The sequence below is a fragment of the Diceros bicornis genome, chromosome 8 (genome assembly GCF_020826845.1).
Source record: "Diceros bicornis minor isolate mBicDic1 chromosome 8, mDicBic1.mat.cur, whole genome shotgun sequence".
NCBI lineage: Eukaryota > Metazoa > Chordata > Mammalia > Perissodactyla > Rhinocerotidae > Diceros > Diceros bicornis.
This window is the reverse complement of record NC_080747.1, coordinates 73,124,754-73,268,932: the sequence shown is the minus strand read 5'-3', so window position 1 is coordinate 73,268,932 and position 144,179 is coordinate 73,124,754. Positions and strand designations below refer to the sequence as shown.

Below are 144,179 nucleotides of genomic sequence, written 5' to 3'. Positions count from 1 at the left end.
TTTCTGTTGGTTATAAGCTACCCAGTCTGTGGTATACTGTTACAGCAGCCCAAACGGACTAAGACATCTTCCAGGGCCTGTTAAAATGTCCCATCTTTCATAAGCCTTTCCTAATTTCCCCATGCCCCACCCCCTTCTCTAAATCTCTAAAAAGTGGTTGCATTTTGCTCTGCATCACTTGGTGCTCCAGTTACCTATCAATGCATAGCAAACTACTCCCACACTCAGTGGCTTACAACAACAGTAGATTTGTGTTTGTCATGGTTCTCTGGGTTGACTAGGCAGTTCCTTGGCTGGTCTCACCTGGGCTTGCTCATATGGAGCATCAGCTTACGTGTCAGCTGGGCAGGAGGATCCAAGATGACCTCACCTACATGTCTGATAGGTGGCAGTGGTGTTGGTTAGGCCACCTCCATTTTCTTCCATGGGCCTGTCATGCTCCAGCTGGCTAGACCAACTTCCTTCTGTGGCAGTCTCAGGGCAGAGTTCCAAGTGTGTCACTGTGGAAGCTGCACTGCCTCTTGAGGTGTAGACTCCAAAACTCAACATAATATCACTTCCACCAAATTCTATTGGTCAAAATAAATCACAGGGCCAGCCCAGACTCAAGGGTCAGGGAAATGACTCCATCTCTTGGCAGGACAAGCAGTAAAGTCACATTGCAGAGAAGAATGGGAGGGGAAGAAGAGAAACGTTATGGTCATCTTTGAAAACAATACACAACGCTGGGGATATAATGACACACTCTCTTTTATTGCTCTCCAATTACATGTTTTAATCTAATTGGTTCCCAAATTATGATATAAGTTCCTTGAAATAAAAATTCAAAATACATAGTTTTCTTGAAATTTCTTAAATGCTTAATATAGACCTGGGTACATATTATGTTTTCTATTAATATTTATAAAATTAATTACATAGCACTTTACTAGACTCTGTTCTAAGCATGTAAAGTCATTTAATTCTAAGTATATTAAGTAATTAATTCTCACAATGGCTGTAGAAGATAGGTCTATTTTTAGCCCGACTTTGCAAAGAAGGAAACTGAAGCAAGGTGTGGTTAAGCGCCTTTCTCAGTGTCCACAGTTACCAAGTGGTAAGGCTAGTAGTCAGACTCAGGCATTCTGGTTCCAGATTCATGCTGTTAACCAATATGCTTTATTTGTATTGATACTATGATGATACAAATTATCATCCTTATTTTATATTTGTACAAATATATTTCACTCAAAACTACCTAGAAAATTACTTCAGTATCATTGGTATAATGAATAGACAAAAAAGTCAAATGATATATTTTGAGACAAAATGGGTTTCTATCTAAAATACTAAGCTACTTTTGAAGAAAACATAGACAAATCTAATAATCACTGAAATTATACCCGAAGTTAAGCCTCTCTTTTCTTTCTCTCATCCTGGCCCTCTAAAATTTCTCATAATGATGTGAACACCTGGCCTTTTTCGGTGTATTTACAAGCAAACTTCCAGTTAGTCATATCCTTTATGAACAATATCCCATCTGAGCTTTGGTAATATCCTCCCACTGTTCACATTAGCAGGAGATTACCACATGTCACAAGAGAGACCATACCTATGTGGGTCAGTGAACATGCCACCATTTCATCTCCTTCTTAACCTGCTTGCCCTTAGTCACAAGCTGGATTCAGGATGAGAGGCTGGAGTAGATGTGGTCCATCCATCCTTGCTTCTGGGGAAAAAACCCAAAGTGCATGTATTTATAGTAGGACAAGTTTTAACACATTCATATACTAGGTATGTTGTGTATTAACAACTTGAGATGGCAGAGACATGATGCTATGGATGCCAGAATTTGAGTTAACCCAGAAAATGTAACATTTCTGAATCTTCTTCCTTCTTTTGTGGGTACTCAACATGACACGTTCTCCTCAAGAAACAAAAACAGTCTTGAGATGCTAGATAGTTTTCTAACAGACATCCTATTTTTTTTCTGTTGTTTCCAGATAAATGTGAAGTCCCTGGGGCAGTTTCCCTTATGATTTCCCACCTATAAGCAAAGGAATACGTAGTAATAAAATTTCAGTAATTTAAGACATTTGATGCATGACACAGGTACTGAGAATCTAGACATGATCTATTTGATGGTACTTTAAACCATGGAATCATCAAGCTGACAAGATCTCTTGACAAAATTAACAGCAGGAATTGGAAGGACCCTTTAGAATTTGTGGTAAAAGATGGGTAAATGTCTTTCTCCCCAAGTCAGGCACAGACGAGAATGTTGTCTAACTCTCTTGGCACGGTCTAGGTGATGTTCTTAATAAAATCAAAGAGTATTCTCACAAAATAGTTGTTATGGGTTGAATTCTGTCCCCTAAAAAGATGTTGAAATACTAACCTATACCTGTGAATGTGATCTTATTTGCAGATGATCAAGTTAAGATGAGGTCATTAGGATGGACCCTAATCCGATAAGACTGTGTCCTTATAAAAAGGGGAAATTTACTCCCAAAGACAGACACACAGAGAGAGAAGATGATATGAAGACACAGGGAGAAGACGGCTGTCTACAAGCCAAGGAACACCAAAGAGCGCCAACAAACCCCTAGAAGCTAGGAGAGAGGAATAGAGTAGATTCTCTCTCACAGCCCTCAGAAGGAACCAACTCTACTGATACCTTGGTTTCAGATTTCTATCTTCCAGAACTATGAGACAATAAATTCACAGTGTTTAAGCCACCCAGTTTGTGGTAACTTATTACAGCAGCTCCAGGAAACCAATACAATAGTCTTCATACATTCTTTGTTACTTCAGGCCCTAACTGGCTATAGCTACTGGAGGATAAATTCTGATATCAGCAACAAGGTGCAGATTATTAAGAAAACAAAGAAACTATTTACCGCAGGTATAAACATGATTTTCTTTTTTTTTTTTAATATTTTATTTATTTTATTTTTTCCCCCCAAAGCCCCAGTGGATAGTTGTATGTCGTAGCTGCACATCGTTCCAGTTGCTGTATGTGGGACTCGGCCTCAGGATGAACGGAGAAGTGGTGCCTCGATGCGCACCCGGGATCCGAACCCCGGCCACCAGCATCGCAGCGCACGCACTTAACCACCAAGTCACAGGGCCGGCCCAAACATGATTTTCTTAACCTTATATTCATGCATGTCATGGCTCTACTCCATGTTTTCAGGAAGGAGAACAATTTTCCATGGTAATCGTTTAACAAGATAACATAACTTTATCTAATATGTGTTCTATACCCCACACTCATTTAAGAAATATGTAAAAGGTGAAATAAAATTCTACTTATAAAGAGTTTATTTTAGGCAAGACACTGGGGGTAGGCAAGACACTGACCAAATTAAAAATCAACAAAAGGCAATGTCTAATGCATTTCTAAATTAAACAGTGTAAGAGTACTATAAATTTCAACATTAATATAAAAATCTCCTACGAAAACTATCTTTTTAAGTTATGTATTTAATATGTGTAAGCATAATATAAAATACTCCAAAAGACAAATAAACTATTAAAATCAACTTTATTTTAAAGGTTTTACTCAACCTTTCTACTCTTAACTACCAGCATTTTGATTGCAACTGTGATTTGGTGTCCATATAGTCTAAACATCTACATACGATATTACCTAGAGAGGTATAACACCTAGAAAGGTGTTCCTGACTCTGGACTTAACCCAGCTAATAAAAAGAGTTAACTGAAAACAACTAAAACTGTAATGTGGAATGTGAATTATATGTAGTTTTCTTCTTTCCAGTTGCTTTATTATGTTACATATTATTATATACTGTATTAATTATTATATCATATATATTAACCCACAAATAATATATTTTCTATATGTTCCTTAAAGGCAGAGGGTGTGTTTTTTTCCCACCTAGGGTCTAGAGCTTTCAAAAATATTTGTTGAATAAGCAAACAAAAGAATAGATGGGCTTCTAATAATAATTCCTCACCAAGGAACATATTTACTCTTTTAGCCACTTGTTCTGATGTAACATATTTTTTCTTCTTGTGTTGATTAATTTCTATTGATCCTCTGCTGTGTAGCCCACACTGCTCTTGTCTCACACCATTCAGTGCTGGGCTATTGATTCCCTGCATCAGGACCCTTATAACGATGTGCAGAAAATTCTAAGTCTTTGCTGATGTGCTTGTTCAAAGTTCACTTTAAGAACAGAACTATTATCAATTACACTGTTAGGGAGGCTCTGTTACTCTCCAGTATGTCCTAAGACAAAGTTTGTTTGCTTGTTTGTTTGTTTTTTCATAACTGCAAGTCAATACCCATCAAAGGATCAAGAAATTAACCCAATGAGTTGGGACCAGTCATTTTGGAAAGAAAGGGGAGTGGGGGTAAAAAAAAAAAAAGAAAGAAAGAAAAGAGAGAAGAGGAGGGGAGAGGAGAAGAGAGGAAAAAAGTGCACCTACAGTGTGGGTAAATATTGCATTATAAAAGTTGTATTTTTACTCAGAACCATAGCCAAAAAAATGTTTTGAAAGCCACTGTCTACTACTACTCTCCATCAATAACCTATAGCCATGAGGTGACTTCCTTGATATTTGCCTGACCCCACAACTTTGGCTTCTTTGAGTTTATTGAGCTTGTGCCCAGCTCTCCCTGAATTCTACTTGCTTTGCAGCAATGGCACTTACATTCGTATCTTTTTGGCAAGAATGACTTCCAGAATATGACCACTTTGAGAATGATCTGAGTTGCACAGGACACTCTAGATGAGTGACGCTAGCCCTGGACAGGTGACAGAGTAAATATATTGTATTAAACTCTCCCCTGCCCTTGAGCACAAGCCTAGCCAGCATCCGCTTGCTGTCAATTAGGCTCGGGAGACTGAGCACTGGCAACGTCCTATGAACTGAGAAGTCCCTACTGACCAGATGATAAATTCAGCATTAAGTGCCCGAACTCTACAAATTAAGTTTTATTAAATTTAGGATGTCCCTGCTACAACTAAACAAAGGTTCTCTTGGGCTCCCAATAGGAAAAAGGTCCCAAGTCATTTGGATGTGACCAGCTTATGTACTGAGATGCCCTAAAGATGTAACTCTAAGGTCACCAATGGGGAGCCCAGGACTGTAGCCCAGTAATTACTGAGATGGAAAGGACTTTGCCTCACAAAGAGAGTGTGTGATTCTGAAGAAGACCAAGACACCTATTTCTGTTTGATAGTTAGGTGGGAGGGGATGCCTCGATCCTGGCCTGGGAGACAATCCTCCCCAGTAACCTAGCTCTGTGAAACAATGTTGCTCCTTAAATGAAAATGAGAATAATACTCTCAACCTCCTTTTACTGACAAAAAGCTTTTATTGAATGAAGCAAAGGGATTCAAATAAAAGATCAATGTGACTTCTCTGCGTGGTGAAACAGAGTCTGAGCATTCCTCTAGCTCCATGTCTATTCAGAATTCTCTGTTCCCATTGCTATCCACTCCATTCACCAATCCAGAATAAACGTTCAGAGCACCTATGTGTGCACAGCGCTAGAGGCTCTCTATCGGTCCTCAAGGGTCTTACTCTCTAGTATGGCATAGAGATATTAAATAAGTAAAGCACAAAAATATATATATACATAATTACAAATAAATACTAAGAAAAGAGAGGGAAATCTTGTTGCTATGGCAAACAATAACAGGGGGTGGGGTTTACTGTGAATTAAGTCATGACGGATTATATCTAAGCTGAGACCTGAAGGAGAAGAAGCCATCTATACGAAGGTGGAGGGGGAGCCTTCTAGTCATTAAGGGAGAGGAGGTGCCTCCAGGCTAGGAAGAGCTTGGCTAAAGGAAGTGAAGGAGACACTGCACGAATGGCTGGGACAGAGAGGGCAGCAAGGAGGGTGGGAGGAGAGGGAGTTGGAGGGCTAGGTAGGAAGTGGTAATACAGGGCCTTACTGGCTCTGGTAAGAAAATAGGATTTTATTCTAAATGCATTGGGAAGCCATTAAAGAGCTTTTAGCAGAAGAAACTGATTAGACCGAAATTTTTAAAAGACCACTCTCAATGTGGTGTGGTGAAAGGGTTGAAGAGGGGACAAATGGCCGAGAAGGACCACAGGGAGACCAAGTGGGGGCTGTTTCAGTATCCAGATGAGAGATGATGACTGGGACTGAGGCTGGGGTGGAGGAAACGGGCAGACGACTGAAAGTGGATTGGACATTGCGAGGGATTATATTGAGAAAAACAAGAAGATGAAAGGATCAAGAATGACTCCGAAGATTCTGATTTCAATATCTTGGTAGATGATTGTTGGTGTTTAATAAGATAGGAAAGCCTGGGGGAATCACAGGCTTTGGGGAGAAAATCAAGAGTCTGGTTTGGGACAGGCTAACTTGAGATGCCTGAGCAACTTCAGACAGACTTGAAAAGGAGGCTGTTGGAGAGCAGGAGGAGGAGAAACTCTGAAAGGACCTCCGCTGTGATTATGCTGAGGTCTCTGCTTCCCCATCTAACTGCCTAGAGCCCCAGCTGCCCCCAAATGTGGAGATGTGGTCAACAAAAGGAAATTCCATATTTTATTTAATCAAATTACATACCCTCTGTTGCATTTGACTTGGCAACTCCCAGGTGAACTGCTGCCAAGTCAAATTTTTATCCAGATAATGAGCTGTATCTATTGCTACCACATCTGCTTCCTGCTTTGTTGTAAGCAGAAAAGTTACCACAAGATAAAACAATAGACAGTAAACAATATCAAGAATGGGAAGCAGCTGGTGTTGGTTGCACCAATAGTGAGAAAAACTCTGAGAAGTGAAAACTATATTAAAAACAAAAAAAGTCAGAGAGGACTAAGATGTAAGGCGAGGGTGCACCTCCGCGTTTTGGAGGGGTATCGGTCAGTCGGCATTAGGAAGCAAGCAGGAGTTCCGAGGCTGTGTGATGGCCGAGAGGTCAAGGCAATCAAGAAGGGTGCCGCCTGGTGGGCTTCAGAACTCCCCAGGGAACAAGATCCCCTGCCTTATGTTACTGTCTGGGGACATCCGCCCACAGCGCAAAGCATCTCTTTTTCAAGGAGGCAATAAAGCAATGGACAACTGATCCAAAAGGAGACCACTTGCTGGTTTCTAGCTAGCATTTGACTTATAGTTGAGTAGAAAGATTCACTGTGTTCTCCCTAACTCTTGTCATGACCCTATATTTGCCATCTCCATTTTACACATAAATAAATTGAGGCTCAGAGAGGTTGAGAAATGTGTCCAAGGTTATACATCTAGTGAATAGCAGAGGTAGAATTTAATCCAGGTTGATCTGATTTTCACACCACAATGTTACTAATGAAAAGGTGTCTCAAATAAAGGAACTGAGCAGAAAATTGAAGAATAAGTAGGTCATTAATCAATGAATTTCCTGTGGTTTCTCATTTTGGTATCCACTTATACAACTTTGTTTGAATGTTAATAATTGCTACCTTCCATTCACTTAAAATATACCTCAAGTATTATTAAAAATATCACAAAGACCAAAATACATGAAAAAAATTCTGTCCAACACACAAAATACAAAGATCGAGAGAATACACAAATAGAAAATGTACTTTATTATTTTTTCGAGTTAGATTGTCCCTATACTAACATCTGTTGCCAATCTTCCTCTTCTTTTTTTTTCCCCAAAGCCCCAGTACATAATTGTGTATCATAGTTGTAGAGCTGTAGCTCTTCTATGTGAGATGCTGCCTCAGCATGGCTTGATGAGCGGTGAGTAGGTCTGCACCCAGGATCTGAACTGGCGAACCCCAGGCTGCTGAAGCAGAGCGTGCAAACTTAACTGCTACGCCACCGGGCTGGCCTCGAAAATGTACTTTAAACTATGTGATAGCATGCTTCTTTTACATCTACATTGAAGAATAAAATGTATATACACTGCTTATTTTTTAGGACTGTAGGAAATTTAACACCTCTTTCCCAATAAATAAAGATTTCACAAAGATGGAAGCAAAGAAATTTCAAGATGATACCCCTTTATATCAAGAAGGAAGTTTATATGTCAGTCCAACTGGTCCATTTGCCATCTTCTGAACTCATAATATACTCTGATGCCTGTGCGTTTGCTCAAGTTATTTTTTCTGCCTCTAATGCCCACGGTCTCCTTTTACTTTATAACTCCGTGTACCTAAGTCCCACCCATTTGCAATGACTGCTCAAATGTGACTTCTCCCCTGACACTTTTACTAATAACAGAAATAAAAGAACATTGCTATTATCTTTTCTACCTTTCCATAACACCTCGTATTATATTTGTCTTGACTGTCCTCTCTAATTTGAAAGCCACTTGAGAGCAGAAGCTGTATTTTATGCATCTTTGTGTCTCTCCCATTTCCCCCAAATGCTAGGCATGCTTCACCACAGAAGGAATTCAAAGAGTTCAGCATATGAAATCATCTCATAAGAGCTTGGAACATTCTAAAAACTAGAATGGAGAGCAGGATTTTTCCAGGAATACTCTCGGATTCTCATTGGAACTAATGTCATTGCTCTCCTGCAGAAGTAAGACAGCCTTGAGGCTCCTAAATTATCCCGACATAAGTTTAACTTGCTCTATCAGTCTTTCCTAGATATATAAATTTTTGATCAAGGCTCCATTGAGGACTCAGAGAATCCCTTAGGTTTATGGAAGGATCTATGCAAAGATAACCAGAATGCAGAAGGCATTCAGTTTCCACTATTCATCCTCTGAACTATTCCCCTTCCCCTGCTATTCCTATTTCATTTTAAAGAAAAGATAAAAGCAAAATAAATTGACATATTATTCATTGAAATAAAGATATAAAACAGTAAAAATAACAGCTATAGCAACAACCACTCCAACTTGATAAACAAAATCACCACTAAGAATCTGACAAAATCCATTATGTGAACTAGAAATCAATAAATAAAAGAAACAACATCCTTAGTGGCAAATGAGATTTAATTCAGGATTTGCTCATAAAAGAGGGTGTTGGGGAAGATCCTTGAAGGCTAACATCCTTGGCCAGAAAGAAACCAGGATCAGAGTCCTGAGCCCAGAGACATGCAAATCCAATGGTAAGAGCACTCCCAGAATTGGTGAGCGCCCGGACTTCATGACGTGGCTGGTGAAGAGGAGAACTAAGTGGAGATAGCAATGGGAGGAAGCCCAGGCATTCGGGATAACAGAACCATGAACGCGCATTGAGCACTTAGTACGTACCAGGCGCTGGGCTAAGGGCTTTATTTGCATAATTTCATTTAATTCTCACGACAACTTCACAAGGTATGTCTTATTTTTATTCCTCTTTTGTAATTAAGGAGAATGTGGTTTAGAGAAGTTATGCGGCTCTCACAAGGTCATCTAGCAAGTGGTGGCACCAGAACTCACCCAGCAACAGGTTCGGTCCACAAGAGAGCTGGCCTGCAGTTAAAATTGTTGTGTCCAATCAGGATCAATTACGGTGGCAAATATCTAAGTGAGTTTCTCGGCAGGAAGAGCACTCACACTGCAACAGGGTGAGGATGATATCAGAGTCTCAGGGGGTCAGTCTGGTACAGAATCCAGTTTCCTGGGAGTGCAGGCACTAAATGGGTTTCTAAAGAGCAAGTCATGCAGCCCAAGGTTCCTAGGTAGGTTCACTTTCTAGCTAGGAATTGAAGGGTGGAGCAGAAGTTTTTGTGGCCGATGCCTCATCCCTTTGGCCCACCTACAATTTTAGCTGTAGCTGAGAGGATCAGTCCCCATGCCTGCTGCCAGCATCCCACCTCAGGTGCCCACCATGTCTCTCTACTTTGCTGCCTCGGGGCTTTTCCTGAAGCCAGAGGAGCGCACCCAGCCTGCTTAGGGCAGCCGGGGAGTGCAGAGAGTTAATATCCCCGGGGACAGTCCTCAATCAGTTGGGATGAGGCTGCCCCGGCCGCCCACGGAGAGTAGCTGCAATCCTGAGGCTAATTCTCAAGGTTCCTCAGAGGGCTCCAAAGAGCTTGAGCCCAGGCGCTCACAGCAGTAACCAGCTCATTGACGCATCCGTAATGGTGGTGCTTTCTACCCTGTCTCACTCTCCTTGTCCCTCACTCCCGCCTCCTGGGATGGCTTCTGGTAAAGTAGCTGCACAAAAGCTCTTAACAGAAGATCGAGCGCCAACCAGGAAACCAAGAGAGAAAATATGCCTTGAGCTCTGGGCAAATATGACAGATGATGGGGGAAAAGTCACAGCACGGTAAGTGCCGCAATTTGGGTTCCAACCCACCACCGTCTCTCACTTGAGCTACAGCAGTAGCCACCTAATTCGGCTCCCTGTTTTTATTTTTTCCCACCTGACAACTTGTCCTCCTCACAGAAGCCTAGTGACCCTTTAAAATGTAATAGAAACTTATCATCGCCTCAAAATCCTCCAGCGCCTTCCAATCACATGTGGAATAAAATCCCCAGTCTTAACCAAGACCTAGAGGCTTGGATGATCTGGCTCTCAGATGCTTCCGAGTTCTTCTTCTGCTACTGTTGTCAAATTTCACAACCTGGGAGAGATTTTCCACACTGTCCTTTCCAAATTAGCAGTTCTTCCACCCCCATCACATCCATCCCTCTCTATATTCATACTCTACATAGCATTGATCACTTCCTGATGTTATATTATATACAGACAATTCCTGCTACTCGCGGCAGCTATGCTCTATAAAGTCACTGTGAGTGCTGAATTAGCGAACACTGAACCATTGCTCCTAAGGGAAATTCAGGGTTAGATCCCTGCGAGCCTCTGGACACATTTTCACCACCTGATCAATATATAACCTTGATTTATGTGTGTTTCTGTTTAAAGACCCCTTATTTAATATGTATTGTTGATTCATTAACATTGAACTCATAGCAAACAGCAGTATAACTCATGCCTGAACAAAGCTCAACTAATACACATATTTTCTCCATAAGGCACATCATAGCTTTCCTGAGCTTAAGAAGACTAGACAATACTTCAGCACCACCACCCTTGGAGGCCAATGGAAACAGCAAAATCACTCAATAAATCATAGAAAGTAAAAAATGTGACACTAAATAGACCATGAAAAGGACACTAGTTTAGAGTATGAGAAAAGAAACAAGAAAGCATCGTCTTAGACTGCAGCTGGGAACATGCACATTGGGTGACTCAAATTTTTTGCCACTCTGCACATATCTGTGAATGGCTGCAAAAGTGCCACAAGTAATGATTTTGGGGGTTACAAATATATTTTAGCAAGTAGGCAAATTTACAAATATAGAACCACAAACAATGAGGATGGACTGTATTTATTCGTTCATGTTGTGTTATTTGTCTTCTTATCTTGATATCTAAGCTCTATAATAGAGGATACTTTTTCTGGTTGGTTTTCTTTCACTTTTTCATGAGCATTGAGACCAGCTCTGTCCACTAGAAACATAATTTGAGCCACAAATGTAAGCTACACATTAAAAAAAAAGGTAAAAGTAATTTGCATATTGTATTAATTTATCATAATATATCCAAAATATTATTTCAATGTCTAATCAACATAAAAATATTAACATGATATTTTATGTTCTTTTGTCTATATATTTGCTCCAAATCTTTGAAATCCAGCATCTATTTTATACTTACAGCACACTTCAATTTGGACTAGCCACATTTCAAGTGCTCAATATGGTCAGTGGCAACCATGTTAGGCAGCTCCGGTCCAGAATGACGACTGGTACATAAGTCCCCAGTACATATTGTTGAGTGAATTCATTTATTCATTGCTTTCTATATCCCAGACACTGTACCAAGAAGGTTACATCCTTTAGATCACTTAATTCACCCCACCCCCCTTTGGTTAGTTATTGTTAGCCTCTTTTCACAATTCAGTAACTGAGATGCACTAACTTCCCTGTGATCACAAAGAATTTCAAAATAAGGACTCGGGTATCCGACCATCTCACCAAATCTCTTGTCTCCAAATAGATCTTCATTAAAAGATACTAATGCAGTTTTCCTTAAAATATCCATTAAGATATTAGTCAAAAGATGGCTGACTATGGGAGAAACCACATGGTTTTGAAAGCATTTCAGGTCTGGCTAAATATAGTGTGCATGCTTTACCTTTTTAAGAATCAAATAATGTTAATTAATATAGTTATTATATGCCTGAGTAATTAAGCACACTGTCACCCGAGAGCCTGTCTATCAGCAGTCCTTGCAACTTGCCAGAGGCTCCTTGGGAAGGCTGGTAGCACCGCCGGCTGGGCTTTGGAGCATAAAGCGTCAGGCATCTTGCTCTTATGACTCACAATCTGAGAGGCTTGGCACTACTGCTGGGAGCAACATCGAAAAAGACATTGTTATCCTTCAAAACCACTTGGCTCCCCTGGTTTTCCTACTGTGTAGAAGGATTTTTGCTATTTTCTCTTATCTGTGAAGCAAACATTACTGCATTGTTACACAAAGTTATGCAGTAAAAAATACTGCATGACATCTATTGAATGGCAATGTAATAATCAATTCATAATATTTACCTTCATAGGATTCCAAAAAGGACTTAGGATAGCTTAATCAATTAATAAGAACAACCGATGACTGATTAACACAAACAATTTATTTTTTCTGCTCAAATTCTGCTGACATGAAAATCTGCAAGATTAATCAGAGTAATTTGTTAGAGAGCAAAAAATGGAGACAAGAGAAAGTTAATCAGTCAGAGCAGTTGTAGAAAAATAAAGCTCATTTCGATTCTGTAAAAATTGAAGAGCCCTCAGTATCAGAGTAAAAATGTCAAATCATGTTTTCAGTATTCGGGAAGCCAGACTCTGATTACAGCCAACATTGCACCATCATATCCCCTCAGCTTGCAGTGTGTTACCCACACACTCACACAGAAAGCAATCTGGACACGCCAGTCCATGGAGAGGGCACCAGAAGCCAGGCATTTGCCACGTGGGCCACTGCAGACCTATAAGTGTGCTCCCTACGTCATATTTTCCCACAGTGATAGAGCTTTTAAATAGAAAAATAGTCAGCACTGTTTTTCTAATCACTTATTGTCTCTGGGCCTTTTTTGTCCTTTAACTAGTCTCTGAATGTGGAATTCCCAAGAAATAAACCATCCACGTGCAACATATATCATCACAGCATAGCTAGAACTGAAGCACCTATTTCCATTAGGGTTTAAACTATCTAACATGGTGAGAGGAATTGCCCCCATCTTCTCCAAAAGAGTCATAATGTTTGAGGGAAATTCGTAAGAAACAAATGACTGGAGTTGCTTCTGTCTCGACACAAACGTGAGAAGCCTGCATTGCGAGGTGGCCGTGCTGAGAAAAAATTAATCCAGTATTGATTGCATCTTGATTCTGTTGGTTTCGAAAAGTCCTCAGTGTCAACTAAAATATCCCATGGAAGTTGCTTTAAAAATTCAAATTTGTATAGGGGAGCAAAATAGATGCTATAATGTGACCTGTGGTCCAACTGCCAATTTTAACCAGGAGACAGAAAGTAGAACCAGGAGACAAAGACTAGATAGTGAAGATGGAAAGGAAGGACAGGCTGGCATGGCCTCAGGCTACATGGAGGCCTAGAAAGAGAATGAAAATAATCAGCCCTGAGAGGATTAGCTCTTAAATCTGCAGCAGCTTTGGCTTCAGAATGACTAGTTAAATTGGCTACTCGACAGAATGCCCAATCTGTATTCCCTAATATGAAATGACGTTGGTTATATTCTTCACTTGGTAATATGTGTTCTGATATTCCTCACCTCATAAGACCTTCTATAATATCTTCCCTAAGTCCCCTCTGTCAAATATTATGGTCACTGTGATGGTTATTTTTATGTGTCAAACTGACTGGACAAAGGAATGCCCAGAGAGCTGGTAGAACATTATTTCTGGGAGTATTTGTGAGGGTGCCACTGGAGGATAACAGCATTTGAATCTGTAGATTGAGTGAAGATTGCCCTCACCAATGCAGCTGGGCATCATCCAACCCCTTGAGGGACCGAATAGAACAAAAAGATGGAAGAAGGGCAAATTTGCTTTCTCTACTTGAGCCAGGACATCCATCGTCCCTTGCCTTTGGACATCCATGCTCCTGATTCTCCAACTTCCGGTCTCAGACCAGGACTTACATCACCAAACCCCCAATTCTCAGGCCTTCGAACTTGGACTGAATCACACCACCAGCTTTCCCAGTTCTCCAGCTTGCAGACAGCAGATTGTGGGACTCTTAGCTTCCGTAACCATGTGAGCCAATTCTTATGATAAATCTCCTCTTACATCTATCTTTATATACGTATCCTATTGGCTCTGCTTTTCTGGAGAACCCTGACTAATACAGTCATCATGCACATAGTTGAGATTAGAGAAGCTGTGCTGTCAATATAAAATATAGTTTCTTCACAGAAAGACTTCCATTCATTTATTCACTCACTTGCTCCTTTACTGAACACACATTCTCTGAAATGCCTTCTATGTGCCAGGCACTATTCTAGGGTCAGGCATACAGTAATTTATTGATCTAACAAAGGTCTTGACATCCTAGAACTTTATTTCTAGTTGGGGAACATAGATATTAAATAAGACAACATGTAAATAATATAGTTTCAAACAATAAAAAAATAGGTAAAGAGTTGGAGCCAGATGGTGAAGGCTTGGGTGCAGCCCAGACTGGCTAACATTATTTGGCATTCTCTAGAAGCCTTGAGGTCTCCAAGCTTGCTGTAGCAGGGATTAGGTCTCATCTGATCTAACCAGTACATGAATACCCTGAAAGTCTCTGCCAAGCCTAAGAAAATGCTGACACAAAGTAACAGTAAGATGCAGAACACAAATGATTTATGACAGCATTGTCAAGGAGGGGGAAGGCATGGTGAGGGACTAGAGAGTGACTGTGGTGGCTGTATTCTAAGTAGGGTGGTCAAAGAAGTCTTCTGAAATATCAGTACTTGAGCAGAAGCCTCACGGTGCAAAACTCTGGAGGAAGAATGTCATGAGCAGAGGGAAGAATCTGAGACCAGATAAAGTTTCAGGCATTCAAGTAACTGTAAGAAAGTCAGTGTTTTTAGAATATGGTGAGCAAGGGCAATCAGCCATAGAAGATGAGGTCAGAAGGTTGACAGAAGCAGATCACTTAGGATCTTGTAGATCACAGTAAGAAGTTTGGGGGTTATTTTAAATGCAGTGGAAGGCTATTGGAGGGCATTAAACTGGGAGTAAGTTGGTGTGATTCGAAATTATTAAATTCTTCAGAGAAGACAGCACAAAAGGAGGACATAATCAACAATCAGTTCTCTGTTTCAGGTTGACACAGGCCCTGGAAGGAGAGGAAATGAAAACAGAGAGCAGGCAGGTTGTACAAAAACAACAGTACAAAGGATTCAAGGATTATTTGAAACAGGTGACCCAGGTCAAGTGAAAGGACAGTATTATGGGACAGATATGCTTACGCAAAAATGTATAGTGTTCAGGGAAGACAACAGGCTATCAACATCTTATAGAGCCTGCTGAGTCTTGTCAAACCTACTGCCCACGACTCACTCCTCCTGCTTTATGTGGGAAGAAATCGCACCTCCAGAAGATGCTAGAATAGCATCTTCAATAACTATGATACACTTGGAGTCAGAAACTAAGATGTTTAAATGAAAAGTATTGATTTTCTTTTACCCTCTGCAGTAGCCATGATGGTATTTCCTTGGATCATCCTTCAAGAGAGCCTGCTGCAAATGCCTCTCCTGCTGCCGTGCTTTCAGGGTCCACTGCAGACCACCCTCTCTCCAGGCAACTGCCAGCCAATGACATGCACAGTGGGGGCACTGGGGCTTGGCAGTTTCTACCCAATGTGGGAGTCCTCTAATGAGCAATCTCTGTTGGGCTGGCCAAAACGTGCTCAGACCAGCACCTCAGTCCCAACCTCTTTCTACCCAATCCTTCTCCCCACTCTCTCCTTTCACAGGATTCAGACCTGGATTGCCATCTGAAGCAGTTACTTCTGCTCCCTCTCCTCTTTACCTTTCATGGGCATTACCTCCAATAAATCTCTTGTATTCCTAACTCCATCTTGTCATCTGCTTATCAAAGGACCTGAACTGACCCTGAAACTGACAAGCTTCTACTAAAAGTTGGAAATGGAAAAAAGAGAAAAACACGCTTCCCATGAGCAGAAATATGGTCTCATGCTGAAGAACCCACATGCCCTGAATTCAGCACCATTATTTTGTTCTCTTTCACAACTGCCCACACTAGTAGAACAGAGGCATAAAACCAAATGTACTATGAGATACAGGAGTTCTTAGGAAACATGTTTGATGCTCCAGAGGGCTCTGAGAAGACAGGGCCTCTTACGGAAAGAAGAAGGAATCCATAGAGAGAGAAAGGCTTAACAGGAACACAATGGTGAAATAGGAACTGAGTAAAATGAGAAAATAACACATAAATGCCCAAATACAACAGTAAATTTAAAATCTGCACTGGTGGCAGTCAGAAAACAGAATGTGAAATGTGGATAACTGAATAAATGATGCTAAGACCAACTTAATAGAGAAAATGAAATGATTAAGAGAAAAAAATAGAGAGATAGACAGCCAACCTACAAATCCTGGGTGTCACTGAAGAACAAATATGAACAAATGGAAATGCAACAATAATAAATAGAGGAAAATTTTGCTAAACTGAACAAAAGCATGAGAAGGTACAATGAAAAGTTTCATTGTGTTTCATGAAAAAGTAACCAAAAATACATATATTATGGCAATTGTAATTGTAAGGATAAAGAAAAAAGTTAAGGATCATCCAACCAAGGGGATAAAATATGTCTACCTACAAAGGCACAAAAGTCAGGCTGTCTTCAGCCTACTTGTTTGTAACATTGAATATGATGAGGAAATTCCCACACTTGTCTTTGTTATTGCACATTGTCTTTCTTAGTCGCTTTCCTCAGTCGATAGCTTGCTGGTCATATTCAAGTGAGTGTAATCTACCTGCTCAGACCACTAATTCCCATGCTTCTTCGGGTTCTTACTATAACTCCTGCACTAGAAGACCACTCAGCCTCCCCAGGCCATCCCATGACCCTCCAGCCCCTGAGCAGCCCTGTTCCCACCAAAGGTCACTGTCAGTCTACTGACATCTTCTGTCACCCAAAACATACCAGAATCAAAACATCAACAGGAAAATAGTCTCCTATTTCCTATACAAGAAAAAAGAAGACTAAAATATTTAGTAAACCCCCATACTTAAAAGAATGACCAAACAAAGTAATAACTCAAAAAAAAAAACACATGTAGTAGCTAATTGTCATATAAAATATAATCACTCTGACTAGTAATTAAATAAACTTACATCAAGTGGGAAATGTGTTCTTTCTGTTATTTTGAATGATGAAAAGGAATATGCTATGTTTTCTCAAAACTTCTCTTGGAAGTGAATTTTGTGGCAAAATTTTTTGAATTAATTTGGTTTCATTCATCAACAGTATTTTACTTAATAATTCTACTTCTAGCAATCGCATCTAGTGAAATATATGCCAATATACAGGCATAAAGATGTTTATTATTTAAGTTATTTGTCATAGTAAAAAAATAGAAGCAATGTCAACATCCAAAATAAGGAACACTTTAAGTAAATGATCATCCACAATTACAATGGTAATGTGCAGCCTTTAAAATAATATTCATGAGAAATTTAAATAATAAGGAAATGCTTTAATATTATATTCTGATGTTCAGAGAGACAGCAGACATAAAGCTACCTAGCTACCTATATATACGTAGGTATGTGTGTTTGTATATGCGTATATATGTGCATTTTATCGGTGATCATCCATCTTAACTATAGAAAAAATACACCAGAGTGTTATCTGGTGTAGGAACACAATAGATGGCTTGTTTCCAAATTTCTATGATTTTCTGTACTTTCAAATTATTTTAATAGAAGAATGTGCTCATTCCATAATCAAAAATTTTATGTTTCCACTTATTTATTTCCTAAGGTTCTTGGATACTTCTAAAAGGATAATACTGAGAAAGTATTATCTAAACTAAAGGTTGCAGACTGGTTGCCTGTGGGTTAGATTTGGACTACAGATCTGTTTTTGTTTCCACAGTATATTTTTGTAAATTGATTTGTTGCCAGTGTAGGGGAGGAGGAACTATTCCTCTACCCTCTGTGTCCTTCTGGCTAGTCTAAGTATTAAGTCGACAAGACAGAACAACAGGAGAAAATCAAAGTTTAATACCACATATAGATAGGAGAAACCCAGGAAAACTGAGTAACTCACCAAAACGGCCAAAGCCACCACCTTCAATATCATCTTCAGCTAAAGACAAAGGAGGATGTTGTGGGTAGTGGTTTTGGAATTCAAAGGGGAAGAAGGCAATTCACATGGAGATGGAAACGCAAATGTTTGATAAACAAATGTTTGCTGGGCCGTCTATAGATAATGAGACCCAAGAGAGAACTTTGATAAAAATGAGCCTTGCTAGGTGCCTTCCTGTCTACTACACCTAGAGTTATCTATGATGATAGCTCCTTCCTGGGACAGGGCTTCTATCTTAAATTCTTTTAGGCAGTGAGTGGAGGTCAAAGTTTCTGAGTCCTTTGTTCTTAAAAATAATCAAGCCAAAGAGACACAGGCAAATTCTGCTCCCTCACCCCAGCATTGAAATGTAGGGAAATTTCATATAAAAACCCATACATCTGGCTTGCTAGAAAGGTCAGAAGATCTCATAGTGCTGGACCCAACTTCCCAGGGGGCAGCAATGGCTGGAGCTAAGCAGCAGCTGGCCCTTTTAGGTGGGGCGTGAGCTTTCCTCACCCAGCCTGCTTCTCCCACTCACATTACTTGCCCTGATCTCCGTGAGCATTTGACTTTGCCAGAAATACTTTGGCAATGTAAAGATTTATTAATACCACAGTACTGTCCATAGTGAATGCCACCTCCTGGTCCGAGACCACTGAGCTCAGCGGCTCGGCAGCTTGGAGTGATACACATTAATGCCAGCAGAGCTTTGCGGTGGAACAGGTGCACTCTCCTCACCTCAAGACTTCCAAGCTGCTCTGCCGTCTGTCTCTCCTCTCCAGGATCAGTGTTCGTTACACATCAACAACATAGCTGGTTCCAATCCATGCCTACGTCACTACCATCATGGCTGGATTCTGTCGCTCTTGCCTTCTTCTATCTCTTCAATGTTCTCCATTTTCTATCTCTTAAGCTTCCAATTCCTTCTGAAATGGTTTGTGATTTTTATGTAAATAAACTTTTATATATTTATATTTTTTATATTTATATATATTTATATTTTTATGTAAATAGGATTTTATAGATTTCTCCAGCCCATTAAAGCAGTTTTTCCTTCATACTAGATGGTCCAATTACACTTTATTTATTCATTCATTCAACAAATAGTTAGCAACGTTATAGGGTTAGGAAACAGCAGTGAACAGACAGAGAAGCCCCTCCTGCCCCCACCTCTGGTGCAGTAATATTTAAGTGAGAGAAAGACAGACAACTAAGAGGAGAACCAATAAGGTCATTTCAGAGAGTAGTACATGCTATAAAAACAAAATAAAACGATGTGATATGATAACTAAAGGACTATTTTATATTAACTGGATAAGGAAGGTCTCTCTGAGACAGTGACCTTTGAGCTGAATGACAAGAGGCAGTAAGTCAGAAGAACTGGGAGGAGGGGATTGCAGGAGGAGAGAAGAGCCATTAGGAAGGCAATAAAGTGGGAAGACGCCTGGCAAGGAAGAGTAGCAGAAAGACGAGGCAGGCAAGACCAGTTCAGCTCCAGAAAGTGCAGCCTTGCAGGCTCTGCCCTTAGAAAATCTAAGAATTTAGATTTTCTTCCCAACGCAGTAGGAAGCTGCTGAAGAATTTGGAGGCCATTTATGAAGGCCATTTAGGAGGCTGTTGTGATAGTTCCAGTGGGCGATGACGGTTGTTTGGGTCAGGGTAGCAGTAATGGGATTCATAACACTATTTTTAGATTTCTATCAACTATAGTCATTTTTCCCTGGGTCCTCTGATGCTGTTTATTTGAGATTTATAGAGTTTTTTTCCTAGCTATATAGACACGAGTGTATAATTAGTCTAGAAGTCAGAAAGTTATGGAAGACCGGGTTTTGAGTAGTTCATGTTTCTCTGTACTTGAGGGAATAAATTACTGCATTTTCTTGACTCTAATATGTCATTTATGGAAGATACACCGTGATTTTATGCACTACTGAGAAAAAAATGTTCTCAAATGATGACACAAAGTTTTCCTATCATAGAGATATTTTGTTTCACACTTATTGAAAGGGTCCTTTCAGCATTATTTAAACATAAATTTTTTTTAAGAGTTGTTTTACTTTTCTGCATATGCAATAAATTTTCATCGTAAAGCTAAAGCATATTGTATTCTTTTTGAATTTTAAACAGCAAATAAAGTCAACATGTATTGCACATAACTCAACTGAAGTGACCATGACAATATGTAAAGCTTTTTACACATTCTTGTGTTTAAAGGCAATAACAACCTTGTCCTAACTGCCCCCTGGCCAACAACAGTTGGAAGACACTATCATTTGTAAGACATGCCCTGATTTTAGAGATGCTAAAATGTAACTAAAATGTGCATCTTGTAAGTGATGATGTAAAATAGTAATAGGAAAATTTCCTAGTAAGCAAAATTATAAACAGAGCTAGAGTTGAGCCTCTTGATTTATTGCTGCTCTATTCTGTAGTTTATCTTTCCAATAATCAGAAAACTTGAGTCCACCACAAATTTCACACACACACACACACACACACACAGACTTATACATATGCCCGTGCACACATATATTCATATCATAACTTAAAGGGTTCTAAAAATGTGAAGATAGATTGAAAAATCAATTTTTCTTCTTCCTCACTTAGTTCAATATCCAGTTGAGCCCCTAACTCCACATTTCACTCCGCCATTTCTCTTCGCATGTATCTATTTTAAAGCTGTTCAGGCTCATCAGCTAAGTTCCCCACGCTGTTACCAACTTTAGCAGGGAGGACAGATGGCCCCAAGGCAGAGTCTTGATGTTTCCCGTCTTTCAGATCACTCTCAAATCTTCTTCCTTAGGGAGAGAGAAGAATATGTTCTTGGTGTTACAGGTATAACAAAGTATCTTAACCGGGCCAGAACTGGCATCAGTCTCCCCAGATCTCTACTTACTTCTCTTGGAAAACAAGCCTCCTTAATTGCTAAAGATCTCAAAATTTGCATGGGATTCAGGAGACCTGTGCAATAAAAATGCAACCCTCTCCACTATTAGAGAACAGACATAGAACAGTGTGTCTACCCTATGATCTCAGGGAGAAAGTAAGCAGTGCAGGAGAAACACAGGAGTTACTAAAAGAGAAATCACCAAAAGTACAATGAAATTTTAACATTGTAGGATGGAAAGCAAAGAGGAAAAGATGATTTTGGGTGCTCATAAGGCTGACTTTCATCATTCCCTACCTGGGGTAGTTTGCTCTCTGGGAAACAAAGAATTATAGTTAAAAAAATATTAAAGAAATAATTTTATCACTAGTGGCCCAAGCAAGGCTACAGTTTGTTCATTTGTCTGTTTATTTTGAGGGGGCTTCCTCTGAAAGAGCTAGACATTATAAGGGGAAAGTTCTCCCTGCTTGTGAAAGAGAAGTTGGCTAAATAAGGAGACCCATAAGTGGCCAGCAAGAAGCTCTACAAGGGCAGCCTCAGTGCACCTGGGAACACTGGTGTGTTCTGTGGGTTGAATTGTGTCTCCTCAAAAGATACGTTCAAGTCCTAACCCTCCACATCTATAATTGTGACCTTATTTGGAAATAGTCTTTGAAGATGTAACCAAGTTGAGATCATACTGGATTAAGGTGGGCCCTAATCCAATGACTGATGTCCTTTTAAGAAGAGGACAGTTTGGACACAGACACTGGGAGAACACCACGTGACTACAGAGGCAGAGACAAGAGTGATGCATCTAAGTGTGATGCATAAGTTGAGGAAGGCCAAGGATTGCTGGCATCCAACAGAAGCTGGGAGTCAAGGATAGATTTTCCCCTAGAATATTGGGAGAGAACATGGCCTGCTGACACCTTGATCTTGAACTTCTAGCTTCCAGAATGGAGAAACAATACATTTCTTTTGTTTTAAAGCCTTCCAAGTTCATGGTAATTTGTTACGGCAACCCTAGGCAATTAACAGAATATAAAGAAAGCTCATTGCTCCAAGATGGGAAGCCCAGCTGGAGCTTGGGTGGCACAGACAGGGCGCACATTGCAGAAGATCGCCTGAGCAAGGCAGCAGCCCTTCCAGTATGGTCCAGAGGAGTGGGGCAGCCAAGGTGGACAGCCGCCTAGATGGGGAAAACTGTAACAAACATGCAACAGTGGAGTTGCAAAGCAACAGTGGGCAGCTTTAAATGCACAGTTAATGACTTGTTACTTCTCACTTCCCCAAAGAGGACTTTGTGGACCACCTAATTTAATTTACATTCTTCCCTTTACCACATTACTATCCATTTTAGCACCTGATGTCTTACTTAGCGAGTCCAAAATTGTAACACTTTTTTTCTCTCTCTTCTTCTAGACTATAAATTCCATAAGGACAAATGTCAATTCTGTCTTATCCATTATTGATCTCCAACATATAGGAAAATGTCTGAAAATAAGTATGTGCTCAAAAGGTTTATTTTCTTGAATGAACTAATAAACCAATGAAGACGTCCATCCTCTTGGGAAGATCTAAAAGACACACATGAAACGGTAGCACTTTCATCCTCTGTCTTGGCAGGTGGAGTCCTATTAGTTCACAATATAATGGAGCCTGGAGGATATTGGCTAATTCTGCTCAAGTCCAGACTGTTCTGACCATTCCTGGAGTCCGAGTGAATCTGAACCAGACTTTCAGAAGGACGTGTAGATCATGGTTAGCAGTAGGTGCTAAGACAGAATGATGCCATGGGATGCCACAAAGAAAAAAATCTTTCGAGAAATAATACATTTGGGACTATCATAATTATCTTCAAATGTTTGAAGGCCATTAATGTAAGGATACAGTTGTTTTGTTCTGGTTTGGTTTGTTGCTGTTTTTTTTCCTGTTCCCTCAGGGTGCAAAACATGTATCAATGAGTAGAATTTATAAGGAAGCTGAATTTGGAAGAATCTTTAAGCAGCTAAATGTAGTTAGTGAACTGTGTGTACCACTAGAGGTATTTCAGTTGAAGGTAAATAATCTCTTGTCAAGGGTAAAATGGAAAAGATTCAAGTACCCAATGAAAGTGAGATGGAGATTGGATTAAATAGTTTCAGAAGTCCCTTCCAATCTTATGAACGTGTGCTTCTGTGAAACTGGAAATATAGATCAAGTCTCTAAGTATACTTGGGTTATTTTATTAAAAGTACTAATGGAACCCCAGGTGGTGTTGTGTTTTGTTTTTTTAACTTTTATCACATTTGTTTTCAAACATTAGAGTTTAGTGTCAGTCCATACCATTATTTTAGTACTTTTCTACTCCTACACTTATAAAAATTTGATTATTTGCCTCTAGTAATATAATTTTAATGGAGTTCTTTCGTGCTGTGCAGTTTTATTGCCAAACATGTTATGAGGTACTTACAAAGCACAGAATACTTCAGGTTTATTTTAGAGAGGACACATTGAGGTCAGGAAGTAATCCATTTAGTAAACGAAACTACACTGTAGTTTAATGACTTTCAAACATGGCTTAGCAAGCATTAAGTGGGGCTGGGATTAGAATCTCTGTCTGCAGATCTGCTATACAGCACAAGGATTCTTTGCTTGGAGAGGAGGGAGTTGGGTTTACCCACTTGCCAATTTCAAGGACTCACCAAAATGATAAAGTCATAGGAAAGAGTAGCTAGAAATTTTAATTTAACCATTTTGAGAGAGCACATCTGGAGGATCCTGAAAGTAAACCTGTCACTTAGCAAAAAAATAAAATCAAGATGTTCTGAGAAAAGATGAAACTTCATCTAACACAAACCAGAATAACAGAATAAAAATGATGAATGTCTTAATTATCTTAAAATGGAGAAAATAGTGCCTTGTAGGAATATAATAGATTTAGGATACATTCCTAGTCAACATGCACGTTTTATTACTTGGATGAAGTGCAGCTTATATAACCACACATTGCTTGCTAGAGAGAAAATTACAGAAATAGGTGTAATGTTACTTGGAAATTCTGACATATAAGACTGGCTGTAAACACAAATCATCGTTGGGCTTTCTCTACATGTTTCAATTCCCATTTAATTGGGAAGGGCCTCAAATCCTGTTCACCAAGATGTGCTTGCAATGGAACATATAAATAATTGTGTGGTGCACCAAGGTGCACAGTGCCTTATTGATGAGGAAGGGGAAATAGATTGGTTGGCAAAGGAAGGTGATCAAAATAAAATGTGTAAAAAGCAATCTACAAAGTTTACACTTATCAAAAATGCTGATTCATGAATCATACCCTGGAGATCTTTTCACTTCAAACAAAAGTCTCCCCAAGGGGCCAGCCCCGTGGTCTAGTGGTTAAGTTCAGCGCACTCCACTTCGGCGGCCTGGGTTTGGTTCCCAGGTGTGGACATACACCACTCATCTGCGGCCATGCTGTAGTGGCGACCCACATACAAAACAGAGGAAGATTGACACAGATGTTAGCTCGGGGCAAATCTTCCTCAGGAAAAAAAAATGTCCCCCTAGTTATTTACTGATTCTGATTTTTTTAAGTGCTGTCAGTAGACAATCATATCACTAATAGAGACACACCCTCAATGCTGCTTTTTAGCAGCCACCATGAGACAGTTGTGATGTCACTCCTACCCACGTCAGCTAAGCCACAGCATCCATTATCTGATTAGGACATTTCAAACAAAATTAAACCTTAGTAATTCAGTCAAAATGATTTATCACATAGAAACCATGCTGAACATAAGTGAAGTCCTCTCGTTTCCCAACAGCAGTGCGGGCTGCCAGCACCTACTACAGCTTTCTAGTAACAACAATGGGAAGGTCCATGTCACTGGGACTCAAAAGGTTATTTTGTTGTCGTCATTTCCTCAGTGAGTTCCTTAGCTACTTATGGTTCTCATAGGGCCACACGGTAAATCTTAGGGGTTGAAACGGTAACTGATAAGACTACTGAGTCATATTTGTGTTTATTTCAAAAGCAATTATAATGATTTAGACTTAGGAAGAAAAAGTAATAAAGGGATACTTTCCCAGCTCTCCGTCCCTCACAACCATAAATTTTAATTGCTCATTATTTTGATTCAGAATGCAATGAAAGAACCTACATATTTTCTCAAAGCTCAGTGTACATATCAAAATCTAAAATAACATGTTAAAATATGCTCTGAGGCAGATCTTTGTTCTAAACACACAATTCAATAATGCAATTAGGTCAAGTTAATTAGCTAACCACCAGCTCAGAAGCAAGACCTTTAGTTGTCAATAATAGAGATTCTTCTTATGTGAATACTAAGCTATTAGATCTGTTTAAATTTTTGTTTGGATTCAAAATGATCAAAAAAAAAAAAACCTTCCCCTTTGCTTAAGCCATTTATACTTGATGTAACAGAGAAATATGTATTTAAAAATATGATTCATTCATTCAGAGAACATTATTGAGCAATGTTATTTCTCAGAAATTATTCTATTTACAGTATTAAGGATGAAAATATGAACACCCTGGAGATACTCACAAGTCTAAATACAAGAGAAATGAGAAATTCTAGAATAGAGACATGTATGTTGTCCTATAGGAGCACAAAACTATAAATGAAATAGAAGAGAAAGTGTTGAACATAGGCTAATAACGGAACTGATCACCCCCAAGTCTTCATTTGGAGCCTTATACTTGAGGTGCCACTATGGACATCTTAGTTCAGGAAATCTCAGTGTTTATTAGTGTCTTAGTCCCCTTGGGCTTCCATAACAAAATATATAGATTGAATGGCTTAAACAACAGAAACTTATTTCTCACAGTTCTGGAGGCTGGGAAGCCCAAGATCAAGGCTGGCAAGATTGGGTTTCGTTCTGAGGCCTCTTCTCTTGGCTTGCAGGCAGCTGCTTTCTTGCTGCATCCTCACATAATGAAGAAAGGAAGTTCTGGTGTCTTTTCTTCTTATAAAGACACTAATACCATTATGAGACCTCCATACTCATGACCTTATCTAAACCTAATTACCTTCCAAAGACTCCACCTCCTAATACCATCACATTGGGGATTAGGGCTTCATCACGTGAATTTGGGTGGGACACAAACATTCAGTCCACAGCAACTGGTGTAACAGGGGCGTTAGAAGTTAAAAAGAAGATAGAAAAAATATTGCATCAAAATTAAAAAGCTGAAAATATTTTCTCAGCTTAGTTTGGGGAATAGAGAGATGATATCTGGAGAATTTCGGGCAAAAAAAATAGCACTATATAAGTGAATTTAAAACAGTAAGTGGAAATTTTGGGAACATTTACCTAGATACTTCAGAGGAATAAATCTAATTTTGAGTAAAAGTGGTTTTAATCATTCAACAGTAAAAATACTTATTGTTCTAAGTCCTGTGGAAGATACAGTCAAATATATGACATGTTTTTTCAGTGTAGAGAACTTATCATCTCATTTGCTTCTAATCATAGTGCACAACACGATATAAATGATGTAGCACTCATTTCTAAATTGTTGACTCAACACTTATGGCTCAAGATGTCTGACTTTATCTTTCTTCAAAAAATCACATTGAAATGACATAAAAACAAACCCTCAGCAAAGCTGTCAAGCTAGGAAATGTGTCATGAGCACACCAGAACAGAAAGGCACTCCTGATGAGGATGAACTGATGCAAAAATCCAGCAGAGCTGAATCATGAAGTAATAGTAAATTCAAAGGCAATGGGGCCTAAAAAAAGTGAGCTATGGTTCTCTTTGTTGGCTATACCTGTCCCCTGCTTCCAGAAGCTGACTCTGAGCAACTGCCCTCCACAAGTAGAGCCCTTTAGAAATGGGAGCCTGAGGACAGAGAAGGACAGTGCTCCAGGCGACCTAACGCAGCCATAAATGACATAAAGACCCTGCACACAGAAGATGTGTGACCAGCAGTCCCTGAAAGAAAGCTTGCTTGGCCCTGTTTTTGCTACATGCACACATACACATGCACACACACATGCACGCACACAAGGAGTGAGATCTCTTGTTGTCTGAATCCATATTCACTGCCAAGACAACATAAACTGTCATTTGAACACTGAAATATTCTCCTGCTCCCAACAGCAATCTACAATATCAAATGAAGATATAAGAGACAACGAATATTCAGCAACCATTTGAGCAAAATCAACAACATGAAGGAAAGCTAATAAAATCTATAAACAAAAGAACTAATGCCCTAAGCAACCAAGGAGCATTTGAAAATAAGCACAACTAGTAACTTCTGAAAGATTCAAAAGGATAACTCATCCATTAAGAGTGAGGCTGCTAAGAGAAAGAAATTACTAAAACAATCAATAAGTGGGACGAATAAAAGATGAAACGCAGCTGAAAAATCAATCCTAGATTTTGCCTCAGAATGCCATGCAAATAAGTAAAGAAATAAAAGCTGGGGGCCGGCCCAGTGGCGCAAGCGGTTAAGTGCGCACGCTCCGCTGCGGCGGCCCGGGGTTCGCTGGTTCGGATCCCGGGCGCGCACCGACGCACTGCTTGGTAAGCCATGCTGTGGCGGCGTCCCATATAAAGTGGAGGAAGATAGGCACCGATGTTAGCCCAGGGCCGTCTTCCTCAGCGAAAAAAGAGGAGGATTGGCGGATGTTAGCTCAGGGCTGATCTCCTCACAAAAAAAAAAATAAAAAATAAAAAATAAAAAAAAAATAAAAGCTGAATGATCAGAAGCGTGAGCGAAGAGTTAGGAGACGAGGCATGGAGTATAGATCTATGAATTCCAACATCTATCGACCAAGTGCTTGTTTGTGGAAGCACAGAGAGAGAAGAGAAGAAGAAGAAAAAAAAAATACACTAAAATGCTCTATTCTTTAAAAAATACTCTAGTTTATAGTCTGAATAACTCCAATAACTCTGGTCAATGAATTAAGTCAAGTTGATCCCAAAATTTATATAGAAATTAAAGAACGAAGAAAAACAGACAATTTGTAAGATGAACAAAAAAGGAGGGCTTGCCTTTTTGGATAGCAAGACATAATAAACCAGAGTAATTAAGACAGTGTGGTCTAGGACAGGGAAAGACAAATAGTGCTACGGAACCTAGTGGAGAGCCCAGAAACAGAGTGATGCCTTTAGGAAAGCTTGGTGCGTGCTTGAAGCGGAAACAATCAGGAAGGTACGACCACTCCATAAATGGCACTGGGACTATGGATTAGCCATGTGGGAATAGGATCCCATCTCCTTCCTTACAAAGATAAAAATCATTCCCATGTGGATTAAAGAGTTACGTGAGAAAAGCAAAACTTTAAACTTGTAAAACTAAATTTGAAAAATATTCTGTTAATAAGGACATAAAATGTGGAATGTCCATACACTCATGGCTTGAGTGGAATTGTCTCCACCACTTTGGACAGCAATCTGGCCATATCTATTTAACGTCTATTAATAACAATTTAAGTTGAAAGTGTGCATATCCTAAGACTCAGCAATTTCATGTCTAGATGTTTATCTTAGAAAAACTACTCATATTCTCAAGAAGACATTACACGGTGATTTAAATAGCAAAAAGTAGAAAATAAAAATAAATAAAATAAAATGAAATTTGAAAACTTAAACATCAATCAATATGAGAATAAGTGGTGGTATGTTCACAAATTGTGGTATAATCAATGAAATACTATATAGTAAGTACAAAAACAAACCAGAGCGACTTGTATCAACATAAATAAATCCCAAAAAGCAAGCTGCAAAATTGTATATCTAGTATAATACTGCCTGCCTAAAGTAAAACAGACACAAAACAACATCATATTTACCTGTGTGTGTGTGTGTGTGTGTATTCAACATGTTGAAAATCGCATGTGAATGACGCCCGCCGCTTCATGGTAGTGGTAGAAGTGAGGGAAGTCAGGTGTTAGGATCAGGGTGGGGTACACAGAATGTTTCAACTGTGTCTGCAATTTTGTTTTCATATGTGTAGAAATTATAGCAAAATGTTAAGATTTTATAAAACTGGTGTATAATTACCCGATTGTTTTTTATTTTTCTCCATATTTTTTTGTATGTTTAAAATGTTTCGTAATAGTCAAATATTTTACAATTAATTCAATAAATATTAAGCATATTTTAAAAACAAAGAGTGAATAAATGAATCAGTAAAACTTGTAATTAAGTCTAAATAAGGGTTAATGGAAGATATTATAAAATTACCAATAATTTGAAGAGTTTGAAGCCCTTTCACAATGTCACACAGCTAATAACTGGCAGAGCCAATTAAACTGAGCCTTTCTCTTAGCACCTCACTCCTTTGCCTAAAATACTAGAATAAAATATAGGAGGTAATTTAGAATATTGGGTTGAGTAGGCCTTCTTAAATAAGTGATAATACCCAAAAGTCATAAAGGCCAACAGTGCCACAAACACACATAAAAAAAAATAAGCACTGGGAGAAAATATTTGCAATGGATATCTTTTAAAAAGGATTAATATTCAGGACATAAAGAGCTTCAGTTCTGAACGACAAAGATGATGTGATAAAAAAGCAAAGCATATGAAGAGGCAATTCATGAAAAAAACCACAAAGGGCCAAAAGATATGTGAAGAAATACTCTAAGCTAAAACAATGTTAGATGAAGAGTTTACAAACTGCTCATCACGCGTGCTGCCGGCCAGAGCGTGGGGAAGCACTCTGCCATTGTTGCAACTCCAACACGGGTTGGTAATTTGGCAGATCTTTCAAAACTAAAACTGCATGTATCATGTGTAGTTCAGGAACAGCTTTCTCACATAAATGCAAAGCTATATATACATTATTGTTTGAATTAAATAAAAATTGGAAGTAGCCAAAATACCCATCAGTAGGGAAATGGCGAGACAGAGTATCCACACTGTGTAATATAGTGTAAATACATTATATATATATGAAATTATATGTAAAAACTATATATTATATATAAAGATAATGAGCTATGTCTAAGTGTACTGAAATGGAAAAGTCATCAAGAAAAAAGCAAGTAAAGTGAAAAAAGCACATCAAAGAAGAATTAAGTTAGACTAAGTCTATTAACTTCGAAAAAAATTTAATTATATTATATATGTAATAAAATTATATAATATAATTATGACATAATGACATATATTTATTTTGCAATATATTACACACACACGTGTATATCCATAAAAGTTCTCTAGGGAAACATACCAACTATCGCCACAAGAGATGCCCTGATTGAGAGGGGTGAAAGGGCAAATAGTAAAAAGAACTTGAACATTTTACTCTATGTGCTTCTATTTTTTATAATGTGAATGTATGACTTTGCATTACATTGTAATTAAAAATTATGAAATGTGCAAAATATAAATTTCATGATTTAATGATTATTTGTAATAAACAAATGCATGTTGTTATGGACTGAACAGTGTCCCTCAAAATTTGTATTTTGAAGTCCCAACCCTCAGTACCTCAGAATATAACTGTATTTGGAGATAAAGTCCTTAAAAAGTTGCTTAAGTTAAAAAGAGACCGTTAAGGTGGGGCCCTAATCCAATATGACTGGTGTCCTTATAAGAAGAGGAAGGGCCGGCCTCGTGGCTGAGCGGTTAAGTGCGCCTGCTCCTATACCGGTGGCCTGGGTTCGGATCCTGGGCGCGCACCGACACACCGCTTCTCCGGCCGTGCTGAGGCCGCATCCCACATACAGCAACTAGAAGGGTGTACAACTATGACATGCAACTATCTACTGGGGCTTTGGGGAAAAAAAGAAAAAAAGGAGGAGGATTGGCAATAGATGCTAGCTCAGAGCCAGTCTTCCTCAGCAAAAAGAGGAAGATTAACATGGATGTTAGCTCAGGGCTGATCTTCCTCACAAAAAAAAAGAGAAGAGGAAGAGACAACAGGGGTGTGCATGCTCATAGGAAAGACCATATGAGGTCACAGCAAGAAGCAGCCATCTACAAACCAAGGAGAGAGAAAGATTTCTTCTTAGAAGAAATCAACCCTGCCAACGCTTTGATCTTGGACTTCTAGCCACCAGAACTGTGAGAACTTTAATTTCTGTTGTTAAACCACTCGGTCTGTGGTAGTATTTTGTTATGGCAGCCCCAGCAAACTAATATACAAGCTTAGGATTTCATCTGGCTTTGCCTGTGCAGACATGAGCTTAGCAGAAGATTAGTGGGAGAATTTTAATGAAGCCTTGAGCTTTAGTTTGGTTTGACCCTGTAACCTATTTCAGAGTTCACTTTTTACTTTCTTTTCTTAGATATAATTATCTGGGCAAATAAATACCTTTGAAGGCTACATTGATCTCTAAACATTATTAAACATTAGCAATATACCATTTAAGTGCGTTATATAAATTGTCTCATTTATTCCTCACAATAACCTCTTGTAATAGATGCAAATGTTATCTTCATTTTATAGACAAAAACACTAAGCTTAGAGAGATTAGGTGAGGTTGGGATTCAAACCCAGGCAGTCCGTCTATAGGACTTGCTTTTGTAGATACTGCCCTCTGTGGCTCCCAGACTCCAAATCACGTCTCTTTCTTTTCATCAATTCTGCATTGTGTCTGCTGCCTTTGGAGCAGTGGGATACATTCAAGATGAAATCAGTGTTTTATCAAATCACTTAAACTCTCAAGTTTAATAGACTCTAACAAAATTCAGAATGAACTGGCCATGCACGATATTACTAATTTACTCACTGTACCAGTAATAATTATTCCTTTGAAAAGACTACATGTTATTGAGTTAAGACACCCTGTCAATTGTTATTTTGGTATTCTTTTCTTTTATTGACTACTCCAGCAGCCATACTTCACTCAAAGTGACAGTAAGTACTACCTTACTTGTCTCTTTTGTCACAGAGCATCAATATTGATCCTTTTCCTAGCTCAACACTCTTAACGTGATTGAATACTTACTGCTAGTCTTGACTGAAAGTATGATAAACAGTGATAAGATATCAAATTCTAGAAAGTCACAAATTTTGGAAAGACAAAAAAATTCATTAGATGTAAAAGGTATTATTTTGAGAGTTTTTTCTTTCCCTCCACTGAACTGTGACCTGAGCATCAGTGTCCTCTCTCTTCCACTGTTACTCTCTTCCACTTTAATTGAGGAAAGAAGAGGTTTGTCTAGCATTTATCCCTGAACCATTTTCTACCAGCTAGTTGCTCATCTATATCACATGATCTGGTCACCTCTTTAGCTCTGAGGCCACAGATCATTTGCTGATGGGCCTACCTTGAATCTTGGGCTATAATAGGATCTTCTGCCTGGACATCAGTGGAGAGGTAAATATGAGATGTACCTCATTTTTAGTTACTGATGCATCCCTTTATTCTCCACATCACCAGCAAAATTTGATGGTGTATCAGAGTTTATTGAAGGATTAAGATTAAGGATTAAGATACGTTGAATTTGAATATAAAGGAAAAAATTTGTAACTGTACATGTGAATTGATTTTTTTAGAAGTCCAAAAAATAGGCATCAAAAATACAACCATTTTTACATTTTTTCTATTTTACAACTTTTTACATTTAGTCTTTAGATTTCTTAGTCTTACTCCCCTATCCTCAGATTCATACTATTAGAAAGAATGTCAGACCCCAAGCAAGTCTCCAAACCATTGTGAGGAAACTCACTCCCTATCCAAGATTGGTTGTCCCCTAAAATGTGCCCCTGTCATCAGATGGTTCATGGAGAATAGATATTCCTCAACAGCACATTTTCCAGCGCTGTGATTATTTGGCCCAGACTAGCCTCTAGGGTAGGCAGAGGCGGTTCTATACAGTCCAGAGAGCTTTGGTGCTCTCTAACGTAAAGCGAGGAATCAAGGTTTGTCCTGGTCTTCTAGGAGCATAGGTTTAATCAGGCATATACATTTCAGCTCTTCCAAAGATAAGCATTCATTCTTTTTTTTTTTTTTTTTTTTGTGAGGAAGATCAGCCCTGAGCTAACATCCATGCTGATCCTCCTCTTTTTGCTGAGGAGGACCGGCTCTGAGCTAACATCTATTGCCAATCCTCCTCCTTTTTTTTTTCCCCAAAGCCCTAGTAGATAGTTGTATGTCATAGTTGCACATCCTTCTAGTTGCTGTATGTGGGACGCGGCCTCAGCATGGCCGGAGAAGCGGTGAGTCGGTGCGCGCCTGGGGTTCCGAAGCCAGGCTGCCAGTAGCAGAGCGCGCACCCTTAACCGCTAAGCCAAGGGGCGGGCCCAAGCATTCATTCTTATAGAGAGTAGAATCTAGAGCCACACATAGGAAGAAAAGCAGTTTCCTAAATGTAATATGATCTGCACAGGCCACACACACAATAGAAGTCAGGCTTTATACTATTCAAAACAATAATGTCAGTCTTGTCCCCACCCCCTTCTCAGCTTTTGGGTTGTTTATAAAAAGAGCACAATTGCAGAGGCACCAGCCATTGGTGTCTAGAACAAGGAGTGTCGACATTTCCCACTTTCGCTACCTTAGGCCTGTTCACATGTGCATGCTGCTCTCTGGAACAGAATGAAGACTGAATATTCATGTGTCTCCTGAGAACACCCAGGATGCAAGGATGGTGGTCCTTTCTTCTACACAGAGAAATAAAGATGGCTTTATCGTATCTTTCTGGTGTATAAAAGACATGTGCTTTGGTTTGTTTTAAATGACTGGTTCTATCTGTCCTTAAATATATAGATAAAATTCTTCAATGAATTTTTAATCTTGAATGAGCTCAAGTGTTTTTACTAATTCCTAAGATTTACAAATAATATAGTATTAAGATAAATTTTCAAAGCATCATTTTATATACACAGATACCTCTCTATGGAATGCAAGTTAAATTATGGGTTTTGTTTAAGTAATTTTTTTCCTTAAATTAATGTTGAGCAGATTGATACTGTCAAAAAAAAATAGAATAATGACCTAGTAACTGAATGGTATCTCTTTCTAGAAAAAGAGATGTTTGTAGTTTCCTAATTGAATAATCTCTATCATCCACTCTTTCCTCTGAATTCATCTACTTTCTTAGCTTTATTATTATACAGATAATTTCCTACTGGAAATGGAATTGACATATATTCAATTTATAATGTATGATAATTTTTGAGATGATTAGATATGTGTGTTTCAGAACAACTTATTTGCATATTTAAGAAGAGTTGAGGTTTCTAAGCATATCACTATTATTTTAAAAATAAAGAGGAAGATAATTCGGGATGAAGGACAAGGTTTCCACAACTCGAAGTTTCCCTGGGTTGAACCAAATGGCCTAGTGAGTAGATAGGAATATGAGTGAGCTCCACAAGGGCGGGAATCTTTCTAATGCTTACTCATGTATTCCAAGGGCCTAGGATAGGCCTGAGTTAGTTAACAAGCAATAAATACTTGTTGGATAATTTAATTAATTAAAGGTCAATATTTTTACTTTATATGTAGAGAACGAAGCTGAAATGATTTGCCATTTAGCTTCTATACTAACGATTAAGGTCCCATTTGCAGAAGAATTATAAATTATATTATCTCAGTCTTTGTCCTTCCTCTGCCCACATACACAATTAGGGACAGGTATCACAGTGCTGGGGGTAGTTCCGTGGGTAGAAAAAAGAGCAAAATAAAATCAGAAGAATTGGGGGCATTGTGGATTTGAAGGGTTGATTTAGGGGTTTTAAAATCCCTTATGTCTTGCACTTTTGATGTTTTTAATTCAACATTCGCTAAATAATTATTAAAAACTCACTGTGTGTCAAGCACAATTTCAGGCACTGAAAATATAACAATGATTAACACAGATGAAGTTTCTTCTTCCATTCAGTTAGGATGGAGGGGAAGGAGACAGATACGTAAAAACGAAGAACAATAGAAGATTGGTTAAATGATTGGCTGATTTCAGATGGTGATAAATGCCAGCGGGTAAGCTTTAAATGGAATAAGCTGATGTGCTAGAGAGAGACAGATGGGGAGCACGTGCATATTAGACAGGGAAGTCAGGGAGAGCTTCTTGAGGAGGTAGAGCAGGAGCTGAGAACTGAATGATGAGATGGAGTCAGGAGTGAGGAGATATGGGAAATGTTTTCCACGCAGAGAGTGGGTAACCTCAGAGGCTCCCAGAGAGAAATAATCTTGGCAGGTTCAAGGATCAGATCTTAAGCCAGCAGGACCAGAGGACAGCAAGCCGGGAGGGATGAAGCAGTAGGGGACGAGATCACAAAGAAGGGCATGCAGCCATGAAAACATTGTATTCCCAGTGCATCAGGAAGCCACTGAACATTTTCAAGCAGGAAAGTCGTACAGTCTAACATTTTTAAGAAAATCATATTAGCTGTTTTGTTTTGTTTTGTTTTTCCTGTGGATGCTGTATCTTTTGCCTAGAAAATATCTTGAGCTCTAGAAACGTAAAAGAGATGAGGCCAAGGCCCAGGAGAAAAGAGCTGAGAGAGGACACTTAGGAGAATCCCTTCCTAGTTCAGAATTCTTAAGGATCACCAAGAGGGCTTGTTTAAAATACAGGTTCCCAGAACCTACTCCTGGGAGGTACTGATTCAGTGGATCTTGAGTAGAACAAGGAGTTTGCATTTTAACAATTATCCCTGGTGATTCAGATATAAGTGGCCTTGAGATCACTTTGATTCGGTAATCATCTTGAGTTAAAAAGAAAAGAGTTAAGAGTTTTTCAGGTTGACCAACCCAGTGCACCATTAGAAGAACATAGCAGGAATTTGGTGAAAGTTGTCTATCCAGAGAACAATTGGACTCTTGACTAGGATTGGATCTCTGATGGAAGTTTTCAGACATTCCTTTAGAAGAAACAGAGACAGAGAGACAGAGTGTATAAACATAAAGGACGTATGCTCCATAGGAATTGGGTTCAGCCTGGCCTGACGCTTTAAGCAGGGCATCACATTAAAGCAACACATTTATTCAATGACTCAGTTTCCTAACCTGCCCCATCCCTTCCATACGTCAGACCTTGGCCTCATTCTGTTCGCAATTATGGTTACAGTCATCATTGCTCACCAAGCTCTTGCTTTTCCTCTTTGAAGCACTCTGCAAGTCTCATTTCTCATGGTTACAGGTCTTTGATTCTGACTTTTGCATCTCTCTTTCAGCAACACACACAAAAAGCTACTATGGATAATGAGCATCCGGACTCTCCTCAGTTCTCCCCTCTCAGGCAAAACTCAAGCTGACTGTTCTGATCTTTTTATAATTGAGGGGAGATCGAAAAAAAGCCATTTTGCACATGCAATCATGGATCACTTTCCTTAAAACTGTACCCAATTCATTCTGTATCTGTGGTGGCAGAAATTCAAATCTGGCTTACTGCCCCCAAGAAAATAGAGAGGGCTGAGCATGGTGTTCACGGCAGAATTCCACATACTTTCATGAGATGTGCTCTAAAAGAATGCTGCCTTGAGCATATGGCTTCCAGAGGGGTTGGCAAGTTTCCTGTGTGACAACAGATTTGGATCCCACAGGCAGACAGCCAGGCCAAACTGTGGTATATTGTCCATACCTGTAGGACAGGCTGGGCAACTGTATATCTTAATAGCCAGTCAAGTCAATGGTCCCCGCTGCCCATCACCAAATTTAAAATGGAACCAATGTAAACAGAAAATCTGTTGCCTATGGCCAAGAAAGCTTGGGCCTGAGAAATGTGGTGGGATGGGGCCCAGAGAAGCTACGGTCCCCACTTGTATCTACTGGAGGCCTGGACATATGCCAGGAGCCATCCCAGCCTGCCTGGACAGAAGGAACTGTCCTCGCCCACGGCTTCCCTCCTTCACCCTTGAACTTGATTCCTTCATCAGAGAAAGGGAGCTAGAATGCTCAGCACTGACGATCTGGAATTCCTATACTTGAGGAATAAATTCAGGCTACTGATTCAACGGTAGTCCCAAGACAGATTCTTAGATCCATTTCTTCACATACTTTCCAACCTGGATGTTTCATTCTCTAGGTATAAATACAATAGTTTCCTTTTTGTTCACAGGCCATCCAAGCTCTTTGTCCAAGAGGACAAAGGAGAAATGGGATGGAGCTAGGTTAGCCATACTGTTAAAATGATTTAAATTATTATTATTATTACAATAGTCACATGTTTTTACTAGGAATTTTAACAGAATTATCTGCATATTTACTTCGGTGTCACCATCTGAAAGTTGGTTTCTTTTTTAAAAAACAAGTGTCTCAGGCTCTTGCAGCATTTTATTGACCAAAATTGCAGAAATTCTGGCCCGCACCACCTGCAGGCAGGCCAGAGGGCGGCCCACCTGTAAGAGTGTTCTACACAAAGCTTCACACAGAAAAGGCGCTCAAATAAATAGTCATTGAATACACTTGAAAGAAGAGATTTTTCTCTATAATTTTGAGGAAAGAGAAACATTTTTCCTTCCAAATAGGTATTTTGTGGTAATATCCGAAATGTACTATTTGAAATATCCATTATCTCAGCCTCTTCTACCTTCACCATTACTAGGACCTCACATCTTAACTGGTTGTACCGATTCCAATTTCTCCCCTCCTATCCTTCCTCCAGGCTGCCAAGGATGTTATTTCTAAAATGTAAATTTAATCATATAATTATCCTGCTTAAAATAGTTTCATCCTCATCAGGAATAAAATCCAAATTTCTTTGTCTATGCACAGGTTCTTGGGGATCCTTCACTCACACTTTTTACCAGCCACACCAAACTACTGGCATTTTCAAGTTCAATGTCTCTTACCCTTGCATATGCTATTTATTCTACCCGGAGTACGTCCTCTCTTGTGCCCGGACAACATCTACTCTTCCTTCAAGGCTGCTCAAGCATCAGGTCTCCCCAGAAGCTGACTATGAATTTGTTCACCCAGCAAAATTTAATTACTGAGAGCACAGCCCTTGGCTCACTCTTCTGATGTCCTACTCTGTGCACAGGAGTTAGGAAGCCAGCTGGGAAGCCAAATCGCCTGCACTGAAATTCCTAGTTACCGCTCACTACGTAAGCTGTGTGACACCCGGCAAGTCACCTCACTGCTCCGTGTCCCAGTTTCCTCACTTAGAAAATAAAGATAATACAATTCCTACTGCAGAAGATACTTGAGAAAGTTAATTGAGCTAATACATGTAAAGTGTCTGATACCTAATATGTTCAATAAATGATGGCTGTTATTATTACTAAGTAAACTTTATATTGAGGCATAACGTACATAAAGTATACAATTCATAAATGTACAGCTCGATGAATTTCTCATAGTGAAACACACCTGCATATCCACCCAGATCAAAAATAAGAAACAGAACTTCACCAGTGCTCTAAAAACCTCTCAGTGGCCCCTCCCAGTCATTACCCATCCCCTCAAGGTAACCACAATTCTGACTTCTCTCAGCATAGGTTGGTTTTGCTTAATTTTAACTCTATACAAATAGTATGATACGATATGTAATTTTGTGTCTGGCTTCATTTACTCAACATTGTGCTTGTGTGATCCACCCATCTTGATATATACCATGTAGGAATAATTTGTTCATTTTCATTACTGTAGAGCAAACTATAATATTGCTATCTGAATAGACCCCCAATTTAATTATTCATTCTACTGTGGGTTTTTTGTGGTAAAAAATAAATAAACAAAAAATAACAAGAGATCTACCACCTTAACAAATTTTTAAGTATACAGTACATTATTGTTAACTATAAGCAACAATTTTATATAGCAGATCTCTAGAACTTTTTCATCTTGCATAACTGAAATTTTATACACTTTGAACAGCAACTCCCCACTTCCCCCAAACCCCAGTCCCTGGCAACCACCATTTACTTTCTGTTTCTATGAGTTTGACTACTTTAGATACCTCATATAAATGGAATCATGCACTATTTGTCCTTCCAGGACTAACTGATTTCTTTTAGAATAATTTCCTTAAGTTTCAGCCATGTTGTCGCATATGAAAAGATTTCTTTCTTTTTTAAGGATGAATAATATTCCATTATGTGTATATACCACATTTTTTAAATCCATTCATTGATGGACATTTAGGTTGCTTCCACGTCTTAGCTATTGTGAATAATGCTGCAATAAACACTGGAGTGCAAATATCTCTTTGAGATTCTGATTTCAATTCTTTTGGACAAATATCCAGAAGTGGGATTACTGGATCATATGGTATTTCTATTTTTTGAGGAACCTCCATACTGTTTTCCGTAGTGGCTGCACAATTTTACATTCTCGCCAACAGTGCACAAGTGTTCCAATTTCTCCACATCCTCACCAACACTTATAATTTTTTGTCTGTTTGGTTTTGATAACAGCCACTCTAACAGGGATGAGGTGCCATCTTACTGTGGGTTTTTTTGTTGTTTTTTTTTTTAATTTTTCTCCCAAAGCCCCAGTAGATAGTTGTATGTCATAGCTGCACATCCTTCTAGTTGCTATATGTGGGACGCGGCCTCAGCATGCCCGGAGAAGCGGGTGCGTCGGTGCGGGGCCGGGATACGAACCCCGGCCGCCAGTAGCGGAGCGCGCGCACTTAACCGCTAAGCCACGGGGCTGGCCCCTTATTGTGGTTTTGATTTGCATTTCCTGATGGTTAGTGATATTGGGCACCTTTTCATGTAACTGTTGGCCACCCATATGTCTTCTGTGGAAAAATGTCTACTTGGGTCCTTAGGCCATTTTTTAATTGGGTTATTTGTTTTTTGCTATTGAGTTGTAGGAGTTCCTTATGTCTTATGGATATTAACTCCTTATCATCAGATACATGGTTTACAACTATTTTCTCTCATTCAGTAGGTTGCCTTTTCATTTTGTTGATTGCTTCCTTTGCTATGCAGAGCTTTTTAGTTTGATGTAGTCCCACTTGTCTATTTTTTGCTTGTGCTTTTGTTGCTTGTGCTTTTGCAGTCATATCCAAGAAATCATCTCCAAGACCAATGTCTTGAAGCTTTTCTCCTATGTTTTCTTCTGGTATTTTTGTAGTTTCAGGTCTTGCATCTAAGTCTTTAATCCATTTTGAGTTGATTTTTGTGTATGATATAAGATAGAGGTCCGATTTCCTTCTTTTGCATGTGGATATCCAGTTTTTCCAGCACCATTTGTTGATGAGATTCTCCTTTCCCCATGGTGTATTCTTTATTCTAATGTCGATGGACAATTGATTCATTTCTAGTTGTTGTTTTCGTTTTTGTTCTGTTATTGTTGTCGTTGTTGTATTTGGCTGTTATAAAGAGTGCTTCTATTAACATTCTTGTGCAAGTCTTTTGATAAACATGTACACATTTCTCTTGTCTAGGAGTAGAATTGCAGGGTGTTTGGGTGTTGTATGATCAGCTTTAGTAATTGCTGGGTTTCTAAACTGGCAGTACCATATCCTCATCAACACTTGGTATTGTCAGTTTTTCTGTTTAACTTCAGTTTTCTTGTATGGGTTTCCCACAGTTATTTTGATTTGCTTTTCCATGATGACTAATAGGGTTGATCAGCTTTGCAAATGTGTTTTGGTCATCTGGATATCTTCTTTGGTGAAGTGCCTATTCAACTGTTTTACCCATTTCTGATGATGTTTTCTGGAGCATTTTTATTATTGTTGTACAAGTAGTCTGCAGACAGTTCTTTGCCAGATTTATGTATTACAAATATTTTCTCTTACTCTGTGGTTTGCTCCCTTACTGGCATCTTTTAGTCAACAAAAGTTCTTAATTTTAATGAAGTCCAATTTATCAATCTTTTTCTTTATGGTTAATGCTTTTTATGTCTGGTTTATGAATTTTTTTCTTACCCAAAGCAATGAAGATGTTTTCCTATGCTATTTTCTAAAAGTTACTATTTTAATTTTGCATTTAAATCTACAATCCATCTGGAATTGATTCTTCAGTATGGTGTGAGATGGTCAATTAACACAGCACCATTTTTGTATTAAAAAATCCTTCTCCCTATTGTACTTCTATCATTATCATATTATGGACACTATCATTGTCATTATCATCATCACTGCCATCATCACCATGTGTTTATAAACCTGACTTCTCCACTAAACCCTGAGCATCTTTGAACAAGACTATGTTTTGTTCACCATTTTCCCTCTCTACCTAACACAGCTGCCAATTAAGAGTTTATGATCAATAAATGTTTGTTTAATAATTATGTCATGTCAAGCTATAATGTGGGTAGCGATATTGCAAGAAAGCACATGATTATTTTCAGAATTCAGGCATTCTGTCTTAGTAGATTGTACGTAAACATATTAACAGAATGTGGAAGGCAATGAATCACTATTGCAGGTCTGCAGAGAACAAGAGACCTGCCAAAAGACTGGCGGCAGCCTGATGTGGTTTTGTTTTTTCTCTACATTCAGGTGAGTTTGATGTGGATTCTCAGAAATACTATCAAGTGGATTCTAAGAATATTAAAAAAATGGAGTAAAGAATTCTAGGAGTCAACATCAGTTAACTGAGAACGAGTCACGACAGACTAAATTTAATTGCTCTTTTGTAGCATCTTTAGCTTGGTACAGTAGGAAAATGTAGTTTATGTATTTTCGAAATGCATTTGGTAAGCCCTCTCATGATACCCCAGTGAATAAGAGCTGTGACTCTTAGTAAGTTTCTTTGAGGACAGAAGCCATGACCTTTTAACTATGTTCTATGCCTGGCACCTAATACACTGTAATAAATCATTGGTAATGAACAATTTATAATAGAGTTAGGACAGTTCTTGCACAGCAGTGTCTCTGCTGAGCACGAACTTGTACTCAGGCTCTGGCTGTTTGATGACCTGGTAGTCTAGTCTATTTACGTGATTTGATGAAGCACAGGGCTTTTGTTTGGGGCTGAAATAGAATGAAGAAGTTTGAAAGCCTGAAAAGAAAAAGGAGGGGAACAGGACTGGGTAAAACAGGGATAGCGTGGATCTATCTCTCCCCGCTTGACATACTAGATTTCAGTCGTGATGATGAGACGGATGAAGGACAGAAGGTTTAGGAGATGTGTTCATAAAGGACACTCGAGGCTATAGGCACAAACATTACTGCTCTGGGTCCAGGTGAATATTTCTCCCCAGCTTTACCATGGGCCACTGAGGGGTTGGGCAGGCAGCCCATGGGCTCAGAGGAACCACCCTGGGACATTCTCTCAGAGAACACTGGCAGCAGAGGTCATAGTGGTGTGACTCATAAAGAAGAACATGAGCTAACTTGTTCCTGGATACAAGTGACACACCCTGACATCCCAGAAATAACTAGGAGTGACTTTGACAGGGGACTGAAGAAGTCCTTCAGTAGCAAAGATAGAGGCTAAGTGACTATAATTTGGAAATTAATGTTAATGTGACTTACTTTAACAGGTTGGTGAGATCTGGGGGAATTCTAGAACAAGTAAGTATTAAATGACCATGTATAACACGCAATTTATTGAAATTCTAATCAATCCCAAAATCTTTGTATACAATATTTTATTTAAACTTGTTTATAATCCAACTAAGTTTCATTAGCAGTAAATTTAGTTCTTCTTGTTTGTCTATTTTTCCAGATAAATCTTGGAAACATTTGTAAAGTTGTTGATTTTTAATTCCATTTGAATTTTAATTAGAATTCTTTTTGCGTATATATTTGTTTGAAAAAAATACCATTGTGATATTCAGTCTTCTCATAATTAGGGCAAGGCGTGTGTTTCCAAATATTCCAAAAACATATTGTCTGTTTATAAAAAAAATGAATTTACTTCATATACTCCCTGCAGTTTTTGATAAGGTTATTCTAACTTATTTTGTGTATTTTGCTAATACTGTGAATGACCTCTCTTTTCATATATTTTCTTTCATATATTATTCATATATTTTCATATATTTTCTAAATGAGAATTACTGGAATGACACAGTTATTGTTAAATGTTTTTCATCTATGCCATTTTACTGAACTTTTTTTATTATAACACTTTTTTAGTTTAATCACATACATTTTCTAGGGATATCTTCACATCTACAAATAATAATGTTGTCTTCACTTTTCCAAAATGTACATATAGCTTATTTCTATTTCCATCTTATTACATTAACCAGAACTTACAAAACATTAAATTATAATGTGATTGTGAGCAGAATTATCTATTTTTAAGCCTTTCCATGTGTGACAAAACGGAAATAGTTTAAACACTTCCTAACTCATGTATAATTAAATTGAAAACCAGAAGAGAAATAATCGTAAGAGAAGGGTGGAAGGTGGGAGGGAGACAAGCGTGTTCACGAATCCACATATGGGAAACTGAGAAGGAAGATACACAGGAAAAAAGCTGAGGTCTGATGATGTTAGTACGAATGAGTACACCAGACCCTTCCCTGAAACCAGATCTGGAGAGAGAAGTAAAGGATGAATGAGAATGTTAGAGACAGTGTTGTGAGTCGGATATAGAGGCAAGGTGGCAGGTGCTGAGATAGGAGAGAGTGGATCATATAAAACAAATTTTCTCTTCCTCGTGATTTCACTTGGGAGCAAGCTTGAAAACACATATGACATATTGTACGGTGCTAATTTTTGCTGTTAGCCAGAATAATGAGTTCACATATTTGATCTCTGTATTCCTATTTTGAAGAGCAAAATTTCATTGTCACCATCTTAGGCATGATCAGTTTAATTCATTATGGGAATAGGAGGCACAGTTTTTCTGAGGCATTTGTGATAAGAATTAAGATGAGGCTTAGAGTCAAAGCCACAAATAATTGAGAAAGACAGAATGAGGTTTTTCCACAAGGACAGCTTGGATTTTTTAAATAGAATCAATGTATTGGCAGAATTTACTGGAAGAGGAGAGTTAATTAGAATTGACTACACACTCACACTGAGATATACTTTCATAATAGATGTCGAACTTGCAGATAGAACTTGTACCCTAGATTTTTTGATTAAGTTAAGGTTATTCTTCTGACAGAGGGAAGGCTCTAAAGATTCAGGTAGATGCTCCCCACAATTGACAGGCCTTTGGCTAACGATAAAAACCTCTTATTTACAGAAAAAATGCTCTTTTCCAGTTAGCTGCTTTTCTCTCAGAGAATTAAATTTTAGGGAGCAGGAGGTGGGGTATTAAGAGCAATGAGTAGAGGGGCCGGCCCTGTGGCGTAGCGGTTAAGCGCATGCACTCTGCTGCTGGTGGCCCGGGCTCAGATCCCGGGAGCGCACCGATGCGCTGCTTGTCAGGCAATGCTGTGGCGGCATCCCACATAAAGTAGAGGAAGATGGGCACAGATGTTAGCCCAGGGCTGGTCTTCCTCAGCAAAAAAAGAGGAGGATTGGCATGGATGTTAGCTCAGGGCTGATCTTCCTCACAAAAAAAAAAAAAACAGCAATGAGTAGAAAGAGCGTGTCTTTTGGAGTTAATATGTCAGCTTGAATCATGGCATACCCCTTATTACACTTAATAGTTTGGGCAAGAAATGTGAAACTCTGCAAACCTCAGGTTACTCCTCAGTAAAAAGGAAATAAAACTATCCACATGACAGGAGAGTGTAAAGATTAAGAAATGTATATAAATTTCATGACCTGATACCTGGCAACCTTAAAGGAAACTAAAAGTGTTGGTTCTCCTTTATTGTTATTTATATAGCATTTTGAAATATGCTATTACTTTAATTTCTGTACTTTTTTATCTTTGCTCATGACCTTCTTACTAGCCAGACGTGTCCATCGCTTCAGAGAAGTTTAGTCTCTTCATAGCTGGGATGCAAGAATAAACAAAAATATATGCTCGTTTCTGGAGTTCAAAATAGGCACTTGAAATCCCTCTCTGAGAAAATAGTCCTGAAATCCAGGCTTTTGATTGTAACTTCTGGGCCTTTGTGATAAAAATCATGTTCTAAATCCCAAAAGCTTCTCTTTAAATATCAAGGAACCAGGCTTGGAGGTCAGAGCATAGTCTTTTTACTATCAGCCACAGAGGAGAAAAGATGCCAGATATGGCAGAGGTACATACACCACAGCGAGGAGATTGAAACAGCCCAAACATATGTACTTTGTATTCCAAGTACTTTCGATAACTTTAACTCACTCATCCTCATAACAACCTTTGGTATAGATAAGAAAACTGATGTTAAGAGAGGTTAAGTAACTTGTCCAAGTTTACACAGTTTGTAAGCCATGGCTCTGGTATTTGATCCTATGTGAACTGGCTCCAGTCTGCTCTTAGCTATTGCCCCATGGTGCTGTAAAACCTGGTCCTGGGCTTGGGAGGAGGTGGTTGGAGAGTGGCAGGAACAATCTGAAATCCAAACACTTGGAGGGGATGGGGAAAAAATCTCCAGTCATGTCTACAAATTCCACAGCAGAGGAGGATGTATAAAGATGGCCTCACAGAGGGTCCCCACTCCCCACCCCCACCTCTGTCACACTCATGCCAACACTGGAGCAGTAGACATACTGTCATGGAGTGTTTGTTCAGAAGCAGGACTTGCAGTGGCATGCCCTCTGCTTCCCACGTCCTATACGACCCTGCATGCCAGAGGGGCACCCTGAATGTCACTGGGGCATCAGGTGCTCCTGGAATTCAGAAATGGGGGAAAGTGTGCTGAAATAAGCATGCTCAGGGAACCCTGGTCTGGAAGACAGCTGGGGTCGGGACGAGGAGAAGCAGAGTTTCTGCCTCGGGGCTGGAATCCAGGCCCCCATCACTTCAGCACACAATGTTCACAGCTCAAGGGGCATAAGGAGAGCCAGATCAGGTTCACAGGGCCTGAAGATTTTAGGATCTGGGGAGCCCTCTGAGAAAAAAGAATACAACATGATAAATACAATGCTAAAAATGAAAGTGAATACTTCTTTAAGTTGAGAAAAGAAAACAACAAATGTATAAAAGCTAACAAATACAAATAACATTAAATCTAGATAATAACAGTTTTGTAAATTAATTATTTGTTTATGCCTCAATAAGACATTTTTCCTACATTTTTGGCTGCATACTCTTTAATCACCTCCTCATATGGTAACTATTTTGTGATATATTCTATAGAGAGAATAAAAAGGTAGATAATTCAGGTTTTCCTCAAGGATAGTTGATTGACATTTATTTTTTTATAAATAAGCTGATAGTTGGAAAGTATGAATCACGTGGCCTCACACACAGATGTACCTGCTATTTGTGCCTGTGCCCTACAAACACCAGGAATTCTACATTCTATTTTGCATAATTTCCATCAGAAAAGAATATATATATAACATTTATAATTGTATATGCTGCATTATTGAGTGTATTACTGACCCCAAAAATCTCTATGTCAAGTTGTCAATGAGAACTAAATCTTCTGCTTATAATTTTACCCCTCTGGTGACTAGAAGAAACTTCCATAGGCTTTTTACAAGATTCTTCTCCTCCACTGCCCACATACTTCCGGTGCCAGGCATTGTAGGCACTGTGTCCTGATACCACCCCAGCCTGCCCACTTTTGAGTTGGTGCAGCAGGTGACAGGAATATTTCTAGAAGCATTTCTACCCAAGGTTGACTAGCATGTAATTTAACTGTTCACGGAAGTGACTGTAAACCACACAAATATATCACACTAAATACAAACTGAATCTATTCACATGTCAACTCCCCCTTAGCCAGATGTCCAAAGTTCCTACAGCCACTCCAAAGCCACTTTACTAGAGGGAAAGTTCTGATGGAGTGGAAATCAAGTGGCAAGCAACAGTGATCTTAATCAATTGCTGTTAAGATATTCTACTTCTGTAAATGTTATAAAATCTATGACCTTGTGAACCCATTACTGCAGCCCCTTCCAAAGAGTCAGAAGAAGCCCTGAGAATGAGAAGCCCTGACGTTTAAGCTTCATTAACTGCACAGCAAATTCAACTCTGGATGTGAGACGCCTCAGGGAAGAGCAAGGAGAACAGGACAACAGAACAAGGACCAGCAGCCTTTCCCAGGGATCGAGAGCTCATGCTGGGGGCAGGGAAGGGAGCAGAAATACCGACCTACCCTGGAAAAGAAGAAGATTTAAACTGAAAGGGACTAAGAAAACTTGAATGGGCAACTTAAAGTTCTTACCCATTCCTGACCAGAATCGGGGGGCTCATGAAAAAATTGAGTTCAGTTACAGAAAATAAAATTACATTTCTGCATTTCTAAGCAGTGACTTTAAATATAAACCTCACTACATCTGAAAAGAAAATGGCTGAAACAGAGAAAAGCCAAGGAATTTAACCCTCTGTTGTAAAAGGACCAAGTTAATATGAAATGCTAAAAAAGGAACAGATAACAGCTTGGACAGCTTTAAATAACTTTCTGTGGTAACCTCTAAATCCCCAAGATTCTGGATGATTTTGACAGGCATGCACCCAGAACAGGTTTCTCTTGTCTTGGTTTGAGTGTGACACTGACTGGCGATTGTGCAGGTTTGGAACCACCACCTGGTGATGGGCAGGGACGCTTACCCCTATTTTTACCCTTTTCTCACCAGAAAGAGTGATGGACACAGCTGGAACAAACTCCTCCATCAAAAGATAACGTAAAGGAATAAATTCGATTGGTCCCTGTTATAGGCTGAATTGTACCCTCCCCAAATTTACATGTAGATGTCCTAACCACCAGTACCTTACAACATGGCAGTGTTTGGAGACACGGCCTTTAAAGAGGTAATTCAGTTAAAAATGAAGGCATTTAGGTGGGCTCTAATCCAATATGACCAGTGTCCTTATGAAAAGAAGATGTTAGGACACAGACAACTTAGACAGAGGGAAGACCATGTGAGCACACAGTGAGAGGGCAGCTGTCTAGGAGACAAGAAGAGAGGGCTTAGAAGAAATTAACCCTGCCAACACATTGATCTTGGACTTCCAGCCTCCAGAACTGCGAGAAAATAAATTTCTCTTGTTTAAGCTACCCAGTCTCTGGTTACTTTGTTATGGCAGCCCTGGCAAACTGGGATCTGGGCAAAATGGAAGATGCCCATAAATGACCATGGTATTCATGAAAGTTTTTTTAAATAGTTTCACACTTATGTCTACCATTTCTACAAATTTTTATCCCATATCTATCAATCCCCTCTGGGCACTGATGAGCCATTTTTTAAGTGGAAATGTCCTAAAAACCAATGTTGCAATAGGACCTATTCACCTGCTGTTGGGCATCTTAAGCACACACCGTGGATTCTGGGAACTAATGACAATTTCTATGTAAAAATTCTTCTTTCTCTGATTTTTCTTGCTTTCTCTGGCAATTTAATATTTTTACCTTTGCTACTTCACTGAGCCTATATTTGAGATGGGGCTTTCTCTTACTACTTCTGTAAATAACACATGTGTGTGTGCGTGCACACACATACATGTGTGTTTGTTTGTTATATAAAATATCAACACTTCATTTTAGTGCCAAAAAGAATTGTCAGAATTTGAAGATGGGCACATGTCTTATATATCAAACAATGGGAAAAAGCTAACTCGTTTTCTGTATTTTGAAAGCTTTTGTGTAACAAGAAGTCTCCTTTTCTAGTAGAGACTTGTCATTTAGACACAGTCAGTAGGACAGTGGTTCACCGTTGAGGTGTCTACATGTGCCACACAACGATGAAGATTCTCATTGGAAAAGACCCAGAAGGCCGTGATATGCAAGGCCCTGCTGTGTTTCTCTTGCATGAGCTTCTCCTGCTCCACAAAGCAGTGTGTGGTAGGCTGAGGAATGGCCTCCCAAGAAGTCCACATCCCAGCCTCTGGAATATGTTACATAAAATGGTAAAAGAGACTTTGCAGGTGTGATTAACTTAAGGCTCTCGAGATGGGGAGATGGTCCTGGATTACCAGGTGGTATGATATGATCACAAGGGTCCTCATAAGTGAAAGAGGGAGGCAGGAGACTCTGAGTAGGGGCAGATGTGACCGTGAAAGCAGAGGTCAGAGACAGGTAGAAAGAGAGATTTAAAAATGCTACTGCTGGCTTCGAAGATGGAGGCAGGGGCCACAAGTCAAAGAACACAGCTGGAAAAGGCAAAGAAACGGATTTTTCCCTAGAGCCTCCAGGAGGAACACAGCCCTGCTGACCCATTTTAGATCCTGACCTCCTGAACTGTAAAATAATAAATTTGTTTTTTTAAGCCACTAAATTTGTGGCGATTTATTACATCAGTAATAGGAAACGAATACTCAGTGCATATACTGCAGGACCTCGTTGCAAGCCCAAGCCCTTTCCTGGTCCTGAAAATTTCATAAGAAGACCCCCAGTTCCACTCACTGCTAGAACATGCATTAAATTATGCCATCAGTCTGACCCAATAAACAGCTCTCTGGGGAGAAACATGGCAACTTCGTAGCCCTTGAAACCACAGCACTTTCTGTCCACTCCTTCTTCCCCAATCTATGTGGACCTATTCTGAACACTGGGCTCCTATCTGGACCCCCATTGGTCCTATCTTGACCAAGGCCCCAGGCTTTTGGAGCCATGGCTACCCTAACTTGTGTGCACCCAGCCACAGGCGCACGGGGAAGGAGGGCCCCACACAGACACAGAGCAGGGTCTTAACAAAGCAGAACGGAGAAGCTAAACCCCTTTAGGGAAGAATCAACATCCTAAACCACAAGGCTGAGAGCAACTTCTTAAGGTCTAATCTAGTAAAAGGACATAAACAATAGCTGACATTTCTTTAAGTGCTCAATTTGTGCCTGGAACTCTACATGCATTATTTTATTTAATCCTCACAGCAATGCCTACGAGGGGGTATTCTATTACCCTCATTTTACAAATGAGGGAACTGAGGAGGATTATTCTGGAACATACTTACTTTGCCTAACATTGTACAGTTGGGACTTGAGCCCAGGCAATCTAACTAGGAACATGTGCAGAGACTTCTAGCAGCAATACAGTGAGGTCTTGGGCAGATGTGTTTCAAGGCTATGCAACTAATACAGTCAGCAGTTACCTCCTAGGGGAAGGGAGCCTTAGGAGGCTAAGTGGGAAGGGGATGAGAGTATTAGGGCTGCAGCTAATGGGGGTGGAGTCCAGGACAGGTCTCCAGTCTTAGAGAAGCAAGAACAAAGGCAGAAGAGGAGCAGGAAGGCCAGCCACAATAGGACCTGGAGCCAAGTGAAGCTGCAGCCCTATGCTCACCTGGGAACCCAGGGAAACTAAGTTCCTCCCACTCACATGGGACATGGTAGTGGGAGCAGGGAACTTTCAGACTTCACTGACACAGAAGAAGGAAGGTCCCACTATATTTTCAGTGCTGGTCTTCATTGATTTGGGGTACAAGCGGGGCTGAACTTTTTGGTACTTGCCCCTTTCTGCTGGCTGCAGGAAAGGGCTAGAGTAGGACTAGATGGATAATGAGGCATGTAGCACAGTGGTGATGAGGGCTGGCAATGGAGCCCCTGCCTGGGCTCAACTCCTACCCTGCTGCTGACTGGCTGGAGACCTTGAGCAAGTTGCTTCATCTCTCTGGCCTCAGTTTCCCGAGTGAAAAATAGGGATAATAATAGAACCCGCCTGACAAAGCATTGGAAGGATTAAATGAGAAAATACGTGTAAAATGTTTACAACTGTGTATAATGCATAATAAGCTTACACTAAATATTAGCTGTTATTATCACCTGCCCCTCGGAACGTTCCTTCTTCCCCGTCCACCCCTCATTTACATGTGGAATTCCCCTTACCAACAACCTCCTCCTCCCGGGTGTGGCATGCAGGCTCAGGCTCCTTCTCTCACCCTCTACCCCATCGGGGTCTGGCTCAGCTAGCCAGGCCCAGTTTCCATCTTTCCAAACACCTGTGTTCACCACCCGCTGGCCGCTCACACATCTTACTTAGGCAGCATGCTCCTCCAGGCTCCTCATTAACAAGGCTGGCCCTGCACAACAGAACTGACTTGACGTCTCAGATTTGGGGATCTTGAGCAGAGGATTTGATTGTCAAAGTGCAAACTCTCGATTGCTTCACATTTCAGGACTATGCCGTGTGCTAGGACCTCCCAACAAGCCTTACAGAACACTGGATTTATCTGTCGCTTTAGGAATCCTTAGGAGGAGGAGGGTTGTTAATGTGCAGGAGAATTTCCTCTGTCCTTCAGCCTTTTTAAAAAAGAATTCTGAACAACAATACAAATTATCTCAAGTGCACTCGCTAAGATGATTCTCTGACATAAAATCCTTGCACTCTGCCCCGTAACACTAGAAAAAGAAAACCTCTCGGACAGCTTAGATGCTCATGAAAATCCTCTCCCAGAAAACACACATTCACACATTTGCTTGAAATTTTGCACAGAATCTCAGAAGGTTCACAGAACTCCTGAAACTGGCCATGGACCCCAAGTTAATTCCTAATTGTCTGTTAAAAGGCATTTTCCATTTTATTGCCATTCTCTAATTTTTCCTTCATTTTTCTTCCACCCCAGTTCACTTATACTTACCCCCCAATTTTATTAACAACCAAACTACATACAAACATGTACATAATCGTTTCTGCGTCTTGATTTCTAAACAAGTATCGATCCAAGAAATTCTTAGTGAGCAGCTAAATTTAGGCTCAGCACAAGGTTACTGGCAGATGAAACAATGAATAAGACACATTCCCTGACATTAAGGAGCTTACAGACAATCCTATTTATCAGTAGGAGATAGCCCTCTGTAAGAAGAAGGGGTTGAGAAGAGAGATATATAGGTTCAGAATCATATCCATCTTACTAATAAAATGAAACTCGATTTAGTGGAGAGCAGCAGTGAATGAATATCTTGGAAAGGTGCAAATTTCATCCTGGCAACATTGCTAGTCTGACCTCATTTTGCCTTTGGTTTATGTTAAATTAAAATTAATTTCAACCAGCATTGATATATTTAAAACTATTGGGGATTTCCTCAGAGCTAAATCAATAAAAAGGCCCAATGGCCTCAGAACAAATTGATCAAAGTTTCATTTCAAGTCTGACATTTAAAGCAGAGCCTTACAAGTAGCTTACTTGCCCTCAAGAAAAACTTAGATGTAGAAGTGCTATAACTTAAACTGTTTTTCCAACAGTGAGAAAGGTTGAGATTTATTAAAATAACAATGATGATAATGATAACGATATCTGCGTTTCACTGAACATCAACTATGCGGTGAGTTCTTCACATGCATTCTCTAGTCCCTGCAACAACTCTGAAAGGTAAAGACTATTTACTTTACATATGAGACATGTGAGATTAAGTAATTTGCTTAAAATCACACAGATAATACATGGAAGAGTGCACATAAACTTGCAATATTTACATGCAAGTCATTTTGCTTTATTCACATGAATATTTTGTAATGTGCATTATATAAAGACCACCTATTTCTGTTTTCTCTCACTCCTGCAACTTATATTTCTATCTTTAGATGTTAAATCCCTACATAGTATTTCCTCAAAATTCTGAGAAACAATGGTAGACATCTGTTGTTTCTGCCTGCCCAGCATTCACCCCCTCTGGAGTAACAGAACCTCTAGCCAGTCTCAGTCCATGTGATTAAGGTGGGCCTGACCCCATCTCCTGGCTCCAGAGCTGAGCATGTGAGTCATGCCTAGCCAGTCTAAGTACTACGTTACCCTGGCTACAGAGGAACTAGTTCCAAGATGGTCATATGACCAAGCATGAAAAATGAGAATTCTCCTCAAACTTATGTTAGAACTCTTGAGAAAGAAAATCTTTCTCTCCACTGGAGTTGCTAGAATGATAGAGCAAAAGTTTGGAGACAAAGAAACAACCTGCCTGAATTTGTAATTAGTGCAGTGGATTGGAGTGCCACATGATGAAGAAAGGCAAATTTCTGGATCTAGCTGTGCCTGAAGCCATCTGGACTTCTCCATTTAATTCTCTGATGGATATCTTTTTTTTCCTTATCTCAGTTCCTTAATTCAATCAAAAGACTTCTCATACAGAGCACAATCTCAGTCTGTAACTTTCTATTAGATGCTACTTATGTTTTTGGAAACACTAAGACAACAAGAATCACTGAGCAGATCCTGTGGTAGGCAGAATAATGACCCTCCCGCCAAAGATGTGAATGTCCTCATCCCCAGAACCTGAGAATATGTTATCTTACATGGAAAAAGATCTTTGTAGATGTGATTAAGGACAAGGACTTCAAGGTTGGATGGCCCAATCTAATCATGTAAGTCCTTAAAGGCAGAAGAGGGAGGCAGAAAGAGGTCAAGAAACGAGAAGGAAGAAGAATGAGGAAAGATTCTAATCATGAGAGGGACTCCACTTGCCATTATCAGCTTGGAAAATGGAAGAAGCGGGCCATGAGCCAAAGAATGTCGTGTCCTCTGGAAGCTAGGAACGGCCCTCAGCAGGCAGCAAGAAAATGAGAACCTCAGTCCTATAGCCACAAGGAACTGAGTTCTGCCAACAACCTGAATAAGCAGGAAATGTATTCTCCCCTACAGCCTCCAAAAGGGAACCTAGCCTGCTGGCACCTTGATTTTAATCTGATGAGACCCACACCAGACCTCTGACCTACAGACTGTAAGGTAATAAATCTGTGTTTTTTAAAGCCACTATGTTTGTGTTAATTTGTTACAGCAGCAATAGAAAACGAATATGGATTCTGATCACTAATATTTGCCTCAGAGAGTCTGGGGGATCAGACTATAATGCAAAATTTCTATGAACAGGATTCCTTGGGGTTTGGGGGAGGAAACTTTGGGCCTAAACTGCAGGTTGAGTATGTTAGCACACCCACACAAAGAAGGAGGAGGGAGGAAAGGCCTCAGAAATTTAACATAAGAGAAGGCAGAGATCAGATCTTAGGCTGATGGAGCCCGTGTGCCTCATTCTGTGTCGCTGAGCCATCACTGAGGAGAAATATCTTTGCTGTGCTACCCTTGGGCTTAGTCAATCGTGTTCACAATTCCTAATACAGTATTAGTAAGGAACAAGCAGAAGGTTGAGCCTTGGAGGCCTAGAAAGATTAGCCAGGGATGGAGAAACCTCTCTCCATCATTGTTACTACCAGTGGCAGAGGTTTTGACAGCAAGGGAAAGTAGTGATAGGAGGAGAGAGTATCTAATGAGAATAGAGGCAGCAGCAACACTTGCAGGCCTGGCATGATCTAGGATTCGGCAGCAGCAGCGTGGTAGCAGCCACTGAGAAAGAAAGTGAAGTCCCCAGAACCCTCGAACGGAGAGAGGAAAGAATGGGGAGTGGGTATGAGAATTCTGGGGTGGGGGTGGAGCAATCAAGGAAATACTATTGCAATCATGATACAAACCCCCAGTGCCCCCAAGGTCCCCTACTTTGGCAACGTAAGGGTTACCAGGCACACTAGTTTATATTTACGAAACCTTCTCAGTATATTCTAAATGAACTCATGCCCATTTTTTCAAAACTGTTGCTGCCTTCAGGATGATGCCTTGGAGGCCCTCTCAAGGTCTCTCATTCAAGGCTCATGAGTCTATTAATCACCATTTCATACAGCAATGGCAGGACACCAAGGTTGCAGACTTACTACTCACTTGTGTTGATTTGACACAATGAAGAGAGGGCCTAGGTACTTCTGGCAGGCTGGTCCTTCCACTTCTGGGTTTACCTGGTTTCAGATGTCTTTGGAAGATAATTAATCAGGGAGTTATTTAGCCATAAATCTCTGAAGATAGTTCTCGAGAGAAAGAAATGAAGCTTAAAAGCAGAAATATTAAGAAATATTCTTCATTCAGGGAAAGTAGCATTTATTACTAAAGTATCCAAGCGAGCTTTCTCTCTTAAGTAAATCACTATTATATTTTTTTTCTTTTTTGTAATGTGCTAGGATTATACTCTTAAAACGAAAGGTTATGTCATATGAAAGACTGTCCTATATTTGAAAAATCCGAGGAATATTTGAATTATTCATTTAACTTTTTAAAAATACCAGAACCCAATTTAAAGACATTTCTAGCTATTTGGACTTTGAAGTAACGCAGATCGAGAAAAAAAAATAGAGAAATTAACAATAGTAGCAACAACAAGAATTGATTAGGGTCTATCCTTTCTGTGTGCTGAGGAATCATAAGAAATAAATACCATATTTTTAAAAATCATAGCCTAGAAGTTTTATCCATGTATTCTTTTACTTGTTTATTCCTACAGTGCTACAATGGCTCAACTGAGCTGTTCCCAGATAATCTATAAAACAGGGGCTGGCGGCATCTCGATACACACAGCTTGGAAAAAGAATTCTAGTTCATGTTTCTTGTAGTAGTCTGAGCTTGGGAAATTTTAAAGAAGACAACTGGAAAGAGTTTTTTCTGTAATGCTATATTTAGTTTTATTTATTTATCTTCCTTGCTGCTTAATTGAAATGCGAACATGAAATAATCTGATTTCTGGTTTACCAACCTACGTCTACCAAACAGAAAACAATGGCATGTCCTTTCTAACCTCTGTGACCCTCTGAGCTGGGAAGGGCAGTTAACTGCACTCAGATAAATGACCCAATGGTAAAGAGCAATGCACTGCCTTTCTTTGATCATTAAGATTAATTGTTCTTTGTAATTTGCAGAAATAGCAATTTGTCAGGTTAATAATATACAGTAACACAATGTGGGTTTTTCTGCGCTTTGTTTTTCTTAACAAATAAGGGCAAGAGTTTAAAGAAATATTAAGCAAGTGTTGCTCATTAAACTCACACTCTCAAACAAAATAACAATTTTGTGGATAAGTTCTGTTTTTCTACGAATTGTTTTGTTTCCTGGGTTTATAAGTCCTTCTATATACCAGGAGACTGGATTTTAAAAATATTTTTAGGAAGTGTGTTTTTCTCCTTACTAGTCAGTCATTCTCTCTACTTGCCAAAAGTAAAAATAAAAACCTAACACAGAACAAAAAAAACAGGAATTTAGATTCCATGAAGTCCTCTCATTTCAGCTTTGCTTGAGTAATGGTGGACAAAGCGTCTAAGATAAGTCAGAGAATTTAAGAGGTGGGAGGATCCTTGACATTATCTGCTGCGTGCTCTGTCCCCTCACAGCCTTGCTCTCTGGACAGGGAGAATGGCTGGTTTGCTCTTCACTGAACCCTATTACAGAAGAGGAAGTTGAAGCTTATAGAGTGGTGACCATTATCACTCCACTAAGAGAGTAGGGCTCCTAACTTCCTGTCCAATTTTCATTTCCTGCATTCAGGGTCTCTGGAGGATGTGAAGAGTCAGAACAATAATCCAAATAATGATGTTGATATGATGTTATGGCTAGAAGGCATGTAGTCATCTCGTCCAACTCACATATTTTCTAGATGAAAAATATGAGATGCAGATAGATTTGTATTTGTCTGAGCTCATATGCGTTGCCAGAGAAAAAGCAGAACCCAATGGAGTTGCTCTCCCCACCACCACCATCAGAAGTCACCGTGCTCTCTGTACTGGGACCTGGAAAAGTGAGGCCAACTCCTGGGACCTCACTGGCTCTTTCATCTATTTGTTTCTCATAGATGAGTCTTGTGTATGTGACTTTCTCCAAACAGAGTGAGTTAAACTATTTCAAAAGCCCCAATAATGAAGATCCTCAAGACATTCCTAAATTCCTTAGGTTGATGATGCCATACAAGAGGACTTTGAAAGGAAACACATTAACCTGCCTCTCACTTTTCCCTTCTTGTTATATGTCAAGGACAGAGCCATCTTCTGTCCTAACTTGGGTTGAACATTATAATTACATTCCAGATGCTCCAATAAAAAAATAGAGATTATCAGGTGCCATTGGAGCATAGCTCCAATATGTCACTTTTTAGCCAAAAGAGAAAACAGGTCCTAGAGGAGGAGCAGTGCTTAATGGGTCAAGAGAAGGAGACTGTTGCTTTTAGTTGTACTTTTTACTTAACCTATTGCAATGGACTGAATGTTTATTTCCCCTCAAAATTCATATGCTGAAATCCTAACTCCCAAGGTAGTGGTATTAAGAGATGGTGCCTTTGGGGGGTAATTGGGGCATGAGGGTGCATCCCTCACAAATGGGATTAGTGCCCTTATACAAGGGACCCCAGAGAGCTCTCCTGTCCTCTTTCTACCATGTGAAGATACAGCAAGAAGATGGCCATCTATGAGCCAGGAAGTGGGCCTTCACCAGACATCGAATCTGCAGGTACCTTGATCTTGGACTTCCCAACCTTCAGAACTGTGAGAAATAAATGTTTCTTGATTAAGCCACCTCGAATTTGGTGTTTTTGTTATAGCAGTTCAAACTGACTAAGATACCTGTAGTCTACATTTTCAATAGGAAGAATAGTGAAATCCACATTACTAGACTCTTAGACTTGGCAGGGCATTTGGGGACTTTGGTGAGAAAAGCATTGAGTAGATTTAGTGGGGATGTCTTTCTAATTGAGTGCTGAAGACAAATCTTGTCACAACCAAGCCCTTTAGACCCCCTCTCACACTTACTTGATACTCCAGGATAAATATAATTTGACCCAATGCCTCTGAAAACTTTAACTCTTTCTAAATTCATTTACAAGCCCTGCTCTCTCTGAAGTAAAAAATAATAACAAAAACTGCCATTAAATGAGTTCCCTTATGTGGAACTTACATGTTAGGTACTGTGCTATGCGCTTTAAATACATTATGCCTACATTCATGACAAACATACAAGATAGATCTTATGATGCTCCCTTTACAGATGATGAGTCTGAGAAGCCCAGAATTTGCCCAACAGTTAAGTTAACAGGTAAATTAAGGACAGAGATTACTTCCACTTGCATCTCAACTGGTTCAGGTGTTCTTACAGCTTCCTCTTCTCTAACCCTATTCTGGTTTATAATCCCCATCCTCTAGCTGTATTAGATCTAAATTGAAGGTTTGGAAATGATGCCCAACCTCAGCGAGACTGCCCCTACTCTGGCAATGGAGATGGCTTGCTTGCTTTCCATGGTTAGGGTCTCAATAATGGAGAAGAATTGGAGAAGGCCAAAATTGTTTTTAGTTGTGCTTTTTGTTTTACCTATAGTCTACATTTTCAATAGGAAGAACAGTGCAATCCACATTATAAGACTCCCAAACACGGCAGGGCATTTGGGGACCCTGGTGAGATAAGCATTTGAGTGGGTTTAAGAAGATATTTGAGCAAAGGAAAATTTGGAGATTGAAGCTTGACACTTCTTAATCAGAATAATATTCAAATCCAAAAAGTGGAGCAAAAATAAGTACTAACTATGGGATAGAGTGGGAGAAGGAAACAATAAGATTAAAAAGGTTTTAGAAATACTAAGTAAGATAGAAAGAATGTAGGAGGTGATGAGGGTGATAGTGTGGTTGGCAGCGGTGGAGTTTTGGCATAATTTTAAGTGTATACCTAATAAGATTTAAACATAAGCTGTCAGAGGAGTCGTTTCTAGGTTAGAACAAGGTATGTACAGAGACTCGAAGGATCGGAGATTTATTACTATCTCTGAACTTCTTGCAAAATATTACATAATTATGTTGACTCCTCCAATAATAAAAATTGGCCTACCCTTCACATTAACATAAGTGAAACCTTGTCCAGGATTATTCAACAATCTTGTAACATTGAGGTATTGCCCAAGAACACTTAGGCTTTATGTTTTTAGTGAGATTAATGATTAAGTTGGTTTATATATTGAATTTGTACAAAAATAGAATTTCCAAATCCAGTATCTTTCTCCTATTCTAGTGATGCTTTTGACTCTCATCTTTACCCTAGTAGGAGTGGCATATTTATGCTCAAAGACAATAATGGACTATAAGGGACTACAGGTAAAGAGTCCATTCATTGTAACCCATAACTAAAAAATGAATTATCTCTGTTTCCTAGGACTCAGCTATGAAGCAAAATATAAAAGAGGAAGTCTTGTTACTATTCACCCTAACCTTTACAGGCCTCATTACTATTGTAATTATATTGGCAATAGCTGCCATGCAAATTGCCATTTGCTATAGAGTGATAGGTAGGTGATTGATAGATGAATAGATAGGCAGGCAAAGATATGCATATGTCTCTGTTTGTGTGATGTGTGTATACTTTATTTTTTTGATCAAATTTTGGTTAATTGAAATATTTCTAGATTTGAGAATTTTTAAATACCCATTACCAGGCTCATACATGACTACTTGTGGTCTTTGGGATTTTTGGTATTAAAACATCTTGAAATTACAAAATTAACCTGTGTTGACACAGAGAAAAAATACAAAAAAAGAGAAGAAAATGAATACCCTTACTGCCCCCCCACCCCCTCACTCTCACCCCCCCCACATTCCTACAGACCATTCCTACCCTAAGGTAACCTTCATTGTGCTTTCATTTCTTTGTGTGGTGGTCAGCTCAGGTTTAGGGCGAGTCCATTTATCTCAAGGCACCTGATAGTTTCTAATGCTATTTTGTAGCCATTGGGTGACAGAAACATGTGTCACATGTGCCAAGCCTTTAAGTGTATGCATAAAGTTCTGAAATTAAGATCAAAGAGGTGTCTTTACACTTCTGGCAGCCCTATGAAATCTTATATTTCTCTATCATCAGGTCAGTAGAATCCCTAAGGAAACAGGTCCATCAATTTTAAGTCTTCCTCCAACGACAACATAGAGATGAGGAGACTAACCCTTCCTGAGGCTTGAATCTGGGGAGGGCCCTGAAAGAGAAGTGTTTTAAAACATTTGATCTCATCTACCGTAACCTCTGCGGTTATTCAACCAGTCCAGAATAAGACATGTCTTTCTTACCATTGCTAAGTAAGGTTGTTCTGTACTTGTTTTTATATTACCCGTTTATATATTTTTCAGATAAAAGATGAAACATAGATTACCACTCCATGCTACATAGATTTTCCTTTTCTTATTATTATTGATTATTTTGTTGCTAAACAATACACTCTAAAATCATTAAAAGTGCTATAAAAATCAGCAAGTATTTCGTTCTTATTCCTTCCCATAATTTTCTGTGTTTTCCACAATGCTTTTATAGTGGGCTATATATATATATATATATATATATATATATATATATATATATATATATATATATAGTGGGCTTTTTGCCCACTATAAAGACTCCCCTTTAATGAACCCTGAAGCTTCTGCTTGTGCAGAAGCTGCAGTAAGACACAGGTAAATACCTTCTAAAGAACTTCGTGCTCTACATGAAATACCTACAAGAAAGCCTAGAGATGATCACAAACAGTAAGATATTTGGTCATATATTTGGAGAAAAACACACTTCACACAAGCAACAGTTACTGAGTTCAGTTGAGGAGGCAAAATAAATATGATGCAATTCCTGCCCTTCAGAGCTCACATTTATTATTCTTGACATATGAAGAGTTCAACAACAAGGTAGCACTTGGTATAAGCGGAGATTAAAGATAAGTTGGGGAAGAATTAGTGAGAAGAGTCCGTATTTAAGAAAGCAATGTGAATAGAAATCTTGTCCATCCCAGGAGAAAACTATCCAGGGCACCATCACATAAGCCAGCAGTTGGCAAACATTTTCTGTAAAGGGCAAGAGCAAATATTTTAGGCTTTGCAGTCCGTACAGTCTCTGTCACAAGTACTCTTCTCTGCTGTGTGCCAATTAAATGTCATTTACAAAAACAGGTGGCAGCCGGATTTGGCCCGAGGGCCGTAGTTTGCTGACCCCTGATACAAATGATCACGGTTTCAAACTGAGACCATTAATAGAGAAGGAGATATAAGGAAAGGTAGATTTCATGAGAAAAGAAAAAGATTGGTATTAATAAATATGTGATTTAATATGAGAAATATTTCCTGAGCACTTACGGTGTTCTAGGTGTGGTATTAGGTGTAAGGGATAAAGAAATGGACAAAATATAAGCTCTGCTCTCAAGGAACTCATAGTCTATCATACAATGTGATAAGATTGTGTCGTGGAGCAACAGTTTTAGGAAAGTATTGTGTCCTGCAATAAGCAAGCCATGTACATGGGCTCAATAAAGTGACTCCATTCGAATCACTTTAGTCCACAAAACACACTCACGGTTCAGTGAGCTGGGCTGAGATGCACAAGCTGAAAAAGTTGCCAGTGAGTGTTGGCAAAGCGAAGACAGGAGGGCTTGATGAGTTTTGAATCATGGGGATGGAAATGTGATTTAAAAAATCCTGATAGATCAAGGCTAAATTGTTACTGGCAGCTGAAGTCATGCTTATTCCTCTAAGAGGAACAACGGAAGTTGGAATGGGACATGAAACATTAAATGCAAAAATATCATAAAGATATTGATGTTTTAGGTAAGCGTATCATCTGCTTTAAATAGGATGTGTTCTGTGTACCTGCAACCATCGTTATAGAAAGAGAAAATGATGCTCCACTGATGTGGCGATGTAGTAGTATTCACTCAGAAGAGTTTGCCTACATGTCAGGTTCGTGGTTTTGGTGAAGGAAGAGAGTGTACCAATCCCACTCCTGGAGAAGTTGAGAGAAAAAGGGAAATATCATTATGATTATCTAGTACAATTATTTTTAGGATTTGACAAGTTTATAGATCCTTAGAAAATGTAAAGAAAAATAGAGATAACATTCCTTCCTAAAATGAGTGTTTTTACATACAAACAAAAATTCTCATGTAGATCTAGAGGATCAAAAATTCACTGAATCCTGTGTATGGATTCCCTAGAAGTCTGTGTACCAGCTGTTGAGGACTCCTGCCTACAATAAGCCAGATGCTCTTCATAGGATCTCAGTTGATCCTCAGACAATAGAAGACAACAGTTGACAGAGGTGTTTTAGCACCATTTTAAAGAGATGAAGAAACTAAGGATCACAGAGGCTCAAGACTTTGCTCGAGATCACAGTGGTGGAGCTGAGCCTCTGAGCACCCTGCTCACTGGTATAATGGAACTCATATGTGCCCTCGTGTTGTAGCAGCCTACCTGCAAATTGTGGGAAAGAAAATGAAATCATTCTTTCATAAAAAACAACTTCTATGGCACTCCAACTGAAAATTTCCCAAAAAGGAAATAAGTTCTTTAAATATTGAAAAAGTGTGGTACGCTGATAGGTGTGTCTTTCCTTCTCATAGATACCCGTGTCCTAATCCCCAGAACCTATAAATAGCTCACCTCACATGGCAAAAGGGACTTTGCAGATGTGATTAAGTTAATGATCTTGTGACGGTGAGATTACTCTGGTAATAAAATCACAAAAGTCCTTAAAAGGTGGACATAGGGAGGTCAGACAGAGGAGAAGTTACTATGATGATAGAAGCAGAGATTGGAGCGATTTGGCCACAAGCCAAGGAATGCCAGCAACCTCTAGAAGTTGGAAGAAGCAAAGAACAGACTCTCCCCTAAACCCTCCAGAAGGAACCAGCCCTGCCCGTGCCTTGATTTTAGTCTCATAAGTCTCATTTCAAACTTCTGATCTCCAGAACTATAAGAGAATAAATTGGTGTGGTTTTAAGCCACTAAATGTATAGTAATTTCTTAACACGGCAGCGGGAAACTAATATAAAAAGTAAAACCAAACTAAGTCATACTATAACCAAATTTCATTTTTTTCCTGACCTCCATGAGAGCAGGGAGTTTTATATTTCCAGAACCTAGAACAGTTCAAGAAATAGCATATATGTTCAATTAAAAAAACAACAAAGCAATGAATGTTCCTAGTAGTACCATGACACTTGAGAAAGACAGGAGAAGTAAAAATGAAGCTAGAGGAACATTCCTGTGGGGAGAAAAAAAATGTTTAAAAATGCCGTTGGGAACTATAAAAATAACTATATCTTAGCCGCATGTTTACACCCAAAAGATGCAGATGCGGGAGAATTATTATATCTATTTTAAGGTGAATTTATTAATTATTCAGCCAAATTCTCCAATACACCAATCCTTTTCTGATTTAATCTTTTGTTATTTATGAATGAGGTGGTCCAAACTTCAGTTCTGCTTAATAAGTATATTTCTCTTCTTCCACGCTTCTGATCACTCCTGCTATTCCTGGAACTGGGCAGGGAAAGAGGAAATCAGTAAGGTGGTGTTATGTGGAGGAGGCTGAAGCTGTTGATTCCTACACACCTTGAAGCTCATGTCCATACCCCTCAGCGTCACTAAGACAAAGAAGGGTGACTATCCCCCTTCTCTTTAAAACAAAAGCTTCATATTGATCTTCTATGGCCACTTTGCTTCTTTAAGCTTTTCCTAATTTGGTGGTGGGTGGATATAGGATAAAGAATAAAAAAGAAAACGAGTTCAAATATCAAATACAATAGACATCTGTTTCCAAATCCCACCTACTACAAAGCTTGATTAGTCAGAGTCTCTGACTGCTGTAACAAACTCCTGAATCTTGGTGCCTTAACATAATTAACTGTATTTCGTGCTTATATAAAGCCCAAAGTAAATGTTCCTAGTCAACAATCAGTCTTATATGTGATTAGTCAGAGACCTAGAACCCCCTAGGGCCTTGGAGTCTTCCATGAGATTGGAAAGCAGAGAGAAGAGAGAATCATTCAGAACATTTAAGTGAATAAGTCTGGAAGTGGTATACAGCGCTTCTACCACATCCCAGCAGTCAAAACTCTCTCATATGGCTATCCATGCCTAACTGCAAGGAATTCTGGGAAATACATTACACATCCCAGCAGTCAGAACTCTTTCATATGGCTATCCATGCCTAACTGCAAGGAATTCTGGGAAATACATTACAGCTATGGAACTAGGACCTAGAGAAAACAGCTTTGGTAAATATGAAGGCTGTAGATAAGCTGACTTCTGGCCACTTCTACCAACTCATTTCCTGTTATTCTTTCCTCATTTAGTGCCCTCCAGCCATTTTGGCCTCCTTGCTGAACTTTAAACATACCAATCCAAAGTCCTGCCTCAGGGCCTTTGTACAAGATGTTTCAGTATCTGAAATGCTGTTCCCCACTAGATATTCACATAACTTCCCCCTAACTTCATTCTGCTCAAAACTACCTCTTCAGAGAGGATTTCCCACCCCTCTCCCCATTTAAAATAGCACCCTGTTACTCTCTAGTCCCTTATTCTGCTCTTTTTCTTTTATGATATTCATCACTCTCTGACATTATACCGTATATTTATTTGTCTATTCAATTTTTATCTGTTTCCACACTAGAGTGTAAATCTCCTGAAGGTCAGGGAATTTGCGTGTTAATCGCTGTATTTGCAGCACCTAGAACATTGCCCAAGACATGACAAAACACTCAGTAAGCATTTTATTGAATGAACTATGTTCCTTAATAAGGACTTTCAATATGTAAATACTGCAATGGCTCTATTTTCTAATGACCCAATCTTGAGCACAGCACAGGTTACACCCTCTCTAAACTATTTCCTGTGCATTCCACGTCTTCATCCCTCCAACTCCTATCCATCTTGAATTTAAGTCTCATCTCAAAGATTCTCTTTCTTCCCAACACTCCAGCTGCCCTGTGCTCTGTAGTGCCTCATGCATAGCTCATGCCTGTATGGAAATCAACTGCTTATGCATCTTTCTCCTTCATAGGACTATGAATTCCTCCTGGGCAGGGCTGTGTGTTATTCAACTTTGTGTCCTCATTGCCTACATATGGAAGAATGTCTGGCATATGGAAGAATCACAACAAATGTCTGCTAGTCAGAACTGCTCAATGATTTTGAAGATGACTTTTTCTTGCTGCAGGTAAACTTACCAAGAGAAAAAAGTATATTCCACTCACACTTCTCTGAGAAATTTTAGTAAGAATATGGCAAAACATTATTCCTTCCAACTCCTTCTGAATTACAAGAATGCGAACAAAATTATTCCTTGAATCATGTATAATTAACGCAATGGTTATTAGAGATGGATTATTTGTTTTAAATAAGTCATCATGATACAGTATAGTTATAATAGTTGAGGGTTATATATGTACATTGTAGTACATTGAGATTCCTTGAATAATTGATGTGCACATTTATGTTGCTTTATAGAATTTAGAACATAATCTTATTTTAAATGACTGTAGAGATTTTAGTATTTGTTGGTTTATAACTCTGAATCATTTTGCGTCGAATTTGTGATCAGAGAAGCCAGACCTAATGGTAACATTATTGCTATAGGGAAAAAAGATCCATTCACACTGATATGCTTCATGACATAACTTCTAGGAATGTCTTAGAGAGGAACATGGAGGTTCCTGATGGTAAAGAGATAAGTAGGGAGACAAGTTACTCCTGGGAATATCCAACAGAAACAATTACCCATTAGGTGATTGGGAAAATCAAGTATTTTTCTTAACTAAAGAAGTCTTTTTTGCGTTCATCCTTCTTGTGTATAAAAGTTTCCACAAAATCTGGCAACATTTAAACAAATGTAATCTTGTCAGAGACACCTTCCACCTATGAAACATAAAATATATTATCTGTGTATCTATACTTTGTGGACCCCCTATGTATGTGTATACATTTTCTGTGATATATGCACACACACACATACATATTTATATATGCATAACATATTTTATATACAGTCCTGTGGCACTTAATGACATGCATGCGTTCTGAGAAATGCCTCATTAGGTGGTTTGGTCACTGTGGAAACATCTTAGAGTGTACTGAAGGCAAACAAAATTTGCCACCCCAAAATGTATCTCTTTAACAGAAGGGTTGTTTTAGGCTGATTATTTTTTAGAAACAAAAGACTCCGAAAGTTTTTCTTATTACTTCCGCCTTAACTGCCTAAAACAATTCAGATTTAAAAATCTTGCCTCAGGAAGGGAGCTATCACATTAGCATAACATGAACTAGGTGGTAGACAGAGAAAAACCTAGAAAAGCCTGTTTTTTGGGTTCCCTTCTATGTTCTTCTGTTTCTGTATGGTCAAACACTTGTTTTCCAAATGTTTGCCCCTTTCCACTTATCTGTGCATTGCCTTCTTTCCCTTTGAAGTCGCTGACTCTCTCCATCTTCTTTTGTCTCTAGCTGAGGACGCTATTTAAGGTGAAGGCTTTGGCCATTTTGGAGAGGTACTTGATTTTCCTGAGTTGCTGCCATGTATACATGTTATTAAACTTTTGTTTGTTTTTCTCTTGTTAATCTGTCTCATGTCAATTTAATTCTTAGACCAGCCAGGAGAACCTAGAAAAGTAGATGAAAATTTCTTCCTCCCCTACAGTATTTACACAAACCTAGATAGTATAGCCTACTACACCTAGGCTATATGGTATTAATCTTAAGGGACCACTGCCATATTTGTGGTCCATCGTTGACCAAAACATCATTATATGGAACATGACTATATATATATATACACATATATAACATTTTCTGTGATATATATATATTAAATCTTCATATTTAGCATGGTTAATAATCATCTCTCTCAGGATAGGGAATCAGGTCTTTAAGTTCTGTTCTACCATGTTATTTACACTTTATGAACTGATTAAATGCTTAGTTCTATCTTTACCCATGCCAAGAGAGCAGGCCTAAGACATAGCAGCCAAACTGCATGTGATTCCACAAAACACATTTGGCCCATTTCTATTCGGATTCTTACGTGAAAATCAGTAATGTCTCAGCTACCACATCATGGTGAAGACCAGCCATAGAAAACTAAGCCAACTGGATATCATAATGTTAATATAGTCATCAGTGCATATGAGTCTATGAGAACCAAATATAGCCTAAATTTTTCTGGGGTCTTGAACTGACATCAACCCCATTGACTCATCAATAATGAGCACTGTAGTGACTTCAGGTTTCAGAAAGCAAAATGAGATACCTGGAAAAATTCTACACTTGAGTGAAGTAAGAAGAAGATAGGATATGAAAAACAACTTTTCTTTGAGGTTTCTGGTTCCCCTACCATTCTAAAAGAGCTATTAGATAAATCAGACTTTCCATTTTGTACAAATCCAGAGGGCACCATTTACATAGAATACAATTTAAGCTGTACTCCTTGGGTTGTATAATTTCATGATAACTAGATAAACTCAACCAATTTGGAGAAAACTGAATACATTCATTAATCCACAAACCGTATGCTTGTGACATGAGTTTATTCACTTGTTAATTCAATCCTCATTAATTATTGATGTAGTGGTGGTGCTGAATGCCAAATCACTGTTTATTCTTACAATATTTTCACATTCGTTACAGAAAACAAAATTGGGAACTATATCTTACTTTTAATTTATTTCTGGTTTATTTTTCTTTTGTGATGCCATCCTACGCATTTCCACCAGGAATCTTTATAGTTCTGCATTGAAAAAATAATATCCCATCCAATTTATCATAGGTGAGACCTGTCAAAAAGGAAGAGAAAGAGGCCACCTGGCTGACTGGCTGGCTATTTTAGGCAGGTCTCTTAGGGAGGTAGTACCTGTGTGAGGCTAACATAGGCCAGGTGTTTAGCTTTGTGGTTTGCTAAAATAAATTCTATCAGTTCACACCAAATGTGATCAAACTCTAGGGAAATTGTTTAGACTGAAAAAACTCACGAGAGATGAACATGCAAACCAGAGGTTGACATACTTGCCAGGATGAGTGTCACTGGTTGGGATAATGCACCGAGGAAACTGAATTAGAGATGAAAAGTTGCTCACGAGCTCAGCCTTAGAATAATGGGAGTTAAGAATTCTTAAAACTTATTCCATTGGGCTAAACTAGTTGTTAAAATAATATTTTTCAATAGCTTTATTGAGATATAATTCACATACTATACAGTTCTCTGTTTAAAAGTATACAATTCAATGTTTTTAGTTTATTCACAGGGTTATACAACCATCACCCCTATCTAATTTTAGAATATTTTCATCACTCCTAAAAGAAATCCCATATCTATTAAAAGTCATTCCCCCATTCCCTTCTCCCCCTAGCCCTACAGCCCTAGACAACCACTAATCTACTTTCTGTCTCTATAGATTTGTCTATTATGAACATTTTATATCAATGAAATCTTACAATATGTGGTCTTTTGTGACTGGCTTCTTTCACTTAGCATAATGTTTTCAAGGTTCATCCACGCTGTAGCGTGTCAATACTTTGTTCCTTTCTATTTTTGAATAAAATTCTACTTTATGGATATACTGCATTTTATTTATCCATTCATCAGTTGATGGATATTCGAATTGTTTGCACTATTTGGCTATTATGAATAACGCTACTATGAAGATTTGTGTACAAGTTTATGTGTGGATATATGTTTTAATTTCTCTTGGGTATACACTCAGAGTGGAATTACTAGGTCATATGATAACTCTATGTTTAACCTTTTGGGAACCTGCCAAACTTTTTTCCAAAGAGCTACACCATATTTCATTCCCATCAACAATTATGAGTGTTCCAATTTTTCCACGTCCTCACCACCGCTTGTTGCTTTCTGTTGTTTGATAGTAGATATTCTAATGGATGTGAGGTGGTATCTCATTGTGGTTTTGAGTTGCATCTCCCTAATAGCTAGTGCTGTTGAATATCTTTTCGTGTGCCTGTTGGCCATCGGTATATCTTCTTTGGAGAAATGTCTATTCAGATCCTTTGCTCATTTTTTACCTGAAGTATGTATCAGTATTTCAGTCTTTTTATTGCCAAATAATACTATACTACATTTCATGTATCTATTCATCAGTTGATGGCATTGTTAAATAATTTTTGTATTTTTACGGAGAATGTTGATGAGTTCAGCAGGATGGAGAAGGAGGGAAATTTGGATTAGGGAAACTAACTGGTTTATAGGCCTGACTCAGGAAAAAATAATAGTGTCTGAAAGAAGGGGAAAATTTTATTACATAAAGCTAGCATCTTTAAGGTGAGGAGGAAGGTGGAGCAGTCTTAGCAGTAAATGAGGCAGGACAGTCAGTCTCTAGATAGTGGTTATACTTGGAGCCACATGCTAGTTGTATTCTCTTTCCAGAAGGTGTATCCAATTTAGAGCTGGGCTTCATCCAATTATTGGAGAAAGTTGCACCTAGGTACCATCAGCCCACTACCCTTGGAGAAAAAGGGCTGGCAAGGGCTAAGAAGGGTCAGGGTTTGAAACAAGCAGGCTGGAGTACCAGCAGATGAAACATTACTGGGAAACAAGGCAGAAGTGGGACCATATGAACCAAAAAAACTTGGCGGAGAACAGATAGGAAAGTTGATCATCATTACAGATGAGGTGGCTCCAGGCCCACCCCAGTTATTCCATATTCAGTGTGGAAATTCAGTGAGATTATTTCCATATTCCACCAGCTGGAGGGTGTGAGTCTACTGCCTGTCTTGGTCAGACATGGCTTTGGGACTGAAAAGCTTGAGATTATGTGGTAAAAAGCCTGAGGTCTGTAGTGATGTAGAGCATGAGAAAGGCGGGGATTTCCAAGGCTCTCCAACCAAAGGATACATTCCACACTAGCTTGTCAGTCTGTCTATCTATCCATCTATCTATCTATCTATCTATCTATCTATCTATCTATCTATCTATCTTTCTCATTAGAAGAAAGCACTAACTCCTCCTTTGAACCCTTTCTTCCATTATTGGAACAGATTCCTGAATCTTTAGTCTAATACGAAATGAAGTGATTGATTTGTGTTTAGGGGCCATATTGTATAAAAACAAATGTACCTTTAAACACCAGAACCTTCCCCAATCTGTCAAGAGGACCCCACATAAGAGCCCTACTGAGCAGCCCTACAGGAACAGCAGGTTTTGGCTCTTATCCCATGCTAACTCTGGGTCAAATGGTAAATGGTGGGATGTCATTCCCAAATCTCCATACTGTGTGAAGTATTATTTCTCTATTTCTCTCACCCACCCTCCCCAACACTAAGTATTTATATTGACATAAGTTAAATGTGCATATGAACTTTCAACACTCTACAGTTTTCTTTACATTAGTTACACTCCAGTCCTTTTTGCCTGATGTTACACCCTGAACATGTTGAGTGAACTAACTCCAGAGATCTCTTCCTGTTTTGGTCAATGGTTTTGTTGGTAGAGACTTAGGAAACACCATAATCTCATTGGCAACTATTTTATTCAGTCATTAACCAATATTATTTTTAGTATCTACTATGTGTTAGGTACTGTGCCAGGTGCTAAACATAAACCAAGAAAAATATCCTGTCCTTAAAGAAATTACAGTCTAGAAGTGGTGAAGAAGACAAGTAAATAGGTAATGAAATACTGAGTGATGAGCAGGTCGGTGCTTTAGGAACACAAAGGAGAAGTCCTTAACCGGATCCCAGAATCTCAAATCACCTTTCCAGAGGAAATGGCTTTACCTGAGGCTTGAAAGACATAGAGGCATTAGCCAAATGATGGGAGTATATTTGGGGCTGGAAATCCTGCCAGAGGGAACAACATGCAAGAAAGCACTTAATACATTTAAGGGAAAGTATCGAGCAGCCAATCAGATTCTCTTTCCTGGGAAGCTTGAATGCAAGTTGTGTAGAGAAAGAAGAGTTCAAGTAATAGTAGTGTTAGCAGAGAAGCAGAAAGAAGCACAGTTAAAAGATCCTTCAGAAGCTTCAGAAAAAGAAGCAACAGCAGATGCCTGCTTCAAAATGAACAGTGTAACCAAATCACCAGAGAGCGTCTTGTTGGACCACAGGCATCAGTGTGGACCACTGGGTCTGCTGCTATATTCTGAGCGATAGATGAAGTCTTTCTGTGCAGCTGTTGTGAGAGCCTATAAGAACTCTTCCGTTGCAGGAGACAAACCCAACTTGAAAAAAATTAAGCAATGTAAAATTAATGGTAGAACTTGAATTCAAGGACAGCTGACTGTAGTGGTTTAAATTACATCACCAAAAAGAGAATTCCATCTCTTTATCTCCATCTCCCAGCTCTGCTTTCCTTTCCTGTATTTTCATGTCTCCCTCATACAAACTTCCTCCAAGTGGTCCTCACTAGTAGTTCCAGTTTTACATTTTACTAGCCAGCGGACCCTATCTTTCCCAAGAGTTCCAGCAACAGTTTGGGTCTTGCACCCATCCATGAACCAATCACTGTGGCCAGGGACAGGTGGTTCTCCTACTGCTCTGTCTTAGGTCACACGTTCACCCCTGGGTCAGGGTCAGCCCCACCTAATCACATGGACTGAGGTGCAGTTTCTCAATGGAAAATTGAGATGCAGTCATCAACAAGGGGTGAACGGAAGTGAGAAGACAGAAACAGCAGCTGTTCCTTCTATGTCCTTACTTCCCTGTGTCCATTTCTTTTTGCTGAGGAAGATTTGCCCTGAGCTATCTGCTCATCTGCTGCCAATCTTCCTCTTTTTGCTTGGGAAATATTGGCCCTGAGCTGACACCTGTGCCAACCTTCCTCTATTTTGTATGTGAGTCACCACCACAGCATGGCCGCCAATGAGTGGTGTAGGTCCACTTCTGGGAACTGAACCCAGGCCACCAAAGCAGAGTGTGCCAAACTTAACCACTAGACCATGGGGCCATCCTATCCCTGTGTCCTTTAACCAAGTCCTAAGTAGCTGAGGTCAATCGAACACATTTTTTTGCTCCTCATAGCCTAAAAGTACCTAGCAAAAACAATCATCTGAAAAATGGACCCACATGAAATAGATTTTCACATGTTTGACATGCAATTTTTAAACAGAAAGTGATGGCTTTCTATAAGCACATATGGCTAAAATGGCCAAATACAAAGGCCAAACACTTCCACATTGCATACCCATGATGGCAGTGTAGACACACCCACAGTTTTCAGAGCCTAAAGCAATTTAGGACTTCTCCCTTCTCTTAAAGTCAGCTGGATATCTTTTGTCATAAAATGATCACTCCATCTTCTCTGACTTTAATTAACTCGAGTAATAGATTTTAAAATGCCGAGCACAACAGCTGAAGCAGAGTAGGTCCTTTAAGAAATTGAGTTTGCCTTAAATTCTACAAATGTTAACAATCAACAGGCACTGTACCAACTTTGATAACAGAAAATAATATAATACAAAGACTCAGTCCTCGTGGAACTCAGAGTTTAGTAAAGGATACAAACAAAAACACAAATTATGGTACAGTGTTTTAACCACAACAAAGATGGATACCAAATATAGACATATCACAGAGGAAGAAGTAATTAAATATGGGAATGGGTGGTTTGGGCAAGAGTTCCTGGAGGGAGTGATAGCTAAGATGGATTTTGACAGATGAATAGGAATTTGATAAGCAGCTATGAAGAAAGGGCATTTCAGGAGCAGGGTGGGGGAGGCCACAGATGAAAGCAAAGTCATAGTGTTGTGGAACAATATACTGATGTGTTATGAAAACTACTCTTGCAGGAATGGAAAATGTGAGTTTAGGGAGCAGCAAGGGACGACACCAGTAGGACAAGCAATGATTTGGGTGTCTCTTATCCAATCAATTGGACAAGCCTACCTTAAGTGTATCCTAGAAGGAAATAATCTAAACATTTGACAATGAGGCATTGATTAAATATGCAATGGAATACTAAGTATAACCAAAAAAATGATGCTGCAGAAGGCTATTTGTTACCAGAGGAGGAGGGAGGGAATGAGGAGGAGGGGAGAAAGAAAGGAAGGAAGGAAGGAAGGAAGGAAGAGGAAGAGAGGAAGGGAGGGAGAAAGGGAGGGAAAGGAAAATAAACAGGAGCCTGACTTATATGGTTTGCAAAGGCGTTCCAGATATCCAAATGCAGTCAGGTTAACATCAAAATAGATATGAGAGTCTTCAGTATTTGTATACTGATTCTCTGTGAAAGACACCACTAAGTGAGGATCCTAGAGCCTACCTTCCTTTTCTGTTACTAACAGAACCTCAGTTTGGATTGGGGCATCAAGATGTCTAGCCTAGAAAAAATCAACACAAGCCTGTTCCTCCTTGCTAGGTGTCACTTTCACAGCCCCCCTGGGTGATTTGGTGACCTAGTTCTGGCCAATGGCTTGAGTGTAGGAGAGTGGGTTCCGGAAAATATTTTTTCTTCCATGAAAAAAAAAAAACAAAACTAGAGGTTCCTTTTTCCATTGGAATTCTTTTCTTCCTATTGTAGAGGAGGAAAAAAACCTTTTTCCTCTACCCTTCCCTCGCTGGGGCCCTGAAAATTAGACAGATGAAAGACAGATTAACAAAAGAAAAGAAAACAGTTTATTAACATATGCAGCATGCATAGATGCAGGAGAAACTCAGTGAAGAGGAACTCAAAGGGATGGTCAGAACTTGGGCTTATATAACATCCTAACAAAGAACAATAAATTTGTAGAGAAGTGACAAGACAAAGGAAAAAGGGGTTTAGTCATTTAAGGTCAGCAAACTGTGGGAAGGTAAATATTTGGGGGGAACCTAGTGGAAGAAAAGGGTTATTTTAGTGAGATTTATCTGCAGACCCATCTTGGTGCCAACTTTCTGTCTTCTTCATGGCCATAAAACTTCACCAGGAGAGAGGATTTGTGGCAGTCCTCATTTCTCAGAAGTTTCTGCTTTTAATCCAATAAGGAAAGCTCCAAGAATGGTTTTTTCTGCATCTGTGGATTGTCGTTTGCCTCCAGCGCCAAATAATCCTTATGCCAAAGTGGCATATTTTGTGGTGGCATATTCGGATCCCCTACACTGTCTTGAATGTGGTTTGTAAGAATATGATTATTGGAGAGATGGCAGCCATCTTGTTACCACGCAGTGATAAGTCTATTTAGAGCCCAGTACTGGGCAGAATGCAGGGATATAAAAGAAATAAAAGTTATGGTCCCTGAGCCCAAAGAACCTATAATACAGGGTGTCAAGACATGGACACATGAATTAACTTGAGAACAATTACAAAACAACTTACAGTATTCCTCAGTGCCAACTAACGGAGGACTGATGGCAGCCCTCCAGAATCTACTGTTGGTAACTCTGTCCTTCCAGTGCTTCTTGCCAATCCAGCTAAACTGATGACGTTTTTAAGAAGGATGTGACATTTAGAGAAGATTCTAGTCTCAAATTCTTATCTTTTTAAAATACATTCCTGCCCCTGTTTAAACACCATTAACAGCTTTGACTCAGAAAGGAAACATAGTATCAAAAAAGCATTGGGCTGGGCATTGGGCTTTCCTCTTGGTAAAGACACTTAACAGCTGTGGGACATCGTGAATGTCTGACATTTTGGTTCCTGATTTGTCAATTTGGGAGAATGATTCATTCAACAACTATTTACTGAGCATTGAATAAGGGTTGGACACTGTTTTAGGTGATAGAGATATGGCAACAAACAAAAGAGACAAAGTCCCTGCCCTCGTAGGTAGTAGACATACAATCAACAGATACATACTTCATCAAGAAGCAGTAGTAAGTCCAATGGGAAAAACATAAAGTGGGATAAAGAGGATAGAAAGATGTCAGGTGAGTGGGGAGAGGGCCTGCTATTTTACACAGAGTAGTCAAGACAATCTCTGATAAGACGCTTGCATTTCCTTCCCCATGTGTTGTGTGTGCGTGCGCTCACATGCTTGTGCGTGCACTGCCCTGCTTGTCTGGGGGCAGAAGGAAGGAAGTCAAATGACTGAAAATATGTAAAAAGCACTTGGTAAATTACTCAGCATTATGTGAACACAAGGTGTTATCATCGTTATTATTGCAGATTAAGTCTAAACTCCTTAGCTTGACATTTATGATCCTTTGCAACCCAACATTCCAACCTACCTTTCCAGTGTTATCTCCACTCCCCTGTATAAACCTAACTTCCAAATAAAATTTTCACTTTTTCTAGTTAACTTGGCAATTAATCATGTACCATGTCATGTTGCTTCTCCTATTATTTCTTCTAAGTCCTACCGTATTTCATTTTTCATAAATTCTGTGTCTCCAATGAAATGATACACTTCTGTATGTCAGTGTTGATTTTGTTTGACATATTGGTTTATCATCACTCTGAAAACATCACTCTGTTGGAATTGGGTGTTATTCTCAATTTTGCATGAGTTTCGAATTGCCTTATTTACTGTGAAACAGTGTACTCTTTGAGAAGAAGAATTTTGAAAAATTCCATATTACTAAAGAAGGCTTTTAACTGTGGTTAGAACTTCTCCTAAGGATTACCTCAGTGTTATTCAGACCAATAAGCAGCTCCTAACCCTATGTGTCCTTTTTGGTCCATAATCCTAGACATCCTCATGGTCTTTTTATGACCTTGGGGTATTTCTTGCCGGTACACATTTGTTATTGTCTCTTGAAGGACTTTCAAGTGAATTTTTCCATTGAAAGAACTTCATAGCAGTCTGAGAAATCAAGCAGAAGAGAAGGATGAGTAAGGTACAGTAGAAACTATAAGATAAGTATTAAGTGAGGTTTTTGTAGGCGTTATAATGACTCTCCAAAAATATCTACATCCTGGGACATATGAATACGTTATCTTATGTGGCAAAAGGGCCTTTGCAGATGTGATTAAGTTAAGGATCTTGAGATGGGAAGATTTTTCTAGATTATCTGGGTTGACCCAATGTAATCACAAGGGTCTTCATAAGAGGGATGCAGGATGGTCAGAGTCAGAGGAGATGAGATGATAAAAATAGAGTGGTGTGGTCACAAGCCAAGGAATGTAGGCTGCCTCTAGAAGCTGGAAAAGACCAGAAGAAACAGATTCTCCCCTCAGAGTCCCCGGAAGGAATGCACAGCCCTGCTGACCCTTTGATTTTAGCCATGGAAGACTTATTTTCAGGCTTTGGATTTCCAAAACTGTAAGATAATAAATTTCTGTTGTATTAAGCCACACAATTGTGGTAATTTGTTACAGCAGCAGTGGGAAACTAATACGGTAGTATAGTAAAAACAGCCCTGACTAGAGACCTGTCATAATCTAGCCCCTACTACATGCACAGTAATTGTGTGATCTCAGGAAAATCACTCAACCTCAGTTTCTTTCCTGTAAAGTGAAGTTATACCTGCCCTACAGTGTTGTCATGAAGACAGAGCAAATTATTCATGTGAGCTCTTTGTCAAGGGTTTTGTGTTATACACATGTTAGGTGTAAAACTTTTGACTTAAGGTTTTCTTAATAAGGGCGAGAATTGGAATGAAAACATCTGTCCTTAGTGTGTTGATACCTTAAATATTGCACCATAACCACCCTTGTCATAAACATATTGTTTTAGACGTGGCCTACTGCAGGGAGGGCCACCCAGCACACTTGTCACAATCTTCCCTCCATCAACCAAATTGAACATGGGTAATTGCAGCTTTCTTTGCCCACGAGCCAAGACACAGCCTTACAATCCTTCTTAACCCACCTTCAGGAAGTTGCTATCAATCAGCTAGAGCTGACATGAAAGAAGAAACTTATTTAAAATCCCTGACCTGATGGTTTAGAAAGTTTGGTCCCTCGGCCAGCAGCATGGCATCACCTGTGAGCTTGTTAGAAATGCAGATCCTCAGGCCCACCCAGACCTACCGAATCAGAAGCTGCATTTTAACAAGATCCCTGGGTGAGTCCCATGTACTAGTTGAGAGGATATATTTTGGAGTGGTTTGAATCCCAGCTGTGCAAGTTACTACTGTGTGACCTGGAGCAAAGTGTCTAAATCATCAAAGCTTCAGTCTTCTCATCAGTAAAGTGGAGAATACCCACCTCATTGAGTTGTCAGAAGAATTAGAGAGGCTGCATATAAGGCATTTTGCAGCGTCTGCCAACAAATACTTAGTTAATAATGGTTCTTTTCATTGTATCATTTCGCACCGTCTACAGCTGCTAACCATACTACACATCCATTCAGTATTGCTGGAGTCACTCAGCAGGGACGATTTCCAAAGCTATCCACGCCCATGGAAAGGGGGGGCGAGTGGGGAGGGGAGACAGGAGCACTGGGGGCAATGCCAGCTCCAAATACGCAAGACAGTGTACATTTTGCAACACATTAAACATTGGGTGATCTCCTTGTTTTCAGATGTTCACTGCACGTGGCTTTATTAGAAACCTTCTGCTCCAGTCTAGACACAGCCATGGAGTCTGATGACCTGTGGGAGGGAGCAAGGGCCAGAATTCCCGCTTTGTCGCCCCAGGCCTCTACCTTAATCCCCTTCTTAACTTTCCATCTGCTACTGGATCCTTGCAGCAGAACCACAAGCCGCCAGCCCCTGCCCAGCTACCCCCCTGGCGCGCAGCAGCCGCCGCTGCAACCCCTTCCCGCGGGACCGGGAGGGCTGGGCGGGGGTGCGGTGGGGGCGGAGCTCGACGTCCTGCTGCCGCTGCTGCTGCCGCTGCTGCTGCTGCTGCTGCCGCCGGCTGCGAGGCTGCCTCCCCTTCCTCGGATGCTCCGGCCGGGCGGCGCTGCCCTGCGTGGACAGATGGGCGCGCCCCGGGCCTGACGGATGAGCAGTCGGGCACGTGAACTCCCACCTCCAGTTTAGCCCTGTGCCCAGCGGCGGCGGCGGTGGCTGCAGCCCCGCGGTGGGGCGGCCCCCGCGGTCTCTGCTCGGCTCCTGCGCGCCGCCTCTGCTCTTTGCATAGTAATTTCAGTTCCTGCGAGCACCCAGCTCGCTCCCGGAACAGGTCTGAAAGGGACCGCCGCTCCCGAGCACGCCGGAGCCATCCGTGTGGCGCTGAGAGCCGCTGCTTGGGATATGCGACGGGCAGCCCCCGCCACAGCGCAGGCAGTGGCCCCGCCGCGCTGGGGAGAGCCGGGCGACAGCAGGTAGGCGACCGGCGGCCGCGGGCGGAGACGCCCCCACGCTGCCTCTGCCTGGCGTCCCACCCTGGGGGACAGGAGCTTGGCGGTGTGCTCGCTACTGCTGGGGGTGGATTCGGTCCCGCATTTTGCCCGGTGATTTTTGCCTGTTGCTCTTGTCCCCATCCCATCCTGCGCTCCCGCAGGGACCATCTTTCTCGCAGGTGATGAATTTCTCTGCAAGGTCATTGCTCCCTTAGGCTCTGGCTTTGAAGGTAAATGGAAAAAGAGCCTGCTGTTCTTGTTCTTGGGCAGGGGATTTATAATCCATCGGGTCTGCACACTGTGAATATCCAAATAGGGGTGTGTGTGTGTGTGTGTTTGGCAATACTAGGTTGACATTTTTCTCATTTTCCTACGCTTATTCCCTTTAAGGTCAAAACATTATAGTTATATATAATATATATGCATTTGTGTGGGTATATACATGTTTACATGTATATAGTTTTTTCTTGAACTAGACCTAGAGAGAAGGGCGAGCAGAGGTTGATAAAGGAAAATCATTGTAGAGACCTGTTCGGTGTCTAGACGTGAACTTTGGAACCACATTAAATCAGGGTAGAGACTAGAGACTATAAACGGTTCTTTGGAGATAGATTTTAGAAAAGCTCTGAAGAACACCGTCAACCAATACACACAACAGATCTTCATGCTATCCAGGCAGATCTAAAAGACATCGGCAAAATTTCAGACACAACAATGGACAGTGAAGGGGGCAGGGAGGGGTACTTAGACACCGGAAAGTGAACTGGGGTGGTGGGAAGACAGCAAGTCCCTGTCAGGTTTAGAGGGCCCTCTGAAGGGGCATGGGGAGAAATCTCTGCCTGGGGTGTAGGCGGTTCAAGGTTAAGATGATGTGAATGTTCAGAAAGCAGCAGACGTGGTGGGGAAAAGGCAAGGAGGTTTGGAGGGGGATAGGAGAAACGGAGCTCTGAGGGTCACCAAGAAGCAACCACCATTAGTTAAGGTATCTTCTTCCTGTTAGAGCAATACCTTGGATATGCTCCATCTAAATATTTTTCACAACACATTTGTTAAAGATCCCTTGGTCCATGTTTTCATTTTGTTTCTGCAAGGAATCTGGGTCATGGTGGAACTGGAAGAAACTGAAGTGTTTGCACCACCAGCAAGATTTGGAGAGCCAGTTGATGAAGGCTTAGCTTCATGAAATATTTACACATCTCTTGCGTGGGCTTTTGTTTGCTCTTGTTGGTGCTGCTGCATATTTTACTTTGACAATGCTTTGAGTGTACTTCTCCTGAATGTGCTTATTTTCCAGTTATAAACTATTCTTTCTTTCCCATTGTTCACCATTGGCCTGCCCTAACAACTGTGAGAATAAAGACACATGAGTCACAGCATAAGGAAGAAAATCTTTTTCTGTTGCTATCTGCAAATGGCAGGAGTTTGTATTAGAGAATCTTCTTTTGAAATAGAATTACGAAGAACATTTTTCAAGTTTTCATGTACGTTTAATGGGGAGAATGGGTTGTTGATTCATAAACGGAAGAAAAAACTAGTAATTGCCGTTGCAAGTCTAGATGTTATATCATTGGGATTTATTTTGGAAACAGAGCAAAGGAACTCATAGAGATCCGTGTAGAGTGTGCTGTGGCGTGGTGAGTCTTCACTTAATCACTAACTAGACTGTTATGAAAATGATGAGGACAGAATTGCAAGCACACAGCTTCATATGGGAAGTGGAGGACTGAAGCGTGCTGTGAATCAGATCACTCTCAATCGAAGGTCAGGTGGGTTCCAACAAGCTGTTTGGAAATTTGGGTCTTTGGTAAATTGCCTCAGTACGCCTGCCCAGCACGTCTATTTATTTGTCCCTGCAACACTTCCTTGATAGTGCCTCAAATATACTTGAAAGAATATTGTCAGATACAGCTATCCTTTACTGTGTGAATTTCCAGTCACAAAATCTGCAGCTTTGGGGAATCACAAAATCATAAAGGATTGGCCTCAGAGAGTCAGGACACAGTCCCAGTCTCAGCTCACACTTGAGCTCTTTCAGTGGCGGCTGTTTCTGCTCTGTACGCACTTGTTCGCTGATTCATTCATGCATTCAACATACGTTTATCTCGAACTAGATGTGGTCCCAGATTGTGGAGAAGAGGGAACGAGACAATCTCAGCCTGCAGAACTTGGGAGGGAGGGATGGCAGCTCGTTCAATGCTATGGCAGGGTGAGTACGGGTGCTGTGGGAGCCAGGTCGTAGAGGGGGAAAGGACAAGGAGAGTTTCCAGGGACCTGAAGGATGAGGTGAACCAGCCTGGTAAAGAGGAGAAAGAAGGGCAGTCCCGACACAGAGACCCAGGAAGAACAAGAAGCTCTAGGTGGTTGAAAAACAGTGTGAGCAGATAAAGATGGAAAGATGAGGGTGGGGTAGGAAGTGGAATCCTTCCTCAGACTGAAGTCCAGCAGGGCTGCTAACTCGTCTGGTCAGCAGAACATTCGATCTGGATAAGTGAGGTGAGTGCATTTGTGTTGAGGCTCTATGTTGTTCACATTACCCAAGTTTATGTCCCTCAAATATCTGCAAGCCATATTAACCTTAATTGACAGTAGCCTGATTAAAAGGGAGACGTGTCCTTGAGAAAGTCATAGTTCTCTGTGCCTCGGTTTCTTCATCCACAAAATGCCTGCCATCTACTTTGCCTATTGTGAAAATAAAAAAGAGTTAGGGAATGGAGATTTGAGTCTCATAGAAATGCAGGGAATCTTATCCTTATGTCAACAGTGCTCAGTGTAAAAGGATGGAAAGTACTGTATATTCCACGCATTTAATTGTCCCAGAGGACTCCAAAAGGCAAAGATATGACAGTATGAAAAAAGTGAAGAAAAAAGTAATTCAGCAGCACAGGCTAAGGAGAGCCCCAAGGCCACATACAATTTTAAAAGTATTTTTTAAGTGAGGGAAATATATACAGCAATCCCATAGTAATCAATAAGTGCCCTTCTAAAACTAGTCACAGCCCACTGTGAAGTCAGTGTACCGGGTCTGATAGCTTTTTTTTTTTTTTTTGAGGAAGATTGGCCCTGAGCTAACATCTGTTGCCAATCCTCCTCTTTTTCTTTTTTGTTTTTCTCCCCAAAGCCCCAGTACATGGTTATATATCCTAGTTGTAGGTCCTTCTAGTTCTTCTATGTGGGACACCACCTCAGCATGGCTTGACGAGTGGTGAGTAGGTCTGTGCAGGATCCAAACCAGCGAACTCTGGGCCATTGAAGCGGAATGCGCGAACTTAACCACTACGCCACCAGGCCAGCCCCAATAGCATTTTTATTTTTGAAAAGTTATTAGAGTAAAGCAGAATATAAGGGTAAATAAGCATTGTTCATTGAACTTTTTAATTTAGTGTATGTTTATAGGTATATATGCACTGGACTATAATGTAAAGCATATATCTTATTATGCATCATATTCCAAAAGTCTGAAATCTACTGCTTTAAGTGATAGAAAGAAGAGATGCTTCCAGTTTTAAAGACTCCAAGAGTTAACTAAGAAATCTGATACACAAGCATTTATGCAATATTCTCAATAGCAGAATTGCCTGGAGAAAGGCAAGACCTTATGACTTACCAGTAAATTCATGGCAGTAAAGTCGGAAGAGGAGGAGATCCTTAGGGACTGAATTAATCTAGAAAGGCTTCAAGGAAGAGGTGGTACTTGAGCTAGTTTATGAAAGATGAATGGCTCTGGGTGGGCACTGAGGAAGGAGTGGTGATGTAGAAGGAGGAAGTGAAGAATAAGGTGAGGTAATGTGAGGTTTATTTAAGAATCATTTAGAAAAGAAAAAATGAATATCAAGTTGGGGGGAGAGAATTACAGCAGAATTTCTGTTTAGATTGAAATATTACTCAAGAGTTGCTGTTCATTTTCTATATCAGATTTCTTTTCCTAATACTCCTACTTTAAGAAAATCTAGACAAAATGGCCATAATGTCATAAATCTGTCATCTCCTGCCGTCTTTTTATTTCTTTTGAAATAATCTACTGTCTAGGCCTTGTTTCAATTGAATTGGATGGCTGAACTATTGAAATTATGTGATATACCACATTGTGGCATGATTATTTCATTTCTAAGAACACAGTACAGTCTTTGGCACAGAGGGGCAAGGGTGATCGAGTGATTGTCGTAAGTTGAGCGAACCGTTCTGTTCTCTTCAACAAGTCCTTTCTTGAGTGCCTCATAAGTGCAAAGCCCTGTGAAGATGAAGCAGACCACGTGGTGCTCGTAAACCCAAAAGGAAGGGCAGAATCTGCTAGATTTTCTTTTTCACTTGCTCTATGACTTGTCCATCATTTAGTTAAATATTTAAGTATGTTTGTATGCATTTCAAGAAATTAATGTCAGAGTGTTTTTGCTGTAGCCCAGTAGTTAATTTGAGGAGATAAAATCAGAGAAGAAAGTCTTTACTTGTGTTTCTGAAAACTTTTAGTGGGCTTCTTTTGGCTCTTGCTGCCTTTCCTATAGAATAAAACAATGTTGTGACATTGATACCCTTTTGGATAGAGCTATACCTTTAACCAGAAGAACAATGCCAGTTAAAATAGAGACTTGTGTGCTTAAATTAGTTGATTTGGAGTGCCGTCAAATATGGAAATTCATTTTTATATAAAGATGTCATGGACTCCTCTTTCGTCTTCCTTCTCCACATAAGAATGTTTAGATTAGTGATAATCAAACTTTTTTGCATGGCAGTCAAGTCTGGAATAATAAAAACATTTAGAGGTTGCATTTGAATTGAAAAGACATTTGTTGAATTTCATGGGGGAAAGTGTATATACTCTTATGATTTAGATGACTTACTGTCTTGAATGCCAGGGAGAACATTTTTCACAGCTTTTTAGCTGGGCAGATTGGAGTTGGCGACACAGTAACAGCTTTCTAATTTTTCATGCCTGTAATTAGATTGTCGGCTTTGTTTTGAAGCCAGCAGCATAATTGGGGGCTCAAATTATTATTACCAGCCAATAATAACTGATCCTTAGCTAGGAGGTTAAATGCTGTGACCTATTGAATCTGAGTTCAAGTCTGGAGGTGGGGCTTAGAAGTCTGTGTTTTATAACGGTCCCAAGAGGATTCCAATAGCCAGATTTGGACATCACTGTTTAGTCCTGCCTTTATTTACAGGGAAATAAAAAGGTTACAGATGAGTCCTAGACAAGTTAATAACTTGTCCTAACTCACTGTTGGAACTGAGGCTATAATCTAGAACTCCTCTTTCTAATTCTCCACCGATTCTCAGCTAAAGGGAGGAAGGACAGGGCCTGAAGGGAGGTCTGGGCATCTCCTGAGTGAGGGGCGAATGGAATCAAATTACTCAGTCAGCCCTTCCTCCAAAATTGGGAGTCATGCAGTGAGCTTTCTAAATGACAGTGCAGTGATCTCTGTCCCCAGGGTCTGATGTGGCAGAAAAATTGTGGGGATCAGCTGTGTGATCTGAGGCAAGGCGCTTTTTTGGCCTTACACATCAGATTCAATTAAAAAATGTTTATTCCTGGGTCCTAAACCCAATGGATACCCAAGCCACCCCCAGGAAGATTGCTTTAGTCAGTAGTCACAGCCTGTCACACGTGCAGAACCAAGAAAACCCTGGAAAAAACTCGAGGCTGGAGAGTAAAAATCCACACAGTCCCAGGTGCCCACAGGGACCTCAGCGCTGCTGCTAATTTGGTGATGGACAGCTGGACAGGGAGCTCCAGGGCTCCTTAAAAATCACATTGCATCCACTGATTGTCTGGAGAGAAAGGGGTTGCGGAGAATCCTTTTTTTAAAGCCTGGATTGCAAAATGGTCCAGCAAAGTGGAAGATCTAGTTTAGGGAGAATAATCAAGATGTTTTAAGTGGGTAGATTCTTGATTGTTTTTTCAGGATATTGATTTCTAAATAGGCTGAAATTAAAATCACCATACTGTGTCTATGGGAGACTCTTCTCTTTCTTTATAACGTACAACTTTGAGTAAATGAAATGCTTAAGGGAGTTAAGTGCTTGTGTTCACTATATTTTCTGAGTAATCAGAGCATCTTTTTTTGTTTCAATTCTTGTTGACAATTTTTCTAAAATGTAATAGCCTGTGCCTATGTGTCTGCCTTAATAAGTACAATGTGGCAAATATGATCAGGATTCTGAATTTTGCATCACCTCTGGGTTTATACTCTGAATTATGGCTGTGTAGAACAGGGTGGCTGAGTATAATATAGAAATTTTTAGTTGTTTTTCTTCTTTTTTACTCTGTAATATGAATGTGCTTTCTCTTTTAACTTTTTAAAAAATTGTTGTTCAAAAATGCAAAAGATATCTGATTCATTGTGGTATTTGATTCCTTGTGGGTTCTACTTTGTTGGAGTTTGGTTTGCCTTTGCCATTACATCATTTTGGAATTCTTATTCCTTCATCCTAAATTAGTTTCACAATCCCCTTAAAACGTGGTTTAAAGCTCAATTATTTCAGCAAACCCTCTGTGATTCTTAAGACCTGTTTCTAACTACTATTTTATACACAGCATGAATTTTTAATTTATACTTAGTTATTTTGTTCTCCTGGAAAAATGCAGGTGAAAATGAAGTGACTAGAATTTTAATGCTAATAAGAATTTTAATGAGAGCTAAGGTTAATAAATGGATGTGCGTTTCCCCCTGCGTCTTTGAATGAGTAAAAATTGCTTATGATAAATGGGTGTGGAGGATTGGTCTTGTTTTCATGTTGAACATGTTCTGAAAGCAGTCAGAGAGCAGAAATCTGTCAACGCCAGGGTCAGGGGCTAAGCTCTGATTAAGTGAGTGAAAATGCTTGTGCAATCTCCTTCACATGGGGGATGATTTCTTGTCTAACCATTATAGATTCTCAGACTAGAAGAATGCTTTACCGTGAGCATCTGAGAGACCTGGTGCACTTCACTTAACCTGCCCAGACTTCAAGTTTGGGGATGTATGTACCAGATCAGAAATTGAAAACTGGCAGTCTGTGGGCCCAGCAGGAAGATCATGTTTTATTTGGCTTGCAGGTATTTATTTTTAATTAGGCCAATATTTAAAAATCGGATGATCTATTATAAAAAATTAAATACCAACCCACATTCTCTAGGCTGCAGCTGAATAACTATATGTGCTACCTCTTTATTACACTACAGTCCCCACTACTCCCTATTGTCTCTCTGACACTGAAGCTTCATATAAGTTGCTTATACTCAACAGCTTCACTTCATTGTGTTAGCTACCTAGAACCCATAAGTATTGAGTTTGTGAGGTCTGGCCTAGATGTTTTCTAAGTACCATTGAGCTCTCCAATGCTCTGACTGTACTCATGCAATTCATGTGATTCTACAAATGAGAGAGATTATTGTACTGCCTGTAGTTAACTCATACAAACTGAGTTGACCTGGTCTGTTAGTAAGAGAATAGTGGAATTTTTTGTTTGTTTCTTTGCTTGGTTGCTTTTTTGTTTTTCTTTTTTTTTCCAATTATTTTATTGAGGTAATAATGCTTATAACATTGTGTAATTTCAGGCATACATTATTATTTATCAGTTTCTATATAGACTACATCGTGCTTACCACCAATAGTCTAATTTTTATCCATCACCATACATATGTGCTGCTTTACCCCTTTCGCCCACCCCCCAACCCCCCTCCCCTGTGGTAACTGCTAATCTGTTCTCCTTATCCATGTGTTTGTGTACCTTCCACATATGAGTGAAATCATACAGTGTTGTCTTTCTCTGTCTGGCTTATTTCACTTAACCTCATACCTTCAAGGTCCATCCATGTTGCAAATGGGATGATTTTGTTTTTTTTATGGCTGAGTAGTATTCCATTGTATATGTATTCCACATCTTCTCTATCCATTCAGCAGTCAATGGGCACTTGGGTTGCTTCCATATCTTGGCTATTGTGAATAATGCTATGATGAACATAGGGATGCATAAATCTCTTTGAATTGTTGATTTCAGGTTCTTTGGATAACTACCCAGTAGTGGGAAAGCTGGATTGTATGGTATTTCTATTTTTAATTTTTTGAGAAATCTCCATTCTATTTTCCATAGTGGCTGCACGAGTTTGCATTCCCACCAGCAGTGTATGAGAGTTCCCTTTCCTCTACATCCTCTCCAACATTTGTTATTTTTTGTCTAGTTAATTATAGCTATTTGCTTGCTTGCTTTTTACTGTATCACATATGGCAAAAAAAAAAGAGTAGTTTTAACAATAATTTATTTATTCTTTAACTTGACCGATGATTACATTTTACATTGGATTGCTTTATGTATTTTTAAATGCACCATATCTTTATTTTATGTACAGCTCTTTAGGTGTACACCAAACATGCATAGCCTCCTAAAAGCCCAAAGCATATCTCAAGTTTTCAAGTAATAGTGCATTCCATTTAGTAGGCCTGGCAGTGGAGAATAAACTGTCAGGGGAAGTATTGACTCATACCCAGTGTGTGGCTGTGTCTGTACAGCTGAGAAATGCTCATCTAGCGACAGCAGTTGGCTATGCTTTCCGCCCATCGCTGAAGCTCCTCAGATCACAGCACAGTCTGGCCACTTGATTGTGTGCAACTGCTGGTGATGTCACTAAAAATGAGGTGACTGTGTCAGGGTTGATTTATTCGGGTTGTAAATAAAGACAAATGCCCTTCTGAGACAATAAGATGGAAAACGCAGGCAGATCTCTAGAGTAGAGGAAGCTCCTAAGAGCTCTCTGTAATCTCTCGTTCTTTCTCAACTTCTGCTGCCACTTTCCGTCCTCATGCACACTTCGCTGCATACCACCCCCACCTCGTGCCTCCTACTTCACTTCTAAAAACATCCTCGCATCTAATTATTAATCCTAAAGTGTCGATGCTTCAGCAGCTTAACTCCAAGAAGACAGTGCTGAGAATAGTATCAGTGGAAGCCACCGGAGGACACCGTGCGACATTGACTCTATGCTTTCTTTGGACAGATGCATCTCCTTGTAGAACGATGTCCAGGTCTTTAAGGATGAGGCGTCATGTCACCCGAAATGTATCGATAATATATAATAGGCCATAGGTGTTAGAATTCTTTAGGATAAAGTTAATTTTTTCTTAATGATTTTAAACAACATAAATTTAGTTACACTGAAACTTTTATGCTGTCTTATGAAGAAACTATTCTCCTATTCCCTTGGTGGTTATTTTGATGTTTAAAATTGTAATGATGGGTTTTTAAAAGATCGTCCCTCTGGGGTTTGTGGCTTTTGAGTGGTGAGTCTAAGTCTCGGGGAAGGATGATGAAAGTTACTAACCTGAGCTGGATTGGATGGAGGCTACATCAGTACTTCTCCTTTGCAAACCAAATAAAAGCATTCCTCAAACTGGAAACAGGAATTTATCTAGGAGATGAAGTATAGAATGTGAAAGGGGGTTGGCAGGAGGCCCTGATTTAAGGAAGATGGATGCTTGGATCATTGAATAAATTTGTATTCAGCACTTGATATATCTGTTAGACCCTGTGATATGTGCTAGGGATTCAAAGTTGAATAAAATTATTTGAGAGTCTGAACTCTCAAATAACTCCCAAACTGCTGGACTAGATAAACTTATTAATAACTATGGTTCAGTAAAGTTAAAGCGGGCTCTTTTCCTGGTCAGGATCTCCAGGAATTCCCCTGGCAGCCTAACGACCAGGCCCCTTTTCTGTCCCCCAAGCACCCCTTGTACCTCTCTCTTCCTTCCTGAGGCTCTAGCAATTCAGCTGGACTTCCGCTCCTCTTCACAGCTCCACACCTGCTCCCCACACCTGGCTTCCTTTCTTCCCAGGCGGGCCAACTTGAAAATGAGAGGAAACCTTTCCCACACTACACTTCCTTAATGGCATCGAAAATAAAAACACAGACACATGTATTTTCTGCTTTATTCTGCTAAAAACAACTAAGAAATAGAGAATAGCAAGAGTGACCAAGATGGGGCAGCTCTAAGATGGAAAAATCTTCTAAGTTTCTGCTGGTGGCAAGTCCGTACGCTATAGGAAGCTTCCTCCTCATGAGTAGATCAGAACCTCAATGTAACTTCATCCCCTGTCTTTTTTTCTGTTCAAGAAAATATCTACATATGCAAATAAGGTGAATGAGAGTAACTTTATTACAGAAATTACTTTATTATCGAGATTAGCAAAAGTGACATTAGAGAAAACTGCTCTAAATTATTCTTCTAATAAATCGTTTGCTGTCATTGGTACTTGATCGTTGCTCATAAATGATTTGTGATACGCTAGTGTATTTTAATATGGTTTAAAGGCCACTGTTTAGATTATTGCTTGGACTCTCAGGGATCACCTCCACCCTTGAGGGATGACCTTGAATGAGATCATTATTGGGTAATGTTCCCAGTTCAGGGTGCTGAAAATACCCGGCTGTTTTCATAGCTGCTCCGTGAAATACCACACGCCCTCGTGCTGTCTGTTTTTTCTATGGCAGTTCTCAGCACTCTTCCCTGGTCGTCCTCTCCAGGGTTAGGACCCTGGAAGTTCAAGTGGTAATTCATGTCTCGGGAATGCCTGGTGAATGATTCCATTTCTGTGTGTTCACCCTGCTGAGAGGAGAACTTCCTTGCCTTGCTGCCCAAAAGGTCATGGCACAGGGGAAGTAAGAAGGGGGAGTATCGAGATTACAGAACTGGTGATGATGATGATGATGATGATGATGATGGTGGTGGTGGTGGTGGTGGTGGTGGTGGTGGTGGTGGTGGTGGTGGTGATGATGATGGGAGGAGAACAAAAAAACCAACCGAGCACACGAGGCGAGAGGAAGTAAAGCGGGGCACAGGGGGAGCGAGAGACTAAAGGACTCACTCAGGGCACTGTGCCATCGTGGTTCTAGGGCATAAGAGAGTCCTGATCCACTTCTCTTTATCCGTCTACCTTCCACTGTGAGGAAATGGGTGATGGTGGACTCCAGATCTGCATAGTTAATGAACTCCAACTCTTTCAAAACTTCATTCTTTAGGCTTTTCTGCCAGTGGCGTCCTGCTAAAGCCATTTCTCATTCAAAGAAATCTATGAGGTTTGTACTATTATTTCCCCCATTTTAGAGATCAGGAAACAGATCAAATAACTTGCCCAAGGTCCCACAGATAGAAATCAGCTGAGCTGTGTGTGAATTAAGAGTCATCCAACTTCAAAGGCCACGTGCTTCCCCACTGTGCTACGCTGCAATATATTAACATCATTAATATTAATACTGTGAACACTCAGTCAAAATATGAGGAATAGAAAGGACTTTATAGACTGCTTTCTCCTATCTCAGACTGCATTTTGTGTTGCTTAAAAACCTAATGTGAACGCTTCTAAATCAGTGATGTCTTTTGTTTTGTTTTGTTTTGGTGAGGAAGATTAGCTCTGAGCTAACATCTGTTGCCAATCTTCCTCTTTTTGCCGAGGAAGATTGGCCCTGAGCTAACATCCGTGCCCATCCTCTATTTTGTATGTGGGTCACCTGCCACAGCATGGCTTGATAAGTGGTGGGTAGGTCCATGCCCAGGATCTGAACTTGAGAACCCCAGGCTGCCAAAGCAGAGCGCATGAACTTAACAACCACCGGGCCAGCCCCATAAGTCATTTTTTAAACAAACAGGATGAGTTAAAGGACAAACATTTTAGGTTAAAACTTTATAAATCATTGTATATGCAGTAAAATTAGAAAACAAAACTTTTTATTGAAATATCCAGATGACACATATGTTCAGCAAACAGTGTTTCTTTGTTTCTCAAAAGAAAAACTAAATACATCTCACATAGTCACGTGCACACACACGTGCGCGTGCACATATAACAAGAAAAACCAGGCATGTGTCTGGGTTTAGCCCTACCTGTGGACTTTGGACTTAGAAACTATTTATAGAACCAGTGTTTCCATGATTGATGTTTTAATCATAGACATTCATTTACTTATGAAAGTTGAACAATTCCTTATTATAGCATGCAGTTAAGTGTTCTAGTTGCAAATTGACGGCTAAAAAAGGATAATCTATGTACAGGAGGCCCATCTGAGACCGTTTCTTCTTAAAACTATCTTTCTAATAAGTTAATGGTATTTGACAGGAAGATGAATATGCATATCTCTGTCCATTTTGAAGATGAAACTCCGTTAATTGTTTTTAAAGCCATGACTTCTGCCTTAATTTTTTTTTTTTAGTCCTTTAATAAGCAATTGATTTATTTTCTAGTTAAAAAAAATTGATGGAAGTTACCTACAGGCATTAGTCTCATTGCTGGGCACTTGTTGTCAATCTGGCATGTCATCACCACTTTGTGTTGTGTCAAAATCTGCACTCTTTCTTCCAGAGGGTGGCACAGTAGAATGCACTGCTTTTCAAAAGTGCAGATTTCCATCAGTGACCTGTGAGACGATCTCAAGATAAAAATTTACTTTTTATTTTAATAGTTATGAATTTATTTTAATATAAAAATATGTTAACAAACTTAAAACTGTATTTTTAAAAATATGCTGTATGAAAAAATTTATTATTAGCACATCAAACTTGTGATTTTACAGATATCATTTCTTAAGACTAGGCTAATATTTTCAAGCAGTGGACCCGTTAAAGTCAATTGAATGCAAAATGTTAAGTAAAAAATAGCTTAGATAAGAAGCACATAAGGCAAAAATTATGAAAGAGGTACACAAATGTCACAATCTGTGAAAGTGGCCCAGGCGACATCAGGTTCTCTCTAGAAACGAGAAGCTTGGTCCAGAAATCCGTAAGATCAATTTTAGCTCTAATGCCTGATTTTTTTTTTTTAACAATCTTTCATTTTTTAAAAAAAATTCTTGGGCCTGTCTTCTAAATTTTAGGTCATTTCAGCCTTTTCTGGAACTTAGAGATCCCTTTCTTATCTCCCTGTCTCCATCACCACCAAGTGTTCATGCATTCATTCATTTACACGTGTACTCATGAAACAAACATCCTATGGAGAATTTAGGTACTAGGTAATGTGAGCATGCACAAAAGCTACAGAGTTCTACACTTCTGACTTCTGTGTTGAATGAGTATACGTGTTTGTGATTCCCATTGAAGTTAAAGCTCTGGACTTAATTTTTTCTTTGTACTTCCTGAACAACTAAGAGATCTTCAATGGAAAGTCCCTTCATTGATAAAAGCACATTATCAAGCTCATATGACAAATTTAAAACATGTTTTGTGCAAATCCTGAATGGGATTATACGTGAGAATGGACACAAGGGGTTTCTACATTTCATAGCTAGAAAGATCCAATTCTGGGGCCATTTTGAACACAAAGGGGAAAAATTAGTACTCTCATAGTTTTTGAGTAGAGGGGTAATGCATCCTTGGTCAGTTAGAAAGTTTTACAAGTCTGAGTCAAATGAGGAATTTTAACACTATCAGTCTTTTTTTAATCAGTTACATTGAGGGAGGAATTCAATTTCAGTGGCGTATATTGTTTTTCTATATAGTTTACCCTCAAACAAGTGGTTAAGGTGTAACTATTATTATGACTATTTTTCCTTGGGAATTTATTCTTGAGAAACATCACTAAAATGTTGCAAAGCACCTGAGTGTAATGAGTATAAATTGTCACAAGCAAGTATTTAATGTCAATAGAACTGTTTTACACTTGCCAACAATTCATAAGATTTTTCTATACCGGTGAAGAGGATATGGCTGTGGTTTCCTGCTGGAGTTTCTATATAATAATGAGAAAAGCATCAGAGGATGCAGTTGGTATGGTGTTTGCTCAGACACTGCTGCTCTGTTCTTTTTTGTAAAAACAGGAAGCTGAAATTTATTCTTTACAACTGATGTTTAGTAAGGACTTATCTGTGGCCACTATGGGAGGATGTAAAAATGAAAAGACACATCCCTGCATATAAAGACGATAAAATCTTAATATTAAGCAAAAGTAGAGGTTGAAGCATTCACGGCAGTATGTATCTACTTTCAATGTACATACATTGTGATAAAAGTTAATTAATTGAAATTCTTTTCAAAGTTTTAATTTCATGTTTTATCAGGAGTAGATATAACTTTTCAAGTGTCGTATTAAAACATATTTTGAAGAAACACCTCAGGTGGTTTTTAGCTCTAGTAATTGCACCAAAGTTCAAATTAGTTTGTTAGTTTTTCTCAGTTCTCTGGTCATGGACCAAACTCCCAATTCCCCAGCCCAGTAGTTTTGAGGGGAATTGGGCAAAAGAGCACATTCCAAGTCCCTTTCTCAAAAACAAGGTAAAATAAAATGACGTACTTAGGCTTAATAAATCAGTACTATTGCATTTGATGCTATCATAAATTTGAAAAAGAGAAAGTCATGCACAAAAAGAATATTTGTAACCAAGTACACATTCTGAATAGAAATGATTTAATGGAAGCCATATCAGTTAGGAAAGCAGAGCCACTATGGTGATATGGAATAATGGATTTATTATGAGTTTGAAAGCTGACACGATTGTGGAAGCTTATAAAGAAGTTTATGGGAAGTGGTTGCTTTTGCATCTGGTATTAGGCCTGCATTATCACAGGTTAGCAGAGCTGGCGGTTGGGAAGAAAAGCTGGATGTGAAATGGAGCCGAGCAAGGACTGAACCCATCCAGACAAACGGGAACCTGTGTGGGACTCCTGTTTCCTCCAACTTCAGTGACCTGGGAGAACTGGAGAAGGAGCGGCACTCTCCACGCAAAGCTGTCACGTACCTGGCACAGAAGCTGGAGGTGGGGTCTGGTGGGAAGCGAAGGACACAGCCTGGTGCTGCCTGACGTCCGGTGAGCCAGGAGATCAGTGTGCAGCACCTGTGGCACCACACTGCCCTTCCCAGCATAGTGACACTGCTGTTCACCTCTGCCTTCCAAATATCACATAAATTTGCCCTGTAGCCAAGTGTAATGAAGAAACATTTTGGGAAGGGAATTCTGGGAACGGATTTTTATCTGATAGATTGACAGCTAGTATAAAACCACCACAGAAGCTAGCCAATAGAAAGAGAAATGTCTAAGGTCAGAAAGTCTCTTGTTCTGCAAGCATCTTTTCTTTTTTTTTTTTTAAAGATTTTATTTATTTTTTCCCCCCAAAGCCCCAGTAGATAGTTGTATGTCATAGCTGCACATCCATCTAGTTGCTGTATGTGGGATGCGGCCTCAGCGTGGCCGGAGAAGCGGTGCGTCAGTGCGCGCCCGGGATCTGAACCCCGGGCCGCCAGCAGCGGAGCGCACGCACTTAACCGCTAAGCCACGGGGCCGGCCCCTGCAAGCATCTTTTCTGCTGAAGGACTCGGAATCCAGTCTGCTCATGGATTATGTGTAAGACATTTTCTTCTATAGACTTATACAAATTTTCTCCTATACACAACTCTAAGCTGTTGGTTTACTTCTGCTCAAAAACTAAAGTTTCAAAAGGAGTATCTATAAAAAAAGTTCCAAAATTCATGTCATTTAAGCAACTGAGCTCATCTCTTCAAAATATATATCATCTTGCAATATAAAAGTTAATGAGATTAACTTGGCACATGGCTGGGTGATGTAACGATGAACATATTTTCTGCCACAATAGATTCCAAACTCCATTTTTAGATTTCTGTAGGTGCTACAGAAGGTTCGTATAATGTAACGTTACAGAGAAGCAAAAACTCAGCTGGAAAGAAGTTGCATTCCCAGTGTTTTTTTTTATTTATTTATTTTTTCTTTTGAGACTCTTTTGCTTGTAAGGATGTATTCAGTGGTGCTGTATGAAGTGGTGAGCTTACCGATGGTGGAAGTATTCAACCAGCTGCTATAGCCTGAATTACTGCAGTGACTGGGAGCTTCTGACTGCGATGGCTACAGTGACTACAGAGCTTCTGAAACTCATTCCATTTTCGAGGTTCTTTGAGTGTTTATCAGTGACAACCTGTTTTTTCCCCCAACTCACTAGATAAATGATGTTTATAAGTGGGTCCTCCCGTAATTCTAACTTTTCTTCTCACCTAAAAAGCACATCGAAATGCAAGTAAGTGATCTATTTTGTAACATAAATTATTAAAAAAATACTCCATTATCTCTTACTTAAGTACTAGGAAGAAAAATCTTGTCTTTCATGTAAGCACAAGAAATCTGCTACTCAAATATTTCACTATCCCAACAATATTTTCTAATTTACCCCTTGGTAAAGCAAGAAAACAGAAATCTATAATTTAAATAAATACTCACAAAAGCAAATGAAAATAGAAATATCCATGAAAAGGGAGGAAAATGTATAGTTTTATTAAAATTTCTTTGGTATACAACAATTGATAAGATAAGGCAATGTTATATTACATTTTGGATGCATTAGTTATATCATTGTGTGTGTTGGTCCAATCTGATCATCTAGAAACATGTATTTAAATAGCATGTGTTATTTGCCTGTTGTTGCCAATCTCTGCACTCAGGTTGGGGTGGCACTGCATCGTATATACAAAGATGGTTAAGATTTGCTCCTTGCCCACAAAGGAGTCTGTAATCCAGTGGGAGAGATTATGCAAAGATCCAAGTGAAGGGAGAGGAGGAAGTGTGGAGTGTGAGCTTAAGATGGAAACAGAAATATTATGGTTCTAAAAAGATGAAATTTTAAAATTCTGTCCCACACTACACATCTAGAATGGCAAAGACAAAAAAAAAACAAAAAACAAAAAGCCGTGACAATACCAAGTGTTGGTAAGGATGTAAAGCAACTGGGGTTCCCATACGTTGGTAGTGGGGATACAATATGGTACGGCTACTATGGAAAATATTTTGGCAATTCTTATAAAGTTAAACATTCACTTACCATATGATCTGGCAATTCCACTCCTATTTACCTAAGTGAAATAAACACCTATTGTAACACAAAGACCTATTTATAGTGGCTTTACTCATAAGCGCCAAAAAAAGGAAATACCCCAAATATCCCTCAATTAGGGAATGAATAAACAAAAAGTGGCACATTTGTGTAATGGAATACTACTCAGCAATGAAGAACAAACTATTGATACACACAACAACACAGATGAATCTCAAATATATTATGCTGAATAAAGAAGCCAGACTGAAACGGCTATGCACTTTTATATTTATATGACGTTCTCATAAAAGCAAAACTAGGGGTAGAGAACAGAGTGGTTAAGAGTTGGGGAGAGTTTTACTACAAAGCAATAATCAATTCCCAAAGGAATTTCTTTGGGGGGTGATAGGACTGTTCTGTATCTTGATTATGGTGGTGGTCCTTCAACTACATATTTGTCAAAATTCACAGAATGGTACACCAAAAAGAGTAAATATAACTGTTTGTAAATTCTTTTATTATTAAAAAAAACTTCAGCCTAGAATCATGGTCCAGAGTATAGCATCCTCCTGGTTCTGGGGTGGGAAAAGCAGTCCATATGGAGAAAAAGCTAATCCTATTCTCTGTTTATTGACACAGAAAAATGTGCTAACTGTACAGATTTGTGCTTGGCTTTCCAGAAATCTTGAGTTAGTTTCTATCTCAAAACTCTCTTTAAATGGATGGGGGCAACTATCCTGGGACCCTGGATACTCTGACAGTTCTGTTGCCTAAAGTGATGTTATGTTAACCATTTGGTGGGTGGGTGTGAGAGAGTGTGAGCTTGCTGTGTCCTCTACTGTCTGTGTGTGAATGGGGCATGCCCCTCTCTCTCTCCAGTCTCATATTCACAGACTCTGGGAGAAATCGTTTATTCCACTATTATTTACTGAGGTTTTATTATATGAGAAGTGCTGTGTTGCATCCTGTGAGGGCTAAATATTGAGCTCCTTAGAGTCTATCAAAAATGGAGCTTACAACCCAGGATGAGAGATAAGCCATGTGACTCAATGACTAAAATTCAATCAGATGATGATAAATCCTGTAATAGGGGTTTCCTCGCTGCACTATGGCTGTTGAGAGGAGGAAGTCATCGCTTGCTGCCAGGAGTATCAGGAAAGGCTTATTTTGCAGAGATTATGGCATTTGTCTTGAACTTTAAGATTCCAGTAGATCCTAAGCTCTGAGAAATGGATCCTTTCTGTCTTATTCACTAATTTTTCCCCATACCTAGCCCAGTCCCTGGTACGCTATTGATTCAACAATGTTTTGGAATTAATGAATGAAAGAAAGAAAAGACAGATAGTATTTTAAAAGGCAGAGACTGCATTCCAAGGGTCCCTGGCCTGAGCAGAGGAATCAGGCAAATGCTTCAAGCGTGTTTGAGAAACTAGGAGTAGTTTGATGTGGCTGGAGTATAGGGGGCTCATGGGGAGCAATGCTCCCAAATTGTGTTGAAATCAAACTGGAGGGGGGTCTTCAGAGCCAGGTTAAGTAATCTGAACATTTTCAGTATAGGAAGCCACTGAAGGATTTGAAGCTGAAAATGTTGTGATCAGATCTGTGTTTTAAAATGATGTCATGTGACAGTGATTATGAGACAGTGACTGTTAGTGATTATATAAGCTGTATGGGAGCAAAGGAGAGAGACCGTGCCTGAGGCACCTGTACCTGCTCAAGCAGGGCTTGGAGAAGGCCGTTGTTGGAATCCTGCACCTGGAAGACAGAGTCAGAAGCCCTGGGATCAGGTCCTAACTCTACTTCTAAACTGTGGAGCAAATCACATACGTTTCTGAAGCCTCAGTCTTTGTATCTATGAGATTAATGTGGAAATTAGAAGACATAATATCTGAGGGAGCTTTGTATATTTTCAAGAGCTATATAAATGTGAGAAGTATTGTTATTTAAGTCCCAGTTATTGGAAAGCAAGTTGCAAATATTTCTGGTAGAGATGTAACAGGAATTGGAGAGTGCATGATTGATTATAGGGGGTGAGGGGGCGGAAGCTGTCAAGATGACTCCAGGATTTGCAGCCAGACCTGACTGGGAGAATGTTGGTGCCATTAACAGAAATAGAGATGTCAAGAGGGAAAGTTCTTTTTGGCAGAATGATGTCGAATCCTGGGTTGGAAGTTGAATTTGAGATGCAACATGCAGGTCAGGTATCTGGCCCACAGTTATAACATGGAGGAGACGGGCAGGTGGGGAGAAAGTGATGCCTGGAATTTCAACCATTAGATCAGCAACGTCAGATATTCTAAGTGGGGAAGAGAGTTCCCAGGACAGGAAAGAAGAGGACTGAAGAAGAGAATGCCTGGTAAAACCCAGACTTAGTGGTCAAAAAGGAATAAGTTTGGGGCCGCCGGCTGGCAGAGCGGTTAATTTCGCACGCTTGCTTCGGCGTCCCGGGGTTCGAAGGTTCGGATCCCCGGCGCGCACCGTCACATCGCTTGTCAGGCCATGCTGTGGTGGCGTCCCATATAAAGTAGAGGAAGATGGGCACAGATGTTAGCCCAGGGCCAGTGTTCCTCAGCAAAAAGAGGAGGATTGGTATCGGATGTTAGCTCAGGGCTGATCTTCCCCACCAAAAATCAAAAAAAAGGGAGGAATAAGTTTGATCTAAGGCTACAAAGCGACCACAGAAGTGGAAAGGAGAGTCAACAAAGGAGAGTGTCAGGGAGACGGGATCCGTGGTGAAAACCGTACCAGCAGTTCAAGACAGATGAGGAATAAAATTCAGTTTCCTCATTTTAAATTGAGAAAATAATACCTTCTTGGCTGGCTTGTGGTGGAGAGTAAATAAGAGACAATACTTAGTGCAATATCTTATATATCGTAGGCTTTAAATTGGAGCTATTAGTATTGTTATTGGAAATTAATGCTCATTTTCAATATCCTTTGGAAATTTTTAAAACTGTAACCCTGACCTTGTAAGTTTCGTGTGTGTGTGATGTTGCCTTTTTAAAAGATAAATCATAGGCTAAATATGCTGCATAATCACGTCTCTTGACCTTTAAAAGGTAAAACAGTTCCACCCCAGTTTTAGAAGAGCTCCTTACTGTTCTGACAGAAGCATATTGTTTTTCGGTAATTCATGAGGGTGTCCTGCATGGAAAAACAAATTTTTCCCATCCAGGCCAAAGCTGAATCGTAGCAAGGTAGGTACACAGGGTAAGAGGAACTTGCTCATCTGCTTCTCTCTGCCCTACACTGGAGTTTATCATTTATGTGGAATTAATGCTAAATTTCAGTCCTGAAGGTGGCAATGAAAACTTAGTTGACCCAGAAAATCATTAGTGAAGAGGAAAAATTTAAAAGAATATTGGTTTGTTATACATACTTTTACATTAAGTGACCAAGACAGCATAGAACCATCATCAAGTCTATTTGTGTTGTGTTGATTATTTTTAAAATTTTTATCTAAACGCTGAGCATCTCTGCTTTGATTCATATAAGAGTCAGTTTGCTTTTCGAAGAGGGAAAAAAAAAAAACATTCCTTTCCAGGATCACATCTTGTGTCTCATCTCAAATCAGCGACTTTGAAAATGTATGCAATTAAGGAAACATGGTGAGAAAGCAGAAAAGGCTGGGGGATGTCTGCAGTTAATCGGGGGAAAACCACCCCAGGCGAGGAGCAGGGTTCCGTGATCTTTAAGGACCTTCGTGTCTCTGAAATTCAATGGCACATTATTCCATGTGTTCAAATGATTAATCAAAAATTGTGGGAACTCCCAAAGAAATTGATAATGCCTTTTTTGTCATCATTTGATATAAGTTTGGCCTGGCCTGGCGCTGAAATCAGAGGAAATTTTCTTCTCTATTTACAATAATCAGTAAAAATTGAGATTATCATGGAATCAGCCTATCAACCTTTCTTAATTTAGAATTTATTATGATTTTCCTAATCTTCGAAAACACTTCTAAACCCACACATTTCTTTCTTCTCTTTCATTCCACATTTTAGTTAATGGAGTCATTCATTTTTTACTTATTTCAAGGTATAGAACTTTGAAATAGTTTCTGGAATAAAATCCAATTTCTTAACCTGGCATTGAAGTCTATTCATGACAGACTTGGGCCTACGGCCGTGTTTCCCAGTAAGTATCCCAATCCATACCCCATTGACACCTACTCCCAGCTCTCTTCCTTCAGATACTCTCAAATCCAGGCACAACGGATCAAAGTAAATCTATAATTTCCTGGCTTTGAATCTTTGCTTCGGTTCTCCCCTCTGCCCCAAAGGCTCAGTTTTTAAAACCCAGCTAAATCTTTATCCTGTGCTGGGACTAGCACACAGTCCAATTTGGTCAGTGTAGATGTATCAACCACAGTAGATCAACTTCTAATATCATATAACCCCAGAATCTCAATGGCTTAAGGAGATAAAATTACATGTACATATTTTTTTAAATTTTTACCAACATTTCCAAAAAGCCTTTTAAGTTCACCCTATTGTTAATTAACACTGCCATCCCTCACTCCCGTCACACTTTCCTCTACATGTCTACTACAAGTGTTGTTTATAGGGGTATATCTTCCCTAAAATATTCAACTTGGGAGCATATCAGCCAGCTTTTGTATGTCTTTATTTATCTTTGTATAGCCCCCACAAAACTTAGCACAATGCCCTGTACATAGGAATCCTCAGTAAATGTTTGAACTCAGTTCAATTTTCCATTGAGTTCGGTGCTGAATTCTTCAAGATTTTGAGTCTAGAGGAGTAGATTTAAAAAAAATAATTTGCTTTGTAAGTATTTTTGTGGTACTACCTTCCAAATCCTTCTAAGATTAACAGTTGGGGTTTTTTGTGAGTGTCTTTATTGTATCTAAGGCATTTATGGTATTTGAGGTACGTTTCAGGTAATGAGAGAAAGCACATATTTTCCCTGTCAGTACTTGGTGACTTTCCTTCTTTGAGATTTTTGTTTTCTACTCATTCTGAAAGTCAAGAAGCTCCTGGAACCAATGACAAGGAATAAAAGAAAAATAGGAAATTAATGTATAAGAAGAGATGTACATAAGTAGAAATACATTGAAATTGGAGTCATATTTTTAAAATATGAAGAAAAAAAGACAAAAGAACTATAGTACTTTTTAAAGTAAGCTTTCTGAATATGAGGTGGATTCTCAGAGGAAAAGAAAGTCTATCTGATGTGATAAAGACAGCATATAGGAAAGCACCAGTGAAAGGTGAATTGGGCTGAAAGGGAGGTATCAAAGCTGCAGAAGCAAGCCCCAGACTGAGAACGAGGAATCAAAAAATTGAGTACAAGATTATCATTCTGTGCTGGTTATGAGCATCACCCGCCTCACACTGTCATCTGTACAACTTTAACAAGACGATCAGCAAAAACCATAGTTTTGTTGAAGCAAGTTGGGCTTTTGCAATGAACATTTTCATATTTTGCAAATTGGTGCTCCTCCTGCCTTCTCCTTCCCTACACTGCTCTTGTTAAAACAGTCAGAGAATACGACAACTGCTCAAGCATTGTGTTCTCTTAATTTTTATGTGTATATACACAAAGAAAACATATTCTTTCTATTAAAAAAATCTTGAAGTGTAATTGAGCGAACTCTACAAAAAGGAAAACATCCAGAAGTTAAGGAAAAAGATATATTCTGCAAAAGAAAGAGTGCTGAGAATATGAGCAACTGATGAAGTCAAGTTAGAAAATGATTAATTGAAGTGAAAAACTAGTGTATTACTTCTTTTTCCCCTGAGGATAAATTAAGCAGTTGGAGCAGCAGAGTTATAGACTGAGGCAGAGTGGACCTTCTAACAAGCCCCTATCCAGAGGGATTCCTCCGAACACCAGGTTCTCCACCGTTCTTCTTCAATACACTCATTTACAATATATGCCTTTTCTCCATCAGTGTCAATTTTGGATTACATACAGGTGAATCTTAACGTAATTTCTTTTAGGAATAATTATAGAGAAAGGACATAGTGAGATCTAAGAAAAGTAAAAAGAAGTGAATTGGATGACAGAGTCAAGAATTCAGATTTTTGCAATGCAACCTGAGGTTTCCAACACACTTACAGAATTAAAATGTCAAGTTACAGACCATGACCCTTTGTTTGTTCTGTGATTATGGAGTGGCTGGGGTGAGGAAAGGGAGGTAGGGAAGGGGCAGTGGACTTGGAAGGCAGACCTGGCGTTGAGTTTGTATTAGTAAGAAAGCCCAAGTAATTCTGCTACCACTGTAACTAATAGTGCTGCTGCTGCTGCTGCTAACGCTGTGTGCCCCACTCTCTTCTAAGAGCTCACAACACCCCTGTGAGGTAGATGCTGTTTTCATCCCTGTGTTACAAGTGTTATAAGCCTTAGGCACCAAGGAGCTAAGTAATTTACCCAAGGCCACACAGCTGATAAGTGGCAAGCTGGGTGTGAATCTAAATCATCTGATCCTAGAGCACACTCTGAACCACCATGCTAATACAGCCTCTCACACAAAGAAGTGTTTCCAGAAGGTAAGGGATATGGTAATTCTGAACTGCTGCTAGTTCTCTAGTGTGTTGTTTTCAGTCTCCTGCCTCTGCTCACGCTGTGCCGTTTGCCTTGAGTGGCCTCCTTCCACCCACCCTTTCCTCACCCAGCTAACTCTTCATCCTTCAGATCTCAGCTCAGGGGGCATCTTGCTCAGCAAAGCTCTCCAGAATCCTCCTCAAGGTGGGCGGGGTCCCTCACTTCACAGACTTACGTGGTACGTGGTACCCTATGAATGCATCCATCATCACATTTACCATGGCATCCTGTCACCTTTCTGCCTCATCTTGAAACCTGGGATGCTCCCGCTGTCTCATCCTTCACGTTCAGTCAGTCACGGTGCACAGGTGATTTGACCTCTTCAATATGTCTAGATTCACCCCCTCCTCTCTGTTCATGTCACCCCTGTCCTAGTTCTCACAGTATCTTCTGCAATAGCCTTTTGAAAGATCCCTCTACCTCCCACACCTGTCCCTCGAGCCCTCAGTGACTGCCCGAGACCTGGGTAAAGTCAGACAAGGCCCAGCCCAGTCTCGCTTTGTCGCTCCCTTCAGCCTCATCTCTTGACAGGTGGCTGCTCTGTACCGTCGGCCTCGCCTCTGGAGCTCCGGCAGTGCTGACTACTTACTGTTCCCACCCCGCCCGCAGCCATGCCTCCCGACACGCTGTCTCTCACTTCTGTCCATCTGTTCCCACGTCGTTGTTCATGTGCGCCTGGAATGCCCTCTCCTGCCCCTGTCAAGGCAGCTTTGCTGTCACCTACACTCAGAGGCCCTGGGTGGCCCCTCTCTCAGATGCACCAACAGTGTATCTCATAATGCCCTGTGCCTCACTCTTTCCAGGGCCTCAGTCCCTTGTGTTTCAATCATCCCTTTATGATTCTGCCTCCACCACTAGATAGGAATGTCCTCAAGGTGAGGAAAACTGGTATATTCACCAGGATATTCTCAGTTCCTGGGACATAGCAACTACTTGGTAAATGTTTGGAGAATGAATTGCTGAGTTAATATACATGTAAAAATGTCACATATATCAGTACATATACTTAACATTATTTCCCCCTTTCACTCTTTACTCTCTCTCCTTGCCCCTCACTTGTCATTAAATTTGGAGCTGTTCTCGAAGCCCACCTTCTATGTACCATGACTTGTGGGATTACTTACACACTGTTCCTGATGTATTTTCCTTCCCAGTATTATGCAGATCTCCACTGGTTCCTCGGGAAGCCTTCCCAGATTGCACAAGTTGGAATGAATCATTCTCCTCTCGTGTTACCGTTGAAATCTCTGGCACTGAAATTGCCTTTCTCCCCAGCAAATGCCAGCCCCTGAAGGCAGATAGTGAGTCTTGCTCATCTTCGTGGCTCTCTAGTACCTACCACAGACCCAGCACTAGTATACGTTAAACAATTTGGGATAACCAAAAAAAGTAGTATGTCATGTTTAGTACTTCAGGCTCTTATTTAGCTGTTAAGAGTTGAATGAATAAGCAAAATAATCACTGTGAAGGCCCCACTTTAATCTCATCTCAGCCTTCAATTAAGCAAGAGGTTTTACAAGCAAAACACTAAAGCCCTTGGCTAGCTTTGTTAATCTTAATAATAGTTGGTCTTCTTAGGCCCAAACATATGTAGATGATGTTCATATCATTATTAGAAAAAAATATCATCCATTACCATGTGAGGGTAATATAATTGCATGTATGGCAAATAATGAGATTAATGAATTCTGAAAAGTAAAGAAGTCCAGCTTATTATATCTTTATTAGGTGAATTTCCACAGATTTGTGAAGTCTTTAACATAAACTCTGAGACAGATTCATAATTCCCATCATAACAACCTGAGAAGACCCCACTAAGCCACTTGAGGCCATGAGGAGGTCTTTTTTAGTGAGTAAAGTACTGACACTTCTGACAAGTGAGTTCTCAGGCTAAGGTTATGCACACTTTGGATTGATCCTTTCTTAATGAACTCTTATAAATTCATGGGTTTATCCCAAAAAAGGAAGCACACCACTGAAGCAAGTGAGAGATGACAACTGCTCAATGGTTAAGCTAACAAAGCGTGATGTAAACTTTCCTGACTTCCATTTAGTTTATTATTCATGAAGGGTATTTCTATTACTTAAATAGTCACATGATATTTATTTTCGTTATAAATTGCTAGTCAAAGCAGTAAAAAAAATTGCAAAGCAAATAATCCATGATTTGAGATAGCATGGACACAATTCTCATCATTGCTAGTGAATAAAATTAACTTCAGGGATAGGAACAGATCTTTTTTTATGTTTCGGTAATTTTGTTGGCAACGCATTGCACATTGTTGGTCTAACATGAGATCTTATTTTTCCCATTAACTTATATTCACTCTACTTGATGATTTGTAATGTTCCATTTGAAGGAAATAAACATCACACTTCTTTTGAGGCATGTTAATATTCACCAAATATTAACTGCACACATTTTTTTTTCTTGCCGGTGCCATGCAGGATGCTGGGGCTGCCAGATAGGCCCCCTCTCTGCTCTCTCAGAGCTTAACATCTAACCAAGAAAAAAACCAAAAACCAAAAACCCAATGATGACAGCATGGCAATGCATTATAATAGAGATACGCATAGATGCGGTGGGAGAGGCATCTGAATCAGGTGGTGGGAAAGGCTTGGGAGTGGGAAAGTGCAAGGACGTCTTCCCAGAGGAGGAGATACTGAGCTGAATTGAGGTTAGCACGGGAATAAAGCGTTAGGAAGGGTGTATTCATTTCCTAGAGCTGCCATAACAAAATACCACAAACTGTGTGGCTTAAAACAACAGGAATTTATTCTCTCATTGTTCTGTAGGCTGGAAGTCCAAGATCAAAGCGTTGGCAGCGTTGGTTGTTTCCAGTGGCTCTTAGGGGGAATCTTATCTGTGTCCCTCTTGTAGTTTCTGGTGGTTGCCAGCAGTCATTGGTGTTCCTTGGTTTGTAGATGTATCACTCCAATCTCTGCTTCATCTTCACAGGATCTTCTCCCCTGTGTCTGTGTCTATGTCCAAATTTCCCTTTTCTTATGATGCCAATCATACTGGAATTAGGGCCCACCCTAACCCAGTATGACCTCATCTTCATTTGATTATATCCACAAAGCCCCTATTTGCAGGTACGGTCACATTCACAGGTTCTTGGGTGGACCTAAATTTAAAGAACAGTACAACCCAGTACAGAGGGCATTCAAGAAACAGGAAGCAGCGTGGATGAAGGTGGAGAGGCCTTGATGTGTTTGAGCCACCATAGATCCTTCTCAGTGGTTGGATTGAAAGGCTCTGGGGATCCTAAGAAGTTATGAGGCTTAACAGGTATCAGGAGCCTCATCACAAACAGCCTGTGTGCCAAGCCCAGGAATTTGAACTTCCTCATGAAATGTGTCTGTGTCATTGAAGGATTTTAATTCTAGGAGTTACATAATCACATTTGCATTTTAGATAACTCTCCAACAGCGGTGTGGAGAACTGGAGAAGGTACAGATTGGAGGCAGAGAGATTATATAGGAAGTCCTTGAAATAATTCTGGCAAGAAGTGATAAGCGCCTACACGACATCAGCAGTAGGGAGACTGGAGAGGAGGTGGTAGGTAGAGGAAATATTTAAAAAGAAGGATCTATAGAGCGTGGTGGTTAGTTAGGTGTGAGGAACAAGAAGAGAGAGGCAAGAGTGGCTTTGAAGTTTCTGGCTTATGTGAAGAGATGGAGGTGACATTGACTGAGATAACTAAGGAGGAACATGCTTAGAGGTAAAAGTGGATGAGTTTTGGGACATATTTAATTTGAAGTATCAATAACACTTCTAAATGGAGGGCTGCTGTTTTGGAGCTTGACAGACAGTTCTGACTAGAGATGGATTTGAGATTCATGAACGTATAATTAATTGTGTCCCCCAGGTTGAGTGTATAAAGTGAGAAGAGCAGAAGGTCTGGGAAATGCCAGCATTTAGGAAATGACTGAGGAAAAAAGAACCAAAGAATGGCATTAAGGAGACATCTATAGAGAATAAAGGAAAGCCAAATCAGAGTGTGTCACAGATAGGAGAGCTTCCAGAAGGACAGTGTGCTCAGAATGTCAAATGCTGCAGAGATGTCAACAAAGAGAAGAAAAGTGTTTATTTGTTTTGGCAAAATCCAGTCATTGGTGACTTTAGCGAGGGCAGTTTTAGAGCAATGAGAGGAATGACTGAGAAAAAAACATGATGATAGCAGATTCAGGAGTGACTGTGCAGGAAGGGATGGGTGTAGGGATTGTAGACTGTCTTCAAGAAGTTGGATTATGAGGAAATCAGAGCTATATAGAAACCAACAGTTACATGGGGTTAGGGGAGAGTTTTTTGCTGATGATAGAGATTTGAGCATGCTGTGATCCAACTCAAGTGGGAAAATATGGGCTCTACAGAGTGGCCTTGGGGTGGGGGTAGTAGCAGGGGTGGGGAAAAGGAGAGGGACATCTCTTCCAAATAAAGGAGTCTACTGAGGACGTGTTCTTAAGGGAGTTGAGGGATTTATCACACAGTTGCCATTGTGGACATTTTGTTAATATGAATAAAAATCTTCTTTCCTTCATGCTCCATGTAATGGGTATTTTTTGCTGCCCACCCTTCCCAAATCCATTCCCTTTCCTTTCACAACAACACTGTCCTTTCCTCTGGGGGAATTGATTCTCCCCCTCTGCATGCAGCCTTAGTAGAACCTTCAGTCATGGTGTCCTGCCTTCTCCTAGGCAAGGACCAGTTGGCCTCTCTCGCAGGACTTTGATCTGGAGCCTTTAACTGATACAGGGGTCTGAGGATGGGGATGGGGTGATTAGAGTTCATTTATCCCAGTTAACAGTTCTCTGTATGCCCTGGTTTCTACCCTCTTCTGAACTTGCTTCTGTAGCCTTCCCCTCAGTTCTGTGACTACTTCTTAACCTTGGACAGGCTGTTTTGCCTAAGACTCTGGAGCCACATAGCTTGGGTTCAAATCTAGGTTTGGTCACATCCTAACTTTGTGATCTGGAGCAAGTTACTAAACTTCTCTGTGCCTTGGTTTCCATATTAGTAAAGTGGGACTTGTAACGATGCACAGAGAGTTTTCTAGGAATTAATGAGTCCAGTGCTTAGAATGGTGCCTAATCAAAGTAAGTGCTTTGGTGTTTGTTGTTATTATTCCAATAAATTATTCTTTGCTATAAGTTAGCCAGCATCATTTGTTTCTGTGTGCCACCAAAGAATCCTAATGGATACCTCCTTTATTCCAAATGAGTAAGATTTTTTTTTTTTTTTTTTTTTTTTTTTTTTTTTGTGAGGAGATCAGCCCTGTGCTAACATCTGCCAATCCTCCTCTTTTTTTTTTTTTTTGCTGAGTAAGACGGCCCTGGGCTAACATCTGTGCCCATCTTCCTCCACTTTATATGGGACGCCGCCACAGCACTGAACTTGAAAATGTAGATATAATTAATAATTTTATAGGGATTGACCATTTACAATGATTTGGAGAAAGAGGGAAAATTTGAATATGTTATTATAGTTGTGGCAAATGGATGAAAGCTCTCATTTAAGAATCAAAGATTAACAAGAGACATTAATGGCATGTTTGTACAGAATTTTAGAGAACTAAAATAGGAGAGAGTTTTTAAAATCTATTTTGAAATGTAATAACTCCACATTGGTTGATAAAAATGAGATGGATTCAATAGTTGGATGGATATGATAGTTCCTTTCTTTCTAAGTTAACAATACAGTGGAAAATGCAGTGACCCAGGAATCAGATTTGGAGACTCACGTCACTTACATCCCCTAGAAGAAGTTAATTTTCCTCACTGAGTTTCCATTTCTTCCCTCAGAAAATACTCACTGCTGTCTGACACTGAGTTTCAGGGTAGTTTGTTACACAGCAATATTGGTGCAATAGGTAACTGGTAAGGTGGGTTATCAAGCTATGGGATTAGGTAAGATTACCCAGGGAATAAAGGAGGTAGGAATAAATCTGACAAACTCTGCATTTGGAGCTGAGGAGGAGGAGCTACCCATGATGGACTGGACAGAAAGACAGAAGAAAATGAATAGACTGTGGGTCACGGAGGCCAAGGGAGGCACGTACTTCAAAGAAGAAACGTGCACATGTTGGATGTGGCAAAGAGATCAATAAGGTGAAGGCAGAAAGTCTTTTGGTCTCATCCACGTCAAGGTCACCAGTCATTGTAGCCATGGAATCCAGTGATGAAAGCTGGTCTTTATGAGTCAAATAATGGGCAAATGGTGACAAAACAATATGTGCAGGGGCCTCAGACATCCAAGGGCAGAGGACGGATAAAAGGAGTTTGGAATGACTAAGATGTCCATGTCAGGTGGCCTAGCAGTTGGTGGACAGGGCAGACATGACAGTCTCCTTGTTGCAGGCAAGTAATCTGAAGGTCAGCATTGGTGATTAACTCTACAAGATCCTGTGACAAAGGAGGCAAAGCTAAGCTATAGGTCTGATGGGTGGGGTGATGATGGGCAGGCATTCACATAGAGTGACATCTGGGTCAGCACAAGTGATTCTGAAGCAGGAAACACTTTAGTCCTGCTTTCCCTGCAGGTCCTGGTCCTTCCCCTGGTGTGCCCAGTTTGTGGACTGCAGACTGCCCCTGCCTCTTCCAGGTCTTTCAGGCCTTCCCCTGGGACCATCTTGCCTCCCACCTAGGCATAGACCCCACAAGGGCAGAATCTGCCACTTGTCCCGAGAGTTTAGCCCACAAATAGAGGGAACACTGGCTACCCTGGTCACCATTTGGGCTGAGATCTAAAATTCCTAAACCATTTTAAGGACTCAGCTGTGGCCCTGAAAGCCACTGTGATGGAGAATGGACTCTTCTGAGGCCACAATAGCCCCGACTTTAGTGGTTCTAGGAGAAAATGTCTTTGTTTGGGCTGAAGATCCCTCCCAAAATGTATAAGAATCTCATGTATCAGAATGAATTGTTGAGGGACCGGCCCAGTGGTGTAGCAGTTAAGTGCGTGTGCTCCACCTTGGCGGCCCAGGGTTTGCCGGTTCGGATCCCGGCTGTGCACCGACACACTGCTTGTCAAGCCATGCTGTGGCGGCATCCCATATAAAGTGGAGGAAGATGGGCATGGATGTTAGCCCAGGACCAGTCTTCCTCAGCTAAAAAAACAAGGAGGATTGGCGACAGATATTAGCTCAGGGCTAACCTTCCTCACACACACAAAAAAAGAATGAATTGTTGAAAAGAAAAAAAGACATTAGAAAATTGTTACAAAAGAAATTTTTATACTTCATTTCACCCAAACAAGCATATTTTGACATATATCCTATGAGCTATCATTTCATGAACATATCCTCCCCTCCACTACCAGGGGAATATTAATTATGAGTTCCAACCAGAGCTGCAGGAGCCCATCTCCTCCTGCTACGTTTTCAACAGGCAGAGCACCACCCAGCCAACATGCCCACTCCACAAATGAGAATAGGAGAAATTGTACCATTGACTTTGAACTCCCATCTTGGGGGTAAGAGAGAAGAGGCTGAGAAGTACTGCACTGTGCCTGACAATAATAATAATATGTAACTTTTTTTCCCCATTTCTTCACAGTTTGCAATGCACTCACATTTTCTTCTAAAACATTTGTGTTTCTTCTCTTTTACTTTTAAAGCCTTGTGGGTGGTTGAGAGGAGAATATACTTCTCATGTGTAACAGATTACCTGTGATTTCTTTAGAGGAACATCAAAGAGATATCTAGTTTTTCAAAAGAAACTAACTTCCATTTACATTAGCATTCCAAAAAATGAAATACTTAGCTATAAATCTAACAAAATATCTGCAACATCTATATGAGGAAAACCACAAAATTCTGGTGAATGAAATCAAAGAACTAAATAAATGGAGAGATATTCCATGTTCATGGATAGGAAGACTCAATACTGTCAAGATGTCAGTTCTTCCCAACTTGATCTATAGATTCAATGCAATCCCAATCAAAACCCCAGCAAGTTATTTTGTGATATCAACAAACTGATTCTAAAGTTTATATGGAGAGGCAAAAGACCTAGAATAGCCAACACAATATTGAAGGAGAACAAAGTTGAAGGACTGACACTCCCCAACTTCAAGACTTACTATAAAGCTACAGTAATTTAGACAGTCTGGTACTGACAAATAGATCAATGTAACATTGATATGTCATCAGAGTCCTGAAATAGGGCCACATAAGTATAGTCAACTGATCTTTGACAAAAGAGCAAAGGCAATACAATGAATCAAAGATAGTGAAAGAAGGCAATCTGAAAAGGCTACATACTATATAATTCCAACTATATGACATTCTGGAAAAACTAAACTATGGAGACAGTAAAAAGATTAGTGTTTTCCAGGAGGAGTTGGGATGATGGGGATGGGGGTTGAGATGGGGAGGCATGAATAGGCAGAGCACAGAGGATTTCTAGGGCAGTGAAGATACTCTGTATTATACCATAATGATGGATGCATGTCATTAAACATTTCTCCAAAGCTATATGAGGTATAACACCAGGAATGAACTCTTATGTAAACTATGGATATTGGGTGATTATGATGTGTCAATGTAGGTTTATCAATTGTAACAAATCTACCACTCTAGTGGGGGATGTTGACAATGGGGGAGGCTGTGCATGTGTGGGGACAGCAGTATATAGGAAATCTCTATACCTTCCTTTTAATTTTGCTGTGAACCTTAAACTGTTCTAAAAAAACAGTCCATTTTTTAAAAAAAAAGATCGAGTGTTTCTGGATGGTGAGGGTAGGGATTTAAAAAAATTTCTTCTTTAAATTTTCTGCATTCTAAAATTTAGTTATAGTTATTGTTGATGGTTGATTTAATCATACTTCTCAATTCATTTTAATTTATGAGCACTGGTCTGTAAGGACACTATCTTGTTTAGTTGATTAATCAATTAATTTTTCTTTATCCTGCAACTGCACTTCTAACTGTCTCCCCATGGGCCACCAAAGCTGATCTCCCATTTTTATGTATCCTTATAGAAAAGGATGTTATATCAACTATAAGCATTTCTACTGTATAAAATAAAAAAAGAGAAACTAAGTACTGATCTTTTTCATCTAGTCTTTCTGCATATATAAATAATAAGGAAAAGTAAAGTCCAAATTCTTGTTAATAATAGAAGTGACTAGTGCAATAGTAATTAATGGAAGGGATCTATAATTAAGAAAGATTGCATTAAAGTATGAATTAGAATATCATTAGCAAAAGCTATAATAATCTAATTAAAGTAAATATTCCAAAAGAGACCCAAAGATCTATGCATAGACAATTGGTAGAATAAATAAGAAGAGGAGTAAAAGTTGTATAAAATACAATTATACGTGATTATACTTGGTGCATAGTAGATGATCAATAAATGTTTGTGAAAGAATGGGTGATAATTCATTGTTAGTACCAAAAAATTCTCTATTATTTGCTGTGTGGCAGAGAGACAAGAGAGCTCTGAGCACCAAGACAGGTCATACTGTTTATCCCTGTTCTACTAATTTAAGCAAGAATTTCCTGGAATTCAATTCTCTTGAGGCAGGTAAGTCTCACAGAACCTTCCCTTGAAATTATGTCTGCCTGGCCTAGGTTAACTGTAGACATTATTCATTAGAGAACTGACTGCTCCACATAAAACTGACCCACTCTTAACATCAGTTAGGCAGATTGGAGTTTTGGTTTTCTTTTTTCTTTATGAAATGTGTCAGCCAAGAGTAACCAGGCTGATCAGATTGCATTACAGTGACGGCATTACTGCTGGTCATTACAGGCGACAGGGACAAGGAGGCAGATGAAGATCTATTTCCTTAAAGAAGGAGTAAATAACAACCAAAGAAGGGGTTGCACAATCATTTTTTTTGCAGCTCTTTGCAAGGCTGGTAGGAAATGAGTGAGAAGGAAGGAGAGCTGCATTCTGCTCCTCCTCCAAGAATGGATGCAATTATTATCGTGTTAGCCAGGGCACAGAACTGCCAGAGCAAATCTTATCCAACTGTCTGGGAATCCGTTAATCCGTTCTGAAGAAGGAAAAGGAAAGCTATCTTTTTGTCCTTTATCTCTGTTTTGATTCCTTTTTCTACTGATTTCAAGATACTCAAATACATCCTAAGGTCAAAGAATATGCTAACTCCATCTAGCATTAAGTAGCTGCTGGCTCTAGGCAGGTTGCTGTTATTTTATTATTGATTAGAATATCTTGAATAGCAAAATGTAGACATCAGTGATCAAAATTTAAAATTAGATATTTAGCTTTTGTTCTATTACTCAAATCACAAGCCAACCCTGTCTTGGATTCAAGCTGTCTTCCCACACAAAAGCACTGCTTTCCTCTTAGGTTAGTTGCCTTCCACCCTCCACCCCGATGTGTGGATGCACACACCACACGCACGTGCACACACACACACACACACACACACACACAAAGTTTGCCGGGCCCCTTCCTGGGAAATGCAGACGCCACCAGGTCATGGTGCTTGCCGAAGAGGCTGAAGCTCCTCTGGCCACATCTATAGCTCCTCTGCCTGTCCTATCTCAGTGGTCATATTTGATACCAAACCCCAGCCACCCACACCTACCTCATTTATCGGTCAGTAATCGACCATTCCCAGGTGAGACAGCAGCCAGCTGGTCTTCACTCCCACATCTCAATGCTGATCTAATTAGCTACGAGAGGTTATCAGGAAGGAGGGCAGCACTGGGAAGCAAGGGGTTAGGAGAGAAATAACTGCTGACAGAATAGCCCCTTTTTACCCCTCCCCACCTGTAGCATCAGCCCAGGAGGTCTCAGTCCCTGTCTGATCCCATAAATACCTGACTTTGATTCCTCATGAGCTGCTCCTCACCCAGCTCCTTACACCTCTGTTCCCTGGCCCACCAGGCAACGGGCACGTCTGCCAGTGGTAGGGAGTTAAGGGAGTACAGGCTTGCACAGCTTGGCAAGTAGGAGACGGAGTGAGTCCCCAGGAAATGTGTATCTTGTAGGGCTCTCTGACACAGGAAGCCAACTCACTAGGTTACCTGGGCTGCATTCACCCAGTAGTTACATCCCCTGTGTGTTCTATTGAGATTGTGTCTGCAGTGGGTGTTTGATAATGCCCACTTGGATTTTTTTGCAGCCACGTATTATGTTCTAGAATATTTGGAGGAGAGCTAGAATAGTTTTCTGAAGAAAATTTTGACCTTGTGAGTAGGAAGTCCCTTTGGCAGGAGGGATGGCCTGCTATTCAGGCAAAGGCTCACCTGGGCCACTTGAAATTCCTTAATAGGATGTAAGCCCCACCTCCACCTTGTCTGGCTTTATATGGAGCTGTTCCTAACCAACACCTAGATTGATTCTATGTAGCTTGGGGGAGCACAACAATCTGTAATTTCTTTAAAACTTTCCAGATAATTCTGGTGCACAGCTAAGTTTGGGATCCACTAATCTAGGCCGACTCCCTCAAATCCATATAAAGATACTGGGGATCTAAAAGATCAAGGCTCAAGTCTTCTACATAACAGTGTTCCTACTGCCCCATGCCAGCCTTCCTACAAATTTTCTTTAGCAAATGCCTTCAAGGACACTATGAAATTCAACGTGATTACTATCAGATAATTACCTGTTTGTACCGTAAGTGCAAATATCAACATAGCCAAAAAGGCAAGTAACCTCTTAATGCTATTATGAAGGAGTTATGACCTCACAGACCTGCAGAAAAAGACTCCCACAGACTGTCTTTGGAGAACTTCTGAAGTAGACAATTGGCTTTCTTGCTGTTATCCCACACCTTAATAAGAATAGCAACAACAAGAAAAAATAAACATGCTTCATTTTAATACACAAAAATCCATAAACTTCATTTCAACAAGCAAAATTAAATGCAAGCATGCTTCACCTTCAGCAAAATATTTTAAAAGGATTTGGGGGCTATTTTCTCTTCAATCACCAATGATTTATTTGGTGTGCTGCTGTATGTACTAGGCTCCTTGAGATGAGAGAGAAATGGCACCACCCATCTGGCAGTCTTTGTCTGTCTGGTCAACCGTCATCCCCATTTGTCTCATACTCTCCTCCTCCAGCGAGGGGAGGGCTCTCTCCATTGTCTGTCCTTCCCGCTCTATAATTATCGTTTGCTTAGACATATGTCTTTCTTACTTCATTATGTTACTTCTCAAGGGCAGAGTCCACTTTTGCTCATTTTGTATTCTCAGTGTCTAGTTAGTCCTTAGTACACTATTAGTTGAACTGAATTGAACTGAAATTGGTTAGAGCAAGGAGGAAGGGATGTCATTTGGAAAGGACACATATCAAGTCATGGATATTATACACACAGGTTATCTGCAGGGCATAGATATGCTTGCTAGAATAGGGAGTGTGTGAAAGTGTTTCTGTAATCATTAGGCACGTTTTTTAAAGTTACTATATGTCCTAGCAATTATAGCTCTGTTACTATAAGTCTATTTTACTACAGATTAACTTTTCTTACAGCTTGTTAAAATTCTCTAAATCACTGTAATATTCCGATTAGATAGGAATATGACCTGCGGGAGATTTAAACCACAGTTTGTAGTGATTATTGGATTAATTCTATGATTGGGATTATCCATTGACTTGAATTTGGGATGTGGGAAAAAATTTACTAAATTTGCAGATACCATAAACCAAGTGAGATTGCCATGTAATGAATTTATTGAATCTTTCTTAAATTAAGAAAAATAAATGATCTACCAAAAAGATGTGATTCCCTCCCTCTTTCTTGTTGTCAACATTTCTAAAGCTCTATGTGTTAGATTCTGTGTTACGCACCAGAGGGCTCAAGCTGAACACATGGTTGTCTCTTATATGGAGCTCCGAGTTAAGCTCCATTTTTCAATCTATGGGTCATTATAGATATCAGTTTGGTGGGTTTTAGTTAGCATTTTTAAATAGAATGGAATTGAATAGGAAATATTAGAATTAAGAAATGTTTTTAGTCACATTTTATTTTAGTAGACTAGATAAACAGTTGGATACGAATGTGTGTACTGGGTTGTGATGTAATTTTTTTTTTTACACTGGACCATGTCAAAAGCATGAAATACACTGGTATAACTGATATATTGACAGAGAAAATTTATGATATCCTAAATATTCCATTGAAACAAAATTACATTAGTAGTTGTTTTAAAACAATTAGAAACATGCCATCAGAAAAGTATCAAACAAAATCAGGGGAAATGAAAGTTTGAGTTGAAAGCCCAAAGAACCATTGAGAATATGCAAAGAAAATTTCATTTTTATAAATCTTAAAATAGTCAGTGCTATGGTAATCATGACTGCCATGAAACTCCGACAGGAAATTCCTAATGGGATTAGCAGAAATGTGTGTGGAGTGGCAGAGCGTGACCCATCTCAATGTCCGACACCAGCAATTGCCATTTTGTGACTCTACTGCCTCCCCCTTTCCACTCACTTCCTGCAGTATTTTATTAGAAACTTAATTTTTACTGCCTTCCCACCAACATAGAAGCCCAGGCTCCAGGTCTTTGTTTTCTCTGTTATCCTCCCTAACCAGTTAGAGTCCAAGTCCTGGTAATTCTCCTTCAAAAGATATGTTGCTTCCATGTCTATCTCTTTCACAGCCTTTCTCACTGCTTGTCCATACTGTTGCTTTAACCACCTGTCCATCCCTGTTACTCCACTCCCCTCAATATATCCCATAAATCCCACAAATCCCACGTACTGCCAACTGCACAGGATGCTGCTATTCCTATCCTGTGCACTTCATTCCTAGCACTTCAATGGTTTGAAAGAATTTGAGCTCTGAAATCAGTGGTATTGCTTATTAGCTATTGACTTTGGGTAATTAATTAAATTTTCTGAGCTTCAGTTTCATCCAGTATAAAATGTGAGTTAAATGAGTACCACCTCACAGGATTATTGTGGGTTTTAAATGAGGTAATGCTTATGAAGTCTTTAGGACATAAGAACACCTAGAGAGAGCATAGTAAGTGCTCAATAAAATAAGTTTCCACATCATAACACATCACTAATCTATATGATGGGGTGTACACTCTTCACGACGATACTCAACTGTCCTTAGTCTGACATATTGTGTTCATAATATTAGTCAGATCCTCCTGATTCACAGCCTGACCACTGTACCTATCCAAGAGCATTGTAGCCTCTGAAATGGTTGCCTTCTCCCTGAATAGCCACTTGCACAGTGCACACTTATCCTTCTCGGCTGCACCAAGTTCCAACTTCTGCATCGTACTTCTTGTTTTCTTTCGTTCATTTGGCCCTTAGCAATATATATGATTAGTTATTTTTTCTCCTACGTGTATCTTGATGCATGAAATTTATAGAGAGATGCCATGGCAAACAAAAAAGTGCAAGCGCCAAGTTTGGTGCAATCGATATAGGAAAATATATGTGTGAAAGAATAAGAAATAAATGAGTCATTTGTATTTCCAAATTCAGTGAGGTACCACATTTGTCTGGCAACTTTGATAAGTTCATTTGATTCTAGTTAGCTGACCTTTGTTTTCTTAGCATAGAAGTGAATTGCAGGGAGACTGACTGAGTCACCAGATTTTATATAGACCTCAGAAGTTATCAATGTCACTCCACCTTCTTCAGCCCTGAGAAGCTGTGCTACCAGCACCAGATAGGGGAAGCTCTTTTATCTCTATTTCTCCCACTCCTTTTATCCTTTTTATGGTGAATAAATTTACCACTTCCCTTTCCTCACTTCTTTTTTACTTTTTTAATGTCACTATATGTTGTTTTGGTAACTTTAAAGTGGTAGTTAATCAACAGGTCTTGTGTAATATTTTCTCCCCAAATGAGGAGTAAAGATACTCAAGCTGACTGAGAGAATGAATGCTTAAGATTTATGTGCTATTGATTGAGTAAATTAATCTGACAGTTCTAAAACAGTATTTTAAGAGAAAGAGACATTTATTCCATTAGTTCCTCAAATATTTGATTTAAAGCTTAGTGCAATGGAACCCTACTGCTATAGAAAAGTATAGCGCTCAAAACATTTTTGAGCACAAATTGTGTATCAAACCACAAGGCAAGAGATTGCATTCTTTTGCAGTGCCTAATAATTTTCTTGAGAATAAAATGTGAATCTCTGTTGCACAACCTACAGCTTTTTTCAACACTTGAGGAGGCTTGAAGAACCGTGTTTTATCCCGTATGGGAGAATATGATTCTAAATAATGAGTATCTTAACCTTAATCCAACCAAAATGTCATTTAGGCATAATCACCTTTTGTATCCTGCCTGCTCTGGTTAACAATTTCTGTAATAAATTTCATAGTTGAGGGATTAAGCCTTAGAAATGATTAATGTTGAAGAGTAATACAAACTACACTAGCCTTTTGGAGGAGGAAGGAGAAAGACCAGGCAGGTGGGGTTATAGAGGGATGACGTAGACATTTTAACACAGACCTAGTTCCAGACAGGTGCCATGAAAGAGAAGTCTAGCGATATACTATTGAGGTGATTTTCTCTCTCTTTAATAATTGCTTCACACATTCAGCATGCTAGTCTGCTGAAAAATTCATTACCGCTCAGTTGAATTGTTAAACACATTTGTAGAGGAAACCCAGCAGGATCGTTGCAACAGGAAGAATAAGAAGCAGGAACTACTATAATGGTCATCTTTGAAAAATATAATTTGTACCAAAGGATTAAATATTGTTTTAAAAATCAGAAGAAATTTTTTCCTCAAGGAGCCAATGACTAAGCCTTAAATCTTTAGAGATCCCTTCTGGGTGGGAATAAATCCTGCCATCCCACCTTCCATGAACCTTGATAGCAATGTGTATCAAGCATACCTCAAAATCATATGTGCTGCGCCTTTTTCTCCTTCCAACTGGTATTTTTAAACTTTACCTTACAATCATTTAAGAGTTTATTAAAAACTTCAGTATTTTGCTTACTTTCATAGCCAATTTCTCAAGAGAGGTATAAATATTTAACAACTGACTCTCTGGGAGAGAAACACCCAGATTCGTAGTTTGCCAATTTCTGTGGTGTAAATACTCCCACCATGACCAATTTCAAGCTACCTACATGATGTTACTGATCACCGAGTTAGGAAAAGAGGAACACAATCAGCTGTGTGAGCCAGCTCCTGCACACTACTGGTTCTAGGCCTACTCTTCCCATCTTTCACCACTTATGTATCTTAGTAGTAGCTCCAGAATTTTTATATAAAAGGGAATTGCAAGACCAACCTAATCGGAAAGGGAGGCTGTATGGTAAGTGCACTATTTCTATTGGATTATATGTTTATTGGGAGTGAATTAGGGGCATAGAGAGAGATAACAGTGGTAAAAGTAGCTAAAGCTCCTCCTTCCATGCCAGTCACCCACCCTTGGCATGGCCATCCATTAGAAGTCTTCTAATCCAGCCTTGGTCTCTGTTCTTGAATCATCTTGGCAACCATCTCAACCTTCCCCTACTCACTCTGATTTGAAATCTTGGGATCATCCTTGATTCCTTCCCCAGCCTTGCTTCCTACGTGCCACCAGTCATTAAATGCTGCCAGTGCTACCTCTGCCATGGTTGTCATATCCCTTTTCTCTTTATATTCTTTATACTACAACATTGATAGATTCCTCCCTACTTCTTATGTGGCGATAGCCCTGTAATTGATCTCCCTACCTGTGGATTCTTCCCTGCTAGGTCAGTGCAACCTGAAATCTGCTTCCTTTGTAAACTTCCTCATTGTTTCACTGGCCTGTTGGAAAACCTCTAGTAGCTTTCTACTGCCTCCCAAAAAGTCCAAATTTGGCGACAAAGCCATTAAGACTCTCTAGTCTGGCCCAAACTAAAATCCTAGCTTTTAGCTCCCAAGAGCCACTGTCATGTTACTGCATACCAATACAGTTGTTTTACAAATAGCATCCAATCTGATAAGTCAGGCACATCCAGCCATGTACTAGTTGATAAATATTTTTAATAATATCCTGCTTCTGAGTATACCATGTTTAAACTTTCAGGACAACCTACCCTTTCCTGAATAAATGGTGTATTCTCCTCCGTCTGCACCTTTCTCTTTGCGGGCTCCTTTGAATTCCTCCCCACCCCACATACAGTTGAAATCTTCCCTATCAGTCAAGGTCCGACTCAAATGCATGTAGCACTCATAGATATTAAAAAAACAGAAAGTAGAGATAATATTTCTCAAAACTAGAAGTCAAAGAGAAATGACTGTGGCATCTAAATGACTTAAACTGGATGCCAGAGACTGACTGGGGCCCAGATAGGAAAGAATGTCAACGACCAATGAGGAGCAGTGATGAGCAACTCCTAGGAAAGGCGTGTTAACGCTATTGAACTGGAGCCTCATGAGCTCTAAGTCAGGGTGATTGTAACCCTTCTAAAGCTGGGTAAGCACTCTAAAACAGCAACATGTAAGACTCAGGTTTAACCCCAGATTTCTTCCCAGATATGTAGCAGAGTCTAATTAGATACTTGGGCCTCGTGTGCAGAACTGGTTTAGACAAAGTAAAAAGCTCGTGTAATACCCGAAGACCCAGAGTGCGTCAAGATAATACAAGATCTAAAAGCGCACTTCAGAGAGGGACATGCTTCCTATTTTTGCACCGTGCATATTCTTGCAATGGGAAACTCAAAGATTTGACATGGATTATAAAATGGGGAAACCTTGGGGCTACGGGTTTCGATTTGGTAGTAATCTTGTTTCTCCATTCCTACTCTTCTTTACATTTTTTGCTGCATTTTACACAGTTGAAATAAGACTATGTTTACAGGGTTTTAAAAATCACCTGTAATCCCGCTGTATATTAACCCACTAATATTTTAGTATATTTCCTTCTAATATTTTTTCTACATATGTATTTTCTCTACATATTATATTAGATGTATATTTCTTGCAGCCTATAGCATAACAACTTATTGACACAATTTATCAAAACTTAGGGAAAATGAGAAATTATGAAAATGATACATATATTCCTAAGATTTTTCTTCCAATTTAAAACATTTCAATTTGCATCATTCAGTAGCCTTTTATACAGGGAAGATGTTTTCTTTGATGATGGAACCATGAGTTAGAGTTTTGTATCCTCTTTCTTATATAAATTTATTTAACTTATATAAACATATAAAATATGGGACCCTCAATATTTTTCTACTTCAGTTTTGTTATAGTGAAGCAAATAATTCCTAATTAAGAATAAACATGTTGTGTTTACAATTATTTTCATCTAGTTTACAGTTGTCTCACTCACTCCTAATTCAATAGCTACATATTTTTTTTAGCTACCCACCTTTGTCAAGACTAACCAAAGCATTCAACTTAGTTTCAAAGAAACAAAAATAATCTTGCATTCATGTTTCATCCTTTTTATGTTATATAATTGTAGTCAAATTCTGTGGTAATAAGAACAAGAACAACCGGCATTAACAAGTTCGGGAAGAGCCTCTGACTCTTGGCCATCACACAACGTAAGTGATAGGAGCAGAACCGAGCAGGCCCACCAGAGAGGGTGTACCAGCTGCCAAGGTTTCATGAGTCATGGGCCTCATCAGTAACTCTCAGCCTGGGAACGGAAAGCTCATATGCTAGGTGGAGGTTATTTAGTTATGTAACCCTGCAATGAGCCTCATTTTTCATAAACCCTTACCAGTTATTTTGTTTACTTTCTTAGGCTCAATTCCCAGAAATAGAATTATTGGTTCAAAGGGTATAGATATTTGTAATGTTCCCGTCTATTCATCAATTTGTGCTCCCATAAGCAAGACTGAGAATGCCATTCTTACCCCACCATGGCAACCATTAAACATTGTATTTAACTTTGCCAAATAAATAAGCAACAATATGGTGTTTTGTGTTAATTTAGCTGAATATGGTATCATATAATGTGATTTTTAACTCTGCAGGCATGTCAGCTTCACCTAGGAAGCTTCTTAAAAATTTTTGCATCTTATAATTTTAGCTACAAAGTATATTGCATTGTTACAATTATAAGTAATAAAAACAGCATATTAATTTATTTTCTTGCCTTATAATCTATTATAAAATATTGGTAAATAAATTATATTAGGCCTATACCAACAAAAAAAAGTGGAAGGGGGGAGGGGAGAAGAGAAGGAAGGAAAGAGGGAGGGAGGGAGGAAAGGAAGGTCCATCAATAGCATAGTAAAATAAGCATTAGCTGAAATGTTATTGGAACTCAGACAACATTTTAATGTTTAACCTTGTACAAAATCATAGTAATCTGGAATTTTAGTGTAGCATATGTTTCTAGCCAGTGTTATCTTAGTGAATTCATCACAAAGTTTTAAATGTTCCAGTATAATTACAAATGTTCCAGTATAATTTGTTGGAAGGACAAATCTGAAAGGATATTGTTTAATTTTTGGCATTTTGCTATAAATTTATTTATAGATTACACTTTCTCCTAAGTATTTTAAGCAAAAACAGGTATTGTAATCAGTTACTTACAAGCTCCCAAATGAGATGTACCCCATCTAGTGATGGAATTACAAATTGCCTGTCTCCATACATAGCAGATGTCACAGCAGAGGAGTAGAATTTATTGTCTAAATTAGCCAGCTGAAAAAGAACACTGATACATATATATCCCTTTATACTAAGAACATATCTTCTTAAATGAAAATTGAGGCAAGTATAAGAATACTTATGGTAGCAATGTAACTCAGTATTTTGAACTACAATTATCCCAAAAACATCCAGAATGTATGGTTGCTTTGCATATGTATGTCTTTAGGGAAAAACCTATCCTCAAATGCAGTCAGTAAAAGCTAAATGAAAATCATAGAAACCGTGGCATGCTATGAAGACAGGCTAAAATGAAAAAGGCAGTATTCCTTCATTCAGTACATTTGCTGAGAGCGCGCTATGAGCTATTCACCTCACTGGGCGCTTTCGGCACATCAATGAGCAAAAGTAGACAAAATAATACTGAACCAAGTGGGCTCACCTCCTGGTGAGTTAAATGAGACTCTACACCAGTGGAAGTTGTCTCATAAAGTAAAGTGTATTTGCAGCAAATAGAAGGCTATGAGGGATCATTTCCAAAGTCATGGCGTCCCCAAACAAAGGGAAGCAGGAACTTTTATTTGGTTGGGGGATGAATATTCAAAAGGGAGAGGTGGGTATTCGCTTGCACAGGCTCAGTTGGAGAACATGCTTCTGCATAATGAGGCCTAAGCTCCTCCTGGAGAGACCTTTGCATTAAAAATAAGGCAAAGTTCATGGGCATAGCTCTTGTGGTGAGGCTTAGTCAGTTTCAGGATGGCTGGTGGTTTCATCTCCTTAACACACAAAAGCAAAAGAAACAACTTGGAAAAACAGTTAATTGCTTCCAAACCCACCTTTGCGTTTCTCGAGACACCTATTCCCTGACAAAAAGTGTTGCCCTCTCAGAGCCTACATCCCAGCAGGGAAGACAGTCAATACACAATACTCACAATAAGTGGGTAAATGTTTTGGTACTTTAGAAGGTGATTAGTGCTGTGGAAAAAATTATAAGTAAGCACAGTAGGACTTCAGAAGTGACAGAGAGTGGAAGTCAGAGGACTTGTATTTAACAGTAGCCTGGTCTGGAGGGACCTCACTGAGAACGTGACACGAGAGCAAAGACAGAAAGAAGCCCCGGGTGATCCCTCCACCTTACTTCTCTAACCTCCCTGCCTACTCAGCCGCAACTGCCTGCTGAACTCTTAGCTCTTCCCCACGACTCCTGCCTTTGCACTAGCTGTGCCCTCTGTCTGGAGCACAAAGGATGAGGCAAATGTGAGCCCTGAGGTTGGTAAAACAATAACCAAACTGCTACAGGAGATGAGAGACAGCACAATTGCTTCTGGTTGATGTTATCAGAAAAGGTCTTAGGGAGGAATCATCTTTCAAAAACGCTTTTCAAATTTACCACTTACTGTCTTTTCTCTTATCCACATACGTCATGAATTATTTTTACCTCCCATTTTGTTCTCTTGGAGGCAGTAGAATTTGGGAATTAGACTCACTTGGTTTCGGATTCCAACTCTTCCACTTAATGTACAGCTCTGGTGAGCTGGATTTTTCTGAGCCTCAGTTTTCTCATCTGTAAAATAAAGATAATAATCCTTCTTTGAAGCTTGTTGTAGGAAAACTGAGTAATATACAAGATCTGGCAAATGATCATGAGAGAGGACACCAGTCTTGAAAGATAAATGGAGCAGAGAGCATAGGACAGTTTTTAAATTATGCTAAGGAAAATGTATCTAATTTTATAGGTGATGAAACCATTAAAATTGTTTTGCGCAGAGAACTGTCTTGTTTGTATGTTTGTTTTAGAATGATAACATTAACAGCAAGTGGAGGCTAAGTTTTTGGAATTGGCTAAACAAGACCAAGTGGTATGATATGGCACTGTTGTGAGACATGATCAATTCAGTTAAGCCTGGTAGCGACAGAAGAGGTGGATTTGATAACTGGCAATTAAAATATGTTTTCTAAAATTTATATCTTGACATTTAGTCAATTCGCATAATATAGAGAAAATAAATAAATTTTTCTTAATCATTTTCATTGATGTTTTGACCCAATTTCATAGAGTTTGGCTTTAGGTCATCCTTGGATTTATTGTTTCAAGAATGTATAATTTGAGGACCAACTACTAGAGCTACCAAGAATAGGAAAGGGGGTAAGAAAAGAAGAAATCAACTGATAAACAGGAGTCAGAGAGTCTGGGAAAACAAACTTAAGTAAACTCTATTTTGTGACCCAACAGACTTCACTTTAAAAAGCATTTCTCAGCTGTTGACTTTGAAAAATAATTACATTACCGAGCTTGGAGCTTGTAGATAACCGAGATGGATAAGGAAATTATGGTTTCCTTCAACTAGTTGCATGGCCAGGCTGACATCCTTGCATAGCAAAGAGCAGATGGAAAGTGTGTGGAAGGATAGACCAGCGTAAATCCATCATCACTGATAGAAAACCATGCATGTTCAGTTTTGCCTAGGTGAGGAGCACCAGCTTTTAAGTTCCTTATTATTTTTGAATAGATAATACATTATATAGTTTAAAATTCAGACTATAGAGTGATAGAGATATCGTATGTATATACAAGCAAAAGATATTCATTTTTCCCTTTTTAATACAAATAGTAGCATATTAAATATACTGCTTGGTATCTAATGAGTTTTTTTTTAATTATTGTTGGGTATTTTTTTGTTTGTTTTAGCTATTGTTGTTTTTCTTAATGTATTTTGGAGATTGTTGCATATCAATACATAAAGAGTTCCCTCATTATTGAATATGGCACTTCTTATACCATTATATGAAAGTCCCATAATTTTTGCAACTAACTCTCTCCCTATTAATGGACATTTAGATTGCTTCTAATCTTTTATTTTATACAATGAATAACCTTGTCATATATCAATGAGCACAGTTATTTATTTTACTCACAGGTTAGTACCTAAAGTGGAATTGCTGGGTCAGAGTGTATGTGACTTTGACAAATGTCAACTTGTTCTCTCTAGAAGTTGTACTAATTTGCATTCTCACAGGTAGAGTATGAAGAGCACTATCTTTGACTTGAGAGCAGACAACTGTATCATTAATTCCTATCTGGCTGGAGTAGGTTCAAAGTCTCTTACATCAACTCACAGGTATTCCTTCCAAGGATGTTTCTATCTACACTCCCCTTCTACATCAGCGGTTCTCAACTGGGGATAGTTTTGCCTCCCAGGAGACATTTGGCGATGTCTGGAGACGTTTTTGATGGTCCCAACTCGGGGGTGGAGGTGCTGCTGGCATCCAGTGGGTAGAGGGATGCTGCGAAACATCCTGCAATGCACAGGACAGTCCCGCCAGCCTTCTCTCCCCACAAAGAATTTTCTGGTCCAAAAGAACAGTAGTGCAGAGGTAAGAAAATCTGTCCTAGATAAACATCTACCTCATCTCGATCATATTAAATACATCTTACAAAGCTTAGCATTCTCCACTCTTTCTAACCTAAGGTCTGTGACGAATAAAATGATAAGTCCTCTGTGCTTCCATAGTATATCTGTTTTTTTGCTTTTTGGTTCTTTTACAACATTCGTGTTGTACTGAAATTAATGATTTGCAGGAACCGTGACTCCTCAAAAACATGAATGTATCTTATTTATATTTGTGTCCTGACTATCTGGCACGAAGTAGGCAGTCAGCTTGTTGAATGGTTGTTAACAGTGCTTCCTAATTGTTTCTGGGTGACTTAAGGGATTATTTTATTTTTAATCAAAGACTATTCTTTTTTACTCTTGCCTCATCTTTCTTTGATTTCAAATGTCCATTTTTCTTTAGTCTTAGGCAGGCAATTTTTTCTATCCTACGGAAGAATTGTACCAGGAAATGTCGATGGAATAAGTAATATTGGCCTTTCCCCTGATATGACTTCTATAAAGTGTAGTTTACTACCACAGCATCAGTCACTTAATTAAGTAACTCTTGCTCACTTATAGCTTCTGATTGAATTTGTCTTGTCTCCTCAGATGGATTGGAATCTGCGTAAGGGCAAAAACCAAAACGTTTAAGCACCTCATGATGTAAAATGTAGTGTTTTACAGGCTTTAATGCAGGAGAGTGACAGGTTGTTTGACTCTCTCTTTTTTTAAAATCACAACTCTCAGACCAAACCCAAAGAAGATCCTGCCTTCAGCAAAGAAACTCTTCATTCTCAAGAGCAGAGCACCACAGATTCCCTCAGACTCGCGGGCCCTCCTTACAGACAGCAGAAAGCAACACTGCGGCGTCGGTCCACTTTGTAACTTGGCCTTCTCCTGGGCTTCCCTGTTTCTCTAGGAGCAGAAGGGCCCACTGAGCAGCTCCTGGCACAACCCCCTTTTCACATCTCTTTCCATCACCGCAAATAGTGCCACCAGACACCTTCCCATCGTTCAACATGATTAAAGATCCAAGTGTGGGGCTGGGAGGAAAGACCCGTGGCTGGTGTCTGACATGAGCTCAAAGCAGAAATCGCTCAAAAGCTTTCAGCTGCAGCCCAGTAGCAGGGGTCTCGGCGTGGGTGGGGAGACACTTTACCTGGGGACAGCAGGTGGAGTGGAGGCCGGCTTCTAATGAGAACCATGGGGTGGGGACGTGTGGCGGCCAGGGAAAAGGACGGCCGGTCGGCAAGGTCAGGGAGGAGCAAAGCAAGGATGAGGATCCTAGTGTGTGAGGCTGAGTGGCGCTAAATCTATCCCACAGAAAATTGGGATGCAGGGCGGCTTTGATCGTATCAACACAAGATTTTAAAATGCAAATGCAAAAAAATACAAATGCAGAACTGCTTAGTTTATTTCTAATAGCTTGTTGTTTAACCACCATTTAGCCCTGAGATCCTGTTGCATTCTCTTGGCAATTAAAATAAGCTTGCAATTGAAGTCCTTCAAAGCTGACTTGCACAAAAAGAAGGAAAACATTCAAATTTAGATATGTCAGGCAAACCAAGTAAATGATAAAAGCCAGCTTGATTAGAGAAGGTAAAAAATAACAAAACAAATATTTTAATAATTTCTTCCCTAGAAGTGTTCAAATTTCTTTAAAAAAAAAAAAACCTTATTTTAGGCATTTTTAAACAGCAACTTTGATATTTGGCTATGAATTATCTCCACCGTAGGAAATTGGAGCTATTGAGGGGTTAATTTTTCAAGGTTATTAAGACCTGAGTCTTGATTTTGCTGAGAAAGAACTCAAAAGTCCACATCTCCCACATAATCTAAAAAAAATAGAGCTCATTATTGTATTAATTTTCAAGTTAGCTAAAAGCTTCTTCTTCAAATGATAGTCGTTAGGCGGGGGTTTAGGAGAAGATAAAGTAAACTTTATCTTTATTTAAGTGTTGGATCATTTAATATGGACTCTCTATAAAATACATTGCATAGTTCCTGCCTTCTTAGGTAAATGATGCCAAAATAATAATAATTCATGATTGTGTTATCTGTTATGTTCCAAAAACCATGCTGAGTATTTAACTTATTTCATTTAAGCTCTATAACAACAACTTGAGGCAGGTAAATTTAATTTTGTGACATTTTTCCTTAGACAAAAGGATATTAATGTGCAGTCTTGGAAAGGTTCACAGGCATGAATCCCCTAAAATTATCTGCATACATGTATGTGTGTGTTCTCGTGTGTTTCTAGAGAGAGAGCCCTTAGTTTTCATCAGCTTCTCAGAAAAGTCTGGGGGATTCATCATTATGAAGAGCAAGAACTTCTGTGCTGCCTGGATCTCTATCAGCCTGAATTAGTCAGATGGTTTCAAAGCTATGTATTTTGAGTTTTCTGTTGTTTCTCTTTTTGTCTGATGATACTTCTTGCCCAGATCATTGAGCTTGCCTCCACAAAAAAAATGCCCCTCTCTCTCCCCTGTGTGAAATTGGTTAACAACATGGGCAAAGGTAATTGCTGCCCACAGAATTATCACGATGACCTGCAGTCTCTCAGCATCCTGCTGGTCCAGGGCCGCCGAGCGTCTCTCCATTCTTTCTGTTTAATGCTCTTCCCACCAGAGCAGCTTTGGAGCAAGTCACAAACGGATGAGATTCCCTGCCGCCTGTCTTATTAAGCGTGGGTGTCTGTTATGAAAATATGTGGCACGGCATAGCAGTGGAACCCACTATTTTCAGAATGAGCAGTGGCGGTGTCAGCTTTCAACAAGCCAGGCTTTTCATCAAGTGACCAGTTATGAATGTCATTATAGTCAGTGTTAAAGCCATCCAGGCTGCCCCTGAGTTGCAAACCACTTGCAAAAAGAAGACTCCCTCTCCTCTAGAGATATATATATATAGTTTTTTTTTTAATTTTTCCTTTCTTTCCATTTTCTTTCCAGAATTACAGCTAATAAGGAAACAGCACAGAAGGGGCCCAAACATTAGCATCCATTAGAATTCAGTTCAACAGGAATTATAGCCTTGAGAAGGTGACTTACCCTCTGGGCCTCGGTTTCCTTCCCTGTAGAAGGTGGACAGTGTTTACTCTGCAGGCCTGCTGCATTGCCAGAACAAGGCTTTAAATCTTTGTGCATGATTTTAAGGGCAAAAGCGCTAACGGGGAGCTGCTCTCGAGAGTCCAGTTCCCATCAAACTTAAAGACAAACTCCCTTAGAGATAGCATTACCTTCTGTGTGATTCATGACCAACTCAGGAAGAATTCATGATGCCACAGAGTCTTAGAAGAAAATCCATAACTGCCAGTGCGGATGACAAACACTCCCTCCTTGACCAAACTTTCCTCAGCTCCTCTGAGCCCTCTTCTCAACTAGGCCTCCACCTTCATCTTCCATGGCTTTCCTTGCAGAGTCCAGTTTTAGCAAGAATCCTGCTAAGCCAGTTTAGAGAGAATCCTCCCACCCTTGATAGCTGATCATCCTCAACATCCAATCAAATTCCTCCTCCCCACCATCCCGCAGGTGATCGCTGATCACCTGGCCTGCCTTCAGCACGAGTCCTGTAAGCGGTTTAGCTAGAACCCCCTACCCTCGATCGCTCCTCTCCATCATTTTCCATCCACTGACCACCCCCAACCTGCTCCTTGGTTATAAATCCCCACTTGTTCTTGTTGTATTTGGAGTTGAGCTCGACCTTTCTCCCCTCCTGCCATAGTCTGGACACTTATCGCAATAAAAGCCTTCCTTACCATTTTAACAAGTGTCAGAATAATTTTTTCCTTAACACAGATCAAAGCTTAAATATTGAGTTTTTTAAGAGGCTAACACTTATAAAATGCTTAATATGTGCCAGGACACTGTTCTGAAGGCTAAATCTATTCCTCACAACATCCCAGTGAGGCAGTACTATTATTATTATCCTCAATTTATAGATTAAACTGAGGCCTGAGAGGTTGTTATTTGCGCAAGCACACAGAGCTAGAGCTAGGTAGTGGAACTATTCTAATCCAGGGATTCTGGCTCCAGGGTCCATGCTCTTAAATGCAATGCCAGACTGCCCTCAGAGGACTAAAATTTCAGTTGGGAAGACTACTACGTCAGTGCTCTTAGAGCAAAGCTGTCAAACGCAGCTGCCCACAGGAGCCCAGGTCCTGGAAAGGTAATGTAAACCAGTGAAGCAGGGCGGGTGGGGAATGGGCCGCCTGGAGAGACCATGCCCTCACGGGGACCAGTCCTTATCAGCGCCATCTAGTGTCGTTATCTGGAAATGCATAGCTTCCAAGTATTTAAAGAGAAGTGAGTGCAAAATCTGGATTTTTATGAAAGATTTCTTCAATTCAAAAGACAAAAAAAGAAAAGAAAGGGAAAGAGGGAGGAGGAAAGAGAGAAAGGGGAAAGGGAAAAAGAGGGAAGGGAGGGGAAAACCACGCAGGACAGGCACATATATACACACACACCGGCAGGAGGGATTCAATCAGTCTGTGGGCCACCTGTTTGCAACCTCATTTTTAGAGGTTTAATCTTATCATAATGGACTCTGGTTGATTTTAAAGACATATACTCCTCACTCTAAACCACCGAGTAGTTACGCTTTTAAAATCTCCTATGTGTCTAACGTATTGGAGACTAAAGATTTCTGCTGTTTGGTTGGTGAGGGGAGGGGAAAGTGCATGGGTTGGGGGGTTGTCTCAGGCTGTCTCTCCTGGGTGCACGGAGATGCGTGACAGTTGTGTTAGCAGATATGTTTGTGAGTCGTGTTGATTTCCTCTCTGCCCATAAATCAAGAGATTTCTAATTACAGGTGTTAGCCAAGCAATCTGGGCTTTTCTTCTTGATTCTTGAATTGATGGATAATTTACCCTACATTAACAAAGCAAACAAAAGAAAACACCCTTTCAAAGTTAAACTAGTACAATCAGCTATCTGTGGGAAATGGAAGTAAATGCAATGCTTCTGAGAGCTTTATGAAGTCCCTCATCTTTTTCTAAGTCTCTTGACTTTCAGTTGCTGAACTTTGAGCCGTTCGTATTGTAGAGTCCTCTTGGCAAACCAGGTTTCTTGGCTGCAGGTGTATGACACAGGAGACAGTCTGTACTCCTGGCTTTAGGACACCTTCCAGCTTTTTGTAGCAGGTGTCCAGTGTACTTATTTTTCATTGTCTAAACCTGGATTACAGATATATGAAGTTTAATAAATGAGAATAACCATGTTCTTACTTCCAAAAACAGCACTCTTTTTGTGTTTTCATTAATATTTCATGCTATAGGTTAAAATTTCCTATTATTTTGAAGTTTGGCAGGGCATTAATAATGACCATTTTGGAGGGAAATGGGATCAATTAACACCTTTTCATGCATAAGACTCTGCAGTGTGTCCTGTGGAGTGAGCAGGAAGGAATCAATAAGCTTGTCCCCTTCTCTCCTGGGGCTTGAAGTACTTTCGGAGAAATGAGGCATTTATACAAGTAACAACGGTACAAAAACAGTGCATAAAAAGCACAATACAAGGGACACAGATGACCATTGCTGTAGGATTTTAAAAAGAGAGAGAGACTTATGACTGGAAGGCTTTAGAGGCCTTCAGAACAGAAAGGGGATTTAAGTGGGGCCTTGAAGAATGGGTAGGCTTTTTTAGGATGAGAGGGGCAGAGAGTGGGAGGAAGGTGTAATAAAACGGATGTGAGAGAGGGAGAGGGAAAGACAGAGCTTGGGGCACAGCAAGTGAGTGCAACAGAAAACTCCAGAAAGGAAGAAATGGATGTAAACCTGGGGAAGTAGTTTGAATGAGCAGAAAGCGATTGAGATTAAGGATGGGAAAATATTCAACCATTAACATGAATAATGAAATTAGAAGGAAGAGCTATCCAATAAGTTGGATTTATTGTTAGATTTCATATGATAGTAGATCAGCCAAATAACATTGAACCAAAAGATAAAAATGATATATTTTCAAAATCTGGACCTGAACAGATTTGCCGTTGCCTTATTTTGACCCTTTATAGCCTGAGTTAAGATTGTGCTGTTTGATTTATTATCCATCACATGCAAAGAAGTAGGATCCTTGAATTTTGGAGCTGGAAGGGTCCTTAGAAATCATATAACTCATTTTGCCAACGAGTTAATTTGGGGTCCAGAAAGATTCAGTGCTTAGCATGAGGTCACAGAGCCTATGAGTGATAGAGGTAACATTAAAACAGTCATCCACTGATTTCTGAACCACTGCTCCATCTACATCACCTAGTGCTTGGTTATTCTTCCAAAAAAATGTTTATATGTAAACACATACAGATAAATTTTCAGATGTACTTTGTAAAATTCAGTATCTTCCCACCTTTGGGTACCTCCATCTCTCTTTCCCTGTCCCCAACTCATCACACTTCCTCCATTTAACACCTAATATGTCTCCTTCTAAATATTTTTAGACTTTATATAGTCATATACAAACATATCTGCACCCACACACAACACATACCTATGGAGTGTTTTAGATTATTGTTTTACAAAAATGAAAACATATATAGCCCTTTCCCTACCTTGCTTTTCTCATTCGCCCATACCTTGGGGAAATACCTCCCAAGTGAAAAATTATAGCCTCATTAATTGTTTCTTTTAATGGTTGCATAATGCTCTCCAGTAGAGCTATGTCATGATTTAGTGTACCAGTCCCCCATTCATGGAGATCAGTTTGTTTCCAGTGTTTTGCCTTTACAAATAGTACTTCAGTGAACATACTTGTACCTGTATCTATATATGCTGGTATTTTATTTCCATTAATAACGTTGGCATTGATAGGTCAAGGACATACATATTTTTAGTTTTAAAACTGAACTGCTTCCCTAAGAAAGCTGTAACCATACACATTTGCACTTACAATTAATAAAAATACTTCCTTTTGCTGGGTCTCCCTAGGCCACAGTGTTATAATTCTTTTTTTCTTTTTTAATTTTAGCAAGTGCGATTGGTGTAAAGCAAAATCTCATTGTTACATTATTTCCATTTCTTTGACTATAGATGCATTTGATCATCTTTTCATAAGTTTGTTGGCTGTTGTGCTTCCTATCTTGCAGGCTGCGTTTTCATATTCTTTATCCATTTTCCCGATGTACTATTTTGTCTCCTTGTAAATTTTTAAGAGCTTCTGCTATATTATAGACATTTCTGCCTGGCCTCTAGAATTCAAACATTTTTTTTTTCACATCTATTGTATTTCTTTATGGTATCTTTCGCCATGCAAAAGTTTTGAATTTTATTTAGTCTCCTACGTTTATACTTTTTCTTATAGTTTCTGTATTTTCTGCCTTGCCAAAAGAAGCCTACCCTCTCTGTCCCTAGATTATATTTATGGTTCCTAGATTTTCTTACAGGATATTTATTTATTTATTTAACATTTTAACCTTTAATCCATCTAGGATTTATTTTTGGAGCTGGTGTAAGATAAAGATCTAGTTTTCTTTTCTTCCAGATGAATAAACAGTTTGCCAGCCCTTTATATTAAATAATCTATCCTTTTGCCACTAAATTGAAGTGCCTCTCTTGTCATATATTAAATCCTCATTTATATGTGGGTCTATTTCTAGATATTCTACTTCCTATATCTGTTTAGGCCTATTTCAGTACTTATTGATTTGATTACAGTAGCTTTACAAGATTTTCTGATATCTGGTAAATCAGATTACACAAACAACTTTTGAGGTAATCAAATGCTTCGGTAAATACTTTAAAAACCTATTTGCTAAACAGCAGTGGGATGCAAGCAGAAACTAATGTATCAAAATAATACTTGCATAATTAAAATATTTTTCCCAAAATCTTTCTTCCCAAGGTCTATTTTTATATCAACAGATATGGGAAGAAAAGGTTTAATGTGCTTATTGAGATCTTATACAAATGACAGTTTGGTGTAGTTTCAATCCTTACATGCGGTACCGTATTAATGGTAGTGTCTCTTGATTTGCAGATTGGTCCTTCAGAGGATTCGTCTCTGACTGCGTCTTCACTCCAAGCTACGACTGCTTCCCAGTGGGAGCACTGCTCAGGGAAGAGCTCTGACGTTTTCCTGAAGAGAAATTCCATGGGGACTGTACCTGACTCTCTGAGATCGGCTAAAACTTCCCTGATCGCAGCTTCTGGAAAAGAAGACGATTTAGGAGAGGTGCAGGCTGCCTCATCTCCGCCTCTACCGGCCCTCCCGTGTAAGAACACTAATGGCCTTCCCAGCGCTCCTGCAGAACCAGACCTCAGCCCCAGGGCAGCCGCTGAGGCCCTGATGCAGGCCTGTGAGCATGAGACCACCCAGCCAGACATGTCTTCTCCTGGCGTCTTCAACGAGGTGGAGAAAGCGTCTCCCACACTCAACAATCCTGGCAATACCCGGCTGCCAGGAAGCAGTGAGCCCACAGCACCAAGCTTGTGTTCTGCAGCAGGAAAGGATCTTATAAACGCAGGATTTACGATGCCAGCCAATCAACGTACCCACCAGGCCATCCCAGGTGACCAGCCCAACGCCAGCCCCTCATCAGGACCTGAAGATACCCTGGGGGAATCACAGAGAACCTCAGATGGGGAGCAACCTGAGAAGCCAAGTTGTCCTGTGGGGGGCACTCGTAGCAGCAGCAAAGATCAAGTGCCCTGTGATTTTCCTTCTCAAGAAACAATCCAGGGATCGGTGCAAACTGCAAATACAGCAGCCAAGGTGTCCAGTCATGCATCGTCTCCTGACGGGGAGAGGCAGCGAGCTGTTTGTGACTCCCAGACCAGGTCCTGTGAATCTCCAGCAAGAGAAGATGGATGTTCAGGGAACAAACAGCCCTCGGCCACCACCTCAGACACCCAGGCTGTGACTTCTGTAACACCTCCACCATCCCACCTTACTAGCAAAGGGTCGACGTTTCCTCCAGATCCGGAGAAGGTGCTGCTGCCAGGACAGCATCAGGTGTCAAAGTTCAAAGAAGCAGGTACGATGACCAACCAAGCTGAAAGTGAGATCAAGGAAGTTCCCAACCCGGCTCGGCAGGATGCTGAGGTGCAGGCGGTGGCGAGTGTGGAGAGCAGATCTGTCTCCACTAGCCCCAGCATCCTCACTGCATTCTTAAAGGAAACGCCTGCTCCTGAGCGTTTTGAACAAGAGCAGCTGCGTGTCATTTGCCATCGCCGCGGCGGCGGGAGCCACCCGTTGGAGCTGTCTGACAACACCCTCGCCCCCCAGGAGTCCAGTTGGTGCCCTGGCATCATGCCAGAGGTGCACATCCAGGCAGCTGCAGCTGTTTCCACAGCTTTCCGAGGGGAAAGTAAATCAGTGAGCCTACCAGCTGAGGTCCTTGAAACCTCCTCAATCCATGTGGCATCCAGTAATGCTCAGGATACGTGTCAAGATGAGAGGTCAGCAGGAATGACCCCAGCGAGGGAACAGCACACCTCTAAACAGCGTTCAGGAACTAACTCTAGCTCCCTGAAAGCCAGCCCCACTGACCAGATTTCTCTCAGCGAAGACAGTCAAGCTGAAACAAGTCATGGATCGGGGAAATTTGAAACCAAGCCATCCGAGCTTGCAGCGAAAACCACAAATGGCCACCAAACAGACCCAGATTGCAAATTCTCCAACTCCGCTGGCCCTGCCAGCAAAGCTGACCAGACCCGGAGCTTAGATCCCAGTAATAAAGGAGACGCAAGAGAGAAGAAGCCTGCGTCTCCTCGGATAGTACAAGAACGAGAGTCTAGCGGCACGGATGTCCTCGATGCCAGGGCAGGGGCAGAGGGCAAAACCCTACTGCTCAATCCTAAATCTCAAGAAACTGAAGGCACAGGATCGGCCGCCAGTCCCGCACCCTCCCCAGTTAGAAGGAACCAGGAGGGCGCCGAAGAGGAAAACAGGCAGGCCAAGACAGCCGCCAGCCTGAGCCTGCCGTCCGATTCCATGGGCGACTCCAGCCCAGGCTCCGGCAAGAGGACCCCTTCCCGCGCCGTCAAAGCCAGCCCGCGCCGGCCCAGCCGCGTCAGCGAGTTCCTCAAGGAGCAGAAGCTCAACGTGAGCGCGGCGGCCGCGCAGGTGGGGCTCACCGCCGGCGAGAAGAAGAAGCAGCTGAGCGCCGACGCCAAGCTCCCGCTGAAGCAGTCCAAGCGCGTCAGGGACGTCGTGTGGGACGAGCAGGGCATGACCTGGGAAGTGTACGGCGCTTCCCTGGACCCGGAGTCCCTGGGGGTCGCGATCCAGAACCACTTACAAAGACAGATCAGAGAACACGAGAAACTCGTCAAAGCTCAAAACAGCCAGACCCGGAGATCCATTTCTTCAGATGCTTCTTCAAATAAAAAGCTCAAAGGAAGGCAGCACAGCGTGCTCCAGTCCATGCTGCAGAACTTCCGACGCCCCAACTGCTGTGTTCGTCCTGCCCCTTCTTCTGTGTTAGATTGAAAGGAACATGTATGGAGCCCTCGCAGGCATTCACCGTCTAGTGAGTGTCCGCCGGTGTCAAAGCCTAAGTAGTTTTTTCCTGAGAGACGGGGAAAAGAAAGCGAGTATTAACTATAGGAAATTGCTGTTGAGAATTGTGAGGTCCTTTGCCTGGGGCTCCATAAATAAAAATATCATTTCAATTAGAATAAGAGAAGAGAAGCAATCTTCACTGAAGCTTTACGACCCTAATTAAGAGGAAACAATATTCACTGGGTTTTTTAATATCATGTGGCTTATAGAACTATCATTATCATTATACATGGGTCATTTTGTATTACTGCCTCAATTTATCACACTGTGGTATCTCCATTAAAGTCCCTGCTTTATATTAAAAATAGCAAAAACACTGTTAGCAAAAACACTGTTATACTTCCTGGTCCTGTTGCAATAAGAATGCTGTTACCACATAAACTTTAAGTAGGTGATAGAACTGTAATGTAAAAAGTTGAAACAAATTTGGCTCAGATGACATTGAATAAAAGCATTTAAATGCATAAAATAGCAAATAGGAATTAATATTTGTAAACATCTGCAGAGAACCCTGTTTATAAACATTGTTATACCTGTTAATAAATGTAAGAAAGTTATATTAGGAAAATTAGCTAAGCTTTTGAACATGAAGACTACCCACGTAAAACATGAATTTATTTCTATAGATTTTCCTGCACTGAAGGCAAGCTGCCTCTCTGTGATTATGACCAGATTAAGTTCATATTTCCTTACCCGAGAGGAAGGACATACGACTGAATTCTTGAAGAGAGTCATCAAATTATTGATAATGCTAAATTTTGTTGTACAAGTGTTCTCCAATAACATTCTACTGAGAATGTTAAGGTTCTGGTAAGGAATCATAAATAGCCAATTACCAAACACTCATTTTTCTGTGTTGAAAAAAGGAAAGCCCCCTGAGTAACAAAAACAATATGTTTAATTTAGACACTTGTAAAAAGGATGTAGTTTGGGATTTTCTTTTGATTTGGTTCAGTAGCTTCTAATAGAAAATGAAGGCAGCACCAAGTAGAACATGAGCTTTCTTACAGTTTTTGTATGTAGACTAGAATCAGCTGATTGCTTAAATTTCTAATCCGTGGTAAAAAGATAACTTCTGCAAACTTGTTGATTTTAAGAGAAATACCATCATATCTCGTCCTTCGAACCCAATAAAAGAAGCGGCCTTTACTAGAACACTGTTTGAGCTTTGGGTGAGCTGTGGTCCTTGAGAACACAAGCAGCTGTTTGAGCTCAGCCCTCGCCTGTCTCCACAAGAGGAGCGTGTCCCTGGGACCCATGAGTGTCTTGCAGGGCATTGGCTGGGATGACCAGCAATGGCCTGAGGGTTAGGGAGTGTGGAAGAGGAGCATGAGCTGGGGCCCGGGAAGGCTTCTCCTCCTGGAGCCACTGTAGGGAGAGCGCTGGTCTCCACCTTGCTCTTAGAAAATCAGACTGTCAGACGTTAGAGGGGTGCTGGTTGCCTTCTCTGAACTCGTTCCCCTGGATGAGCCAGAACACAGTGTCTGGCAGTGTGTTCTCTCTCCAGAGACTCATAAATGCCATTTGTGTAGTAAACTCCCATCTCCGTTTTGGCTTTTTTTTTTTTTTTTTCTATTTTAATTCTCTTTTGCAGATTCTGAACATATGAGGGAAAATCATACCTCTACTTCAACACCACAAGCTACACTGGACACAACCTACATTAGTAAATAGCCATTGATATCTTTCACAGCAATTGGACTGATATGAAGCCTGCATACGTGTAGACCACAGTCACAGCATTCTCAGAGCCTGACAATGTAATTACAGTTGTTATACTTGGAACTTATAATGAATTTTTTAATAAGGCATATTTTTCAGTATTTTACCAATTGGCTTCTATTAAGAATGCTATCTAAAGTAGAAATTATCATCTAATTAGCAATCAAATTACTATTAATGATTAGAGATTTAGTCTAAAACTCTCTCTTTTGGCCTTAAATACCCATTCGTAGTAGTGTTCTTGTTGCGTCAGTAGAAGACGCCTTTGCCAGCATGCAATCTGACTTCCATCTCTCGCTCACTGGTTGTCTCCCTCACCTGTTGGCATACGTGCTGTGCGTACACAGAGAACACCCTGTGTACACAGTAGCAGCTGTCAACAGTACCCACTCCAGATGGGTGGGCCCCAGGTTATCCTCTGCTGTGAAGTGGCTAGAACAGGCTGTTCCTGCATTAAAATGGGAGAAAAGGAAGAATTCAGCATCTGGCAATAATATTTATTTTCATGAGTTTGGAGTAACCACATGATTTATAAATAGTTCAATGAAGCAGAGGCGTAAGAGAGTTGTAGGCGTTTGTCGAACATTAAATTAATTAATTTAATTTAAACTAAATTTGATGTTGTAGTTGTGCCTCTCAAATTGAAACTTAATGTTTGATGTACTAACTTTAACTGGTTTTCTTTGGTGCTGGAACTAACCTTTACTTCTTAATCTTTAATTTTTTGCTTTTAATCTTTAACTTCTACCACACTCTAAAGATTGTCACAAAATATTACAAAAGCTTTCATGTTACTATTGAATCTTATAGAAGGAACAGCTTTTAAAAACAGTAACAGAAATTGATCATCAAAATGGATGAGTAAGATAGGAGCCTATTCAAGACTGCAGTGTTTTTGCATTGTGATATCCTAGGTATTCTCACAGTAAAGCCTTTATCTGAAAATTTCCCTTCACTTCAATCTGTGACAGCGTAGACATTCAGTACATCACGTGTGACTCCTTAGGTTTGTTCAACAAATGAAGTTGCAAAACAATGTTCCCGGCGTGGCAGACTCTTTGAACTTGCTCTGCTGTTCCTTACCTGCATGACATGCAGTGGTTTGAAAGTGGTTTGTTTTTGTTTCTTAAACCAATAATAAAAGAGAGATGAGTTAGAACACAGTGTATGAAAGATAATGAAACATTTGAAATGTTAAGATGCTATACAGCTTACTCAGTGAATACTAGAATTTTTTATTTAAATATTGATTTTGCTGTTTTTATGACCAGGAGAAAAAATGTCATCACTTCAGTTGTCACATGTTTATTTTTAATGCTTTTCTAATTATGTCTTTCTGGATTGTTGGCTTTGATGCCACAGACCAACTACTGTACATACAGTAAAATCCTAATTAACCTTTGTGTTTTGGATCAGTGGCATAAGCTGAACATTTTGCTAGGTGAAAGTTAACCAGAAACCTTTTTGTTTGCATCCAAAATGAGATATTTATAAAATACATTCATATGTGTTCCTACCTTGACAAGTTCAGCTGTACTGAATATAATTTGATTTTTGATGATTTTTTAATCTTTAGAATTGTCTGATATTCATTATTTTGGATACCAGTGTTCTCCATGTTATAGGTTAAATATCAAAATTGAAATAAATTGCACTAAATATGCATGTGTAACATATTCCCTAGAGGCTGAATTTTGGAACCAAATCCTTAATAGGAGCTTGCCCTCTTAAAGTACAAAGCAGAAGAGGAAATGCTTTTGGTTGCATCCCAGGGTGTTGAGGTTTTACTGTTCCTAGCTTATTCTAATGTTATTCCTTTCATTACTGGGAGTTCCCATCATTCTGGAAATACCTGTAAATACTACATGAAAAATAGAATATGATGTGACTTAAAATTTGTTTACAGAGGATATATGCGAGTGTATGCTATCAGTGTAAATTGTTTGGCCTTCGCTGTATCCATTCTGTTACTGTTTTGCTGCCAAAATGTAAGAAATTATCTTCTCTTCCTCCTACGTATTGAGCAAGTGTTAAAAATTTTGTCCACTTCTAGTACGGTATGATTCACCACTTCCCTTATCTACTTTTTAAGAATCAGTATAAAGAAAAACAATCCTTTAGGATAAGGTTTGCATATACGTATATATGTTTTTACTGAACATTGGGCCATTGTAGCCTTGTGTAGGCCTCTACCTGTCTGATTGACTAACTGTCTACAATGCTGCCATGGAGATGACGCTGTTGACTCGCTCCTGCTTTGTCCTAAGTGGTGTTTGAGAAAAGAGGCCTGCGCATTTCCCTTTGCGATAATAACACAGTGAACTCAGCAGTATCTTGGATAAACGAGATGACTATCTTGTCCCCACCCCTGTTTTGTCTACACAGTGAATCAGAGGTTTTGTCCACGTCTGCTTCAGTGTTTACTATTTTATATTCACATCTGGGCATTTTGTTTTCTGTTAGCAATGTTCCTTGATGCCATGTGTGGCCCTTTTGGTTGAATCTCTCCAAATGCGGGGCAGCTGCTGCCACCCGGCAAATGACAGGAGATGTGCTGAATCTCCTGTCCATCCTTGTCACTACGGCCTTCTTAATGAGACTCTGCAGCTGGCTGAGTAATCATAAATGTCATCTGTGCAGACACACAGGCTTAAGGATGGCTACAAAATTTTAGACATTTTTGCAAAAGGGGAAAAAAGAGTCTTGTAAATACTGAAACAGATTTCCATGAACTTTATCCCACTCTCGGGGAAAAAAAAAAATTCTCCTTGGCTACAGAACTCAAATAAACTTGATTTGCAATGACCAAGGACATAAATGAAGATGGATTGAGATGGAAAAATTCTGTCTCACAAGTAATCAGTGACATCTGCCAGAGGTCATTACTGCTACTTTTAACTGTGAGCACTCACCAGCTAATCTACTCACTTGCCACAACCAAATAACCTCTCTCAAAGTAAATCCAATACATCTGTATATATGTGTAGATAGAAACAACAAAAAGTCCTGAAAAATTACTGTTGGCTATTAGGTATATCAAGGTGATGATAATTATAAAGGACATTTAAATAACCGTGGGCCTTGGTGAAATGATTGCGGAGGCCAGAATGGTGCAACAAGATGTCATTTACACGTTTAGTGGGATTTGTTTTTTAAGACCCAGATATCTCAGATACTAATCATGAGAATAAAGATTGTTGAATATGAAATTAAAGACAAGCAATAATGTGCCAAAAAGAGGCAGTTATACCAGCAAGTGCATCTATTATGGGCATACCGTGATATAATTATGGTTTGCTCCATGAAGACTGACTGTAACACACAGGATAAAATAAGCAAAGGCATAATTTCTGCTTTCTTGCTGGGAAAACTCCATAAAGAGGTACAGCCTAGTGAGCACTAGTAGGCATGTGGTTAACATCTCTGTTTTAATGCTAGACATGAGAGAAAAGGAGTCACCAAAAGTCTTGCTAGCTTAAAACTCAAGACAGTTCCAACCGGAACTGGAGGGGTCAACTCTATGGTAATTACTCTTCCTGGACGCTAGCGTGTAGACAAGCAATTCGGTTAACTCTGCCTGGAGGATTACTGGCCTTAGCTATGAAAAATGCGTTCTCAGATGGAAAAATAACTAAAACATGAGTACTCATATCAAAAGGGGCCTCAAATAAAGCCTTCCAGAAAATGATGTTCCAGACGGGCGTTTCTAAATGCTAATTCTTCATTAAGTATCTTTGGGTTCAAGCTCAAAATCGATTGGCTGCAAAACAGTAGGAATAAAAATCACATATTTTACACTTCAGAAAAAGGTATGATGATCAACTAGCATGGTGATAATTATGATGAGAGATACTGTAGTGATTTAAGCGTGTTAAGGAGAATTAAATGGGAGAGAAATGCTAACTTCTTTCTTGATCTCTTCAGATGTGGGGATGTCATCCACTTATTTCTGGGGTGAAAATTATAGCTTGCTTTTTGACATTGCTGCTAGCATTACTCTTTGTTACTTTAAAACTTAAATTGACTATTCCTTAGCAAAACTTTTAAGCAGTAAGACAATTTTTTTTCTGATTTGTATTATTGCTTTTAATATCACGTAAAGGTTATGTACAGTGCAAACTATTAAAGGAGCAGAAGGGGCTTACTCATCTTTATCGGTATCTCCTAATGATTTCAGTTTAGATTCCTTATCATTTATTTTAACCATATCTTTGAGTAAATTATTTTCCATAATCTTTTCCATCATGTCTCAAAATTATGTTGGTAAATTAGGAAGCGCAGTATTATAGTCATACTCCTCAATCCCTAGAGGAGAGAAGAAACTAATTCTTGTTTTAAGGGTGTCTGGAGATACGTTTTACGGAGGTTAAGAAAGGTCAACAGGGCCTGACAACTCAAGAAAGAAATATACTAACAATTACTACATTTCTAAATGTATGTATCTCTGCGGTACTAATGTGTAAACAATACATTATGCATAATACTGTAGCCGGTTGTAGTACGTCAATACATTCTGTAAGTGTGTACAGGCTGTGAGTGGTTGGTTTTCTATTTTTATGTGTAGAAAAAAATAACATGCTGATCCCCTTTTAAGGGCAAGTTCTGTCATCAGGTAGGCACATGTACGAAAGTGAATAAATAAAGCCAACAAAAGTGTGCATGTGTATTCAGTAACAGAATTTGTCCTTTCATTTTTGAAGGTCAGAAAGGGCTGTTTTATTTTTTTCTTAATCATCTCCCAGAGTAGATAACATAATTATCATAAAGGCTGAACATAGTAATCAGTACACTGGCATGTTCCTAAATATGCCAGGGCTAATTACCCACGCCATTAGTCACAGGTAAGGTCTGTTCTTTGACCACCGGGATGGTTTACATTCCTCACACATCCTCGCTGTGTTAAGTGTGTGGCCAGGATGTACATACTATGGGTGTGATTGTGTACATACCTTGTATGAATTATCTAAATCCTCAAAGCAGTGGCAGGAAAGCAGAAAGAAGAAACAGTTGTTCAAAAGCCTCAAAAGGGCTAATCAATGTGTATTTTCGGTTTCTACACATAAAAATGTATACATAACATAACTGTAAATAGCTTACCCACATATATATATATGCACACAAATGCATTTTATTCATACTGGTATATTTAAATAAATCACAAATTAAAACAACTCATTGAAAACTGCACCTTTCCATGATTGTTCTGTTTTACATATATTAACACTGGATCAGATGCTCCCCGTTAAGTGGTGTTACTCCCTGGTAGCAGATTTGGTGCTTAGGAAAGCCGAGCCCCGCTGGGCCGTGAACACCTACTGAGCATCTTACCGAGGCGCAGACTGCTACCTGAACAGCTGCAAAGTTTTAATGCTGTTCTTTAAGCACCTAATTTTATATCTGGAAATGACAAACACTGGGGAAAATCGATCATGTTTTATAGACTCCATTATTGTATTTATTAGTGTGTTTATTTGCACAGGCTGATAAAAGCCCTACATTTTTTCAGAGATATATTCCTAGATTTCAAAAGTGTGTAATCACTCGAAGTGGAAAATGATTGCAGGCATTCTTCTCTTGAAATCAGCAAAACAATGTTTAGCAACACCCAAGAGAAGTCAAAGAGTAAAATTTTTTTTTTAATTGCAGATGATATTGATAGGATAATAGGATATGAGCAACTGAGAGTTTCTTAAGATGGACTCAAATAAATTACTGTTAATGATAACAAGTGATGCTGTGTGGACTAGATAACAAGATTAGAGTCATTAGCCACCGACTGTCAACACTAGACAACATCAGTGAATTGATGTTACTTGAGTTTCTCTCATTTCTTCTAAAAGGAAATACTCTATTAAAGATCAGAAAGTCTGATCGGGTTCCTAAAACCTAATATGATTTGATCTTGATTCCTTGACACTAAAAATTATGTTGGCTGGGTATTATGTTGAAGTTATGAATGGAAATATCAGAATTGCCCATTAATAGAGAATTCTGTGTGGTAAAGTGCAAATATAACCACCCGTCAGTAGAAAGTTAATAATATCATGTAATATATATTTATGTTTTAGAGAATGACTGTGCCATCTTTATATCTTACATAAAAAGAAAAGGTTAACCAACCATAAGAACACTACAGTTACAACCATAGCTGGCTATGTTTTTTAACTACTAAAAACATACCTGTTTGCATACCTGAAATCTTGATGTTTGTCAATATTTACTGCTGCTTAAAAGATAAATTTATGTAATTATTTTGGAAGATGTGTATTACTTTAAATGCCACCCGGAAAAATTATAGCTGTCAATGTGAGAATCATTCGTGTGTGTAAATACTCAGCTGAGAATGACCAAAAGTGTAGTGTAATATTAAATCACTAAAGAACCAGTAATTTTCAAAATGAAATTCCATTTATGAATGTACCAACATTAGAATCTAAAGTTATCTGTTCATGATGTCTATATACAAAAGTCATAAAATGGTTTAGTCAAGAAAGTCCCCATCCTCCAGAAATTGACCTACCAATAAAATTTCATTTCCTAGAAAAAAGATGGAATGTTATGATTTATATAGCTATAGATCAAAATTTTGGAATTAGAGATACTTCCACCCTCATTTTGGATTTGATTTTGGAATGGACGAATGAATGAAATTCAACTGATGACTTAGTTTTACCCTCGAAAACATTTCAAATATGACTTTTTTGCAATTCATTTTCCATAATAAACATAATATAGATTAAAATTTACTGTCTTTGTTTTTTGTTGTTATTGCTATTGCTTTTGCCACTGCTGTCAAAATTATTATTTTAGCCCTAGATGTTCAGAATCAGTTGATTTTCAGTGTGACACACTTCTGCTAGGAATGTGCAGTGGAGCTGAAAGTATTTACAATGAAACGTTTTTCTCCTTTAATTAAAATAGAATTCCCATAGAATTCACCATGCCTGCAGGTCATCAGAAGCATGGTTTTTCTTGCTCTTCATGGCATAGCAGTGTGTGTGTGTGTGTGTGTGTGTGTGTGTGTGTACACGTATGTACTTTTGTTCTTGTTTGGTAAGAGTGATAAGAGCTTAGCATTCATGGAAATACAGGAAGCAGTGGGAGTTCAGGGCGCATCTACTTTTGTGATGGCATGGACCACCTGTGTTGAAGCTTACATTGTCTCATGTCCAGGTTTAACAGCCTCTTACCCAGGGCCATCCAGGTGCGTGCTGTGTCGTTTCAGCCTCTCTGCCTACTCCTGGGTAAATAAGTCAGGGTCCTGAGTCTAGGTTCCTAGAAGGAGATAGAAAGCCCAGCAATGTCCTCCAATCCAGATTAACCATTAATAACCCTAACACTATAATTGGATCCCGTTTTGCCGCCTTAAATCTGTTTTCCAATTCATCAAGGAACTGTAGAGTGGAAGAGGTACAATGTTTATGAATCCCAAGTCTCAAAAAATGATTTAGTGAATTTTCCATGAGCTTTTAACAGTGATTGCTTCAAAACTTCCAAGGGCCACACTCTTCCTCCAACTACTCTGTGTATAAATACACTCTATTTCAGCCTAAAATGATGTCCTAAGTCTGCTATTATCTAACGCATGTGTACTTAGACATTCATTCTTGGTAAAGTTAAACTTTGTGCATTTCCAAAGATATAAATGCTCTTCATGGAGAAGTTGGATCATGCAACAGTCCCCAGGGGGCTGAGATAATTTGTCTTACGCCTGTAGCTGTTTCTGTCGCACCAGCCAGAGTTTGTCTCATTAGATGCCATTTCCGGCCAACTGTTCTCACTCATCCACATCTTTCATGTTGGGTAGTAAACACAAGAGCAGCCTTCTTAGCTTCACTGGACTGATTTCGAACTCCAAATACCTCTTGTTTCTTGTGAAGGGTCTGCCTTTTGTAAACCATATAGGATCACTTTTGGTCTACCACACATCCTTAATGAACTCATGAATACCAACGTTGTTTAATTTTCCTCAACACCATCCTAGACAATCAGTGAGCTAAGAGTTTTAAAGTCTTTAGACCCTTAGAACTATCTTAATTCTGCAGCCGATTTTTCTAAATATAGTATAGAGGACTAACATAATCGAAATGCAAATTGTCAGGATGGCAGCTGAAAGTGCTCGGAGAGATTTCTGGTGGGAGTACTGGCATCTCAAGGATGATAGTTCCCTGTGTCTTTTTATGTTCCCACTTGACACCTCTCAATCAAACTGCACAGAAACC

General features: G+C 39.7%; 1 protein-coding gene across 1 annotated transcript; it reads left to right on the top strand.

Moving 5' to 3' along the window:
* The first annotated feature begins 77,136 nt into the window (after positions 1-77,136).
* On the top strand, positions 77,137-142,680 carry GPRIN3 (GPRIN family member 3). The gene is made up of 2 exons (XM_058547506.1): positions 77,137-77,516; positions 131,710-142,680. Exon 2 carries the CDS (start codon positions 131,824-131,826, stop codon positions 134,161-134,163), a length of 2,340 nt encoding a protein of 779 aa, XP_058403489.1. The 5' UTR covers positions 77,137-77,516; positions 131,710-131,823; the 3' UTR covers positions 134,164-142,680.
* The last annotated feature ends 1,499 nt before the right edge of the window (positions 142,681-144,179 follow it).

Excerpts from the sequence above, each read along its gene's own strand:
- GPRIN3 (XM_058547506.1), top strand. The coding sequence starts at position 131,824 with ATGGGGACTGTACCTGACTCTCTGAGATCGGCTAAAACTTCCCTGATC.